The 122,230-nt window shown below is 50.0% G+C and overlaps 4 protein-coding genes across 13 annotated transcripts in view; 2 read left to right on the forward strand and 2 right to left on the reverse strand.

Annotated features, from left to right (window-relative positions):
• CABP7 (calcium binding protein 7) overlaps nt 1–1,822 on the forward strand; it is a 4,597-nt gene extending 2,775 nt beyond the window's left edge. The window contains exon 6 of the mRNA XM_030815178.1: nt 1–1,822. This exon is cut by the window's left edge and continues 577 nt beyond it. The gene's annotated coding sequence lies outside the window, so the exon portion shown is untranslated.
• ZMAT5 (zinc finger matrin-type 5) lies at nt 939–37,864 on the reverse strand. Its single transcript, XM_003258059.2, has 6 exons — nt 37,775–37,864; nt 18,909–19,062; nt 12,407–12,469; nt 10,657–10,737; nt 8,333–8,444; nt 939–1,337 (listed from the first exon to the last, which is right to left on the reverse strand). Exons 2-6 carry the CDS (start codon nt 19,033–19,035, stop codon nt 1,208–1,210), a joined length of 513 nt encoding a protein of 170 aa, XP_003258107.1. The 5' UTR covers nt 19,036–19,062; nt 37,775–37,864; the 3' UTR covers nt 939–1,207.
• Nucleotides 37,865–38,073: 209 nt separating this feature from the next.
• On the forward strand, nt 38,074–41,273 carry LOC100601682 (cytochrome b-c1 complex subunit 9). 2 transcript variants are annotated; one of them, XM_003258061.4, is made up of 2 exons: nt 38,074–38,374; nt 40,542–41,271. In XM_003258061.4, the coding sequence occupies exons 1-2, from the start codon at nt 38,225–38,227 to the stop codon at nt 40,581–40,583; spliced, it is 192 nt and encodes a 63-aa protein (XP_003258109.1). In that variant the 5' UTR covers nt 38,074–38,224; the 3' UTR covers nt 40,584–41,271. The 2 variants fall into 2 exon arrangements, with proteins under 2 accessions (XP_003258109.1, XP_030671928.1); XM_030816068.1 differs by having other exon boundaries at nt 38,195–38,433; nt 40,542–41,273.
• Nucleotides 41,274–60,789: 19,516 nt separating this feature from the next.
• On the reverse strand, nt 60,790–112,045 carry ASCC2 (activating signal cointegrator 1 complex subunit 2). Of its 9 annotated transcripts, XM_030816073.1 has the most exons (20): nt 111,922–112,035; nt 105,716–105,813; nt 99,000–99,158; nt 98,465–98,635; nt 95,528–95,657; nt 88,568–88,635; nt 86,921–87,031; nt 85,695–85,807; nt 80,370–80,444; nt 79,065–79,172; nt 78,753–78,821; nt 78,484–78,558; nt 76,909–77,101; nt 74,301–74,515; nt 73,268–73,387; nt 65,790–65,889; nt 65,573–65,703; nt 64,645–64,747; nt 62,639–62,718; nt 60,790–61,363 (listed from the first exon to the last, which is right to left on the reverse strand). In XM_030816073.1, exons 2-20 carry the CDS (start codon nt 105,794–105,796, stop codon nt 61,192–61,194), a joined length of 2,274 nt encoding a protein of 757 aa, XP_030671933.1. In that variant the 5' UTR covers nt 105,797–105,813; nt 111,922–112,035; the 3' UTR covers nt 60,790–61,191. The 9 variants fall into 9 exon arrangements, with proteins under 9 accessions (XP_030671933.1, XP_030671935.1, XP_030671929.1 ...); XM_030816075.1 differs by lacking the exon at nt 99,000–99,158 and having other exon boundaries at nt 111,922–112,045; XM_030816069.1 differs by lacking the exon at nt 111,922–112,035 and having other exon boundaries at nt 105,716–106,090.
• Nucleotides 112,046–122,230: the final 10,185 nt, after the last annotated feature.

The following is a 122,230-nucleotide window of genomic DNA, read 5'->3' on the forward strand; positions in this document are numbered from 1 at the left end:
AGGGACAGAAAGCCTCCTCCTGGGGCAGGGCTGGAAGCCAGGGTGTCCTGGGCCCTGCTGCCTGGCATGGCCTGAGGAGGCCCCTGGTCTTCTCCTGGGTCCCTTCCTCTGACCCTCGTTGGACCCCAACCCAGACCCCCTTTTCTCCATGTACCTGCTGGGCCAGCCCATTTCATAGGTGAGGAACCCGAGGCTCAGGGGCCCGAGACTTGGCCTCAGTTCTTCCTTCCACAGTGATTTTCAGGAAAGGCAGAAGCTCGTGGAGGATGAGCATCTGAGGTGGCCCTGCAGCCCCCCACCTTCTGGCCCTCCCACCAGAGGCCCAGCCACCAAGGCCACATTGTCCACCACCCCAGCCTAGAGCCTAGAACTGTAGTCCAGCTGAGGAAGGAGGCAGAGCTGGGGCCTGAAGGCTCTGAGCAGCCTCTGGCCAGGGGGCTCCTCCAGGGCTGAACCTTGGGAGGGCCCCTGTACTACCTCCTGGGCCAAGAAACTGGCACAGCCCTGCACTGTCAGTGCCAAGAGGCTGCACCAGGCCACTCTCTCAGCCCAGGGCCTGCCCTCCTGTGTCCTCCCACTTCTCTACGCCCTCAAGGTTGGAGACCCCGCCCCCATGTCCCAGCTGTGCCATCCCAAACACTTGGGCAGCAGCTCAGCATGGGCAGACATGGGGGCTGTGGATTCTTCCAGGGAGGGGATGGCAGATGGAGCCCTTGGGCTCCTTGGGCCTAGAGCCACTTCTTACTGGGCAACGGACACAGCCACCCTGGCACACCCTCTGTCTGGCCGTGCTGAACCTCTGCTGGTCCCAAGGGAGAAGGGAGTGAGCGTGGGTCACCTGGGGAAAATCTCCTCTGATTCCCGCCCTGCCCGACCTCTGCCAGGGACTGGAGAACAGAGCTCAGAGCACCCACCGTAGGGAAACACAGCCAGACCACTGTGGTGACAGACTTTCTTTATAAACATCTGGAAGTTTTCTCCCCCATCTTCTTAAGAAGCAGGGGGGCAGGTGGAGGAGAGTGAGGGGGGAGCTGCCCGGTGCAGACCCAGGACGAGGGCTGCACTTGGTGTGGCCGTGTCCTGAGCCTCAGTGAGGCCAGGCAGATGGTCTCGGAGCCTCCATGGGGCGTAGCAGGAATGGGGCTTGGCTTCCTATTGTGACTGATGAGAAAAGTGACCACATGGGGGTCAGTCGGGAGCAAGGGGCTCAGCCCCACTGGACTCTGGGCTGCAGAGGCCACCCCCCAGGTGGGGGTGCCCGCAGGGATGGGGGCAGCTCCTGAACTGGTGGCCAGCCCACGGGGTACTGGAAGATGGTGGTTCTGATGGGTTCAGCCCTAGAGAGAGAGAGAGAAGGGGGGAGAATAAGAGTGCAGTACAGCCCAGACTTATGCCACCCCCAGCCCACCTGCCTCAACACCCTGGCTGTGGGGAGGGTCAGCTGCCTGCATGACTTTTCTGGAAGGCAGAGCCTCGAAAATAGGCAGACCGTTTGAGCCAGCGACCTCACCTCTAGGAACTGAGCCCAAGGAAATAACGGGGTTGCGGGCAGACACTGAGCTGCGAGACAATGGGAATAACCTTTGTGTCCACCTGTCGGGGACTGATTCAATACATATGCACGTCCACAGCAGAGAATGCCATGCGGCCTGTATAAGAATTAAGGCAGACTTATATGCACTGATGAGGAAAGACATACTGTGTGATAGGGAGAAAAAGCAGCTTATAAAATAATGTATATAGCATGATACTATTTTTGTTTAAAAATATATAAAATATATAAATGCATAAAAAAATCCTGGAAGACACAGCAAAATGTTAACAGTGGTTCTATCTGAGTGGTGCCATTATGGGTGACTTTTTTACTCCTTTATATTTCTCAAAAGTTTTACAAGCACACAAGCCTTTGAAATCAGAAAAAAACATTGTCTAAATTTTTTTTTAAAACCTCATTTCTCATGCTACTCACTGTCCTCCTCCACAACGTCCACCCTGAGCCACCTCCCCTGGAACTCAGCGTCCACGTAAGTACTTGCCTTAGGAGAGGCATCCTCCGTGCCCAGCCTGGGGCACCCTGCCAAGGCCCAGCAATGGCCCCCCCAACCATTCTTCCACCTGTCCCATACTCAGATCCCTCTGGCCTTGGGCCCCACCCAGGCTGCTTCTCCAGGGCCACATGGCCCTTCTCAGGCTTCGAAGTACTTTGAACCTTTGAGCACTTTGAAATCCCATCACCCCAGCTGCCTATACATGACCTTTCTGGAAGGCAGAGCCTCAAAAACATGCAGACCCTTTGAACCAGCAACCTCACCTCTGGGAACTGAGCCCAAGGAAATAGCAGGGTTGTGGGCAGCCATTGAGTTACAACAATAGCCATGAGACAATGGAAGTAGCCTTCATGTCTAGCTGTGGGGGACTGATTAAGTACACATGCACATTGGCCAGGCGTGGTGACTCATGCCTGTAATCCCAGCGCTTTGGGAGGCCGAGGCGGGTGGATCACTAGGTCGGGAGATCGAGACCATCCTGGCTAACATGGTGAAACCCTGTCTCTACTAAAAATACAAAAAAAAATTAGCCGGGTGTGGTGGGGGGCACCTGTAGTCCCAGCTACTTGGGAGGCTGAGGCAGGAGAATGGCGTGGACCCAGGAGGTGGAGCTTGCAGTGAGCCGAGATCATGTCACTGCACCCCAGCCTGGGCAACAGAGCGAGACTCCGTCTCAAAAAAATAAAAAAATAAAAAAGTACACATGCACATCCACAGCAAAGAGTGCCATGCAGCCGCCGCCAAAATTCAGGCAGGAGCTCATCTGTCTTCCACATAGGACTGGAGTTCTCAGAGGATGTAGACCAGGGGATAGGGTAAGGTGTATTTGTACCCCAAGGCGCAGGGCCAGGCCTGGTGCCAGGAGGCCACCCAGTGATTGTGGAACAACAAACAGCAATGCTGAAAGATCTTACTGACCAGGCGCTATTCTGGGCCACACACCATGACCTAGAGAAACCTTAAGAATCCTCAGGCGAAACCCATTTTATAGATGAGGAAACTGAGGTGCAAGGAGTCAGTCACGTGCCCAAGTGACACCCTGGGGATGAGGCCTGAGGGCCTGGAATGCCAGCCCCACATCGGCTGCAGACACGGCCCTCCCACTTCAGCTCCCTCTGCTCTGGCACACTCCCACACCCCAACATCCAGCCTTCAGGCAAGGTGAGGCCTTGGCAGCTCCTGGCAGGCTCGGGGGCCCAGTGGCCAGCCCTCTGCAGACAGAGAAGGGCTTGGGCCTGCAGAGAGGGGTTTGGAGAGGCCTCTGAGCTCTGAGGGAGAGGTGGGGAGCCTGGGTCAGGAGCCCTGGGAGTTTCCCCTGCTGTACCCACCTAGCCGGCCCCTCTCTGGGCCAGACCTGCCATGCAGAGTCAAGGACTCCGGGGAGCTCTGGGTGTAGCCTCCAGGACCCCCGGGTGTGAGAGGACAGGGACATTCCCCTGCTTCATGGCTCACTGCCTGCTAGAAAGTGCAGAAGGCAGCTCTTGACATGATTTATGGCACTGGGGAGATTTCATAAACTCCACCAGCCGCAGAGAAGGCGGGGAGGCTCCGCAGTTGCTGGAAGGGAGTGCCCCAGCTGCCAGCCAAGCCTGGGCTCCCTGCAGGGCCACAGGGACAATGGGGATCCCCAGGGAGGGTGTGATCCTGGGGAGCCCCTTCTCCTGAGCCTCAGGCCCTTCCTCTAGAAAATGGGGCAGATTCCTGGGAAGCTGGAACCTCCTGGGTCCAAGTCTCAGCCCCGTGCCCCTGCCTGCCCTGAGGCCCCGCCAGGAGACAGGCATACCTAGTGCCTGCTCACACACACTGGCACACTGCCAGGACCCCAGACACGTGAGCCAAAGCCTTGGGGACATTGAGGTGTGTGTCTGGCACAACTCTGCTCGTAGCTTCTCTGGTGACCTGTTTGTCCTGTGCGTGAGGACAGGAGCCACTCTCTTGCATTTTCCCAGCCGAGGTCCTAATCAGAGGAAACAGAGTCGAGGAGGAGGATGGGCCAGGATGGCAGCGCCCACCCAGAGAGGGGTGCAAAGGAGAGATTAAGAGGGATAGAGTCGCAATCTGAAGAGCCAACAATGGGCAGCAGGGCCAGGCCTGGCCTTGCCGAGGGATTAGTCTGTGTGTCTGAGGCCGCCGCTGCTCTTGACAGATCCCTCAGGGTCAGTCTGCGGACGGGGATAAGCGCTATGCCACCAGGCTGGGGCTTCATGGACCCCCCACTTGCCCACGTTTACAAGGAGGGCTGGCCTGGCTCACCGGGGAGGCTCAGCTCAGCCAGCGGGGGTTGGAGTCTGCAGGTCTCGGTTCCCCGAGGTGGGGTGGGCAGCCCTCTGTGCCCTGTACTCTGGGGGAGGAAGCAGATACCCTGAGAGGAAGAGGGGGTCCCCCAGGCTTCCAGACCAGGCCCCACAAGAGGCTCGCAGCACTAACACCTGGGGAATGCCTGGACAGCAGCCTAAATGCTCATTCATGCAGTAAACCTGTCCTGGGCCCCCCACGTCTGCCCAGGCCATGCAGAAGCGGGGGCTGGGAGGGGTGATGTCTCAGCTAGAGCTTTCAGGACAAGTCTGACTCTGCCAGGCAGACAGGTGGGAGGCAGTTTCAGGCAAGATAATAGCGTGTTCAAGGTGCTCCGAAATCACAAATGATGCCTCATCTAAGCTGCTGCCGAGTGTCCAGTGGGACCAACAGTCAGGCCAGAGGCAAGAGGTGAGAAGGCAAGATCCGACCCGCTGCGGAGGCATCAGGGAGGGTCCCCCGCCCCAGCCCCAGCCCTGCAAATGGGGCTGTGCAGCCAGAGGTGGAGGATGTGGGGAAGTGCCAGGGCCAGGGTGCATCGGGGCTGCTGTGTGGAGGATCCCCTGTGGGAGCAGAGGAAAGGCGGGAGACCAGGGAAGGGCCGCTGGAGCCCCCAGGAGAGCCAGGGTGGAGGAAGAACATTGTTCCTGCAGCACTGCCTCCAGGCTGGAGAGGGAGCCAGGAAGAAACTGAGGTAGCCTTGTGGGGGCTGGGGCTGGAATCCACCCCCTCCCATTAAGCAGGGTAGGGGGCTAGGATACAGGGGAGGGGCTCAAAGCCCAGGACGGAGGGAAAGGCTGCTAGGCTTCAGGAGACCAGCCTGCCCCGAGACGGTTATGGACGCCCAAGGCAGCAATGGCAAAAGCAGGAATAAACGGTCACCTCTCTTCCCACAGCCCCTTTTTCTCAAGGCTGGACAGGCCTGCTCTGCCTGGAGAATAATTCATTTTGGCCGCAAGCCCTCAGGAGGCAGGAGGAAGGCAGGTGGCAGATCCCCTGGAAGGGGCCAGGCTGGGTGGCCAGAGGGACAATGGCCCAGAGCACAGGGCTCAGACCCCCTAGAGCCAAGGTGGGCTCCAGTTGCAGACCCCATTCCCAAAACAGTCACTGCCATCAGGGCAGCCTGCTGCTGCCACTGCCACTACCCACAGTTGTACAGAGCCTTGGGCCAGCCCTGAACTTGGGTGTCAGAGGCAGCCTGGGGTCTGGACACAGAGCAGGGACCTAGCTCTCTCTCAAGTGAGGGCTAAGGGCAGCAGGGCACGTGTGATCAGGATGGCCCCACTTCCTGGAGAGGTTAAGATTCCTCAGCTGCAAAATGGGGGTGCCAATCTCCCTGAATGCCCCCAAACACTGGGAACACTGTAAGCACCAAACTCAATTCTCATATGGTCACCACTTCAACCTGTGACTAGGAGCCAGTCATTCAGCCTCAGTTTCCCCATCTGGTCCCCTAGTCCCCCAAGTCTCAAATTCATAGCGCCTTGTGTCAGCACAGGGATGCATCTGTCTGGAACCCAGGCAAGGACTCTGGGGCACCCCATCTCTACCCCACCCTTTGGTGCTCACTCCAGTTCAGCCACAGGCACTCCATGAAACCTTGTCACAGCCCCAAGAGACAGCCGGGCCTCTGTGACTCGCTCCCAGCGGAGGACACCATGGAGCCAGAGCAGGGAGGCGAGTGGCTGGTGCAACTCGGTTAGCAGGTGGCAGAGTGAGGATGGGACTCATAGGAGGTCCTGTCCAAGTAGCGGTGCAGGGGCACCCTCCAACCAGCCTCCAACCAGCCCAAGCCTTTCTGGGCAGCCTCCAACCAGCCCAGGCCTTTCGCATACGGGCTGAAGGAGTCTGGGGTGTAGGATGTGTATCCCTGGACAGCAACCAGTCCCAAGGGAGGTGCTCACCTGCCCAAAGACAGGACAGAACCCCTTTAGACGGGACCCTTCAGACAAGACCAGGAGGAGAGAATGTCACACTCCAACGTTTGAGTCATGTCTGTACCATATATACTTTTAAGGTGGGGAGACAAAAACTGAACACAGATTTAAAATAAAGGTAAAAGACAAAGTTAGTTTTAAAACACCTTTACTGGCTGGGTGCGGTGGCTCATGCCTGTAATCCCAGCACTCTGGGGGGCTGAGGCAGGTGGATCACCTGAGGTCAGGAGTTCGAGACCAGCCTGGCCAGCACGGCGAAACTCTGTCTCTACTAAAAATACAAAAATTAGCCAGGCATGGTGGTGCATGCCTGTAATCCCAGCTACTTGGGAGGGTGCAGCGTGAGAAATGTTTGAACCCAGGAGGCGGAGGTTGCAGTGAGCTGAGATCATGCTACTGCACTTCAGCCTGGGTGGCAGAGTGAGACTCCATCTCAAAAAAAAAAAGGCTGGGTGCGGTGGCTCACACCTGTAATCCCAGCACTTTGGGAGGCCGAGGCAGGCGGATCATGAGGTCAGGAGATCGAGACCATCCTGGCTAACATGGTGAAACCCCATCTCTACTAAAAACACACAAAAAAATTAGCCAAGTGTGGTGGCTGGCGCCTGTAGTCCCAGCTACTCAGGAGGCTGAGGCAGGAGAATGGCATGAACCCCAAGAGGTGGAGTTTGCAGTGAGCCGAGATTGCGCCACTGTACTCCAGCCTGGGCGGTAGAGTGAGACTCCGTCTCAAAAAAAAAAAAAAAAGCCCAAGTGTGGTGGCTCACGCCTATAATCCCAACACTTTGCACTCTGGGAGGCCGAGGCGGGCGGATCACCTGAGGTCGGGAGCTCAAGACCAGGCTGGCCAACATGGTAAAACCCCATCTCTACAAAAATACAAAAATCAGCCAGGTATGATGGTGGGTGCCTGTAATCCCAGCTACTTGGGAGGCTGAGGCAGGAGAATCGCTTGAACCCAGAGGCAGAGGTTGCAGTGAGCCAAGATCACACCACTGCACTCCAGCCTGGGCAATACAGCAAGACTCCATCACAAAAAAAAAAAGAAAGAAAAAAAAATAATAACACCCTCATAGTCTCTTTCACTGGAGCACAGAGAAGGCAAGAAGTTTGGCCTTCACCTCCTGGCAGAGCTCCAAGGGAAGGCCTCACCCCGCAGACTATCTGGCCAGGTCCCCTTGGCCCAGGCCAGGCCACCATTTTGTGAAGCCACACCACAGAGGTAGTCAGGTCTGAAGCCCCGTTGCAAGATGGGGAAAGCAAGGTAGTCGGGATGGGAAAACGTGTTCAAAGTTGCATGCGGCTCCTGGGCGCAGCTTTATCCCTTTTTCCTCCCTTCCCTCCTTCAATCCCTGGATTGAAGAGCCCAGGAACTCAGGCTTAGGTTTTGGCCACAATGCCATGCAGCCTTTGTCTGCCCCCACCTGCCCTGTGCCCCGTTCTGCTGATGTGAATATCACCCGAGTCCCTTCCCTCAAAGAGGAGGACCAGGGACATCACGAAGCACACCCCCAAGGACCCCGATCCAGCAGCTCCCTTTCTACTTGTTAGCGTCTCAAGGGCTGGGGCCATCCGCAGACCCCCTTCCTTAGAAAGGCAGTGGGACCAGGACCTTGTCATCACACCCTGTGTAATCCCAGCTCTACATTTTCCCAGCTGTGTGCCCTCGGGCAAGTTGCACCCTCCCTGTTTTCCCTTCTGCAAGGCCCTAGAGGCAACAGTGGGTAGCAGTGCATGGTGACCACAGCCCAGGCCCCTCCCTCTGGCAATGGACTTGGTGACTTGCAGCCAAATCAGCTCAGCCGTCTGCCTCCCCTCCAGCCAGCACAGACTCCAACAGGGCCCAGCCTCGGGAGAGGCTCTTTCAGACACCCCTCAGCCTCTGGCCAGGGCCTGGGGCCCCAAAGGCTCCTCAGGGAGCTATGCGTAGGCAACTTTATTCGGCCCCTGGGCCTGGGCAGTTCATGGAGATTCCTGAGCCTCAGGAAGGGGAAGGTGGGCTGGGGTTTTGCCCCCGGGGGCACAGTGGGAGGGAACCCTGGGGACCTGTACCTGCTGCTTGGGGCTGAGCTCAGCCGCTTGGCTCTCTTCTCCAGCCAGTCCTCCAGATGGCCCTCGGGGAGCTCGGGAGCATCTAGGAGCCACTCCCTGGCTCGCCTCTCCTCTGTAGGGACAGGGAGACAAAGGCAAGTGAGGGGTGCACTCCTGCCTGCCAAAACCCTACCCTCTCACAAAGCAGAAGCAACTGGTAGGCCCTGAGCAAGCCCTGGGAAGTTGCAGCAACCTTCCTGGAGGATGCACCTGGACCGCTTCTCCAGGCCATCTGTGCACAAGGGCCCGGCACTTGGCCTCGCTCTGTTTTCCCATCAAATAGAGACAACCCCGGCTGCCTCCAAGCTCTTAGGGAGCTGGAAACAGGACAGTGCATGTAGAGAACCTGGCCCCGGCCAGGTGCGGTGGCTCACGTCTGTAATCCCAGCACTCTGGGATGCCAGGGTGGGCGGATCACCTGAGTCCAGGTGTTCGAGACCAGCCTGGCCAACATGGCGAAACTCCGCCTCTACTAAAAATGCCAAAAAAAAAGAAAAAATTAGCCATGTGTGGTGGTGGGTGCCTGTAATCCCAGCTACTTGGGAGACTGAGGCAGGAGAATTGCTTGAACCTAGGAGGTGGAGGCTGCAGTGAGCTAAGATCACATCACTGCACTCCAACCTGGGCGGCAAGAGTGAAACTCCATCTCAAAAAAAAAAAAAGAGACAGAGAGCCTGGCCCTAAGGAGGGGTCTGAATCTGGGATGCAGGGAGGCAGTGAGGGCAGTCGAATGGGGTCACATCTCAGCTCTGTCACCCGCCAGGTCTTTGTCCCTGGGCAGGGTAATGAGCCTCAGTTTCCCTGGTTTTTATTCTCATAAGCTGTCCAACAAAACCTGTTGCTCAACAAATTAAAACCAATCGACGAATGGAATTTATACAAGCTGGGTGTGAGCGTTTGATGGGGTCAGAGTCGCCAAGTCATCTGGGATGGAGTCTTGGGCCAGAGGAAAGAAATCATACATTTGACTAGCACTCACTCAGAGCCGGGCCCCGGTCTCTGGAGCTCACTCGGGGCCAGGCTTCGGTCTCTGGAGCTCGCTCAGGGCTGGGCCCTGGTCTCTGGAGCTCACTCGGGGCTGGGCCCTGGGCTGCACAGGTGTCATCTTGCTTCATCCTTAGAGACATCACATTTGATAGGACACAGCCTCCAAGAGGTTAAGCCACATACCAAGGTTACAGAGGATGTGGCAGAGCTGGGACTATCTGAGCTGCCAGCTAGGACTCTGTTCCCAGCCCCCCTGGGCCTCTCCCCATTCCTGTCCCCACTTGGCATCGTCTCCAGTTCCAGGTCCACCGCCCCGTGCTCGTCCCACCATGGGCCAGCCGTCCTCTGAGAGCCCACAGCCAGGGAAGAGCTGGAGCTGCCGCTGCTGCCAGGACTTGCTGGCCAGTCCCACAAGGCCTTGCTTCCACCCTGGGAAAAAATGCTCCTGGAAACCCTGTGTCAGTCCGGGGCTGTAGCGACGGCGCCACTGGCTCCCAGGGCAGGGCACGGAGCCTGCAGTGTCTAACTGGTCAGAGGGGAGTGAGGCCCATGGGAGGATCAGGGCAAAGGCCAAGCTGCCCCAGACCCTCACTGGCTACCCTGAGGCCTCCTGGACAGAGAAGCGTAGGGGGGCAGGCACTGAGAGACCCGGAGTCTGCCCCTAACCTGCTGGGGGGCTCATGTGAGGCCCTTCAGTCTGAATGTTGGCCTTAGTTTCCCCACCTGATCAATGAGAAGCTGTGGAAGAAGATTGATAAAGACCATCTCAGTCAGAACTTCCTTGTTCTCTAACTAGAGGAGTGAATTTCCCAAAGGCGAGATGTCAGTTTCCATGGAGGCTGAACTTGCTCCTCCCTGGAATCACCAGGCTGTGAGACTCCAGAGGGCAGGGAAGGTACGTTCCTAAACTCCTTGTCCCCAGACTGTCGTAAGGGGTCTGCTTGGTGCCAAGTGGGGACTGGGTATGCTGCCTGATTGAGGAAGGGATGGGGTGTACCCACCAATGACTGCTGGCTGGCCACAGGGTCCAGGTGGGGCTGAGGTGCACCTTCAGGGCTCCCAGGCAGGAAGCCACGCAGGCTCCACTATCAGGGGACACAGGCCTGCCTTCTCCACTCATGCTGAGGCTGTTCCTAACACCTGGCCCAAACCGGGGGCTCAGGGCTCCCCATCACCCTGAGTGGCCCTTGGCTGCCAATGATGGGGAGATGGGAAGGCATAGGCCAGCCTCCCCGGTCTCAGAGTCCACATGCCCCAGCACCCCACTCCCACTTAGCCCAGGGCATCCCGAGACGTACCCTCCACCTGGATGCTCAGCTCCTGCAGGTCTCGCTCTGACATGTGGGAAAATCTGCAGTTGGAGCCAAAGTCGCACTGGCCTGCAGCAGGAAGACAGAGTTACTCGCTGCTCGGGAGGGGCTCCCCACGGGGGCTGAGGGGTGCCCTGATGAGGGGTCCTAGAATCTTAGGGGCAGGACTTCAGGGCCTAAAGAGTAGCAACCCTGATCCGGGACAGAAAATGGAACCTCTCTGGCCCTGTCCATTCAGCAGCCAGAGCAACCTCTCACCCATCATGCCATATGCTTACGACCCTTCTCCGGCTGCCGCCCATGCTGGGGATCACTTCCAACTGAAGCCTGTCATGACTGGGCCTCGCAAGCCTCTGCAGGCTGTCTCTGTCACCAGCCCTCCCAGCCCTGCCTCAATGAACTACATATGGGTTCCTGAAAGGTCAATGCTTCCTTTCTCCACTCCAAGCCGCAGCACGTGCTATACCCAGCTTAGTATTCTGCCTGCCTACCTGGTTCACGGGAGCGGTTGGACTGCTCCTTAGAAAAGCTTCAGTGGCAGCGTTGCCAAAGAGGCACCAAAATCTGGGGTGGCTTCCCCTCTCTCAATCAAGGAGACCAAAATGTATGTGGAGATACTGGGAGGCTGGAGGTGTCTCAAGCCAGGATAACCTACCAGTGACATATTCACATCAACGCAAAGTCTGTAGGGAAGCCCCTGATCTGCAGGCTTGATGCCCATCCTAGGGGAGCTTGGACATTCACCCAGTTTCCCTAGTTCAGCTGCAGCACCTCTCCCCAGTGCTAAGCTCCCTTACAAACCATGTGAATCATCATAGTTTTCCTCTTTGCCGTGGCTGCCAGGAAGCTCAGAGCCAAACCCTTAGAGAATACATAGGACCTCAAGGGCAAGCATGGAGGAGACTATTCTCTTGGTTTTATCTTATTTTTCCTACTCTTATTTTTATCTGTCTTTGGTTCCTTCACTTACTGAGGCTTTTATCTCTTGCTCTCTCTTTTTTAAAAGAGACAGGGTCCTCACTCTGTTGCCCAGGCGGGAGTGCAGTGGTGCAATCATAGCTCACTGCAGCCTTGAACTCCTGGGCTCAAGTGATCCTCCCACCTCAACCTCCCTAGTAGCTGGGACTACCAATGTGTGCTACCATGCCCAGCTAATTAAAAAAAATTTTTTTGGTAGAGATGGGGTCTCGTTATGTTGCCCAGGCTGGTCTCAAACTCCTGGCCTCAAGCATTCCTCCCACCTCAGCCTCCCAAAGTACTGGGATTACAAGAGTTAGCCACCATGCTTGGCCCTTTATCTGTCTGACCTATATGCATCTCTAGGAGCTGAGTACTGAGCAGTCAAATCTACACCTAGCATCCTTGGTTCTGATCTTGAACTTCCTCAGATCATCAACCCTGTTACTCTCTGAAGTTCTGCCTGCTGGGAAGGAGGCCAGGCTCCCAGGCTAACTTAATCAACAAGTCTATTCCACCCATAAGTGTCTCTTGGATTTACTTGTAATCTCCCACGGCTTGCTTGTTCTAGGTGAGCTGATACAATCACATTCTAGATCTGAAGAGCTGAGGACCAGTCTCTAGGAGGTCCTGAGACACAACACCTGGGAAGGCCCTGACTGGCCAGTCAGCTGGAGCCACTGCTGCAAAGTGGGCTTGGGATGGTGGCCCGGGTCAGGGAAGACACTCTGCAGAGGTCCAAGTGGGCCCGCAGGGACCTGAGCTGTGCAGAGGACTTTACCTGTCAGTAGAAACTTCCTGCAGGGCCGCTTGTTCTGCTCATCCATCAAGATGGCAGCTGCATCTGTGAGAGAAGAGAGGGACGGGATTCAGACGGTTCAGGCTCCACCAAAAGAGGCAGGAAGTGGAAGCCACAGGGACCCTTTATCCCAACACAGCTGTGCAGAAAGAAGAGTTTCGCGTTCCACAGAGGAGTGGAAGCAGGAGATGACCACAGGTGGGAGTCCTGGGCAGATGGATCCGAACTGCAGGTGACCTCAATCCCTCCCACCCAACGCAGGACCGGCCAAAGGCAAGGACCAAGTTTCATGCCAGCGGTTCTCAACTTGGCATGAGAGAGTCACCTGGGGAGTCTGGGGACTTTGGGTTTTTTTGTTTTTTAGAGACACGGTCTCGCTCTGTTACCCAGGCTGGAGTGCAGCGGTGCAATCATGGCCCACTGCAGCCACTACCTCCTGGGTTCAAGTGATCCTTCTCCGGTCTCAGCCTCCCAAGTAGGTGGGACTACAGCTATGCACCACCATGCCTGGCTAATATTTTTGATCTTTTTGTAGAGCTGGTGTCTCATTATGTTGCCCAGGCTGGTCTCGAACTCCTGGGCTCACATGATCCTCCCATTTTGGCCTCGAAACGTGCTAGGAATACAGGTGTGAGCCACTGGGCCCAGCCTGGAGGTATAATACTTTTAAAAAATCCTGGCACTATGGAACTTCTCGTTATTATCTTTGCAACTTGCTGTGAATCTATAATTATTTCAAAATAAAATGCTAAAAAAATTTAAATAAATCCTAGTGCCCAGGAAGCCCACCAGCCAATCCCAGGATCCAGGCACTGCTCCACAGGCAAGACTGCAATCCCTGGCTTCTGTCTTCCCTCCTTCCACCAGCTGTAGGGCGCTCAGGGCCAGACCAGCCACCACCCTGGACAGGACTTCTGACAATCACTCTGTAGCATCGGCAATCACTCTGATCCTAATCTTAACCCTAGTTTCCTCTGATTTTTCCTATTTTTCTTTTCTTTCTTCTTTTTTTTTTTTTTTTTGAGACGGAGTCTCGCTCTGTCGCCCAGGTTGGAGTGCAGTGGCGCAATCTCGGCTCACTGCAAGCTCCGCCTCCCGGGTTCACGCCATTCTCCTGCCTCAGCCTCTCCGAGTAGCTGGGACTACAGGCGCCCGCCACCACGCCCGGCTAATTTTTTGTATTTTTAGTAGAGACAGGGTTTCACCGTGGTCTCGATCTCCTGACCTCGTGATCCGCCCGCCTCGGCCTCCCAAAGTGCTGGGATTACAAGCGTGAGCCACTGCGCCCGGCTCTTTTCTTTCTTTGAGACAAGGTCTCACTCTGTCACCCAGGCTGGAGTGCAGCGGCATGATCTCAGCTCCCTGCAGCCTCGACCTTTGTGGACTCAGGTGATCCCCCTCAGCCTCCCAAGTAGCTGGGACTATAGGCGTCCGCCACCACACCCGGCTAATTTTTTTATTTTTTTATAGAGATGGGGTTTCGCCATGTTACCCAAGCTGATCTCAAACTCCTGGGCTCAAATGATCCTCCCCACTTGGCCTCCCAAAGTGCTGGGATTACAGGCGTGAGCCACTGTGCCCAGCCTATCTTTACTTTCTTTTTTTTTTATTATTATACTTTAAGTTTTAGGGCACATGTGCACAATGTGCAGGTATGTTACATATGTATCCATGTGCCATGTTGGTGTGCTGCACCCATTAACTCGTCATTTAGCATTAGGTATATCTCCTAATGCTGTCCCTCCCCCTCCCCCCATCTTTACTTTCATCATATAGTTATGGTTTTAAATTTGCTTCTTGATAGGCAAGCTGTTAATCAGTCAAAATCTGTAAGGAAGTAGGGTACCTGAGGATGGTACCCTGACTCAGGAGCCCTTATATCCACCCCAGGGGAGGGGAGAGGCAAGGCCTGGGCTGGACATTCACCCACCACCTTTTCTAGAGGCCAAGGAAAGATCACAGGCTTCAGAGTCCAAGAAACCTGAGCTCAAATCCTAACAACATATGACCACGTGCAAGCTGCATAATCTCCAAGTCTCAGTTTCCCCATATGTCAAATGGGAGGATAGTTCCCACCTGGCAGGGCTGCTGTGAAAATGTCATCAGATAATGAATGGAGAGCACTTTGTAGAGGAGGCCCATGGTTCCCAACCCTGTGGCACATGAGAATCCCTAGGAAAGTGACCAGGTCTGCTTCTGGGGCCAGCAGTGGCCTTAGCACCACATTCTCCAGGTATGCGGCCAAGACTGGGTGGGTACACAGCAAATGGTAGCAATTCTTCATTTTTTCCTCACAAACCCTCTGAACAGCGTAAACATCCCCTCTTTGCAGAGGGGAAAACAGACGTTCAGACAAGCGAAGTGATTTGCCAAGGGCAACTGGTGGCTTGCGGGTGGTGGGGGAGCGGGCAGGGGGTGTGGTCTGCTGGGATAAGGAGTTGGTTGTCAGAGAGCTCATGCCAGGGGGACCAGCAGGGTGGGGAGGGTCTATCTGTCAGCGCCGGGCTTGTCAGACTCACTGCACCTAGCTGGTGCTACGGACACCACTGCCTGCCTTTCCCTGAGGTAGGGGGGTGCTAGGGGAGGGCATGTGGACATTGCCCTGGACCCCCCTGAAGCTGAGATGGCTGAGGCTGGCAGCGGGACTGAGCCTGAGTCCTAGACAAGGGGCTCTGCTGGGTGGCTTGGGGTGGGAGAAGAATTCCAGGCTGCCCACGTCTGCTCAGTGGTTCCCGATCCCAGCCACACATCAGAATCACCAGGCAGTTTTTAAAGTACATGGACACCCGGCCCCAGCCCTCTCAGGTTCTGCTTTAATTCACTGGAAGGGAGGGCATCAGAATTGTTTAAACCTCCTCGGTGACTCTGAAGTGTACTCAGGGTTGAGAACCCCTGGCCCAGGCCCGGCACGAGGAAGCCCGTGCTCTTGCAGTGGGTATTCAAGGCCCCTCATGATCTGACCCTATTGGTCCTACTTGCTTCATCTCCCAGAATGAACAGCTGCCCCTGGTGCCTCAGGTTTCTTTGCTCATTCACTTAGACATTCATCTGCCAAACATTCACTGAGCATGTCCTGTGTGCCAGGCACCACGCCAGCCTGAGGATTTAAGTGGAGAACAAGTCGGAGCTGGTCCTTCCTTCTGGTCCAACAGTCACACTAATCCCTAAACATCTAGCATGTAGCCAAACGACCTGACCCATTCTAGGGGTCGGGGAGGATGTCCCTGAGGATTTGCTGCCTGACTGGAGTTCTGAGGTGGGGGGGGGGGGGGCGGGGCCTGGCTTGGGGCAGGGAGGACAGCAGGAAGGGCACGTCTGCAGAAGGGACAGCTTATGCCCAGCAGAGGGGACAGCTTATGCCCAGCAGATGCAGTGGCCAGGGTGGCTGCAGCTGGGAGGGAGAGGCCGGCAGGTCATGGAGGCCTGGGCAGGACAGGGGCTTTGCCCAGAACACACCATTGTAACTGGGCGCAAGCTCGCTAGGGAGAGGGGCCCTATTTTATCCACCTTTGAATCTTTAGAGGCTGCCTGGGAGCCGAGGACACGCTGAATGAATGAGCCCATGAGGTGAAGGCCGGAGGGAATCCTTCTGAGGACCCACAGGCACTGTGCCTACTTAGTAAGCTCTTACGTGCCATGCAGTCATCATGAGGTTACTGAGCCCCTGTCATAGCCCTGGGAGGTGGGGACTGTTGTAGCTGTTTTATACATGACAAAATGAGGGCCACAGTGTTACTGAGTGACACCTGGGGACTGGTGCCCTGCACCTGACCATGGCGGATGGATCATCAGCCCCTCTGAGGGTTAAGGGACGTGCCCCAGGCCAAGAAGCTGGGAGCAGAGCTGAAGTCGAGTTCATTCACACGGCATATCCGCAAGTCCCTGCGGTTGCTCAGGGTGAGCAGAAGCCCTGGGGCAGCCTCTTGAGGAAGTGGAAAGAGGTCATGTGCCATCTTGGCCCTCGGTAGCTGGGGACCCAAGGCGAGGGAACCCACTGCTCTGGATTTTATTTCATTTTTTTTTTTTTTTTTTGAGACAGGGTCCCGCTCTGTTGCCGAGGCTGGAATGCAGTAGTGCAATCTCGGCTCACTGCAGCCTCCACCTCTTGGGGTCAAGTGATCCTCCTACCTCCGCCTCCTGAGTAGCTGGGACCACAGGAATGGGCCACCATGCCTGGCTAATTTTTTTATTTTTGTTTTTATTTTTTTTGAGACGGAGTCTTGCTCTCTTGCCCAGGCTGGAGTACAGTGGTGTGATCTCAGTTCACTGCAAGCTCCACCTCCCAGGTTCAAGCAATTCTCCTGCCTTACCCTCCAAAGTAGCTGGAATTACAGGAACCCACCACCACACCCGGCTAATGTTTATATTTTTAGTAGAGGCAGTGTTTCACCAGGTTGACCAGGCTGGTCTTGAACTCCTGACCTCAGGTGATCCACCCACCTCAACCTCCCAAAGTGCTGGGATTATAGGCGTGAGCCACGGAGTCTGGCCAAATTTTTTTATTTTTAGTAGAGACAGGGTTTCACCATGTTGCCCAGGCTGGTGTTGAACTCTTGGACTCAAGTGATCCTCCCACCTCAGCCTCCCAGAGTGCTGGGATTACAGGTGTGAGCTACCGTGCCTTGCCTGCTCTGGATTTTGAAGTCATCACCTGTAACTGGGGATGCCTGGCCTGGCCTGCTCAGCCTCTTACAGAGCTATTCTAAGGACTGAATGTGTTGGGGATGTGAGGATGCTGAGAACACAGGAGACCTGGGGGACTCCTGTGGCCTGCTGCTTCATCTTTTCTATAAGTGACACAGGGACCTCTGCCAATCAGCCCTGGATCCCAGGATCCAGCTGTTCACAGCTGAGAATCTGGGACTAGGTGATCTTGGCCCAGCTCCCTCCAGATCATAGCCCTCACTGGATTTGCACAACAGGGAGCCTTAGCGTAACACCAGGGTTAGAGGTCTCCTAGGGACCTAGGAGAGCCCACTGCCCATGAATTTTCCTGTGGCCTTGCAACCACAGCCACGCCTGGCCTGCTGAGCGGCCTGGCCACCCCCTCACTTGTACCTCTGAGCCTCAGCTCTCTCAAGCGAAATGCGGAGTATCTGCGAAGCCTTTAGAAACACCATGCCTAGTCCGCAAACCTGCCTCTGGGGAGGGGATGGGGTTGGGGAATCAGTGGTTTGAACCTAAAGGTCTCCACGCGATCCTAACCTGCAGCCAGAGTTGAGAATCGCTGCCCTAGAGAGTTACTGAGAAAAGCAAATGACGAACTATGAAAAGCACCCGGCATGTAGCAGGCACTGATCCATGCTCATTCCCTGTTTGTGAACTGTCAGTTTCAGGCCTCTTTTTTTTGAGACGGGGTCTCACAACGCTGCCCAGGCTGCTCTTGAACTCCTAGGCTCAAACAATCCTCCCACCTCAGTGTCCCAAAGTGCTAGGATTACAGGCGAAAGCCACCACACCTAGCCCCAACCAGGGAACTCTCTCTCCACTCCTCCTCCCTTCTTGGCTGCTGGATTTGGTTCCTTCTTCGGCCCCGTCCCAGAATCCTGCTCACCAACCTACAGGGCATCGGCCCCACTCTGGCTCATTCCAGGAGCTCCTGGCCCACCCTCGCCCCACCGCCAAGTGCCCACACCTCTCAACCTGGCTCCTGCCAGTCACCCTCTGGAACCTCCCTGGCTGTTCCTCAGTGTGAATGTCCAGTGACAGCTGTGCAACAGCAAAACTCCCCTCTCTGGGCACCTCCCAGGAAACAAGCCCCGTGCTAGGCACTTCCGACCTTAGCTCATTCATCCCAATTGTTCTTGCTCTGAGAGGCCTTTCCCAGAAGAGCCTGCCCTCCTTCTGCAACTGGGTTATTCACCCGTGCCTGCAGCCAGTCATTCAACTGCCACTGACCACACCCAACTGCTCCCCACGAAGCAGTCTGCGCTGTCAAGGCAGGTCTGGCCACGGGAGCTAAAGCCCTTCAAAGGCTGCTCTCTGCCCTTGGAACAGGGACCCCCCTCCACCCCCTGCTTACGATGGCCTCCACAGGCTTGGAAGATCCCTGCCCCAGAGCCAGCTTGAGCCCTACCATTCTCCCCCGGCCTGCTCTGCCCAGCCACACCTTCTCCCTCCTGCTCCAAGAGCCCTGGTGCTGGACTCAGGGCTGCCTGCCTTTCTACACACCCTCCACCCAGAGGTGCATGGCTAGCTTTCCCCTATTTCAGCTGTTGGCTCAAACATCACCTCCTTCTAGGGCCTTCCTCCAGTCCACGGAGCCTGGCAGGTGCCTGGAGCACAGAGCCCTCAGTCAGCGTTGCTGGGGAAAGAGCTCACCTACCAGCCTGCTCCTCTGAGGACCCAGTGGCCCAGGCCTCCCTCTCTTTTGATCCTCAAAGAGCCCAGACCCAGACTGTCACTGACCCATGGAGGTCTTTGATGATAAGAAAGATCACAGAGCAGGGCTCCAGGAACCTGGCCCCCAGCCAGCAGCACCCACCTCGGAACATGTCGTACCAGACCTTCTTGGCCTTGAGGTGCTGCAGACCGTTCAGGTGCTTCTTGCGGTTGTGGAGGTTGTCCTGGAAGGAGCGGTCGCAGTAGTCACAGAAGTATCGCTTCCCCATGGCCACTCAGAGCAGGTGCTTTGCTGCCTGGGAAGCCACAAAGAGCTCAGATCAGACCATTGGAGAAAACACACCCCTCACCAGCCCACTGAGTCCTTCCTGAGGGCCAGGCCTGAGCCCAGGCTTTACTCACATGTGCCCCGCCCTATTAGGAGTGTCAAGCTAATGAGTATGGCCTAAAAGGCCTCACTCCAGAGGGATCTGTTAACCATTCTGATGCCCAGCTTGCAACTTAGACCCATGAACCTCAGTGGGTGAGGCCTGGGCACTGTTTTTGTTTGTTTGTTTGTTTGTTTTTTGAGAGGGTCTTGCTCTGTCACCCAGGCTGGAGTGCAGTGGTGCAAACACAGCTCACTGCAGCCCCGACCTCCTGGGTTCAAGCAATCTTCCTGTCTCAGCCTCTCAAAGTGCTGGGATTACAGGCGTGAGCCACTGTGCCTGGCTGCTGTTTGGTATTGTTTAAAGTCTATCAGGTAATTCTAACATGTAAGTAGGCTGAAGAACTGCCATCTTATACCCTATGGCTGGCCTCCCTTGTCTCCTACCACATAGGGTTTTCTTTTTTTGAGACAGAGTCTCACTTTGTCCCCCAGGGTGGAGTGCAGTGGTGCAACCACGGCTTACTGTAGCTTTAATCTTCTGGGCTCAAGTGATCCTCCCGCCTCAGCCTCCCGAGTAGCTGGGACTACAGGTGCGTGTCATCATGCCTAACTTAAAAAAACAATTTGTTTGTAGAGGTGGGGTCTCGCTATGTTGCAGAGACTGGTCTCCTGGGCTCAAGTGTCCTCCCGCCTTGGCCTCCCAAAGTGCTGGGATTACATGTCTGAGCCACTGCCCCATCCCCTACCGTACCTCTGACCTCCACATTTGCACCATATAGGCCACACCAGCCTCCCCTTTGCTCCTCACACATGCCAGGCACATGGCCACCTCCCGGCCTTTGCACCCGAGGCTCCCTAGGGAGGGGTATGCCCTCCTGCAAACTCCCGCCTCACTTTCCCTCTTGACCCCTTCCATCTTTGCTCCAATGCTACTTTATTCAAGATGGCAGAATCTTCCACTTAGCTTCCTCCACTCCCTGCTTTATTTTCCCTCACAGCATGTATCACCCTTTGATATGGTTAGGCTTTGTATCCCCACCCAAATCTCATCTTGAATTGTAATCCCCATAATCCCCAGGTGTCAAGGGAGAGACCAGGTAGGGGGTAACTGACATGGGGGTGGTTTCCCCCATGCTGTTCTCATGATAGTGAAGAGTTCTCACAGGATCTGATGGTTTTATAAGGGGCTCTTCGCACTTTGCTCGGCACTTCTCTCTCCTGCTGCCTTGTGAAGAAGGTGCCTGCCTCCCCTTTCCCTTCTGTCATGATTATAAGTTTCCTGAGGCCTTCCCAGCCATGCGGAACTGTGAGTCACTTAAACCTCTTTCCTTTGTAAATTACCCAGTCTCGGGTATTTCCTTATAGCAATGTGAGAACGGACTAATACACCCTTCACGCAATAAGTTACTTGTTATGTTTACTGTCTTTCTCCCCCAGTAAGAATATAAACCCATGGGGGCAGGTTTGTGTTTTGTTTACTGCTGGAGCCCCAGCACCTAAAATAGTGCACAGTACAGAGTAGGCATTGAAGTACTTGTTAAATGAATCAATTCCCATTTTCCCTTTGGGACAACTGAGGTTCAGAGAGGGGATGTGATTTGCCCAAGGTCACATAGCTGATAAGCAGAAGGCAAACCCAGTCCCCTAACATTACACTGCCAGGTGTCCTCTCTTCCACAGCCAGTTCAAGGCTTAGAGAAGCCAGAGGGCTCAGGCAGTGAATGCTGACAGCTTCCCAAGGAGATCACTAAATTATCAGGTGGTAGGTCCGAATCCAGTCACAGAGGGAAATGAAAACATTCTGGGGTCTTAAGACCGCTCAGCCGTGGTGACCACAGCCACCACTCCTGACCCAGGAGATCTGCAGCCCAAGGTGGGTGGCAATTCAATGACTCTCGTGGCCAGCCCTTGGGTCCGCGAGTTTGGTGCCACAAAACAGGAGGACGGACGGGTCCACTGGGGCCACCAAGGGGGATCTGCCAAGGCTATGCCCAGACCAACTGCTCAACCTGTGCTCAGACCCCTCAGTTCACAGAACAGGCTCCTGAGGCCCAGATGAGGAAGAGAAATGATTTCCCCCAGGTCACAAGGTAGCTATCTGGGCTAGCAGCCAAAGCCCTGGACTCCCAGGACCTGATCACCACAGTGGACCGATGGGGGAACACAGCTGAGGAGGAGGAGACTGGGGAAAGACACAGAGACAGTCCCAACAGCCAAGCAGGTTGATGGAGAAAGCCACTCTTGCAGCAGACAGGGACAGTAGCCATTAAGTCAGGGGCTGTAATGGGATCAGGAACAGACAGTCATTCAAAATGAAAACATATAAAACCTCTCTTCTCCCATTACTGCAGAGGGACCGTGTCCCAGACACGCACACTTGATATATTAAATTTGGCAGCTCTAATACACCCCGTCTTGCCAATAAACTTACAGGAATTGGATTGAAATTGTAAGAGATGAACGTTTAACGGCCAAGTGCTAAACCAAGCCATTCAGAAAGCTTGAATCTCCGAGAAGCTGCTGGCGCTGGAGAGTAATGGGGAAGGGAGGGGACAGGGAGGGTGGTTCTCTGGGAGACTGGAACAGAACGGTGGCTCTGCGGCCTACTTAGATGGACAAAACCACACAGGCATTGGAAAGCTGCCTGTGTGACCTTGGGCAAGTCACTTCCCATCTCTAGGCCTCTACTTACACTGTGGGAATATGAGGCAATGGCTGCTTGCTCAGGAAGTGGTACAGAGAAGTTTGCCAATGCAGATGGTGAAAATGATGCTGATAATGTCTGGCATTAAGCAAGTGCTCAATAAATATTACCTATTATTAGGGCTAGTGGTTTATTGAATACCTACTAGGTGCTGGCACTAAGCTGAAAGCTCTAGATGCATCATCTCATTTAATCCCCAGGACAACCTGTGGGGGAGGGCCTGTTATGCCTTTTTAGATGGGGGCACTGAGGTTCCAGAAATGAAGTGACTTAGCCAAGGTCACACTGCTAGGAAGGAGCCCCGCTGGGCTTGGAATCCAGGTAGCAGGCCTCTAGGGTCCCCACTCCTAATCACATAATGAAAGTCTCCTCCTTAATCCCAGCATTTTGGGAGGCCGAGATAGGTGGATTGCTTGAGTCCAGGAGTTCAAGACCAGCCTGGGCGACAGAGTGAAACCCCATCTGTACAAAAAATGCAAAAATTAGCTGAGCGTGGTGGCGCATGCCTGTAGTCCCAGCTACTCAGGAAGTGAGGCAGGAGGATGGCTTGAGCCCAGGAGGCAGAGGCTGCAGTGAACCGAGACTGAGCCATTGTACTCCAGCCTGGACAACAGAGCAGAGCCCCATCCAAAAAAGAAAAGTCTCCTTCCAGCAAATCATGCTAATGACAATTTTCCTTTATTAATCACTAGCTACACCCTAGGACCATGCTAGCCCCTTCAAGCCCCAAGAGGTGTGGATTATAATCTCACTCAGGAATGAGGCAACTGAGGCCCACACAGGTGCCATGAGGGGCCCCAGATCACACACATAGGAAGGGCAGAGCAGGCCTCAGGGTACCTGGGGCTCAGGTCTGCCAGGAAAGCCTGTGTTCATGCTGCAGTGTTAGCTGTCCAAACACCAGCCCACCAGGAAACTGGACCACACGCTCCTCGGCCTGTCTCCCCAGCCACACTCTGACCCAAATGGTAAGCCCCTTTGGTGGGCTGTATGTGTGTGTATATGTGGGGGTGTTCACGATTTCCCCCCTCTCTCTCATCCCCTCCACTCCATGGGGACAAACCAGCTAACGGTTCCATTTACTTTATCACCTTGTCAGCCTCAGCTCAGGGCCATGGCTGCCCACCCATGCCCTCCTCTGCCCACCCATCATCTAGCACATGAGAAGTGCTTGGCCATCCTGGATGGTTCAACAGGACCCCACATTCTAGTCCCAGCTCTGCCACGTGGCTCAGTCTGTGACTCAGCCACTTACCTTCTCTGGGCCTCAGTTTCCCCATGTGGGAAGTGGCAGGACTGGGTGATCTCCAAAGGCCTCCCTCTCTGGTTCTAATATCCAGTGATCAGATGAGAAGATGCCCACAACCATGCTTTTTTAAAAAATTTAAATATTGGTCTCGCCATGTTGCCCAGGTTGGTCTCAAACTCCTGAGCTCAAGTCATCCTCCCATCTCTGCCTCCCGCAGTGCTGGGATTACAGTCAAGAGCCACCGCGCCCAGCCGGCAATGCTTTCTATCTACCTGTCACAGACACATGTGCAGTGTCAGGCCAGGGAGACCAGCAGGCAGCACAGTCCCTCTGGGACGGGAAAGCATGCTCATCGAGCACCAACCGGGCAGGCCCCTCCCTGACCCTCTCGCCCTGAGAAGCAGGTCACAGCACCCCCATCTCACCTCCGAGAGCGGGATACCCAGCCTGGGGACAGCACTGAGCGCCAGGACCGGCTATCTCCGCACTTCCGTGCCTGGGGAGGCTGTCCGGGAACAGGGTTAAGAGCTGGCTCTGGAGTCAGATGTCAGGGCTTACATCCAGTCGCCACTGCTTCCTAATTTTCTCACTCAGTGATACTGGCATTTCTGGCCTTGTTTTCCTGCTATGAAAACTGGGATAATAACAGTGTTCAGGTCGGTCGTGGTGGCTCACGCCCATAATCCCAACACTTTGGGAGGCTGAGGAGGGTGGATCACGAGGTCAGGAGTTACAGACCAGCCTGGCCAACATAGTGAAACCCTGTCTCTACTAAAAATACAAAAATTAGCTGGGCATGGTGGCGTGTGCCTGTAGTCCCAGCTACTCAGGAGCCTGAGGCAGGAGAATCGCTTGAACCCAGGAGGCAGAGGTTGCGGTGAGCAGAGATCGCACCACTGCACCCCAGCCTGGATGACAGAGGGAGACTCCATCTAAAAAAAAAAAAAAAAAAAAATTAGCTGGGTGTGGTGGCACACACCTGTAATCCCAGCTACTCGGGAGGCTGAGGCAGGAGAATCACTTGAATCTAGGAGGCAAAGGTTGCAGTGAGCTGAGATCGCACCACTGCACTCCAGCCTGTGTGACAGAGCGAGACTCCCTCTCAGAAAAAGCAGAAAAAAAACAACATAGAAGAACCAGCTGTGCAGAGCCCCCACTGCCCAGGGATGGCATCGGGGTGAGGGGGCACACATTCTACCTACTTCACAGTCCTGTCCCCACAGGCATGTGCCTGAGGCCATATTCCCAGACAGAGGCTGACCTTCAACAAGATGACCTCGCTCAGGTGTAAATTCTAGAGCTCCTGAACCAAATGCCTCCTGCTCTGATGCCTTTGCCCACATTAGGATAAGGTTCAACTTGCAGAATCCTCTGGACACATGCAGCGCCCTGCCAGACACACAAGTTGGCAAGCAGAATGCCGGCTGCAGTTCAGCTCCAGCTCCCCTCAGCCAGGTGTCCTTGCACAAGGTGCAACCTGCACCACCGTACTTGGTAGCCGAGGAGGGGGTCAGGGACAGGGGAGGAAGGCGACAGCTGGAGTGTCTCTAAATGGCGCCCAGACACCAGCATGGGGTGCTGACTAAGCTGGCCCCCTCTGCTGTGATTCATCCCCATCCTCTGAGGGTGGCACGCGCAGCAGAGTGTGAGCGAGGTCCCGTCCGGAACACAGAACCATCCGGCCCCACTCCCTGCCACAAACACAGGTGGTGCCACCCACCCACTCCCAGGGACCAGGTGCACGGCTGCAAAGGCATTTGCTGGATCCCCAGAGCATCAGCAGGTGAGAGTGCTGGCTTCTCGTGGCCAAGGGGCAGCGGGCAAGGCTAGTGGGACATCCTCTGGGTCACATGGGTCACATCTGAATTCCAGCTCTGCCGCATATAAGCTGGGTGACCCCTGGGAAGTCATTTCATCTCCCTTGATCTATTCTTAGCTATAAATATGGATCCCACAGCTGCTGAGATTTACCGAGGCAGCAGTACATGAAGGTGCCTAGTAGCCAGCTGCAATGCCTCAGGCCTGTAATCCCACCGTGATGGGAGGCCGAGGTGGGAGGATCACTGGAGCCCAGGAGCTCAAGACCAGCCTGGACAACATGGGCAGACCCCATTTCTACAGAAGGAAAAAAAAATTAGGCAGGCATGGTGGTGCACACCTGTAGTTCCAGCTATTTGAGAACCTGAGGTGGGAGGATAGCTTGAGCCCAAGGAGGTCAATCTCCAGTGAGCCGAGATTGTGCCACTACACTCCAGCCTGGGTGACAGAGACCCTGTCTCAAACAAAGAAAAAAAGGTGCCTAGCATATAGTTCCTGTTCACTAACGGAGGCTGTTACTGTTGTTACTATTATCATCCAGGCTGCCCGCCCCCTCACCCTCTAAGTGAACACACTCTGAATCCCACTTTAAAACTGCAGTCAAGGCCGGGCACGGTGGCTCATGTCTGTAATCCCAGCACTTTGGGAGGCCAAGGTGGGTGGATCACTTGAGGTCAGGAGTTTGAGACCAGCCTGACCAACATGGTGAAACTCTGTTTCTACTAAAAATACAAAATTAGCCGGGCATGGTGGCACACACCTATAATCCCAGCTGCTCAGGAGGCTGAGGCAGGAGAATTGCGCGAACCCAGGCAGTGGAGGTTGCAGTGAGCCGAGATTGTGCCACTGTGCTCCAGGCTGGGCAACAAAGTGAGACCTTGTCAAAAAAGAGAAGAAAGAAAGAAAAAGAAAGAAAGAAAGAAAGAAAGAGAGCGAGAAAGAAGGAAGGAAGGAAGGAAGGAAAGAAGGAAAGAGAAAGAAAGAAGAAAACTACTCAAGGCACTGTGGGGTGGCAGAGGGGAGAAAAGAGGCTGGGGATGGTGGGTGAGGGGTGACACCTTCAGATTTGATTCCCACTTGCTTGGCACTTCGCTTTCATTCCCTTATTTAATCCTCCTAGAGACGCTCTGAGTAGATATCAATATCAAGTGTCCATTTTACAGACAAGAAAACAGGTTTGGGAAAACTCAGACCTAATTTGTCCACAGCCATGGCCAGAAAGACTCTAACAATAACCATAACAATTACTGTTAGTGTCGGTAACAATAATGACATTTACATGAATAACCAATAACAATCATGTCTCATCATCCTGAGCTGCCAGTGGGCCAGGGTGCCAGGGACCCCCACATCCCCTCCTGTGGTGCCTTCACCATGACACTGTGAAGCCACGTGCCTACAGCCCCACAGCCAAGGCACACCAGAGCTGGCACGCACACTTGGGTCTGGCTGACCCCAGAGCCCAATCTCTCCCCATCCCACTGTCCTGCCGTGAGGCTGTTACAGGGCAAACATTTGTGCGTCATCAATATTCTCCATTCCTTTCGCTGTGTGTGTGTGAGGTACAGACAGAGCTGGCTTTGGCACAAGGCAAAAATAAGCCAACAGCTTGGCCTTTGGCCAGGGGCTGGGATGCACACTGTAATTATCCTGGACTTGTGCTCACCACAGGCGACCCTGAAGCTCACCTGTTATTTTTTCTAATTATGGCACCTCCAGACCCCAGGTAAACAGTAAACCACAGCCACAGGATGGCTTTATTGCATGCCCACTAGGAGCTCGGTAATGTCCCAGTGTCACATATGCATGCCATCTGGAGTCGATGGCATCAGAACCACCCTGTGGGGGTGGCCTGCAGACTGCTGGTGCAGGTCCCTGCTCCGAAGGAAGCACCAAGGAAATCCAGATGTCTTTCCTGACTGGACCCCCGTATGCTAGAGGCATCCTTGAGATCCTTGGGTGGCAGCCATACACCTTTTTCATCCTGACCTCATCCCTGTATTTGCGTCCTGCCCTCCCCTGGGGTAAGGCACATCATATTCCCACAGGTCTAAGGCAGCGACGGGCCCACCCACTGCAATTTCTAACTCGGCAGGTCTGGGACAGGGCCAGGATGTAAGAAAGTCCTGATTCAGACTCCACAGAGAAATGCAAGTCCAGGCCAGTCACAGTGGCTCACACTTGTAATCCCAGCACTTTCGGAGGCCAAGGTGGGAGGATCACTTGAGCCCAGGAGTTTGAGACCACCCTGGGCAACATAGTTAGACCCCATCTCTACAAAAAAATTTTTTTAAATTTGACCAGGCATGGTGGCACACACCTTTAATCCCAGCACTTTGGGAGGCTGATGCGGGTGGATCACCTAAGGCCAAGAGTTCGAGGCTAACATGGTGAAACCCCATCATGATGGTGCATGCCTGTAATCCCAGCTGGTAGGGAGGCTGAGGCAGGAGAATCACTTGAACCTGGGAGGCAGAGGTTTCAGTGAGCCAAGATTGCGCCACTACACTGCAGCCTGGGTGACAGAGCGAGACTATCTCAAAAAAAAATAATTTTTTAATTAAAAAATTAGCTAGGTATGGTAACACACACCTGTTGTCCCAGCTACTTGGGAGGCTGAGGTGGAAGGATCACTTGAGCCCAGGAGTTCATGGCTGCAGTGAGCCATGATCATGCCAGTACACTCCAGCCTGGACAACAGGGTGAGACGCCAATCTCAAAAAAAAAAAAAAGGACTTCACAGAAAAAAAAAAAAAAAAGAAAGAAATGCTAGCCTAAAGCAGCAGATGATGGACATAACAGAGAGGGTGAGAGCATGCTCAAGGTCACACGGAACAATCCTTTGAAGCTGTTTTCCCTTAAACACAACTACTCTAATCACCAACCCAGGTCTGAATCCAATCCCTGCCACTCTCAGGTTGTGTAACTCTCAGCAAACTGCTTACCTCTGAGCTTCATCTGGAAGACAAGGGTAATGACTCTATTTCATAAGATTACTATGAGAATTAAATCATGCATGCTAGGTGCTTAGCACAGTGCCTGGCACACCAATGGTGCTTCATACATGCTTGTGCATGTGGCAGCCAGCCTCCAAGCCCCCAGCAATCCCACCTCCTGATTTTCTCACCTTGTATAGTCCCCCCACAAGCTGGGTCAGGGTTGGTCTGTGTGACCAAGAGAACAGAGCAGAGGTGAGGGTATGCTATTTCCAAGAACAGGTTATAAAAGGCACTGCAGGGAGGACACAGTGGCTCACACCTGTAATCCTAGCACTTTGGGAGGCCACGGTGGGCGGATCACTTGAGGTCAGGAGTTTGAGACCAGCCTGACCAACATGTGGAAACCTCGTCTCTACTAAAATACAAAAAATTAGCCGGGTGTGGGGCATGCGCCTGTAATCCCAGCTACTTGCGAGGCTAAGGCAGGAGAATTGCTTGAACCCGGGAGACGGAGGTTGCAGTGAGCCAAGATCGCCACTGCACTCCAGCCTGGGCAACAGAATGAGACTCCATCTCCAAAAAAAAAAAAAAAAAAAAAAAAGACACTGCCGCTTCCATCTCAGTGTCTTCTTTCTCTGATCACTTGATCTGGGAAAAGCCAGCTGCCACACTGTGAGCAGCCTTGCAGGGTGGCCCACGTGGCGAAGAACTGAGACCCGCTGCTAACAGCCATGTGAATAAATTTGGAAGCAAACCCTCTGGCCGCAGTTAAGCCTTCAGATGACTGTACCCTGGCTAGTATCTTGACTGCCACCTCCTGAGAGACTCAGCCAGAACCACTCAGCTAAGCAGCGCCCAGATTCCTGACCCTCAGAAACAGTATGAGAGAATAAAAGTTTGTTGCTTTAGGTTGGACGCAGTGGTTCACTCCTGTAATCCCAGCATTTTGGGAGGCCAAGACAGGAGGATTGCTTAAGTCCAGGAGTTTGAGACCAGCCTGAGCAACATAGTAAGACCCTATCTCTACAAAAAGTTTTTTTTTTTTTTTTTTTTTAAATTAGCTGGGTGTGGCGATGCATGCCTATAGTTCCAGCTACTTGGGGGGCTGAGGTGGGAGGATCGCTTGAGCCCAGGAGATGAAGGTTGCAGTGAGCCGAGATCATGTCACTGCACTCCAGCCTGGGTGGCAGAGCAAGACCTCATCTCAAAAAAGAAAAGAAAACTTAATAGGATTATGTCCAGATTTTTTTCATTTGATATCTATTTTTTAAAGTTTCTATATTTGGCATGTATTGTTTTAAAATTTGAAAAAAAAAATCCCTTCAAAAAAAGTGGGGGGCTAGTCCAAGTGCAGCGCTGTTGGTGACTAACTGATCACAACCAGATACAGATTTCTTTGTTCCTTCTGCACTCCCACTGCCTCGCTTGACTAGCCTCTAAAAAGGAGAAAAAGAACAAGAGGGAAATTTGTAAGGCGGGGATAAATCCTATTCCTTCTCCCTCTGGAGGCTGCCATGGAGGGTTCCAGAGACCTGGTTCACTCGGATGAACCAGCCAGGGGTGGTGGGTGAAAGAAGTAGAGCAGACATTCCCCTCAGCCCCTGGGTGAAGACTGACAAGGCAAACCCTGATTCCAACCAGACTTGGCCTAGCACACCCCAAGGCCCGGTGAAGGTCGGCTGAGCCTGAATCTGGGCTCCAGGGACTGCGGGCTGAAGACACAGTTTCTCATCAGATAGTTACAGGTCCCAGGAGGCCAGAGTTTCCAAATAGGAAAGGTAAAAATAGTCTGAATGAGGCTCCTGAACCAGATACTTGGACTCAGAACTGTCTCTGCCTCCCCCTTCTTCTCTCCCCAGTCTGGACACCAAATATCATCTGATCCTCTATCTCCACTGTCACTACTGCCCAAGTCAGAACTCAGCTCCTCACCTCTGGACAGCCCCCTCCATTCACTGTATCATAAGCAGCATCAGATCAACTCTCCTTAAATCATCCCTGCTCAAAATTTTCCATGGCTTCCAAGTGAGAAACTTATTAAAAACGAATCTCAGCTAAATGCAGTGACTCACACCTGTAATCCCAGCACTTTGGGAGGCCAAGGCGGATCAGTTGAGGTCAGGAGTTCAAGACCAGCCTAGGCAACATAGTGAGACCGCTGTCTCTAAAAAAAAATTTTTTTTTAATTAGCCAGTTGGGATGTCATGTGCCTGTAGTCCTTGCTACTCAAGATGCTAAGATGGGAGGATCACTGGGGCCCAGGAGGTTGAAGTTATAGTGAGCTCTGATCATGCCACTGCACTCCAGCTTGGGCGACAGAGTGAGACCCTGTCTCGAAAAAATAAAAAGTCAAAGGGGGCCGGGCACGGTGGCTCATGTCTGTAATCCTAGCACTTTGGGAGGCTAAGGCAGGCAGATTACCTGAGGTCAGGAGTTGAAGACCAGCCTGGCCAACATGGTGAAACCTCGTCTCTACTAAAAATACAAAATTAGGCCAGGCATGATGGCTCACGCCTGTAATCCCAGCACTCTGAGAGGCCAATGCGGGCAGATTGCCTGAGCTCAGGAGTTCGAGACCAGCCTCAGCAACACGGTGAAACCCCATCTCTACTAAAATACAAAAAATTAGCCGGGCATGGCGGCATGTGCCTGTAGTCCCCACTACTCGAGAGGCTGAGGCAGGAGAATTTCTTGAACCCGGGAAGTGGAGGTTGCAGTGAGCCGAGATCACACCACTGCATTCCAACCTGGGCAACAGAGAGAGAATCCATCACAAAAAAAAAAAAAAATTAGCTGGACATGGTGGCAGGCGCCTGTAATCCCAGCTACTCAGGAGGCTGAGGCAGGAGAATCGCTTGAACCTGAGAGGCAGAGGTTGCAGTGAGCCAAGATTGTGCCACTGCACTCCAGCCTGAGTGACAGAGACAGACTCCTCCATCTCAAAAAAAAAAAAAAAAAAAAAAAAATTAGCTCGGCGTGGTGGTGCACACCTGTAATCCCAGTTACTTGGGAGGCTGAGGCTCGAGATTGAATCCAGGAGGTGAAGGTTGCAGTGAGCCCAGATCGTGCCACTGTATTCCAGCCTGGGTGACAGAGCAAGACTCTGTCACAAAAACAAAAAAAAATAGTCTCCTGAGTCAGGTCCCCAGAAATCCTGATTTAGCAGATCTGGAGGGGGACCTAGAAGTCTGCATTTTAACTAGCAAGTCTAATACCCCTTAAGAAGCAAAAGCCTGGAGGAATGAACTTTCCCTCAAGTTCCAAATGCAGCTTCTGCTGGGGACAGTTACTCTGGGCAGACACAGCCCCCTGGACTCATGTCCCAGCTAGAAATCAGTCCAATTATGAATAACCTCAGGTCACTGAAGTGGTAATCCAACCTGTGCTAAGCACAAGTAGTTAAAGTGGATAAAGCTGTTTTCTTACTAGATAAGTGTCTTGTCACACTCCTGGAAAGTTTAGAATTAAAAATAGAAGCATAAGAGCAAATCAAATTCACTGTATTAATGTTCCTATCCTAAATTTAGTAATAATCAGTATATTTTGGAATTAAAAAGTAGCTGTTGGCCAGGGACGGTGGCTCACGCCTGTAATCCCAGCACTTTGGGAGGCTGAGGCAGGTGGATCACGAGGTCAAGATATCAAGACCATCCTGGCCAACATGGTGAAACCCTGTCTCTACTAAAAATATAAAAATTAGCTGGGCGTGGTGGCACGCACCCATAGTCCCAGCTACTCAGGAGGCTGAGGCAGGAGGATTGCTTGAACCTGGGAGATGGAGGTTGCAGTGAGCCGAGGTCATGCCACTGCACTCCAGCCTGGTGACAGAGTGACTCTGTCTCAAAAAAAAAAAAAAAAAAAAAAAGTAGCTGTAGACCAGGCATGGTGGCTCACATCTGTAATCCCAGCATTTTGGGAGGCAGGAGGATCACTTGAGCCCAGGAGTTCAAAACCAGCCTGGGCAACATAGGGGGAACCTTGTCTCTACAAATAATTTTAAAAAATTAGCCGGACATGGTGGTGCAGGCTTGGGCCTGTGGTCCCAGCTACTGCTCAAGAGGTTGAGGTAGGAGGATCGCTTGAGCCCAGGGAGATGGAGGCTGCAGTGAGCCAAGATTGCACCACTGCACTCCAGCCTGGGTGAGAGAGTGAGATACTGTCTCAGAACAATCCTACTGTGAACTGTGCATGCGAGAGATCTAGGTTATGTGCTCCTTATGAGAATCTAATGCCTAAAACACACAAAAAAAGTATCTGTAATATTGAAAAAAATGAGATATGTTGAGTGTCTAACAGATAAGCATTGTGATTCCTATTTAAAATACCAAAGTTAAAATATAGAGTTAGTAAGTGATAAAATATATGTCAGTAATTGATATTAGAGTTGTGATTTTAAATTGAGAGCTTAGCAATGATTGGAAATATGGACTGTATAACAGAATTACCTGGGGTGCTATAAAGGTTACTAAGGGGCCCCCCATATATTCCTATTTCATGTCAGAAATACAGCCTGCTTTTTTGTTTTTGTTCTTTTTAGCTCCCTATACTAAGAGCCACTGACACAGAGAATTTTACTAAGTCTGTAAAAATAACTATTTACAAGAACTTGAAATTCATTATAAGTTTAATTGATTAGATTTTGTAGTAACTGTTTACTCTGGGGAAAATTGTGCTTGTTATGTTATTCATATAAAGTACTTAAAAAGAAAATCAAATATATTAAATTTACAAATAGATTTAAAATGTTGGCAGGAATGAAATTAAGCTGTAAATAGGGATGAGTGTCTTGAGAAATCTAGAATCTTCAACTTGAGTTCAAATATTAATAAAAAAATTAAGGTCATTTTTCTTATTTTCTGGTATTTATGTTTTGAATAATAATTTCTAAGTTGAAATACATGGCTTAAAGCAGGGCACCCCAACCCCCAGGCCCTGGACTGGTACTAGTTCATGGCCTGTCAGGAGCTGGGCCACACAGCAGAGGTGAGTGGCAGGTGAGTGAGCGAAGCGTCATCTGTATTTACAGCCACTCCCCATTGCTCGCATTACTGCCTGAGCTTCGTCTCCCGTCAGATCATTGGCAGCATTAGATTCTCATAGGAGCACGTATCCTATTGTGAACTGCGCATGCGAGGGATATAGGTTGCATGCTCCTTATGAGAATCTAATGCCTGATGATCTGTCACTGTCTCCCATCACCTCCAGATGGGACCGTCTAGTTGCAGGACAACAAGCTCAGGCCTCCCACTGATTCTACATTATGCTGAGCTTATAATTATTTCATTATATATTACAATGCAATAATAACAGAAATAAAGTGCACAATAAATATAATGCACTTGAATCATCCTGAAACCATCCCCCTCCTGTACCCCGTCCATAGAAAAATTGTCTTCCACAAAACTGGTCTCTGGTGCCAAAAAGGTTGGGGACTGCTAGTTTAAGGGAAATTAAGCTTTTTAAATGATTACCTCTGAATGAGAATTTAAAAGATAAAATATAAAACCAAAATCCAGTACTTTGAGAGGCCAAGGTGGGAGCATCCGTTGTGGCCAAGAGTTAGAGAACAGCCTGGGCAATGTGGCAAGACCCTCTCTCTACAAAAAATTTTTTTTTAAATTAGGCTGGGTGGGAGGCCAAGACGGACAGATCACCTGAGGTCAGGAGTTCCAGACCAGCCTGGCCAAGATGGTGAAAACCCATCTGTACTAAAAAATACAAAAATTAGCCAGGCATGGTGGCAGGTGCCTGTAATCCCAGCTACTCGGGAGGCTGAGGGAACAGAATCACTTGAACCCAGGAGGCAGAGGTTGCAGTGAGCTGAGATTACACCACTGCACTCCAGCCTGGGCAACACAGCGAGACTCTGCCTCAATAAATAAATAGGGCCAGGCGTGGTGGCTCACGCCTGTAATCCCAGCACTTTGGGAGGCCGAGGTGGGTGGATCACGAGGTCAGAGGTTCAAGACCAGCCTGACCAACATGGGGAAACCCCATCTCTACTAAAAATACAAAAATTAGCTGGGTGTGCTGGCGGGTGCCTGTAATCCCAGCTACTCAGGAGGCTGAGGCAGGAGAATTGCTTGACCCAGGAGGCGGAGGTTGCAGTGAGCCAAGATCGTGCCACTGCACTCCAGTCTGGGCAACAGAGCGAGACTCCGTCTCAAAAAAATAAAATAAAATAAATAAATAAATAAATAAATAAAAAGTAGGCTGGGGAGATGGCTCATGTCCCAGCACTTTGGAAGGCCAAGGTGGGTGGATCAGTTGAGCTCAGTAATTTGAGACCAGCCTGGCCAACATGGTGACACCCCTAAATTTTTTTAGTCTTTACAAAAAACCTGTAAGAAAACCAGAAAACGAGGCCGGGCGCGGTGGCTCACGCTTGTAATCCCAGCACTTTGGGAGGCCGAGGCGGGCGGATCGCGAGGTCAGGAGATCGAAACCACAGTGAAACCCCGTCTCTACTAAAAATACAAAAAAATTAGCCGGGCGTGGTGGCGGGCGCCTGTAGTCCCAGCTACTCGGAGAGGCTGAGGCAGGAGAATGGCATGAACCTGGGAGGCGGAGCTTGCAGTGAGCCGAGATTGCGCCACTGCACTCCAGCCTGGGCGACAGATCGAGACTCTGTCTCAAAAAAAAAAAAAAAAAAAAAAAAAAAAAAAAAAAAAGAAAACCAGAAAACGAAATTAGTGGGGCATAGTGGCATGCACCTGTAGTCCCAGCTACTTGGAAGGCTGAGGTGGGAGTACCACTTGAGCCCAGGAGTTCGAGGGTGCAGTGAACTATGATCATGCCACTACACTCCAGCCTGGGCAACAGAGTAAGACCCTTTCTCAAAATAATAATAATAATAATAATAACCCAGCATGGTGGTGCACACCTGTAATCCCAGCTATTTGGGAGGTTGAAGCAGGTGAATTGCTTGAGCCCAGGAGTTCCAGGCTGCAAGGAACTATGATTATTACAACCAGGAATTATGTGCCACTGTACTCCAGCCTGGGCAATGGAGGGAGACCCTGTCTGTACAAAAATAAAACATAATAAAACCAAATAAAACAAGCCACACCTTTAACTCCCTGTGGTCTTCCCTACTCATTTCTCCCTCCTGTGAACTTCCCATCAGCCAGATTGGTTGGAAATGATTAGCAAGACCTAAGTAGTCTTCCCCTGGAGCCTCACAACTTCCTGCTCTGATGGGCTCCCAGGATGCTTTGCAAATAGTATAAAACCACACTAAGGATAACTCATGGATGTAAAGTATTTCACATTTTACCTTCTGATCCCCTAACCTGGTATTACTTTTGCTCTTTACAGATGAATTAAAAGATGGTCCAGAGAGTTAAAGCCTGATCAATGTCAGAGTCAGAGGCAGAGCCAGGCCTGCAATCCAATCCCTAGTTTTTGTTTGTTTTGTTTTCGTTTGAGCTCTGTCACCCAGAGCGCAGTGGCGCGATCTCAGCTCGTGGCAGCCTCCGCCTCCCAGGTTCAAGTGATTCTCCTGCCTCAGCCTCCTGAGTTGCTGGGATTACAAGCGGGTGGCTAATTTTTTTGTATTTTTAGTAGAGACAGGGTTTCACCATGTTGGCCAGGCTGGTCTTGAACTCCTGACTTGGTGATCTGCCCACCTCAGCCTCCCAAAGTGCTGGGATTACAGGTGTGAGCCACCGCGCCCGGCCCCTAGATTGTTTTTTGTGGAGACGGTCTCACTGTGTGGCCCAGGCTGGTCTTCAACTCTCGGCCTCAAGTGTTCCTCCTGCCTTGGCCTCCCAAAACACTGGGATTATAGGTGTAAGCCACCATGCCCAGCCCAGTCCCTGGTTTTGAATGCCACCCCTATCCGGATGACTCTTCTCAGGCTCATACCTCTCCTCTAAACTCCAGATCCATGTCCTCATTTGCCTCTAGACACCTCCACTTGATGTCTGTGGGCTAGCTCAAACTGACGTGGCCAAAACAGAACTTAAGATCATTCTGTTGATTTTAAATTGTTGAGGTCAAAACTTAGATGTCAGCTGGACACGGTGGCTCACACCTGTAATCCCGGCACTTTGGGAGACCGTGGCAGGCGGATCACTTGAGGCCAGGAGTTCAAGATCAGCCTGGCCAACATGGTGAAACCCTGTCTCTACTAAAAACACAAAAATGAGCTGGGCGTGTTGGTGTCCGCTTGTAATCCCAGCTACTCAGTAGGCTGAGGCATGAGAATTGCTTGAACCTGGGTGGCAGAGGTTGCAGTGAGGCAAGATTGTGCCACTGCACTCCAGCCTGGGCAACAGAGCAAGACTCTGTCTCAAAACAAAAACAGAAACAAAAAACTTAAGATATCCTCCTCAATTCCTCTTTCCTGTGCACCCTACACAGATCTGCTAGCTTGCTCTGTCTGCCCTACCTCCGAAGTTACATCCCAAATCTGATCACTGCTCTGCTCCACACCCTAACCTAAATTGCCACCCATCAGGCTGGGCGTGGTGGCTCACGCCTGTAATCCCAGCACTTTGGGAGGCCAAGATGGGAGGATCACCTGAGGTCAGGAGTTTGAGACCAGCCTGGCCAACATGGTGAAACCCCATCTCTAGTAAAAAAAAAATTAGCCGGGCATGGTGGCAGGTGCCTGTAATCCCAAGCAATGCTCCCGCCTCAGCCTCCCAAGTAGCTGAGATTACAGGTGCACACCACCACGCCTGGCTAATTTTTGTATTTTTAGTAGAGACGGGGTTTCACCATGTTGGTTAGGCTGGTCTCTAACTCCTGACCTCGTGATCCACCCGCCTCGGCCTCCCAAAGTGCTGGGATTACAGGCATGAGCCACCATGCCCGGTCGACTCCATCTCAAATAAATAACCACCCATCTTCCCTCAACTGATATACTACAATAACTTCCCCCTCGCAGTCCACTCTCCATAGACTACCCAGGATGATGACATTAAAGTGCAAATTAAATCTTGTCGCATTTCTGCTGAAAACCCTTCAGTGGCCTCCCAGTGCAATTAGAAAAAAACAAGACTCCTTGGCCAGACGCGGTGGCTCACACCTGTAATTCCAGCACTTTGGGGGGCCGAGGCAGGAAGATTGCTTGAGCCCAGGAGTTGGAGACCAGCCTGGGCAACACAGTGAGACCCTGTCTCTAAAACAAAAACCAAAGAAAACAAGACTCCATAAGGTGGATTCCAAGGCCAGACATGAGCTGACCAGGGTCCACCTCTTCACAGTCCACTCTACTTCTTTCCCTCAAACATCCCAGGACTGTAGTTGTCTCAAGACCTTTGCACCAGCGTTTTCTTGTTGAACTCTACTATTCATTCAGATCTCTAGTCAAGTGTCACCCCCCAGAGCAGCCACCCAGGGTGCAATGTCACCACCACTGCCTCTCCAGTCAACCAAAGCATTATCTGTTTGCTGTACTGCATCTCCCCACCCGCCCACTCAGTAGATTGAGCGCTCTGTGAGAGCAGGGACTTTGTTCACTGCTGGGTCCCCAGAGCAGGGACCAGAACAGGCGCTGGGAAAATATCTGTTGAATGCCCCAGGTACTCCAAAGCCCTTGCTCTTTTCAATCCCAAGCAGGTCCCAAGTCTCCAGCCTTCCAGACCAGGGTTGGCGGGTGCGAAGCCCAGGGGTGAGAGGAACAGGAAGCAGGGCAGATCCGTCCCGGCCCTTAAGCCAGGGTGAAGGGTTTAACCTCCAGGACAAGACTTTTGCCACAGGCTCCAGCTCCTGGCCTAGAGTTGGGGCTGGTGCAGGGGACAAGGCGAAGAGATGAGCCAGGGTCTCGGGAACCCAGATCCCCTCGCCCCTCTATCCACACCCCATCCCAAGAAATGCTGCGTCCCGCCGCAGGGCGCACGGACAGAGAAGGAAGCGCTCAAGTCTTCCAATGCGGGGAAAAGAGACTAGGACTCGCCCCTCGACGTCTCGCGGAAGGTACCTGGCTCCCGGTGGCTGCAGCTCCGCCGGGCTCCTCCTCCTGCGTCCTCGCGTCGCGCACTGCTTGCTGGGATTCGTAGTCTCGCCTTGGCCATCAGTTCGCCCTTCCTAGAGAGCTTTGGGAATCTAAGCCGGGACCGGGCGGAGGGCGGGGAGAAGGTGAGGGAGCGCAAGGGCTTCTGGGAGTTGTAGTTTGACATATTGTGATAGCCAGGAATTATGGAGAAGAAAAATTGGGTAATAAATTTTATCAGATTATTTGGGCTGTCCTGATATGAATAAGACTTTTTTTCTCTTGCCCAGGACAGCAGTACCTCTGTCGTTCAAAAACAACAAAGGCTGAAATTCAGAGGAACTACAAATCCCATAAGGTGTTGCATGTCTAGGGCCTTTGGAGAACGAGGTCGGCCCCGGCGCAGGCGCGGTGGCGCGAGTTGGACTGTGAAGAAACATGGCGGCCGCGACGTTGACTTCGAAATTGTACTCCCTGCTGTTCCGCAGGACCTCCACCTTCGCCCTCACCATCGTCGTGGGCGTCGTGTTCTTCGAGCGCGCCTTCGATCAAGGAGCGGACGCTATCTACGACCACATCAACGAGGGGGTGAGGGCCTGTGCCATTCCTGACCTTGGACCCGCCTGAGGGGTGACAGTGGAGTAGAGGTGGGATGGGACTCAGTATACTTTTACCAGGAAGGGGGTAAGGGGTAAACCGTCGGCGTCTTCTGTCCCGAGTCCGCCATCTGTCCCCTTGGCTTGATGTGAATTCTAAAACGTTAAGCGAGGTTAATATATCTCACTTTACAGGGGTTGTAAGTATTGCTGTGTGCCACCCTACATACCCACTTGTCCATTATCAGAAGCAAAAACTAAAGGCTAGTGAGAGCAAAGGACTTACTAGGTGCACAGGAAGCCAGGGGCAAGTCAGGGCCAGAAACGTGACCCCTGTCTCTCAGGGTTTCAAGGGCAGATTTGAGCAGGCAACGGTCGTGAAAAGGACATTAGACACCTTAGACGCCGTGGCTGAAGTTTCAGACGGCGCTTCTGGTCCCCAAGTCTTCCCATGTAGGCAGTTGGTATTAATGTTTGAGAGTGGGGGCTATGAAATCAGAAAGCCTTGGATAGGAACACTGGTCCTTGTCACTTAACTGTGGCATTAAGCTGAGCGAGTTTCTTCTCTGAACTCCGTTTTAACTGTGAGATGGAGATATTAATAGTAACCTGAGCACGATTGTGAGGATTACATGAGATGCAGTCAGGGTGCCACATGCCTGGTAGGTGGTGCCACATGCCTGGTAGGTGGTGCCAATGCCTGGTAGGTGGTACTACTGAAAAATAATCATTGCTTACATTCCTCAGGAGAAAGTGGAAGCATGAGGTAGGAATCGCAACGCATTTTTTACTTTTATGTATCATGCACTGTGCTAGGTGCAGTGCATGCTTTATATCGCTAAATTATGGCTGTATTGGAGTAGACCTTATACATATAGCCCTGTTCCACCACTCACTTGTGTTTTTAATTTGAGACTGGCTAACTCTGCAGCCCGGGAAGGCACTGTCCACTAGTGCTATGCTGCCTGTGACCAGTGCAACTTCCTGCGCATATGAAAGCATTGCCACTGTCCCATCTCTTGCAAGTGGTTCTGTTAACCACTCCAACTGATCTGGAGAGACATCCAAGTATGTTGTTATAACTCACCCATTTTCCCTGTGCTTTTTTTTTTTTTTTTTCTTTTTGAGACAGGGTCTCACTCTGTCGCCCAGGTTGGAGTGCAGTGGCATGATCACAGTTCACTGCAGCCTTGACCTCCTGGGTTCAAGTGATGTTCCCACCTTAGCCTCCTGTGTAGCTGGGACCACAGGCATGCGCCACCACGTCCAGCTAATTTTTGTATTTTTTCTAGAGATGGGGTTTCACCATGTTGCCCAGGCTGGTCTCGAATTTCTGAGCTCAGGCAGTCCTCCTGCCTTAGCCTCCTAAAGTACTGGGATTACAGGCGTGAGCCACTGTGCTCAACCTCTTGTGCTCTTGGGAATGAGAATTTCAGCCAATTTAGGTCCCAAGAAATGTCTTAAATGGCTCATGGTGAAGTATTTTGGGACTACGCACTTATAATCTCTTCAGTAATACCTGGGAGTTGAAGAACTGAGACATCTTCCAGGCTGTTTTCCTTAATAATTGTGTGTTTTGGGGCACTTCCCTCAATCTCAAACTGAATTTCCTACAAAATTAAGATCACCCCTTTCCACTTACTTCACCTGGTGATTGAAAGCATCATAGTATTTTATAAATGCCAAGAATTATGCATGAAGGCTTGGCGCGGTGGCTCACACCTGTCATCCCAGCGCTTTGGGAGGCCAAGGCAGGCAGATCACTTGAGGTCAGGAGTTTGAGACCAGCTTGGCCAACTTGGCGAAACCCCATCTCTACTAAAAATATAAAAATTAGCCAGGTAGCGCACACCTGTATTCCCAGCTGCTCTTGAAGCTGAGGCAGGAGAATCGCTTGAACCCAGGAGGCTGAGGTTGCAGTGAGCCGAGATTGCGCCACTGCCCTCCAGCCTGGGCGACAGAGCGAGTCTCCGTTTCAAAAAAAAAAAAAATGTGCATCAAGCATAGGATTGCTTCGAGTTTGCCCACAAGTGTATCTTTTTAATCAGGACATGGCATGTGTTTCCCCCAAGCTTATTTTAGTGACCAGGGCAGTGGGAGTAGTTGTAAAATGTGAGAGGCAAAGGTCAAAGTTTGTGGCTCTTGTCTTTAAAATGCAGAAGCTGTGGAAACACATCAAGCACAAGTATGAGAACAAGTAGTTCATTGGAGGCCCCCAACCAGGCCAGAAGGACCAGGTTCACCCAGCAGCTGTTTCCCCAGAGCTGGAGCCTCAGCTTGAAGATGATGCTCAAGTTACTCTTCATGGACCACCGTTCGCTGTTGGCAAGAAACAGCTTTACTTATAAAACAGACTCTTTACCTTCTGCTGTTTGAAGTATGTTTAGTCAGCATGCTCAGGAAATAAATGTGAATTGCCCTTGAGACCTGCTTCTGCATTGGTTGCTTTGTTAACTCTACCTGATCTTCACTTGTCAGTAATTTGAGACCACTTCAAAGCCCTCTGCAAACACCCCAAGGGCAGAGTCTGCTATTTTGAGTTTTCCATTAACTTCCAAAGAATTCCGGTTTTCAAAACAGGAGCCAGAGTTGGGGATATTACAGTCAACTTTGGCTTCCAAGCCAGTAATTCCATTCTTAAATAACTCACTGTCTTGGCCATGGGGAAGCACTGTGGCCTCAGCTGGGGGAGAGACCCTGGCCTGGGAGTCTTAGCCACTCCCCACCCTAGGGTCTAGTTCAGGGGTATTCAATCTTTTGGCTTCCCTGGGCCACGTTAGAAGAATTGTCTTGGGTCACACAAAATACAGTAACGATAGCTGATGAGCTAAAACAAAAAACAATGGTTTGTGCAAAAATCTCATAATGTTTTAATAAAGTTGAAGAATTTGTGTTTGGGCCTCATTCAAAGCCATCCTGGGCTGCATGCAGCCTGCGGGTCACGGGTTGGACAAGCTTGGTGTATTCTGCCTCTTACTGAGTGTCTTTTGGTAAGCTGTCATACCTCTCTGGGTCACAGCCTCCTGCTACAGTTCCACTCTGATGAGTTCAGTTCATAAAGGTGCTTAGCTGGTGGGTTTGAAGCCTGACTCCACTGATTTTAGCTATGGGAACCAAGGTGATAGGGTTTGGCTGTGTCCCCACCCAAATCTCATTTTGAATTGTAGCTCCCATAGTTCCCATGTGTTGTGGGAGGGACTTGGTGGGAGATAATTGAATCATGGGAGCAGTTGCCCCACACTGTTCTCATGGTAGTGAAGAAGTCTGACGAGATCTGATGATTTTATAAGGGGTTTCCCCTTTTGCTTGGCTCTGATTCTCTCTTGCCTGCCGCCATGTAAGACGGGTCTTTCGCTTTCCACCATGATTGTGAGGCCTCCCCAGCCACGTGGAAATGTGAGTGCATTAAACCTCTTTTTATAAATTACCCAGTTTCGGGTATGTCTTTATCAGCAGCGTGAAAATGAACTAATACACAAGGGCAAGCACTTGAACTTGCTGAACTCCAGTTTCCTTATCTGTAAAATGGGGTAGTAGAACATACTGTGTGGGATTTTTGGGGAGTATTAAAGGAGTTGCAGGCCTGTAATCCCAGCACTTGAGGAGACTGAGGTGGGAGGATTGCTTTAGGCCAACAGTTTGAGGCCAGTCTAAGCAATATAGTGAGATACCCCGCCTCTACAAAAAAATTTAAAGTTAGCTGAGCATGGTGGCACCAGCCTGTAATCCCAGCTACTTGGGAGGCTGAGGTGGGAGGATTACTTGAGCCCAGAAATTAAGGTTACGGTGAGTTATGATTGTGCCACTGCACTCCTGCCTGGGGGAGAGTGAGACCCTGTCTTTAAAAAAAATTTTTGGCCGGGCACAGTGTCTGACACCCGTAATCCCAGCACTTTGGGAGGCCAAGGCAGGTGGATCACTTAAGGTCAGGAGCTCAAGACCAGCCTGGCCAGCATGGTGAAACCCCATCTCTACTAAAAATACAAAAATTAGCCAAGTTTGGTGGCATATGCTTGTAATCCCAGCTACTCGGGAGGCTGAGGCAGGAGAATTGCTTGAACTCGGGAGGTGGAGGTTACAGTGAGCCGAGATTGCGCCACTACACTCCAGCCTGGGAGACAGCAAGACTGTCTTGCTCTGTCACCTAGAATGGAATGCTATGGCCTGATCTCAGCTCACTGCAGCCTCAACCTGGGTGCAAACAATCCCCCCACCTCAGCCTCCCAGGTAGCTGGGACTACAGGTGTGCGCCACCACTCCCCACTAGTTTTTTTGCATTTTTTGTAGAGGTAGGGTTTTGCCATGTTGCCCAGGCTGGTCTCGAACTCCTGGACTCAAGACGTCCTCCTGCCTTGGCTTCCCAAAGTGTTGGGATTACAGGCGTGAGCCACCATGCCCAGCCAAAAATGTTTGCAAATTAAATTTTTAAAAATAGAGGAGCTGTAGGCTGGGCACGGTGGCTCACACCTGTAATCCCAGCACTTTGTGAGGCCGAGGTGGGCAGATCACGAGGTCAGGAGATCGAGACCATCCTGGCTAACACGGTGAAACCCCGTTTCTACTAAAAATACAAAAAAATTAGCTGGGCGTGGTGGCGGGCGCCTGTAGTCCCAGCTACTTGGGAGGCTGAGGCAGGAGAATGGCGTGAACCCGGGAGGCGGAGGTTGCAATGAGCAGAGATCGCATCACTGCACTCCAGCCTGGGCGATGGCGTGAGACTCCATCTCAAAAAAAAAAAAAAAAAATAGAGGAGCTGTAATGCAGTTCGCACAGTCTCAGATACTGGCACATGGAAGAAACTGTTGGCAGAGAGACATGGATGCTAAGGACTCAGAAAACCAGACGATTCTGCTGGAAGGCTAGAGCAGTAGGAATGTGAAGAGGAGGAGTTGGAGAAACATCTGGTCATTCATTCAGCAAGTGTTTGGCTGGCCACTGTGAGGTACTGTGCTAGCAGGACATATGATGGTAATATAGCACGTGGGGCTTAAACTCCTATGGGGAAGACACTAAAAGCCATCCTGTATTATTACAGACTGAGCCAAGGGCTCTGGGAAGCAGTGCAAGGAGAGGGAGGGATTAACCAGGAGTGACAGCTGGTCTAGGGAAGCCTCAGAAGAGCTGAGACCGATAGGTGATAAAGATGAGCCATTTATGTTGGGCGTTAGAGGCAAAGCAGGGGAAGTAGCAGGTTTTAGGGCCCCTATGGGGAAAGCACTTACTGTGTTGCAGGAGCTAAGATGCCAGGTAGATGAGGTTGAAGGTGGAGAATACATGAGACCAGATCATTCACGACCTGGTAAGTCACAGTGAAGAATCTGGGCTGGGCGCGGTGGTTCATGCCTGTAATCCCAGCATTTTGGGAGGCCGAAGCGGGTGGATCACTTGAGGTCAGGAGTTCAAGACCAGCCTGGCCCACATGGTGAAACTCCTGTCTCTACTAAAAATACAAAAATTAGCGGGGCGTGGTGGCGTGCACCTATAATCCCAGCTACTTGGCAGGGTGAGGCAGGAGAATTGTTTGAACCTGGGAGGCAGAGGTTGTAGTGAGCTGAGATCTCGCCACTGCACTCCAGCCTGGGCACTAGAGTGAGACTCCATCTCAAAAAAAAAAAAGAGAATCTGGATTTTACCAAAATTAGAATGAGTAGCTACTACTGAAAATGTTTTAAGCAAGGGAGCAACAAGCTCTGTCATATAAAAACCTCACTCTGGGAACTGTGGGGCAATTAGATTGGAAGTGGGTGGGAATAAAAGCAGAAAGCCTAGCCAAGGAGGCTGATGCCTGGCTCCTGGTTAGAGCTGATGGCTGTTAGAGACCTTGCAGCCTGGCTGGAAACGGTGCCTCCTGGCTGGGAGTGCCAGAGGAGAACATTGGGAAGCCCTGAGCAGGCATAGAGCAGCTCTGTTTTGTAGCTAGGGAAGCTGCCTGGCCTAGTAAGGTAAATGACTCACCTGTCTGCCATCTTTCACCTACAGCCTGATGTGATTCAGCCAGAGCTGGATTATCCAGAATCTTCTCTGACAGAGGAAGATTCAGGTCAGGAAACCCATGGAGAGGTAGGAGAGACCCTAGAAATTGTCCAGTTTTTCCTACCTGAGGCGTATCTTTGTGAAGATGAAGTTGAAGCCTAGGAAAATTATGACCTGCCGAAGATAGTACACCTCTGGGGGTCAAATCAAGACCTAAACCAGGCCAGGCGCAGTCAGACACGGTGGCTCATGCCTGTAATCCCAACACTTTGAGAGGCCAAGGCAGGTGGATCACTTGAGGTCAGGAGTTCGAGACCAGCCAGGGCAACATGGCGAAACCCTGTCTCTACTAAAAATACAAAAATTAGCTGGGCGTGGTGGCGTCTGCCTGTAATCCCAGCTACTCAGGAGGCTGAGACAGGAGAATCGCTTCAACCTGGGAGGCAGAGGTTGCAGTGAGCCAAGATCGTGCCACTGCACTCCAGCCTGAGTGACAGAGCAAGACACCATCTGAAAACAAACAAACAAACAAAAATGCATAAAGAATTAAAGTTAGTTTTATTAAGAAGTCTTTTTTTTTTGAGGCAGGGTCTTACTCTGTTGCCCAGGCCAAAGTACAATGGCACAATCATGGCTCATTGCAGCCTCCAGCTCCTGGGCTCAAAAGATCTCCCTGCCTCAGCCTCTCCAGTAGCTAGAACTACAGTTGCCTGCCACCACACCTAGCTAATTTAAAAATTTTTCTTTTATAGAGATGGAGTCTCGCTATGTTGACCAGGCTGGTTTTGAACTCCTGGCTTCAAGTGATCCTCCCGCCTCAGCCTCCCAAAGTGCTGAGATTACAGGCATGAGTCATTGTGCCCAGTCTTGCTCTGTTACTTAGGCTAAAGTGCAGTGGCGTGATCTCGGCTCACTGCAACCTCCGCCTCCCGGGTTCCAGCAGTTCTGCCTCAGCCTCCCGAGTAGCTGGGATTACAGGCACCTGCCACCATGCCTGGCTAATTTTATATTTTTAGTAGAGATGGGGTTTCGTCATGTTGTCCAGGCTGGTCTCAAACTCCTCACCTCAAGCAATCCACCCACCTGGCCTCCCAAAGTGCTGGGATTGCAGGGGTGAGCCACCGCGCCCAGCCTAGAGTCATTTACCTTTTAAGGAATCTAATAACTCAGGCAAGAGATGGGGGGGGGGGGGCGGTGCATACGCTATCCTGTTATGTCTGCAAGGATTCTTCCGGAGAGCTACATTTCATCACAGTCAGATGTTCAAACAGAAATGAGCAAACAGGGTTTCTTAAATTTGCTACTTTGTTTCACACCAGATTATTAACAGTGATTAACTGTTGAGTGAGTTATTCTTTACTTTTCTTTTCTTTTTTTTTTTTTTTTTTGGTGAGACGGAGATTTACTCTTGCTGCCCAGGCTGGAGTGCAATGGCGTGATCTCAGCTCAACGCATCCTCCACCTCCCAGGTTCAAGTGATTCTCCTGCCTCAGCCTCCCGAGTAGCTGGGATTACAGGCATGTGCCTCCACGCCTGGCTAATTTTGTATTTTTAGTAGAGACGGGGTTTCATCATGTTGCCCAGGCTGATCTCGAACTCCTGACCTCAGGTGATCTCCCTGCATCGGCCTCCCAAAGTGCTGAGATTACAGGCATGAGCCACCGCGCCCAGCTATTTTTCTTTTCTTAGACACAGGTTCTTACTGTTGCCCAGGCAGGAGTACAGTGGTGCAATCACAGCTCCCTGCAGCCTTAAACTCCAGGGCTCAAGTGATTCTCCCGCCTCAGCTTCCCAAGTAGCTGGAACTACAGGTGTGCCTACCATGCCTGGCTTTTTTTTTTTTTTTTTTTTTGAGACAGAGTATTGTTCTGTTGCCCAGGCTGGAGTGCAGTGGCACGATCTTGGCTCACTGCAATCTGTGCCTCCCAGGTTCAAGTGATTCTCCTGCCTCAGCCTCCTGAGTAGCTGGGATTACGGGCACCCACCACCACGCCTAATTTTTTTATTTTGTAGTAGAGATCGGGTTTCACCATGTTGGCCAGGCTGTTCTCAAACTCCTGACCTCAGGTGATCTGGCCACCTTGGCCTCCCAAAGTGTTGGGATTACAGGCATAAGCCACCGTGCCCATCCGGCCTATTTTTTGTTTGTTTTTAAGAGATGGGGGTCTTGCTATGTTGCCAAGGCTGGTCTTGAACTCCTGGCCTCAAGTGATGCTTCCACCTTGGCCTCCCAAAGTGCTAGGATTACAAGCATGAGTCACTGCATCCCACTGTTATTTTTCTTTGCCATTGTATTTTCTAGATTTCTAACTTTTCTACATCAATCGTGTATTATTTTTATAAGGTGGGGTATATAAATTAAAAGAGGGTTTCTCAGAGAGATAGTGAATACAGAGAGCTAAGAAACATGAACCACCAGCTCTGGCTCCAGGCCTGGAACCCCTCTGCTTTGTGGCCCAGGAATTCCTTCCTCAGATGCCAATGAGGACTGGTCCCTCGGTGGCACTGCCAAATGAGAGCTGCCTCCCCACCCCCCGCCCCAGAGCTCCCTGGACAGGCCTGCCATGCAGGTGGGGAGAGGTAGGATTAACGCCCTCCTCCGATTGGCACCAAGAAGCTCTTTATAACTAGAAAAAATTTATCCTCCCTCCCAAGTTTACCCTGAGGCATTTCTTGGAGGCAAGAGCTGGGACAGTCTTTACAGTCAGAAAGCCCCAAGGGCTTCCCACCTGCTCCCCAGCACAGGTGTTAGGAAAAGTTAAATACTTGGGTACCTTGGAAAGTGAGTTCCGGAAGGTCTCTGATCCCACATAACTCTGAGCAAGCAGGACCACTCTCTGGGCTAAGAGTATTGGAGTTAATGTCATTTCCCTAGCTTCTCTCTTGTGTTCAAAAATATCTCTTAGGCTGGGCGCAGTGGCTCACGCCTGTAATCCCAACACTTTGGGAGGCCAAGGCAGGAGGATTGCTTGAGCCCAGGAGTTTGAGACTAGCCTGGGCAACATGAGACCCTGTCTCTACAAAAAGTAAAAAAAAAAGAATTTCAGCTCATGTTAGGGCTATGAAGACAATCAAACTGGTAATTTATGGAGAGTGACTCTTGTTTGAAGAGTAATGTTACATGCTCTTTGTTTCTTTTATCTTTTCATCTTTTTTTTTTTTTTTGAGACAGGGTCTCCCTCTGTCTCCCAGGCTGGAGTGCAGTGGCACTATCTTGGCTCACTGCAACTTCCGCCTCCCGGGTTCAAATGATTCTCGTGCCTCAGCCTCCCAAGTAGCTGGGATTACAGGTCTGTGCCACCAACCCCCGCTAATTTTTTGTATTTTAGTAGAGACGGGGTTTCACCACGTTGCCCAGGCAATCCACCTACCTTAGCCTCCCAAAGTGCTGGGATTACCTGCATGAGCCACTGCGGACGGCCAAGAGCATTGATTTTAGAATGGACAGTCCTGGGTTAGACTTCAAGCCCCACCATTCACTGGCTGTGCCAACTCAGACAAGTTACTTACCCTCTCTGAGCCAGTTTCTTTATCTGTAAAATAAATAACCCTCATGATACTGCACAATGGCAGCTACGATTCTTGTTGTTTCTGAAGGTGTTGTTATCTAGGAGGGGTGTCAAGGGAAGTAAACTCTGTATAGTAAATCTCCACCCAGCTGACTGCTTAAATAACCCAGCCAGAGGGTAACCTAGAAGCTTCTGGCACCCCTGGGCTGCCTGCCAGGGCTTAAAACATTTTACCTCTGTGTTGTCATGGTGGCCCAAAGAAAGAAGGCAGGCTCAGCTCTCAGAACATTCTAGGTTTGTACATCCAGCACACCTTGAGCTTGTCCCAGGTAGACAGACACAAGGATGCTTCCTAACCATGGGCTGGGTTCCCTGGGGAGTGGACTCCGCTGGGGGCTAGTGTAGATCAAGGGAAAGAAACAGGACCAGCAGAAGAAGTCAGACTGGCTGGGCGTGGTGGCTCATGCCTATAATCCCAACACTTTGGGAGGCCGAGGCAGGTGGATCATCTGAGGTCAGGAGTTTGAGACCAGCCTGGCCAACACAGTGAAACCCCATCTCTACTAAAAATACGAAAAACTAGCTGGGTGTGGTGGGAGGGTACCTGTAATCCCAGCTACTTGGGAAACTGAGACAGGAGAATTGCTTGAACCTGGGAGGCAGAGGTTGCAGTGAGCTGACATCATGCCACTGCCCTCTTGCCTGGGCGACAGAGTGAGACTCTGTCTCAAAAAAAAAAAAAAAAAAGAAGTCAGACCAAGATGTAGATGTGTTTTTTGTTTTTGTTGTTGTTGTTGTTTTGTTTTGTTTTTTGAGACGGAGTCTTGCTCTGTCACGCAGGCTGGAGTGCAGTGGCATGATCTTGGCTCACTGTAACCTCCTCCTCCCGGGTTTAAGTGATTTTCCCGCCTCAGTCTCCCAAGTAGCTGGGATTACAGGTACTCCCCCACCACACCCGGCTAATTTTGGTATTTTTAGTAGAGACGGGGTTTCACTATGTTGGCCAGCTGGTCTCAAACTCCTGATCTTGTGATCCATCCGCCTCGGCCTCCCAAAGGGCTGGGATTACAGGTGTGAGCCACTGCATCCGGCCATAGATGCAGTTTCAAAAAAGGCTTCCGCTGACCCTGGTGGGTTCTGAAGCATGGCCGTTCAGAGCTGTCCTGATCTTGGTGACCAGGGCCATTTATAGCCTCTTTTTGTTTTGAGGTTTTTTTTTTTTTTGGTAGAGACGGGGTTTCACCATGTTGCCCAGGCTGGTCTTGAACTCCTGGACTCAAGTGATCTGCCTGCCTTGCCCTCCCAAAATGCTGGGATTACAGGCGTGAGCCACCGCACCCAGACTATAGTCTCTTTTGATCACTCGCTGGAGGCTGCTGCCTAGAAATGGGCAGACAGGGCAGGGCAGTTCTCTTCAGCCTGGCCAATCCCTGAAGAGGTCAACAGCATGTCCAGCATCTGAGGTGGTAAATCCTTCATACTGAAGGGAGTATGAGTACCCACCACACTCCCCTCCCTACCTCTGCATCTTTCTCAGGCCCATTTTATACCTGCATCTGCTTCTTGAAGCTCTGTAACAACAGATTGGCAAAATAAAAATCACTAGATGTCCTTTTACTTATTAAATTCACTAAGTTTTTTTTTTAAATCATTATAATATCCGGCATGAGGCAAGATATGGGAAATGATTGTTTCAAACACTGCTGGCGGGAAGACCCATTCAACAACATCAGTCAAAAAACTTGACCCAGCAATTCTATTTCTAAGAATTTATCCTGAGAAGATAATCATGATTGTGGGCAAATATTTAGCCAGGAGACTCTTCATTGTAGCTTAACAGTAAATAATTAGAAACAACCTCAATGTACAAAAACAGGGAATTGCCCGACTAAAGCATGGTATAATAGAAGACAAGTAAGCCATTCAATATGATGCAGATGAGAAATAGAAAGATGTTCACAATATCTCATTACCTGAATAAATGGTGCTAATAGCATGTGTAGTACGATCCCATATTTGTAGAAAACCATTGTGTGTATTCTTTTTTTCTAAAAAAAAAAAATGCTGGAAGGATAAGAACTAAAATCTTAACAGTGATTATTTCCGCATGGCAGGATTATCAGTAGGTTTCCTTTGCTTATTTGTGTGAGCCACACCGAGCATGTTACTGCTTTTGTACTAAGGGGGGAAAGCAATGTAAGTTATTAAAAAGAAATAGATTCCATCCCCGTGACTCAGTCAGCCCTTCCAAAAACAAGGAACAAGGACTGTCCTACAAATGAGTTTGAAGTCTTCCGGGGAAGGACAGAAATCAATGAATTTAAAATGCCTGAGCAATGTGCAAAGTTGGAGAGAATACAAATTCCTTGCGCAAGACAGAGGTTGTGGTGGCTGCTCGAGTGATAGCAAAGGACGAACACTCTGTACTGTGTGGAGCAGGCAACCAGCACACGCAGAAGATCACACACACAAAAATAGTGCCTTCTCTGGGCACTCACTCGGGGGCAGGCCTGGGCCAGGTGCCGCACATGCACCCTGTGTCACTGGATCCTCATTCCAAGGTGGAAAATAAGGCTCAGAGAGGTTAAGTGTCTTGCCCAGGGCAACACAGCTAGTGAGAGTAGAGCAGAGATCCAAATGCAGGACCATTGGCTATGCTCATATTTATTACTCTGTGCCATGTAAAAAAAATCATTTTTCTCTTTTCTTTGGGGCCTTGGCCTGATATGCTTGGATTTATATACAGACCGAATGCCAAGGGCAGACTCCAGCAGGCATCAAGGACAGGGTAATGATGGAGTGTAGCGAAAGTGTTGGCTGGCAGCTGCTTGGTGCTGACTGCCTTCTTGCTGCTCCTGGCTTATCCCTGTTTTGAAACTTCTGCCTAGACTGGGCACAGTGGTTCACACCTGTAATCCCAGCACTTTGGGAGGCTGAGGCAGGCAGATCACTTGAACTCAGTAGTTTGAGACCAGTCTGGGAAACATGGGGGAACCCCATCTCTACAAAAAATACAAAAATTAGCTGGGTGTGGTAGTGCACACCTGTAGTCCCAGCTACTCAGGAAGCTGAGGTGGGAGGATCGCTAGAGCTTGGGAGGTGGAGGTTGCAGTGAACCAAGTTCACAACACTGCCCTCCAGCCTGGGTGGCGGAGTGACATCCTGTCTCAAAAAGCAAAACAAAACAAAACAAAAAACTTTTATCCAGAACCTTCCCTGATTGCTCTGGAACCCTTCTTCTCCATTGCACTTTTTTTTTTTTTTTTTTTTTTTTTTTTTTTTTTTTTTGAGACGGAGTTTCACTCTTGTTGCCCAGGCTGGAGTGCAGTGGCGTGATCTCAGCTCACTGCAACCTCTGCCTCCTGGGTTCAAGCGATTCTCCTGTCTCAGCCTCCCAAGTACCTGGGATTACAGGCATGCACCACCACACCTAGCTAATTTTGTATTTTTGGTAGCAACGGGGTTTCACCATGTTGGTCAGGCTGGTCTCGAACTCCTGACCTCAGGTGATCCACCCACCTCGGCCTCCCAAAGTGCTGGGATTACAGGCGTGAGCCGCCGTGCCCAGCCTCCATTGCACTCTTGTAAGGCCAGCCTGCTGCCCCTGCTCAAACACCTTCAATGGCTCCCCACTGCCCACAACAAGATCAAGTTCATATTCCCTAGCCTGACATGTAAGACCCAGGCTACCTCAAATCTCACTTCACAAACCTACCAAATAGGGTCCTTGCTGGGCTTCCCTTTGCTCCATCACCTTGTGCCTGGGCATGGATTAGGGAGACAGGACATGCCTGAGTTTGAATCCTAGCCCTGCTGCTCTTTGGCTGGGGCTCCTTGGGCAGGTTGCTTCCCCTCTCTGATCCTCAGTTTCCTCATCTGAAAAATGGAATAATGATGCTGACATGTCACAGGATGGTTGGGAAAGTATATGAGAGTGCTTGTGATGTGCTTAGCACAGGTCTAGGAGGGGTAATTTTGTTATGTTGCTACAGAGAGTAAATGAATGGGTCTCCCCGCACAGTCTTCAGGGACCTGTGCCTAATTAGCATATTTGATCCACAAAAATGCAGCCTGAGAGCTTTAGGGCTGACTGTACAGCTGAATCAGCCAAGTGCCTCCCCCTCATTGTCCCAGCTGCTTTAAAATCGTGTTCTCGGCATCCCTTCCCTCCCTCTGAGGCCTGATCGCTTTCCTGTGTTCTCCTTTTTGTCCCTTGGCAATCTCATTTACCATGCCTCCAACACTATTTTAAGCCCCAGCAACCTTGTATCTTCCTCAGGCATCCCTTATCTCTCCCCAACACCTTTCACCGAGAACGGAGTCCTCTCAGTTCCCTCCATCCCTGCTGTCTCAGCAGGCTTCTGTCTCCCTCCTGTGCAGGCCCCAAACAGGGAGGGCCACCTCCTGCCCTGGGGCTGCAACTCCATGCGATGCCTGATCTCCTTAGCTCACCAAGCTTTCCTAATGAAAACATCACCTTCCGTTGGGCCCTCTGCAGGGAATCCTTTCCCTCCACTGGCAGTCAGGAGAGGCTACAGCAGAGCAGAGATTGGGGAAATATGTCCTGCCCAGCTTCCTACTCTCTTCCCTTTCCTCTACCCCTCTGCCAATAGAATGACTCGAATTACAGGCTATATCAGCAAAAGCATGGTATTTAGAACAAAGGAGGTGATAGGCCCTCTTTTTCGTGCTGAGCTAACCACATGTGGAGTATTGTAGCTTCCAGTTCAAGTGCCAAGCTGTAGGGGAGGAAAGCCTATAGGGGCTGAGAGAATGGACTTTGGAAGCTGCAAATCTGGGTTTGAATTCTGACTCAGCCACTTTGCAGCCAAGAGCAAGTGAATGAAGTTCCTTTTTATTTTTATTTTTATTTTTTGAGACGGAGTCTCACTCTGTCGCCCAGGATGGAGTGCAGTGGTGCGATCTCGGCTCACTGTAACCTCTACCTCCCGGGTTCAAGCAATTCTCTTGCCTCAACCTCCCTAGTAGCTGGGACTATAGGCACATGCCGCCACGCCTGGCTAATTTTTTATTTTTAGTAGAGACAGGGTTTCACTATGTTGGCCAGGCTGGTCTCGAACTCCTGACCTCAGGTGATCTGCCCACCTCGGCCTCCCAAAGTGCTGGGATTACAGGCGTGAGCCACTGTGCCTGGCCTGAACTTCTAATCAACCTATTTCCTGGCTTTGTTTCAAGGATTCACTGAGGGTAATTTCCAGTCCTACAAGGCTGTGTGGGGCACCTCCTCTGGGCTCCCAGGACACCCATTGCACACTTACCAGGCCTGTCTTCTGTGTCCAGCTCGTGTGTCCAGGCCATCCAGAGGCCAAAGGCTTCTGGGAGATGGCCCAGGAGGAATTAGGGCAGCTCTGCCAAGAGAGTGGGGGGGTGGGGTGCACAGAAAGCCAGCTGGAGCATTGGCGGGAGGTACCTGCCACTCCTCTCCCAGCCCGGTCCCTGTGGGCAAGTCCCTGTGAGCTCACTAGCCTGTCTCACGGCAGACCGGGACTGTATACACCTTATCCCAGCCACCCTGCCAACATCTCCAGTTTATTGATAGGACAACTGTGGCTTTGAAAGGTGAGGCCACCTTGCTCAAAGTCAGAGAGCCAGGGAGTGGCAGAGCCCAGCTCAGTTCTGACCCCAGAACCTAGCCCCTGCTCTGAATGGCAAAAACAAAATAGGCCACCAGCCATTTAGAGGACCCTGGTCCCCCAAGGAAAAGGTCTGACCTGGCCATCATGTCTTACTCTGAATTAACACTCTGGAGAGTGTTAAATGCCTGTGTAGGCCTCTCTCAGGCAGGGGAGTATGGTTTTCCAGGTGTGACAGGCCACCTCCTGTTTGACAGGTCATCAAGCTGGTCCTCATCTGTCACTGTCACTGTCCTGTGGCAAGACCTCTGACCCTGAAGGCGGGGCTGTGGACATTGGCTCTGTCATGGGGCACCTGGGGAGCCGATCAGAGTGAAGGGGCCAGTAGCTTCACTTTCTTCTAAACAAACTCCCATCCAAAGGGCTCAAATATGCAGTTTCCAGCCTTCCCTAGAGACAAGGGCCTGGGGAGAGGCTGTTTCATGACAGAAGTCACCCATGGAGGCAAAAGCCTTGGAGTTAAAGCCACCCCCGATTCTGTCCCACCAGCAAGAACTACCAGCCAAAACCCAGAGAGACAGGCAGCTCTATAAATGTTCACGGCCCTAGGACTCCAGAATTCTATGCTTCGAACTGTGCCCCCCGGAAATAGCAGGTGATGTGTGCAAAGGGATTTCTGGCAGGGTGGTTAAAAGAAGGGAGATGGCTGGGCGCAATGACTCACGCCTGTAATCCCAGCACTTTGGGAGACCGAGGGAGGTGGATCACCTGAGGTCAGGAGTTTGAGCCCAGCCTGGCCAACATGGCGAAATCCAGCCTCTATTAAAAACACAAAAATTAGCTGGGCCTAGTGGTGTGTGCCTGTAATCCCAGCTACTCAGGAGGCTGAGGCAGGAGAATTGCTTGAACCTGGGAGGTGGAGGTTGCAGTGAGCCAAGATCGCGCCACTGCACTCCAGCCTGTGTGACAGAGCAAGACTCCATCTCAAAAAAAAAAAAAAAAAAAAAAAAAAGGGAGAGGTGGAAATGGCTCCAAATACAGGGTAGACAGGGCTGCCTGCTCGTCATAGGAGTTTCTGTCTCTCCTATTTGAACAGGGTACACTGCTTTCCCAGTGCCCTCCCCATTCTGATCTCATCTGATCCTCGAGATTACCTGTGCTCATGAGGCAAGAGGGCAAGGGACAATGCTTATCCCCCATTTGTCTTCTTCTCCTTCTTCTTCTTCTTTTTTGTTTTCAGATGGAGTCTCACTCTGTTTCCCAGGCTGGAGTGCAATCATGCAATCTCGGCTCACTGCAACCTCCGCCTTCCAGGTTCAAGTGATTCTCCTGCCTCAGCCTCCCTGAGTAGCTGGGACTACAGGCATGCACCATTATGCCCGGCTAATTTTTGTATTTTTAGTAGATATGGGGTTTCACCATGTTGGCCAGGCTGGTCTCGAACTCCTGACCTCAAATGATCTGCCCACCTGGGCCTCCCAAAGTGCTGGGATTATAGGTGTGAGCCACTGCGCCTGGCCTCCCCCATTTCTCAAAAGAAACCAAAGCCCAGAGAGGCCAAGTGACTGACCCAAGGTCACACAGCTCCTTAAAATCTAGGGCCAGACCCTAGCCTCCTAAATTTTAATCCAGTGCTCTTTTCACTACTCCAGGCCACCTTTATCAACAAATGAACAGTAAAAAGGACAAATATGTTGAAGCCTGGAGTCTGGGTGTGAAAGAACACTCAGGATGCAGATGAGCCCCTGAGATGGGAGGTGAGGGGGAGTCTGCCTGTAAACTCTTCAAAGAAAATTCCCAACTTGGCTGGGCATGGTGGCTCACGCCTGTAATCCCAGCACTTTGGGAGGTCAAGGCAGGAGGAAAGCCCAGGAGTTCAAAACCAGCCTGGGCAACATGGTGAAACCCTATCTGTATTATTAAAAATAATAATAAAATAAAATAATATAAGAAAGAGAAATTCCTAACTTTATAGGAATCATTGGTGCCTGTCCCACTGGGGGCCCCTTTTCCCCTTGGCTCTTCTGGGTAAAATCACTTTAAGGAGGAGAAAACCATAATTACCTCCTTAGGATGGCAGAGCACTTAAGGGACATGTCAGAGTGCTGAGAGTGGACTCCTGTTGCTAGAAAAGGCAGCGTCACCGTCATCATTTCATATTCAGAAAACTAGAATTAAGTACCTGTCATTTTTGTAATCAGACCACAGTAAGTAAAGCTGGAGGAAACCTCCATGGCTGGGAGAGAGCCACAGAAGCTCAGCAAAGTCTTTTTTTTTTTTTTTTTTTTTGAGACAAGAGTCTTGCTCTGTTGCCCAGGCTGGAGTGCAGTGGCGTGATCTTGGCTCACTGCAACCTTCACCTCCCGGGTTCAAGTGATTCTTGTGCCTCCGCCTGCCGAGTAGCTGGAGACTACAGATGTGTGCCACCATGCCCAGCTAATTTTTGTATTTTTAGTAGAGACAGGATTTCACCATGTTGGCCAGGCTGGTCTCCAACTCCTGACCTCAGGTGATCCGCCCGCCTCGGCCTCCCAAAGTATTGGGATTACAGGCGTGAGCCACCACGCCTGGCCCCAGCAGTCTTAAGCAGGACAAAGCTCCCCACCCCCAGGGGAGGGGGAGATGTCTGGAATTCCAAAGCCTAAGATTGGGGCTGGTTGGGGGTTGAAATAGGTTGAGAAAATCTGGACTAAACACCCTTTAAGATGTACTGAATTCTGCCAGTCTGTATGAAATCCTCTTGCTGATTATCGATCGTTGGAAGGGAATTTTCAGTGTGATGTGAAGTGAGAATTTCATGCTCGTTTTGAGGATCCCCACCTCCACCCCATACACACATAGGGTCACCTCTAGAAAGAATGATTTTTTTTTTGTTTTTGAGACTGGGTCTTGCTCTGTTGCCCAGGTTGGAGTGCGGTGGCATGCTCAGGGCTCACTGCAGCCTCCACCCCACCAGGCTCAAGTGATCCTCCCACCTCAGGCTCCCGAGTAGCTAGGGCTACAGGTGCATGCCACCACACCTGGCTAATTTTTCTATTTTTTGTAGAGACGAGGTTTCGCCATGTTTCCCTAGCTCTTCTTGAACCCCCAGGCTCAAGCAATCCACCCACCTCCATCTTTCCAAGTGCTGGGATTACAGGCATAAGCCACTGCACCCAGCCCTCAGAATGAATTTTTAACCCTGGTTCTGACTATTGAATTGCAACAGCCTCTGGCCACAGTCAAAGCCCCTGCCTTGCTGCACCACACTCAGATTTAGAGAAGGCCAGATGCCAAGCTGCTCTGGGGAGCCTCTGTTCCACCCTTCCTCTCCCTCGGGACTGGCCTTCCCCCAGGTGGGTCCCCTGGAGCCTGGGTGCCTTCCCAGCTCCTTCTAGGCATCCCATAAACATGCTGTGGGTGCCAACACCCCTCCCCACCTCTAAGCCCCCTTTTCCTTGTCAATGCCAATTTCCTTCCAAGAAGGATCCTCCTGTTCCATTCTTCCTGCTGGCTGCCTCCCCGCCACTTCCTGGCAGAGCCCCAGTGAAACCCACTGCCTCTGCCTAGTTGATCTCCCTCTCTCTCTCTCTGCTTCTGGGAATTCTCTTTGCTCTCAGCCTCTTTCTGTTGATTTTGCCTGTTTATTTCTCTTCCCACTCATTTCTTCATTCATGTATTAGGATTTAGCACAATTATTAATCATTTTTCCAAAATGTCTTATTTAATATCCATATGCCTCTTGTACTGTGAATTCCAAGAAGGCAGAGTCTGGGTTCTTCTCACACATGCCTGACACATAGTCGATTTTTGGCGAATATGTGAGTGGATGCACTTGTCCTCCCCTTCCTTTTCCCTTCCAGCCGGGCTGACCGCCCAGTCCCTGATTTCTGAGAACAAGCTGCAAACACTGAGAGCTGTGCTTTGAACCACTGACTAGGCAGTGGGCTGGCCTGCCTTGTGACCTTAACTCCTTCCTTTCTGCCTTTTTTTTTTTCTTTTTTTTTAGAGACAGGGCCTTGCTCTGTCATCCAAGCCTAAGTGCAGTGGCTTGATCATAGCTCACTGAAGCCTCGAACTCCTGGGCTTAGCCTCAACCTCATGAATAGTCAGGACTGGGATTACAGCTGAGCACCACCATGCCTGGCTAATTTTTATTTTTTTAATTAATTTTTATTATTATTATTATTTTTTGAGACGGAGTCTTGCTCTGTCACCCAGGCTGGAGTGCAATGGTGCAGTCTCTGCTCACTGCAACCTCTGCCTCCTGGGTTCAAGCGATTCTCCTGCCTCAGCCTCCCGAGTGGCTGGGATTACAGGTTCGTGCCACCACCCCTGGCTACTTTTTGTATTTTTAGTAGAGACGGGGTTTCGCTATGTTGGCCAGGCTGGTCTCAAACTCCTGACTTCAGGTGATCCACTTGCCCCGGCCTCCCAAAGTGCTGAGATTACAGGCGTGAGCCACCATGCCTGGCCTCTATTATTTTCATTTATGCACATTCCCTTCCAGACTTGCTTGGTTTGTATGAAAAAAAAAAAAAATTAACATTTTCGCCATCATGGTGCATCAATCATGTATTCTACTTTTAAAAATTCTTGAATATTTAGTTTCCCATGTCACTACCAAGTCTCTGTTGATATCATTTTAAACGGCTACACAACACCCCCTTGCATTGTTCTTTTGTTTGCTTTTTTTCTTCTTCACAGAGGTGGTTGAGTTACCCTCCTACATTTCTTGGGTGTTGACTTTTTTTGTTTTGTTTCCCTCCCTGTATGATTTCACCCAAGCTCCTGGCGTGGCAGGGCCATGCAAGTTCTCACCAATCCTTTCTTCTTCCAGACCACACCTGGCTCTTTAAGCCTAACCCGTCCTCCCACCCTGTGGGGGCTCTTGGGTCCCTTTTAGTAAACAAGGACAGGCTCTCCCCCACCACCTCACAAAGGCACAGAAGCACTGTTCAAACACGACATTGCCACCCACAGACTAGGAACAAAGACGCTGGAGTCTTAAGTCCTCTTGGAGACGCAAGGTCTTCAAAGCTTGCTGGCAAATGCGATAGTCGTGTTCTTTGCCAGGGCCTAGAGAAGGCCCTTAGAAAATACCTGTGTAGAAGCAGCAGCAGGGATGGTGGGATGCAGTGACCCAGCAGGCATTTCTAACCCCACTTCGCTTCTAACACTTCTGCAGCTGCAAATTTTTTTCTTTTTTTCTTTTTAAGAGACAAGGTCTCTGGCTGGGTGCAGTGGCTCACGCTTATAATCCCAGCACTTTGGGAGGCTGAGGTGGGTGGATCATGAGGTCAGGAGTTCGAGACCAGCCTGGCCAACATGGTGAAACCCCCGTCTCTACTAAAAATACAAAAATTAGCCAGGCACAGTGGTGCACACCTGTAGTCCCAGCTACTCGGGAGGGTGAAGCAGGAGCATCACTGGAACACAGGAGGTGGAGGTTGCAGTGAGCCGAGATCGTGCCACTGCACTCCAGCCTGGGTGACAGAGCAAGACTCCGTCTCAAAAAAAAAAAAAAAAAAAAAAAAAAAAAAAAAAAAGAGAAACAAGGTCTCACTCGTTGCCCAGGCTAGCGTGCATGATTATAGCTCACTGCAGCCTCCAACTCCTGAGTGCACGCACCCTCCAACTCCTGGGCTCAAGTGATCCTCCAGCCTCAGCCTCCTGCGTAGCTGGGACTACAGGTGTGCACCACCATACCCACCTTATTTATTATTTTCTGGAGGGATCGGGTCTTGCTATGTTGCATAGCCTGGAGCAGCTGACAATGTTAATTAAACCTTGGGATCTCCTCAGAGGATTTAATTGGCACCAGGTGGAAAGATTTCATCCGGTCCAACAGGATCACTGTACAGATGGGAAAACTGAGGCCCCGAGAGGTAAGGCAGTAGGCGTAGGAACACCATTCTGGATGGCCCCTGAGCTGTTTTCAAAGCACCTCTGAAAGAGTGCTTTCAAGATCTGAAACGAGAAAGTAGTAGATCCTCAAGGGAGATGAAGTTTGACCTGGTACTACATTCTGAAAAATTTGAAAACCTGCCTCCTTCTCAAATCCTTTAAACCAGGATTTTCACATGAGGCCTGAACACCAGTCCAGGTGGGTGGGAACTATAGATGACTAAGAGAATGTGAGAGGGGCCATGTGAACAGGAATGGGTAAGACCAGTAAATCCTGGGAACTCCCAACTCACCTTGCCTTGCTCCAGGGACAAGCACTGGACCTGAGGAGTTTAGGGAGGTCCCCGGCAAATGCCTCCAGGAGGAAACAGAGTCTTCCTGCTGCCTGTCAGGACGGCTGACCCTGGGCCTGATCTCAGCTAATTCAGCATCTCAGGGGGAGGACACCACCCCCATATCTGCTCTGCATCTCAAATATACCAAGAGATATGGCAAGGCAGAGGGATTGCTATTGATTTTCACTTGTGCAGGCTGACCTAACAAAACCAATCCATCAAGCGCCTGTCTGCCTCTGCTTCAGACTCTCATCCTAAGCACGTGCAAAAAAATTGCACCAGCATCCAGGGTGATTTGTCAAGGTCCAGCCAGGCATGGGCCTGGCTTCCACTGATAGGATGGGGCTCCAGGCTAGGCTGGGCTAGGGTCAGCCCAGTCAATGCCCCGCTGTTGACTCGCCATTGACCGACAACACGCAGGGTGGACTGGCAGCTGCTGCCACACTAGGAACTGGTTGGCCATGGCTGGGAAGGGGCTTTGAGGAAACAGGCCCAAGTCCCACTCACTTTGACACGGCTTGGCAGTGACATTCTCACTTGTTTCTTAAGGTTTCGGTCTGAACTCTAGATTTGGGGGGATTTATTACAATGTAGATATAACCATGAGGTGCTGAGTTTGGGTACTGCCTCTGCCACTGGCTGAATGTCCTTGGGCCAGTTGTGAGATAGAGATGACACCACCTACAGGGGTCTAGAGCCCTGTAAAGGCCAGGGTCCAATCCCTGTTCTGCCACTTCCTAGCTGTGGCCGGGGCAGGTGCCTTCAGCCCTTGGTGCCTCATTTTCCTTATCTGTACTACCGGGCTGAAAATGGTACCTACCTCCTACAGTGGAGCTGTCACAACTGAATGAGAAAATGGAAAAGATCACAGGGGCTCACCCCACCCAGCCCTTCATTCCACTAGCAAGGACTGGAGGCTCAGAGAAGGTGGTGATGTTCTGGGGTCACACAGCAAGGCAGAGAAGCATTAGGGGGGTTACAGGAGCCACAAGCAGGAGAGGATGACAGAGAGAGCACAGTGACCATCCTGCCTTCCTGTCCTCCAGCTGGCGGCTGTCCCTGAAGAATGAGACACAGGGAATGTGGGTCATGGGCATACACAGATCTTCGTTTGAAAGGGTCAAAAATTTTATTAGCAGGCCTTTTTCTGTTTTTGAATATACAGGTTTCCTGCTGTCCAGGGTAAAGGGGAAGTGGTGTCTTGTGGCCCGAGGTTTGGGGCGCTTGCCTTGGGACTCCATCCCCATCTCTTTCCCGCCAGCACAGCTGGGGGAAGGTGCCTGCTTGCCGGCCCCATGGATTCTTCGGCTGTGGCATAAGGCACTGTGTGTTCTGCAGGAAGGCGCTCATGGCTGGCTGGTAGATGAGAGGCGGCCTTCTCAGGGGCTGCAAAGCTGAGGCTGTTGAGGGGTCGAGTTGAACTTGGGGCCCCTAGTGAGGAGGCCCCAGGCAATGGGAGCGCGGCCTGGTGAGTCTTGTGCCGCTGCCTCCCAGCTGGCCCTGCACCAGACCTCAGGATGGGATCATGCCTTTGCTCCTCTTGCGGTCGGCCATGGTTCTCCGGTTGTGGTTGGCTCTTGTCGCCTTGTTGGCTTCCTTCTTCCTGCGTTCCTGGGTTGTCTCGCGGCTCTGCCCATGGCCTCGGGGGCTGCCGGCCACTGCTGTTGAGCTGTCATGCCGGTACCTGAGGGAGGAACAACCCAACCCACAAGAACCTGTCAGCCGGAAGAGGCTCTGGCGGGAGAGCCCACAGCCTGCCTTGGTGTTCACTGGGAGAGGACACAGACTGGGCCTGGTCACTCATGTCCCAACTTCAGATGGAAGAAGAGATGGAGCCCGGCAGGGGTAGGGCCCTGGGGCTCTGACCAGCCCCGAGCCTGGTGTTTTCTCTTCTCTGGGCCTTGCTTCCAGGTCTGCCCATTGCTACGTGTAGCGGAGGAACAGCTAGAGAGCTGACACAGCCTACAGGAGACGGGGAGGGCTTCAGGTGGGTCTCTTCCTTTCTCTATCTGGGCCACATGCTGCAGCTGAGACATTACTCCTGTTCTCCACCCTAGGGCTTTGCCTGGCAGCCTCCAAAGACCAAGTGCACTCACAGATGCGACCTAGGGCCCTTTCAGACCATCTTGACCACTGGGATTTGCCAGAGCTCCGCACTCAGGGGGCTGGGATGGATGAGAAGTCAGGGTGGCTCTGCTCCCTGCTCAACAACCTTCTGTGGCTCCCTACTGCCTTCAGAATGAAATCCAAATGCCTTCCCTGTGGCCAGGCCTCCTGCATCCAGCAGACAGTGCTGCATGAAGCCTAGGGCCGGGATGCAGGAGTGGGCTTCTACTCCTGGCTTGGCCTTAGGTGGAGGCAGATCCTTGTCCCTTCTCAATGTTTCCTCACTGGGAAGATGCGGGGCCTGGATGAGGAGTCTCTGGGTACTGATCTCAGCTCCCCTCGAAGATCCCTCTCCTGACCACGCCTGCTTTCTTACTTTTCTGCCCTCATATGACAAACTCCTCTGAGCCCTTTTCACCCTTAGGGGCCCAACTCAAGTGCCTGTCACTTCCATACCTCTATCAGCCAGAAAGGATGTGTGTCTGTCTGTCTGAGCTCTCTCACATTTACACTCTGCCTGATATCAGCTAGCCCTGGACGCGTTGGGTGATAAATCCCCTCCTGTGTTCACCAAGTAATGGTTATGAGTGGGGACCCTGGAGCTGAGCCATCTGGGCTCCATCACCTACTAGCTATGTGACTTCTGGCTGGTTACTTAATGTCTCTGGGCCTGAGTTTTTTCATCTGTCAAATGAGGATAGTGATAATGGTAGCTACTTCACCGGGTTGTCGTGAGAACTAAATACACATGGAGCACTTAGGGTGTACGTGTGGGTTTCCTGGGTGGCTGGCTGGGCCCTCCCCAGATGGTGGGAGGGGGGGTCCCCCCAGAAGCAGTCCCTTGAATGCTCACCCTTTCTTGGCGAGAAAGGCCATGCGCCTGGCTTCTGCCTTCTCTCTCAGCACTGCAGGGTCCTGCACGAAATGGTCGGGCTGTGGAAGGGAGAGGAGACCAAATCTGGAGTCAGGAGCTGCCGCATTTTCCTAAGCGGTGGTGAGGCCCTGCTCAAGTGAAGCTTGTCGATGCCTCCATGCCAGGTGTGGGGGGAAGCTGCAGCCTGGCAGAGCAACGCCCAGGAATGGGGCACTATTACTGTGATCTGAGGTTTCCATTGGGAGCCCCCTGCCCCACCTCTTCCCTGAGTGGGTGGCAGCTGAAGGGACTGAGGCTTCCTGGACAGGCTGGTAGAGTGGATAGACCATAGTTATGGCATAACAATGACAAATGGGAGTGGCGGGGAGGCCAGGATGGCCACTGTGAGAGGCCGTGCAGGGCCCTGAAGGCTGCGGGAGCCACCAGTGGGAGCTGAGTGGTCCCGGGAGCTGCAGGCCTAGGCCTCACTGTGGCACCACCAGCGGCGTGTGTGGGAGTGCCCACTCTCAAGGACAGCCTTCTGTGCCAACAGTGCAAGGAAAAACCAGGACCTAGGGACCACAGACAGGCTTTGGTGGCCAGTAGATTTAAAAAAGAAAAAAAAAGGCCAGACACTGTAATTCACATCTGTTATCCCAGCACTTTGGGAGGTCAAGGTGGGAGGATCACTTGAGTCCAGGAGTCTGATACCAGCCTGGGCAACACTGTGAGATCCCATCTCTACAAAAACATATAAAAACTAGCCAGGCGTGGTGGTGTGAGCCCATAATCCCAGCTACTAGGGAAGCTGAGGTGGGAGGATTGCTCGGGCCCAGGAGTTTGAGGCTGTAGTAAGCCATGCCTGCACCACTGCACCTCAGCCTAGGCAACAAAGCGAGACTCTGTCTCTAAAAATAATAAGAAGAAGGCTAGGTGTGGTAGCTCATGCCTGTAATCCCAGCACTTTGGGAGGCCAAGGCAGGTGGATCACCTGAGGTCAGGAGTTGGAGACCAGCCTGGCCAACATGGTGAAACCCCGTCTTTACTGAAAATACAAAAAATTAGCCAGGCGTGGTGGCGAGCTCCTGTAATCCCAGCTACTTGGGAGGCTGAGGCAGGAGAATCACTTGAATCCGGGAGGCGGAGGTTGCAGTGAGCCAAGATTGCACCATTGCACTCCAGCCTGGATGACGAGAGTGGGACTCCATCTCCAAAACAACAACAACAACAACAACAACAACAACAAACACACACACACACACACACACACACACACACACACACACACACACACACAAAACTGGTAGATTTTACATAAAAATCTGGGCTGACTCCTTGCCTGAGAAGCAGAGAAATCTGTGGAAACTCTGAGTCTGTGCTTGCACCGAGGAGCCCCTGAGGCAGGGCACGTGCGTCCCACTGCTCAGCGCAGTCCCCACCAGGCCCCGCTACTCATTGCTGTTGGTGACCTGGCCTCAGAAACATCTGAATTTGTCACCCTGGTGTGGGGCATGATCCTAGGTTGCTGCCCCATCACCTGAGCAGTACCGCTTTTATCTGTTCTATATGTTGAGGTTCTAGTTAAGATTTCATTCAAATAAAAAGTTTAGCTGCTAAAAAGTAGAATTTTCTAACTTACCGATCCAGATGATCTCCCAGGGCCCTTGGGCTCTAACTCCTCTCTGATTTTAAGAATTGCCATCCTGGGCATGGTGCTGCTAACTGCCCTTCTCCTGACCCCCAGGCTCCTGGGCCTAATAATGAAGCTGGCGGCTCAGAGGCCCTGCCTTTAATCTGTCCCCTGGGTCCTCACTAGTGGGCAGCAGAAGTGAGTTCTAGGCCAGTAGCTCTCCAAGCAGACATCTGGGCTCAAAGGGACTCCTCCTGTCCCTGCCAGTGATGCTGGGGCTGCCTCAGGGCCAGACATAGGGAGGGGTGAGGGGCACTTCTGATTCACCCTTCAGAACTGCACTCTCCCCTTCATCTGCCACCTGCCAGGGAGGTACCTTGGGAGCCTCCTCGTCAGCCTCGTCTTCCTCATCGTCGTCATCCTCCTCCTGCCCTTCTCTAGGCACTTTGGTTCTCAGCACCTGAGGGATGGTGAATGGCCTGAGGGTGTGGAGAGAAATGAGATCAAAGACGAGGTTCAACTAGGAGCAAGAGCCACAAGGAGGAGGGAACCTGGTTGGGTGAGATGGGGCCGCCAGGAGGGCTCAGGAGGCTGGGAAAAACCAAACGGCTTTCAAGCCAGCTTTGCTCCAGCCCCTGGATTCTCTGAGGTTAACAGAATTTGAGGTGGGGTTGATGGGGCGACTGATATGGGGCCGGGAGGGTCTCCAGTCCTCTCTTCAGTCAGGACAGCTCTGCTTGGATCTGTATTGGGGAATCACTGTAACATTCCACCTGAAAACGTTTTCTTCAATTAAGAAGAAAAATGGACTGAGGGCGGTGGCTCACGCCTATAATACCCACACTTTGGGAGGTGGAGGTGGAAGGATTGCTTGAGCCCAGGAGGTGAGACTAGTCTGGGCAACATAGTGAAAACCCCACCTCTGCAAAAAATAAAAAAAGTTAGCAGGGTGTGGTGGTGCGCACCACACCTGTAGTCCCAGCTACTCAGGAGGCTGAGGTGGGGTGATCACTTGTAGTCCGGGAGGTCAAGGCTGCAGTAAGCCATGATTCCATCACCGCACTCCAGCCTGGGCGACAGAGTGAAACTCTGTCTCAAAAAAGAAAAATGCAAAGCTACTGCATGACACCGAATAAATGCTGCCCCATTCAGGGTGGGCTGGGGTGGAGGGGCACTGGATTAGGAGTCAGGAGGACTGGGTTTGGGCCCTGGATCTGCCACATCTGTGTAAACAAGTGGGTGAGGGAGCCCCACGGGCCTGAGAGCTGCTCTGCCCTGGAATGCCACCCCCACTACGGCCTCACCTGCGGCTGATGAGCTCATCGTCAGAGTCTGCATCATTGGCGCCCACCTGGTTGCCATCGTATGTGTCATCGTACTCATCCTCGTAGTAGCCACTGTGGTAGGGCAGGCTCTCGCCTGGCTGCAGTGGCACCTGCAATGGCATAAGCATGGGTTTGGGGGGCTCAGGGGCTGGCCCAGTCTCCCTGGCCCAGCAGAGACCTGGACTTCGTGGCCTACCTCCTCCACCACCACACTGTACTGCTCGTAGCGCTGCCGCTGTGCCGCCACTGCACGCTTGTCGTTGAGCAAACTCCGAGTGTTTTCCTCCTTCCTGGTACTGAGAAGGAACAGCAGAAAGAGAAGAAGGAAAACCATCAGGCTTGGAAGGCCGCAGGGTACAGAGGGTCCAGAGACCACAGGTTTAACTGCTCTAGCCCTCAGACTGTTACAGAGACAAATGAAATCAAGCATTGGTGAGGGCGTGGGAGGTGGGACTCTCACTGCTGCTGGTGCCCATAAGGATGGCTCCAGCCACTTTAGAGGGCATCCCAAGAGCCACTGTTTTTTTTTTTTTTTTTTGAGAGGAAGTCTTGCTCTGTCGCCCAGGCTGGAGTGCAGTGGAACGATCTTGGCTCATTGCAACCTCCGCCTCCCAGGTTCAAGTGATTCTTCTGTCTCAGCCTCCCGTGTAGCTGGGACTACAGGCCCGGTTAATTTTTGTATTTTTATTAGAGATGGGGTTTCACCATGTTGGCCAGGTTGGCCTCAAACTCCTGACTGCGAGTGATCCCCCGACCTCAGCCTCCCAAAGTGCTGGGATTACAGGCGTGAGCCACTGCGCCCGGCCAAGAGCCACTGTTAAAAGGTAAAATGGGGCCGGGCGCAGTGGCTCACTCCTGTAATCCCAATACTTTGGGAGGCCGAGGAGGGTGGATCACAAGGTCAGGAGTTCAAGACCAGCCTGGCCAAGATGGCGAAACCCTGTCTCTACCAAAAATACAAAAATTAGCCGGGCATAGTGGCAAGTGCCTGTAATCCCAGTTACACGGGAGGCTGAGGCAGGAGAATCGCTTGAACCTGGGAGGCGGAGGTTGCAGTGAGCCAAGATCATGCCACTGCCCTCCAGCCTGGGCGACAGAGCGAGACTCCGTCTCAAAATAAATAAATAAATAAAAAAGGTAAAATTTGCATACCTTTCAACCAGGATATTCCCTGTCAAGGCATCTACCCTAAAGAAACACCGGCTGTGTGTACAGAGGTCTGATTAGGGATTTTCTTTTCAGCATTGTTTGCAACAGTGAAAAATGGAAAGCAACTAATGTCCATCATGAATGAAAGAGGCAAATGAACTGTGCCACATCTGTATTAGATCGCTGTGTGGTAGTTGTCAAGAAAGACATTGATCTATTTGTGCTGACGCGGAAAGAATTCTCACTTATTCCCAAGGAAAAAAAGCAAGCTACAGAAAAATGCATACAGTATGATCCCAAAAGCAAACCACACTAACTCTGTTTCCATGGCCACACACCTATGCATGACAATGCAGAGAGAAGGCTAGGAAGCCCCACGCCAAATGACAGTGGTTACTGCTTGGAAGCACCTGGAGTTGTCTAAATCTCTCTTTTTTTTTTTGTTACAGGCTAGAGGGCAGTGATATGATCTCGGCTCATTGCAATCTCCGCCTCCTGGGCTCAAGCGATTCTCGTGCCTCAGGCTCCTGAGTAGCTGGGAGTACAGGTGTGTACCACCATTCCTGGCTAATTTTTATATTTTGTTATAGAGATGGGGCATCTGCCATGTTGGCCAGGCTGGTCTGGAACTCCTGGTCTCAAGTGATCTGCTTGCCTCAACCTCCCAAAGTGCTAGGATTACAGGAATGAGCCACTGTGCCCAGCCTAATTTTTAAATTTTTTGTAGAGACAGGGTCTCACTATATTGCCCAGGCTGGTCTTGATCTCCTGGGCTCAAGTGATCCTCTGCTTCAGCCTTCCAAAGTGCTGGGATTACAGATGTGAGCTACTGTGCCCAGCCTGGATCTCTTAAACAAAATTTTTTTCATTTTAAAATTTTTATTCATTTATTGTTTTTTCAAAAATGACATTTCCTTGCCAACAAACAAAAATTTAAGAAGCAGTAAAGCCACATGTGGCTGACTGAGCTCAAGGGAGCCACAGGGCCCTTTGGGGTGTAAGAAAAGGGGGTTCCCAGTCCTCTTCCTATCATCCCCACCTCACTACAGCAGCCTTCTGTCTCTTCCACAGCTCAAGTTTCCATGTAAAATTTCACTGGAAGAAAATGTTTGGAAGCCCAACTCCAGTCATGTTACAGGTGAGGAAACTCGGGTGCATTGGGTGGGGGAAGGGACATGTTTGGGTCACAAGTGAGCTGCAGCACAGCCTCGGCAGGGACTGAGGCTTCTCAACTCGTGGCTTTGCAAACCTGTGAAAAAACCTGGCTTGTCAGAAACATACCCAGGCCTGTGGAATGTAGCTTCTAGCCCTGCAGGGGAAAATCAATATGAGATGCCAGGCAAGAAAATCCAGCTTAGCTGTGAAATCGGGTCTCTGGAATGTATCAAGAGTAAGATAATAAAAAAAAAGAAAAGACACAAAGCCAAACACAGTTTCCATAAAAATCTTCTATTAACTGGCTTTTGGTGCAGGGAGAAGCAGGCATCTGAGTCCATCTCAGTCTGTCGGGCTGTCTGCCTGGCAGCCAGGGCAGGTCAGGACTGCAGCCTTCAGTGTGGCAGGCTAGGGTTTGCCTCCCTTCACATCTTTTTTTTTTTTGAGACGGACTCTTGCTCTGTTGCCCAGGCTGGAGTGCAGTGGCGCGATCTCAGCCCACTGCAACCTCCACCAGCCGGGTTCAAGTGATTCTCCTGCCTTAGCCTCCCGAGTAGCTGGGACTACAGGTGTGTGCCACCATGCCCGGCTAATCTTTTGTATTTTTTTTTTTAGTAGTCTTTATTAAGGACCTGCTCTGTGCCAGGCAGGGTATGAGGCTGAGTGGGGGAGAGATTCAGAAATGAAGAAAATAGAGATCTGCCCTCATGAACTCAGTGTAGTGGAGATGACAGACCAGTCAACATGAAATGTGCTGAACGGAGGCCCTGGAAACAAAGGGAATGAACTTGGTTCAGGAGGTCTGACTGGGTGTCTATAGGAAGGGGTAATGGAGGCTCCATGGTAGGGGGTTACTTGATTGGACCAGGAGCCCCAGGGTATGGCAGGAGGGATGGTGCACTTGATTTAGACCAGGGAGAAATCTCAGTTCAAAGAAATCTCTCACATCTACCAGGGAAGGGGCCTGTGACTGTGACCGTGACCTTGGCCCTGTACCTGGCTTTCTTTGCTAAGCTGAAAAAGAGGTAGAGAGGAAGAAAAAGGAGCCCAATCTTGTTCAGGTGGTAGGTGCCACTGGTAGGAGCACACCCATGCATTTGACACATATTTCCTAAGGGCCTAATAGGTTCCAGGACCTGCACTGGGCCAGGAGACTGAGGAAGAATGAGAGGCGTCATCATCCTTTCTGCTACACCTTCGGCTTCTGGTCCATCCCGTCCCTGGTTCTGTGCAGTGGGGCAGTTCTTTCATGCTGTGTGGCCTCTGGTTATGTGGCTCCCTGGCAGGGCCAGGCAGAGAAGCATGGCAAGCTCCACCCACCCTAGCTATGCCCTGGAAGAAGACACAGGTAGGGACAGTAAAGCCGGGGCACCCGGGCAGCTTGTCCAGGGAGGTGCAACCTTGGCCCCAGACCTCATTTGGAGCCAGGAAGGAAAAAGAAAAATCAGGACCAAAGCCAGCCGGGAGAAGATGCATCAGAGGCCAGAACTTCAGTCAAGCCTGGAAACACAGGCAACAGTGGCTGCAGAGACCCTCTGGAGCAGGTAGCTTCCTCAGCCTCCAAGATGGAAGCAAGCCCAGGGAATATGCAGGTGACCCTGAAACCTCGCCACCTTTCCCTTCCTCATCTCCTCAGGCCTGTCCTTCAAGACCCAATTCAAACTAGTCCTTAGCAGGGTGACTCCTGCCTTTGAACTTCTAAAGAGCCTGTGGAAGCAACAGACTCCTCCTTTTCCAGGTGAAGAATCGGGATCCAGAGAGGCAGAGCAACCCTCTTAGGGTCACACAGCTACTAAGAGCAAAGCCAGGGCCAGACACAGTTCTCCTGATTCAGCTCTTCTTTGCCACTTCCTGGGCTGTGTGACCACAGGCAAGTCCCTTATCCTCGCTAAGTCTCAGTTCCTTCTCTCGGCATCCACTTCCCAGGGCTGATGTGAGAAAGAAATGACATGTAGAAGCAGATCCAGCACTTTCTGGGCTCAACAAAGTGAATCCTGTTTCTTTTACTACAGGACTTTTCAGAGCCTTAATGTGCTCTGTGACTCCCCAAAAGGCAGACCAAGGGTACAGACATTCTAAAAAAAATTTTAATTATTATTATTTTTTGAGACAGGGTTTCACTCTTGTTGCCCAGGATGGAGTGCAATGGCATGATCCTGGCTCACCGCAACCTCCACCTCCCAGGTTCAAGCGATTCTCCTGCCTCAGCCTCCTGAGTAACTGGGATTACAGATGCCTGCCACCACGCCTAGCTATTTTTTTGTATTTTTAGTAGAGATGGGGTTTCACCATGTTGGCCAGGTTGGTTTTGAACTCCTGACCTCAGGTGATCCACCCACCTCGGCCTCCCAAAGTGCAGGGATTACAGGCGTGAGCCACCACGCCCAGCCGGCACAGACATTTTTACAACATATGTTATCTTCCAGGGCACCATGGAATGGTCCAAAGGCATTAGGGGACCCTGCCTCTTGCCCACTGACTCCTTCACTGGCTATGATATACCTGTAGCACATGTATTGATGTCTCCACAATAGCCATGCTGCACCTCACCCATTCTCCAAACAGACCCTACATTTTCTTAGGTCTTTCTACCTTTCCGTTTCACCTTGGAGCTCCAGGCCTGGACTCTGTGAGTTGGTTTTCCTGATGAGATATGAGGGGTATTGGAGACTTCTGGGAAAGGTATCCTAGTCTCTAGGAGAGACACAGGAAGACCTGGTCTGGACTATCTCCTGGCACTGTCATGTCTGGAAGCCATAGTAGAAACAGGTGCAGCCCCCCTGCAGCCTCAAAGGAAGTAGCCTGACCACGAAGTGAGGCCCCAAGAGACAGGAAAGATACATTCTGGATGATAGGTCAACCAAGCCTAGACTGCCCTACCTTACACCGCCTTGTCATGCAAGGGAACAGATTTCCTTACTGCTTAAGCACTGAGTACAACCTATCTGATTCAACAACAAACACATTTTAACTCCAGTACCATCTGCAGTGTCCTACCTAATTTCTCATGTGATTAGGACATGTGTCCCTGCTGAAGTTCCTGTGTACCCCACCCCAGCACCTCCCACTCTGTCCTTACTTGTTTAATGGTCTTTCTCATGATCATTTGAGGGCAAGGCCTGGGTATCCAGCTCACCCTGTTTCCCTGGTGTCTAGCATAGGATCTGGTGCTAGTAAATCGCTTAATAAATATTTGCTGAATGAATAAGTAAATAATGAACACATGAATGGAGGCTTTGCCTCTTCGCAATCTGCAGCCCCTGGGCTACCCAGCACAGTGAGTCTCTCCGCGTGGCAGCCCAGAGGGCCCCAGGAACAAGGGCACAGTGTTCCAGAAACCTGGCCACCTCAATGCCAGCCACTCTACTGACCCTGACAGCTGGGACCAGCCCCTTGGCAAATGCTCGTAGGTGACTTATGATCTAGGTGGGGTGAGATGAAACTTTATAATACCATGGGCCCTGGGCAAAACCACAGACCAAGGTGAAAGGCCATGTCCAGAGATGGCTAATCTCTGTGGGGAACTTACCAATCAGGCTCCCTGGATTGGAGCAGGGGGCCAGGCTTCTACCAGCCTGGAGGGCCCCTTGTCTGCCCCTTGCCCACCGCTGGAGCTACAGAGGGCCATACTGGCCTGGAATAGCGGCCACTGATCCAGGATAACATCTTTGGCCTGGGATCTGGGGATGTCGCAATGATGCAGGATAACATCTTTAGTCTGGGATCTGGGGGTGTTGCAATGTGTATGACCAAGCAGTTTGCAAGTGCTTCCTGTCCAGCCAGCCAGATGGCTTTGTAGTTGCCCTGCGCCGGTTGCCCAAGCCCTCAGCCAGCCAAGCTTTTAGCAGTGGACAGCCCTAGGGAGGGGTAACAGCACAGGGCCCTAACTGAAGAAGCAGCTGGCATTTCCGCCACTGGGGCTCCTACCACAAGAACGTGGCTGGCTGGTCTCCTCCCTCTCTGAACCTCACGGACCCCATCCACGTGATGGTGAAAGAGCAGCCTGTACTTGTAAAGAGGTCCCCTGATTTCTAGATTCCATGCAGAACTTTGGGGGACTAGAATACATCTTATTTTGCCGTTCTCTACTTGGATGTTGTACTCTTTACCATGACATCCGACTCTGTCCCTCTGATGGGTCATCATTCCAAAGCCGAGTGAACTTTTTTATTTTTTTTCTTGAGACAGGCTTTTACTGTGTCACCCAGGCTGGAGTACAGTGGCACGATCACAGCTCACCGCAGCCTTGACCTCCTGGGCTTAAGTGATCTTACCACCTCAGCCTCCAGAGTAGCTGCAATTATAGGTGTGTGCCAGCACAGCCAGCTAATTTTTGTTATTTTTTGTAGATATGGGGTTTCGCCATGTTGCCCAGGCTGGTCTCAAACTCCTGGACTCAAGTGATCCACCTGCCTTGGCCTCCCAAAGTGCTGAGACTAGGCATGAGCCGCTGCACCCGGCCCTGATCTTTCCAAAACATAAAATATGCTGGCTTTGTCGGTTCATGGGACCCTTTGCTGTGCTCACTATGGCCTCGGGACCACTGCCCCTGTTGCTCACTCTGCTTGGGAAGCTTCTCCTTCCCTCCTTTGCAGAACTGACCCCTCCTCACCCTGTAGCTCTCGGTCCCATGTCATGTTCTCAGAGGAGTCTTCCTGACTGGGGTGAAGCCCTACCAAAGGCTCAGAATTCTATGCACCTCCAGCTTGTTGTATTTGTTGTATCTGCAATTTGATGTTGCTTGTTTGATGAGTTGATTAATGCAAACTCCACGTGGGCAGGGGCCGTGTCTGTTTCACTCCCCACTATATCCCCAGAACCTAATTAATCCAGAGCCTAGAATGCTGTAAGTATTAGACAAATATTTGTTGAATAAATGAATAAATCATGAACGGACTTTTCAATGCCAAAAAAGTAGGAAGGACATAAACTAAACATAAATAGCAAGGCCTTAAAGTGGAGTATGTTCACCTTCTGAAAAGCTCACTCAAAGTCCTTAATTTTCTCACAGCCTAGGGAAAATCAGGTCAAAGAGTGGTTTCTGGGAAGCGCCGTCCACCAGTGATTTGATGGTTAACACATTAAAAGATGTAAGAAGAAGGGAAGAGGGGCATAGTTTTGGCCCTTCTGGCCTTTTGCTATCAACGAGGGGGATTCACTAACAGCCTCCCTGCACAGAGTCAGAACCTGAAGGCTGATCATTAGAGAACCTGCTCCTAACCACCGGGGGTGCACAGGTCTAGGGTTGTGAAGGGATCCCTGTGCTGATACTCCATGGCCAGTTCTGCAAAGATGGAGCCCTTGGTTTCCCTGTGTCCTCTCTGCACTTCAGAGTTGGGGTATCGGAACCCCATGGCCCACTGCACTCACCTCTTGCCCTTGTGCACCCGGCTCAGGTCTACTGAGTCCCTGCTGAACACATCAAACTCGTCATTCTGGAAGACGTTGTGGCGAGACGTCAGCAGGGGTGTAGGGTCTGGTTTCATTTCTCTGGGTGGGGGACACAGAGATCAATTTAAGGGGGCCCTGCCAGCTGATGCAATCTGCACCCCACTTCTCCCTGCTGTGTTAAATCCATCGGATTTTTTAGTTCCCTTCAACAGGCCCTCCTAGGACACAATCTCAAAACCTTGAAGAGGGAGATAAGCCGCTGCCTGATCTGGCCCCTGCCTGGGTATGCAGCCACACCTCAAAGAAAGCTCCCCCTCATTCCCTGCATGCCATTCACACAGGGCTTCCTTCTGTTTCTTAAAAGCGCTATCCCTCATTTAATGCTCGTTAATAGTCCCGTAAGATCAATAGTCACAGATCACTCAACCTCATTGTGCCTCAGTGCCCTCATCTGTAAAATGTGGCACAAGGAGTCTGAGGAACTTGTGCAAAGGCACAAAGCTAACTTCTCAAGTTAACAAGTGATTGGTAAACATCACTTGCTCATGGAAGAAACACCCTTTCAGGCACAGGTTCCTGCTGTCCCATGGAGCCTTCAGGGCAGCAGTGGGTCAAATAAATGGTAGGCGTGATGAAAGTGAGAAGCTGTGGCCATCCTCTCTCACAAATCTACTGGGAAGGTGGTAATGACAGGGGCAAGTCAGGAATGTAGGGGATCAGAAGGGCTCAACAACCCTGTGTCACATCCCTGAAGACACACCCATGGCACTCTAATCAGCCTTCCCACAAAGTGTGGCAGGGATGTGTACGCTCTCTGCCCTGCCTGGGGCAAGTGAAAAACTCTGGCAGGGCCTAAGGTTTTTATGTTTCCCCAAAGAGGGCTTTAGTTTAAATGGCTGGGAAGGGAGAAGAAGCTGAGTCCTGGGCCATAAATGAGGGAAGGAAGAGAGGAAGGGGCCCCACCCCGAGGCAGCCTGGGCAGCGGGAGCCTCCTCCCACCTGTCTCTCCCACCTGTCTAGGTCGCGGTCCAGCTGGCTGAGGGTGGGGGCCAGCCGCTCCTCCAGGATATTGTTGATCACCTGCTCTGGGTCGTAGTGGTAGTACTCCAGGCAGGCCAGGATGAAGCCCTCACCAAGGTCTGGCAGCAGGTCCTTCACTTGGGAGATGAGTGAGTCCAGCTCCACCCCACACACGGCAGGGCCCACAGCCGCAGCTGCTCCCATGCACTGTAGTGAGAGCCAGAGCCAAGAAGGGGAAGGCTAAGTGGGCCGGTGATACGGCGACAGGCCCCAAACAGCACTGGACCAGGCATCAGGGATCTGGTTCAAGTCCTGGGATTGCCCCTCCTGCCTGTGGGAACTTTGCCAAGTGACTCAAGTCTCTCTGAGCCTCCATTTCCTTCTCTGAAAAACAGGGCTCGTGATTGTTATGATTATTGAATGCCTGTATCAAAATAGCTCATGTAACCTATAAATATATACACCTACTACATATCCAGGAAAATAAACAATAAAAAATAAAAAAAATTTAAGGCCAGGTACAGTGGCTCATACCTATAATCCCAGCATTTTGGGAGGCTGAGGCAAGAGAATTACTTGAGCTCAGGAGTTAAGACCAGCCTGAGCAACACAGCAAGACCCCATCTGTACAAAAAATTTTTAAAAAGTAGCCAGGCGGCCGGGCGTGGTGGCTCATGCCTGTAATCCTAGCACTTTGGGAGGCCGAGACGGGTGGACTGCCTGAGCTCAGGAGTTCGAGACCAGCCTGGGCAACACAGTGAAATCCTGTCTCTACTAAAAAAATTTGCCAGGCGTGGCGGCGTGCGCCTGTGGTCCCAGCTACTTAGGAGGCTGAGGTGGGAGGATTACTTGATCCCAGAAGGTGGAGGCTGCAGTGAGCTTGATCAAACCACTGTACTCCAGCCTGGGTGACAGAGCAAGACCCTGTCTCAAGAAATAAAAAATAAAATAAAATAAATTAGGCCTGGCCTGGTGCTCATGCCTATAATCCCAGCACTTTGGGAGGCTGAGGCAGGCGGATCATCTGAGGTCAGGAGTTTGAGACCAGCCTGACCAACATGGTGAAACCCCATCTCTGCTAAAAAAATACAAAAAATTAGCTGGGTGTGGTGACAGGTGTCTGTAATCCCAGTTACTCAGGAGGCTGAGGCAGGAGAATCGCTTGATCCCAGGAGGCAGAGGTTGCAGTAAGCAGAGATCACACTATTGCTCTCCAGCCTGGGCAATAAAACTCCATCTCAATAAATAAATAAATTAAATAATTAATTAATTAAATTAAAATTTTGAAGGGACTGTATGACTTACCAGCTGGGCTACTGGCTGTGTGACTTTGGGCAGGGTGCTTCCCCTCTCTGAACCTCAGTTTCCTCCTTATAAAATGGGCCTATACCACCCACTTCATGGGGTTGTTTCAAATAGTTCAAAGATGGCACAAAACCCAGTGAGCACAGTACTTGGCACAGACCAGGCCCTCCATAAACAGCCCTGGTTTCTACCAATTCTTCCTACTAATCCAAGGTCCTTTTCCAACAAGTTGACTGATGGTGGAGGCGAACAGCAACCACCAGAGCTGGACTGTGTGGAGATGCTCCCCTTTAATTATGATCTCTTTTTTAAGTAAGGGGCATGCATTTTATATATTGCTTAATGTGACTTAATTGTGTTAACCTTTTAATTTAAGGAAATTTACAGATCACAACAATACAAATCTCCATGAGTCTGCTAAGATGCGAAATGGGGAAGAAGGTGGGAAAAGGTGAAGGAGGCCATTGTTCTCCAAGGCCCTGCAGGAATCACAGGGTCTGGGCTGGGAGGAAGGACGATGGCATTTGTTAATGGAGCATTGAAGGCCAGCCAGGCTCAGGGTATTCCATGTGATAGCTCTGGCAATCTCAGTACCTCATGGAGGTGGGCACTGCATCTGTCCCCACCTTATAGATGAGGAACCAAGGTTCAATGTGAGTGACATGCCTAAGGCCATACAGCTGCCAAGTGGCAGAACCAGGTCACACCCCTGAGCTGCCTGGCCCGAGTCTGTGTGGTCTTCATCTCGCTTATCGTGCTGCCTCCCAACATGCAAGGGAGAGTCCTGGCCTTGGTGGCCAATCAAGATAGCCACAGATTTGGCCAGTCCTGGAAAAGCCTGGAGAGAAGGCACCAGATCCAAGGTTTCTACATTTGTTCAATGGAATCCTGGAGCCCCACGGAGGGGCTTCCAAAAAGGCCAAACCGTGGGACTTGGCACTGTTCCCAGTTGCAACCAAAGGAGCTCCACTTTTATCTATTTAGAGGAGAGCTCCGGGAAGGGCTTGTGGAAACATTCATGGAAAGTTTCGCCTCTTCATTTTATAGAGGGGAAGCTAAGGCTTCGACAGTTGCAGCAACTTGCTCTCTCCTCACACCCAGTCCAGTATGTACCCGGCTTGGGACCCTCTAAAGGAAGCACAGAACTGACCAGTTGCTTGAGGCTGTCTATTCCCAAAAATACCTTTTTTCCCTGAGTATAAAAGCAAGGAAGGGAGGTTTCCTGCTGCCCCAGCCTCTCAGATAGGGCCAAGGAGTGACAAGCAAAGAGGGAAAAGCGCCACTCAGACACATACCTCCTCTTCCTCCAAGTTCTCCGGATGTGATGACGCTTGACTGCCTGCCTCTGCCGTCACCACGACCCTGTTAGGCTCCCCATTAGGCTCCTCAGTCACCGTTGGGTCTTTAGCATCTGCGGCTTTCCGTCTGTCCACCCCTTCCCATGCACTCTCGACTGCCTGGAGGATGTAGGCAGTCCGTGTCTCGTCCCTATGAGGACTTGTTAAGGGGTCTGTCTTAGGTTCCTAGCTCTGAAGCAGCATAATTTCTCAGTCCCTCCCCAGCATCTGACCACATGGTTCCTGCCAGGGACTTTCTGGGCTATACCTAAGTGGTATAGCCCACGGGCACCTGGGCTGCATGGGAAAATGGGCCAGACTACAGCCACTCTGGCCTCACAACCTAGTGTCTGTCACTCAGCAGAAAGCAGCTCTGAGTAAAAACAGGGCCAGGGCTGCCATCAGTGTCCTGGGGCACAGGTATGGACGAGCCAGCAGCTCCTCTTTTGTACTGACTGCCAGGAGGAGGGCGTGGTAGGGTCACTGCCACTGGGCTTCCTGTCCAACCAGCTCAGGGCATTCTGCAAAGGCTGTGGGCCATCAGGTGTCCCTGAAGCAGGACTGAGCAATCTACCGCAACCACCAAAATGACCCATAAGCTGGCTGCTCCTCTCTGTCCTTCCTCCTTGTCAACCACCCTGGGCACTTTCAAGCCAGAAATCTGAGAGTCCCCTTAGACTCCCTCACTCTGCTTCTTGTCCAAACCCTCATCATCCATGCTTGGATGCCAGCAACAGTCTCCTCACTGGCCCGAGCCTCACGGTGGTCCCAGGCCAGTCCATTCTCTTCCCTGGGTCAGACAGAGCTTTTCCAAAGTATAGAACTGCCCATGTCACCTCCTGCTTCACAACCTTCCGTGCTCCCCAGTGCTTGCAGGACAGAGCCCAAACTTCTTAGTGACGGTCACCCCAGGGCTGTGCACGTTGCTGGCCTTCGCCTCACCTGCAACACCCCAATTCCTCCTCCTGGGAGACCCCTCCTTAATGACTGCCCCCTGTACTCTATACACGACGTCTGTGGCTCTGAGGAGCCTGTTTTCTCTGTCCTCTGTCCACTAGGAACATTCTTGTCCTTGTCCTTGCTCCTGGCTTGGTGCTCTCCCATTCTTTCTGCTGTTCTTCTGCTTAGACATCACTTCCATCTGACACCCCAGAGCTCTGCTGGGTGAGGCGCCACCTCTGGTTTCCTGCCTTCTGAAATCTTCCCACGTGATGCTCTATCTAACTGCCTGTTTACTTGTCCACCTCCCCTCCTGCTGTGAGGAGGGGCTGAGTCCATCTTGGTCACATAGGCCCAGATGCTCAGGAAACACAGAGGGAAAATAGCACTGCATCTCCCCTGCCCCAAGCATCAGAGCAGCCATCTCCTCTAGAAAAGGCAAGGCTGGGACCTTGGCAGGCCACCTCGGACAGCTGGCTGACCCATGCGTTCTGGGGCTAAACCTCTTTCCAGTCCTCTGGGTTCCAGCAGCCTGTCTCACCTCTGACCTAGTCAAGCCAGGCCCTGTCATAGTGGGCTATGGTAGAAGGATACAAGACTGACGAGGCCTGCTGCAGCAAGCTGATGTCTTCAGCCACGGGGAAGAGTGCATCATAGTCCTGGAGGAACCTGCAGGCAGATGAGAGCAGATGGGATGGACAGGGCTGGGGCCACAGGAATGCTGTGCTGCTGCAGGCCACTCCCTGTGTTTGCTGCCCGACCTTATTAGAGCTGTGGTGGGCCTATGGTGGGGGTCTATCATGTAAGGCCTCTTGGGGACCTGTGGGAGGGTCACAGGCCCAGGCCAGCTCAGCCACACTCACCTCTTCTCCTGCAGCAAGGAGCTGAAGATCTGAAGGAACTCTTCGATGAAGCCCTGAATGTTGTCACAGCTAGAACAGGACGCCAGGGAAGATGAGCTCATGCAATGCAAGATGAGCTGCAGCTCCTTTACACACTCCCTTCCCCTCTTCAAGGCTGGGGCCCGGTGGAGGAATGAGGCATTTTTCTCGGTTTCTAATCTCTGTTTAGCCAACCCCAGTGCAGGGGAGGAAGCCAAGATGAAATAATGGAAACGCTCCTGAAGGGCTTGGGGAGGAGACTCTTCCACCAGGAGGCAATTCCTGAGGACTTACCTGCTTTCTAGGATGGGAAGGAGGCAGATCTGGTTCAGGATGATGTGGAAAATCTCCATTAGCTTCTTCCTGGAATGGGAGAGCCTCTGCCACAGGTCACCAAGAAGCCTAGGCCAGAGAGAAAAAAGACACAGGTTTAGGAGACAAAAAGGGCCTGAGGGGCCAGGTGCAGTGGTTTACACCTGAAATCCTAGCACCTTGGGAATCTGAGGTGGGAGGATCACTTGAGCCCCAGGAGTTTGAGACCAGCCTGAGCAACTAAATGAAATCCTGTCTCTACAAAAAATACAAAAAATTAGTCAAGTGTGGTGATGCAGGCCTGTAGTTCCAGCTCCTGGGGAGCCTAAGGCAGGGGGATCACATTTGCCTGGGAGGTCAAGGCTGCAATGAGCCATGATGGTGCCACTGCATTCCAGCCTGGGTGACAGAGCAAGACCCTGTCTCATAAAAAGAAAAAAAAAAAAAAAGGAAAAGAAAAAGAAAAAAAGGCACGAAGGGAGCTTCTCCCCAGCAGTTGCAGGTGCCTCCCTGGAGCACAGAAGGCCTCACGATTCACTGCTGAGAGCAGCTGGCAAAAGCCATAGGCCCAGAGAAGACAGCTGCTTCCAGGGCTGCCTCTCAGTTCAAACAGTGGGTCAGGAGCCAGCAGGCTGAGTACCAAGAGCGTGGAGTAACAGCTGAGGGAAGGGCTTAAATGCAGGGGCCAACCATCATGGTATTTTGGGGGATTGGGTTAATAGACATAATTGCCTTGGTACAAGCAGGACTTTGGGTCAAATCTCCTTCATGCTGTTTAGTAACACTTAACTCTAGTTGTTGCAATCTTTCTTGTTAGGTCTTCATACAAGTCTTTACAGAGAACATATATATTTTTTTAATATGCTAACAGTTTAAAAAAAAATGCAGTTCGAGACCAGCCTGGCCAACACGTCAAAACCCCATCTCTACAAAAAATACAAAAATTAGCCGGGTGTGGTGGCACACGCCTATAATCCCAGCTACTCGGGAGACTGAAGTGGGAGGATTGACTGAGGTCAGGAGGTCAAGGCTGCAGTGAGCTGTGACTGCACCACTGCACTCTAGCCTGGGTGACAGAGCAAGACCCTGTCTCAAACAACAACAACAACAAAAAATAAATGCAGAGGTCAGAAAGTAGCTAGATAGGGATGCAGAAGCCCAAAGCTGCATAGTCCCTGGTCCCACCCACTTGTCTTAGAGATGGGGATGCTAATGCCTAGGGAAGGCAGGGCCCTGCTCGGGCCTCTCTCTCCCACAACAACATTCTTAATTTTGTCCCCGCCTCACTTGCTATCTTCGAGCCTCCTCTTCTTAATTGCAGACTCCATTTCGGGAATTGCTGCTTCGTAGAAGGAAGCTAGTCTGTGCGGGCACACACAGGGAAAATGTTGGATTAGTTCATAAATACCACACTTCGTAAGAACATCAAAGGAAACCCCAGGTTGTGGGAAGGCCCATTTCTTTTTCCACACAATTTTCTCCAGGGACCCCTTGGATCTTCCCTGAGCTCACCCCAGACTGACCCACTGGGGCTGGTCCCAGGAACAGCTCATAAGAAGTGACCTATAGCCATGTCCCTCATTCAGATGGGCAAATAAGGCCCAGGTAGACTCATACTAACAGAGGAATCAGAAGGCCACTCGGGACCCACTGAAGTTTGAGAAGCAGGTCCAAGATTACTTGCTTGTAATTTTCTTGCTCAAAAACTGTCAGTTAGCCAGGCACAGTGGCTCATGCCTGTAATCCCAGCACTTTGTGGGGCTGAGTCAGGAGGATTGCTTGAGCGAGGAGCTCAAGATCAGCCTGGGAAACAGGCTGGTGAAACTCCATCTCTACAAAAAATACAAAAATTAGCCAGGCATGGTGGTGCACACCTGTAGCCCCAGCTACTTGGGAGGCTGAGGCAGTAGGCCAGGAGGTCAAGGCTACAGTGAGCCATGATCACACCACTGCATTCCAGCCTGAGTGACAGAGTGAGACCTTGTCTCCAAAAAAAAAAAAAAAAAAAAAAAATTGTTCTGGCTGGGTGTGGTGGCTCACGCCTGTAATCCCAGCACTTTGGGAGACCAAGGTGGGTGGATTACTTAGAGGTCAGGAGTTTGAGACCAGCCTGGCCAACATGGTGAAACCCCGTCTCTACTAAAAATACAAAAATTAGCCAGGAGTGGTGGTGCATGCCTATAATCCCAGCTACTCAGGAGGCTGAGGCAGGAGAATTGCTTGAACCTGGGAGGTGGAGGTTGCAGTCAGCCAAGATCGCACCACTGAACTCCAGCCTGGGCAACAGAGTGAGACTCTGTCTCAAAAAAAAAAAAAAATTGTTTTAACATGAAAAACTCAACACAATATTTGTATTTGGTCAAAATAGGCTAAATGTTCTCATTTTTTCCAATCCCACTGGAAATGATAAAAAGTATATTAAAATAAAAAATAATTAAAAGATTTAAGAAAAAAGTAAATGTATCATAGTTTCTACATTGGCTTATGAGTTAAGCCAGTTAGCACTGTTTCTATAACTTTTTAATTAACTAATTAAATTTTTTTTTTGAGACAAAGTCTAGTTATATTGCCCAGGCTGGTTTTGACCTCCTGGGCTCAAGCGATCTTCCTGCCTCAGCCTCCCAAGACGCTGAGATTACAGGTACCTGGCTTAAAACTTTTATGAAATTAAGGCTGTGCATGGTGGCTTATGCCTGTAATCCCAGCACTGTGGGAGGCTGAGGTGGGCAGATCACTTGAGGTCAGGAGTTTGAGACCAGCCTGGCCAACATGGGAAACCCTGTCTCCACTAAAAATACGAAAATTAGCTAGGCATGGGGGTGGGCATCTGTAATCCCAGCTACTCGGGAGGCTGAGGAGGGAGAATCGCTTGAATCTGGGAGGTGGAGGTTGCAGTGAGCCAAAATCGTGCCACTGCACCCTAGCCTGGGTGACAGAGTGAGACTGTCTCAAAAAAAAAAAAAAGTAAAATTAAAAATAATTTATGTGAAATTATTTTCAAATAAATATAATTATACTAATTAAAAAAAAGAAAAGAAAAACAACTGCTAGCAGCTCCCTACCTCTTATGATAGCAAACCATAATTATTCTCTCTGGTACATCCATATCTGTCACAGTATAGCCAATCTTGCTTCTCACCTTGGTGATTTCATACCACCCTTTCCCAACTCAAATTCAAACTCTCCATCCCAGCTGCACAACCCCTCAACATTCTTCCAGAGATCAGCACTCCCACAGCCCTCTGGCTTCCTCTCAGGCTAATGCTGGCCACTGCTCTTCTCTTCTTTCTCCTCACTCTCCTCCTCCTCCATGCAGCATTCCAGGCTCACCTCCTCCCGTGCACTTCCTGATCATGCTCACTCATGGGAATTCTTCCTTTCCAGAACTAGATGCACTGCATGTGGAATATATTGCCCTGTTGCCCTGGCAAGTGAAACTGCAGCTGCCTCTTTTCTGTGGTATAATTCTTCCCCCAAACATCTTAAGCTTCCCAAAGCCGGAACTGCAGCTTAAGTGTCTAGGTTGGTGCTGAATTTGGAGCAAGTCCTCTGTAAACACGTGCCTGTCAATTGGCTGGTTTCTGGCAATGTCTATCCTACTACAATGCTGTACGTAACAAAGGGTAACTAGGCCAAAAGACGCGGGCCTTACTAGGCCCATAGCATAGCCCAGAAAATGACAGAGAGGGCAGTTTGGCCTAAACAGGTTCAGCTGTTGCCAGGATATGTTGTTGGTGGGAGAGTAAATTGGAACAACCCCTATGGAGGGAGATTTGGCAAGATCTATGGAAATTAAAAATGTACATACCATCTGTCCTTGCTAGTCTACTTCTAGGAATTATTCCTCAGATATACTCACAGAGGTACCAAATAATGTGTGTGCAAAGTTATTCTTTGTAATTTTTTTTTTTTTTTTGAGACAAAGTCTCGCTCTGTTGCCCAGGCTGGAGGGCAGTGGTGTAATCCCTGCTCACTGCGACCTCCGCCTCCCAGTTTCAAGCAATTCTCTCACCTCAGCCTCCCGGATAGCTGGAATTACAGGCGCGTGCCACCACATCCAGGTAATTTTTGTATTTTTAGTAGAGGTAGGGTTTCACCATGTTGGCCAGGCTGGTCTCGAACTCCTGACCCCAAGTGGTCCGCCTGCCTTGGCTTCCCAAAGTGCTGGAAATTACAGCCATGAGCCACTGCGCCTGGCCTCTGTAGTATTTTTTTTGTATAGCAAACAACTGAAAAAAACCTAAAGGACCATCTATGGGATCTGGTATTCCATACAGTGGAATTCTACCTGGCCATACAAAAGACATTAGAGAAAGGGTGCTTAATGCACTGATATGGCACCACTGTTAAGTAAAAAAGTAAAATGCAAACAGTAAATACTCATAATATGCCAGCCTTAAATTTTTTAAAAGGAGGGAGACATATATTGTGCATAGTTGCTCATATGTGCATATATATTTGCATATCTCTGGAAAATTCTACCAAAAAAACCTAATGACGATGGCTGTATGTGAATAATAGAACTGGGAAAGCAGAAAGGGAGACTTTCCAGTGTGTATTTTATACTTTTTGAGTTTTGAACCATGTGAATGTATTATTTATTCATAAAAGGGCAGAAAGAGATACACTCAGCTACACTTGAGTAGATGGGAGAGGAAGGAGGAAAAAGGTTATTTTGAGAGGGATTATCAACAAAGCTGATTGGGCAACTGTAACCACTTTCAGAGAGGCCTGGAGAACTGAGGTGGCTGTATTTGCTCAGCAGGGCGTTCCTGGCCTCCAGCACAGTTGGAGCAGGCTGGGTCAGCCCCAGGGTGTTCGTGGGTCAAAGGCAGTGTTGCCTTTAGTCAAAAGTGCTTCCCTTTCTTCCTCCTCACCCTGAGATGGGTATAGCTTCTCCCCTGCCTCTGCTGTCCCTTGCAGTAAAGTCAGCTCTTCCAAAACTTATCCCTTTCCCGTCTCCAAAGAGCCTTTCAAAAGCAATCTGTGCCACATTTGGGGAAACACTTTAACAAAATGGGAAAATGCCTATGATAAGCGAAAATATGCAAAGTACAAAATTCTAAGAATAGTATGATTTCTTATGGTGATTTAAATTTCCTACTTTTCTGGATTTTCCAAATGTCCTACAAGCACATGCTGCTTTTATCATGAGAAAAGATACCTTTTTAAAAAAGTGGACAGCTACATACCCCTCTCTTCTGGGGAAAATGCCGGGCAGCAGGTTATCCTAACATTCTCTGGGAGGCTCAATAACACTAATGTCTGATTTTTATAAGCTGAGGCGACCAGGGAGGGGTCACAGCACCAGCTGCCATCTCTGGCACATGTAAGGACTAGATAAATGTTTTGTTAAATGGGTGAGTAAATGACAGAATGGACAGGCAGCTGAATGGACGGAGTTGGGCAGCTCCCAGAAGCTGCTACAAATGGTGGGGAGTCTTGCCTTGCTAGAGTGACAATCAGAGGCCACTGGGAAGAGGCCTGTGCCCACAACTGCCAGGCAATATACAGGTTGCCAACCCTTTTACCCTGGCCTGGAATGCCCATACCCACCCCTTTCTTACTGCACAAGCAACAGATACTCTTGGTGCTAAGAGGGCAAAGTGGGTCTGCCTCCCTCGCTCATATTCTCTTTCACATCTGTCTCCATCCCACCAGGATCTTTCTAACAGCTCCTTTGGATAAAAGCCTCCAGGGGCTCCCCACTGCCTACAGCATAAAGGCCCTGCCAGCACATCCCAGGCTCCTCACAATCTGACTTCTACTGACTTACTCAAAGTGGGCTCTTGTTACTGGATTGTTTTCCTGCTGTTTTGTGTGTCCCCACCCTCTGCCTCATGTTACACTTCACTCCCCGGCTCTCTCTCTGGGCCTCTGCATGCTTCACTTCACCTGCCTAGGATGCCCTTCCTGCTATGGGAACTTTTCTTTGTCTGGAAGATAACTGTTCCTTCAAGACATCCCTCAAGGGTGATCTCCCAGCTCCCAGTGTTGCTTCCTAGTGTGTGTTCCCCCCAGGCTACTCTACTGAACTGAAACTATTCTTCTTGGATTTTTTTTTTTTTTTTTTTTGAGATGGAGTCTTGCTCTGTCGCCCAGGGTGGAGTGCAGTGGCGCGATCTCAGCTCACTGCAACCTCCACCGCCCAGGTTCAAGTGATTCTCCTGTTTCAGCCTCCTCAGTAGCTGGGACTACAGGTGCATGCTGCCATGCCCAGCTAATTTTTGTATTTTTAGTAGAGACGGGGTGTCACCATGTTGGTCAGGCTGGTCTTGAACTCCTGACCTCAGGTGATCCACCCGCCTCGGCCTCCCAAAGTGCTGGGATTACAGGCATGAGCCAACGCACCCGGCCCATTGTATGTGTGTGTGTGTGTACTTTTTTTTCCCCTACCCTATCCTGGTCTTGGCCAAAAATGAGAGTGCTTCTAAAATGCAGGCTCCACACAAGCAGGAGGCTTATCTGTCATTTTCACTGCTGCATCCCCAGGCTGGAAGAGGGACTGGCACATTCTAAGAACCCAGTAAATATTTGTTAAATGAGTAAATATTTGTTAAATTACTGCATAAGCCAGTACCCCTATTTCAACAGCCAGAACTACCGCCATACCTGTAACAAAAGTCGTGCTTCTGGAAGGTCTGGCAAGCCAAAGGGAAGATATCCAGAAAGGCCCAAAGTGTGGTGCAGGTATCACAAAGGTAGAGAACAATGTCCTTTAATTCCTGTTGCCAGAAGAATACACTGCATTATTCTCCTCTGCCCACACATACAGATCTGCAGAGCGTCTGAGACAACATTAAAACAGTCAGGGTCCCAAACAGGCAGGATGTTACATGGGAGGAAAAGAACACTGGAGGTCCCAGGCAAAGCCTGGCTGGTCCATCTTCAGAAGCACCATCTGGGTGAGTCACCTAACCTCTCTAAGCCTCAGGTCATTGCTTCAATGGCCTTACACCCAATCACCGCTAGGGTTACTTCCAGTTCTAAGATAATACAGTTCCCTCTTCTAAGCTAAAGGAAAACCAACTCTTGAATCTGAAGACATCATGCAAAGAAGGAACATCCGAGGCAGGACAAGAATATTAAGTCCATAGGTTTTTCACATCTTGAAGAGGGCATACAAAACACTTTCTTCTAAGTTTCTTACACACTTTCCTGGTTCTCATGACAACTCTGAAAAGTAGGCTGGGAAGCTACTGAGGATCTTTATTTTACAGATAAGGAAACCGAGGTTCCGAGAGGTAAAATGATTTGCTCCCACAGCACCTGCCATGTGCCCTTCTGAAATAAGATCACCATCTCCAGGAGGACAGCTCATAGCTGCCTTGTTCTTGTTCTATCTCCAGGGCTTAGGGCAGCAACTGACACATGTCGAGGCTTCCTGAATGTTTGCCTTCTATCTGTCACCCTTGTCAACTCTAAATTCCATGAGCGCAGGGGCCAGTTTGCTTTTGTTTACTGCTTTATCTCCAGGCATAGCACAGGGTCTGGCACATGCTCGGGACTCCTCAATATAAGTCCACTGAATGAATGGCTCAATGGATAACGCACAAATGAACGTGTCAAACTGAAATAAATGAGGACTGAATTCTTATTCCCTGGTTCTTTCCACTACTCTATAAATGAAGCTCCCAGAGAGAAATACAAGCCAGCTGAAAATGCTCTAAACCTGTGTGATGGGACATAATAGTTGTTCACTGTGCTGGAGGAAGGGGCCCTGGGCAGGGAAGAGGCCACTGGGTTGTCTACTGGGGCAATCTTCCCAGCCTCTGGGTAGCTAGGCCCTGGTTGGAGGGACCCAGCAGGAAAGAGACTGGGCTGAAGGGCAACCTTACCAGGAGAGGCATGTCGCTGGGGGTCAATCGGCCCTTCTCCTCGAGCTTCTGGGGTGTGGTACTGGCCCCGTCCCCTTGCAAACCACAGTGCTGGAGGATATTGCTGAAGACCTGTGAAAGACAAGAATGGGCTCTCTCACATCATACTGAACCAGGGCTAGGACCCCTGGCCACAGCCAGGGTCAGGTGATCTGAAAATTGCCTTGGAGTTTCTACAATATTTACCCATGTTTCTAGGATATAAGCTGAGACAATTACCTTCTCCAAGAGTGAGGTAAGAGTAAAAACTATGTAAGACGGGGATGATGGGAGCATCCTTCTTAAAGGAGGGCGAAGAGGATTAAAAAGACAACCTGGGGCCAGGTGTGGTGGCTCACTCCTATAATCCCCAAACTTCGGGAGGCCAAGGATAGAGGATCATTTGAGGCCAGAAGTTCAAGACCAGCCTGGGCAACATAGTGAGACCCCCATCTCTACAAATTTTTTTTAAAATTAGCTGGGTAAGATGGTGTGTACCTGTAATCCCAGCAACTGAGCCCACGAGCTCAAGGCTGCAGTGAGCTATGATTATGCCACTGCACTCTAGCCTCAGGGACAGAGCAAGACCTTGCCTTAAAAAAAAAAAAAAAAAAAAAAAAAAAAAATCTCCCAGAATCCTGTAGATATTATCTGACAGTATAGGCCAGGCAAGTATGATAATGAACATTTAAGATACACCTTTAGCAATGTATAACAAATCTTTAGAACCCCTGTAGATGGCTATTTATGGAAACTACATTGAAAATAAGACAAATCGGCTGGGCGCGGTGGTGCACGCTTGTAATCCCAGCACTTTGGGAGGCCGAGGCGGGCGGATCACGAGGTCAGGAGATCGAGACCACGGTGAAACCCCGTCTCTACTAAAAATACAAAAAAAAAAATTAGCCGGGCGTGGTGGCGGGTGCCTGTAGTCCCAGCTACTCGGAGAGGCTGAGGCAGGAGAATGGCGTGAACCCAGGAGGCGGAGCTTGCAGTGAGCCGAGATTGCGCCACTGCACTCCAGCCTGGGTGACAGCGAGACTCCGTCTCAAAAAAAAAAAAAAAAAAAAAAGAAAAGAAAATAAGACAAATCAACAGAGGAAAACAGTCCATCGTAGGCACTAAACTGACTGTGCCATTTTTAAGGAGGCTAGCATGTAAGGATTCCAAAACTTACTATGAACAGTGGATATCTCTTGCTGGTGGGATTATGAAGGAATGATAATGTTCCTCTTTCATTTTTTATTTTCCGAATTTTCTACAATGAACATTATTTCATGAAATAATTTTGTAAAACTTTAAAGCTACTTTTTGAGAAACACTGGTCTCTTACAGGGATATCCTTAGAGGCATATGGCTGTTGGCAAGCAACAAAAAATGCAAGCCAAACTCTGCCTGTATGAGTGCCAGCCAGCCAGCCCTTAGGCTTAAGTCTTGTTCAAAAGGGAAAAGGGCAAATTTAAAGAGGTGTAGTCAGGGGTAAGACAAAGAGACTGTCTGGGGAGATGCGGGAGTCAGGGAATAAACATTTCCTCAGCTCCTCCAGGAAAGTCAGGAAGCACCATTAAGTTGGGGAGGTGGCCTATCCCCCAAGCTCAACCTCCCCTGCGCAGGGCCAAAAGCCGGTACCTGAAGGATGGTAGGCAGGGTTTCATCCAGGTCACTGTAGTAACTTGGCTGCTGTGTAAAGATGTTTCCTAAAAAGAGAAGAGAAAGGTTGGAATTGAGAAAAGGTGGGGGCTCAGGGGAGTGAAAAGGACACATTACAAATGGTTGCCAGCAGGTCTGTGACCTTTCTCCCTTTTCCTAATCCTATCTGCAGTTAGGACCTAGGACGAGTCCTGGCCCCAGGCCCTGCTGGCACTGAGCTTTGGCCCAGCCTAGAAGCTTCCCCAGGGTGAGGGAGGGACCTTGCTCAGTATGACTTAACCTTTTAAGTACCTCTGCCTAGTGAATTACATAAAAGACCTGCCCCTGGTCAAACCAGCTCACCCTGATGTCCCCAAGGAATCATCACACTTGGGTACCCTGCCTCCTATGACAGCTTTGGCTCTGCAAGTTGGAGTTAGTCATCCAGGAAAATTAGCACATAGGATTTCTTTGCTCAAGAAACATGGACGCAATAATCCAGGACTATCCAATAATATGAGGAGATTCCAGGGAGATACTTCTCTGGAAATTTCATACCTTTCACTTTTAGATATGCTACCCATATTAATCCATCCTACTCCAAGGTGAGAGGCCTGAGAAGGACTTGGAGATAGATTTACCATACACTTGCAGTTGTTCCTATATGATGAAGCTTGTCTCCGAGTGTTTACTATTCTCCAAGTGCTGCCGCTGTGAGTGAGTAGGTTCGAGCATATGGTAACTGGAACAGAAACCAAGTGTTCCGGCTGCCCAAATGGCAAGAGAGGGAGAGAGGGAGAGAGGGAGGGAGGGAGGGAAGATCACAGCTAGCTTGGGGACATGACAATGTGAAATGCCAATGCTCTTAAGAGGCCAGGGTTCTCGGCCCCCTATAATCCCAGCATCTAAGGCTGGCTGATGCTCAGGATGTTCTGAATTCTAGGTGTTCTCTGCCTTTGGGCAGGTCTGTCCTTGGTTTCCTTATTGATGACCCTGCAGCCCTTGCTGGACCCTAGAGGATTTAAAAAATGAATGAGTTCAAAAACCAGATGGGGCTGGGTGAGTAAGCAAGTCACTAGGTGGCGGGACTTTCTGTAAGCACTTTCCTGGATGCCACTGCATTTCTTGATTCCAGAAAGCTGAGTTTTACCAGCCCGGACTTGCTCAGCACCTCCCACCTCCAGATGGGTGCTGATCCCATAACCTGTGAAGGTGTGCCCAGACCATCTGCACCCACCTCCTACTCCTGACAGTCAAGGAATGACAGAGGTATCTCCCCACCAAACTCTGTTCTTCCTAAAAAACCCTCAAGGTTAAGTCCAAACTCCTGACCATGGCACAAAAGGCCCTGTGAGATCTGGCCTCTGCTGGTATCCCAGGCCACCCTTTCCCCCTTCCCTACACTACACTCCTCCCTCACACCATCCTCAATGTCAGAAAACCATCCCTGTCCCCGCCTTCTGTTTGGAGTGCCTTCCTAGAGCTAACTCCACCATAAGGCAGGTGTCACCTCCTCCACGCAGTGCTCCTGACCCAGGCATTAGGAGAGGTCTCCTCTCACAACCCCCAGGGCCATACCATATTCTCTAAAGCATCCCAACCACCTCGCACTGGGGAGGCACCCTCTCATGATCCTTCCAGTGCTGCAGCCTGAGTAAAGCGAGGTTTTACATGCATCAGTATAGATCAAATTTCATACTCTATTCTTGGGGTCTTCTAAGTCCCTTTCCTCACCTTCATCTGATTCTTTTTTTGTTTGTTTGTTTGTTTTTTTTTTTTTTTTTTTTTTTTTGAGACGGAGTCTTGCTCTGTCGCCCAGGCTGGAGTGCAGTGGCGCAATCTCGGCTCACTGCAAGCTCCGCCTCCGGGGTTCACGCCATTCTCCAGCCTCAGCCTCTCCAAGTAGCTGGGACTACAGGCGCCCGCCACCACGCCCGGCTAATTTTTTGTATTTTTTAGTAGAGACAGGGTTTCACCGTGGTCTCGATCTCCTGACCTCGTGATCCGCCCGCCTCGGCCTCCCAAAGTGCTAGGATTACAAGCGTGAGCCACCGCGCCCGGCCACCTTCATCTGATTCTAATGACAATGACGATCTAACTTTTGATCTCCTAAAGAAATAATAAAAATATATGGAATAGCAATGGCATCCTTTGAAATGTCCCTTCTCAGATGAAAGCAGTTCAGAAACCCAGGGTGAATGGAGATACTGCCAAGTAGATCACTGCAGTCCACAACTGGGCCAAGGCCCAAGTCATTCCTGGTTTGCAAAGCAGTGCCGAGAGTCTAACTGAAAGGGCTTGCTTTCAAAATTATACTTGTTGATGCACAATACCAGCCTTGAAAGTTAAAAAAAAAAAGTTAGGCAGGGGATAGCGATAGGTACTCTGGAGGCCAAGGTGGGAGGATCGCTTGGAAAAAAAAAAAAAGGCAAGGTAAGGAACTGGGCTTCTACTCACAGAACACTCAGCCAGTCCCCTTTCTCCCACGTTCTTTCACTTGTCAATCCTCTTACAAGTGATCACTTTGCCTGAGTTTCCGCGGTATAGAAATTGGAGGCTGCCCCTTCTTGTGCCTTCTGCTCAAAGGTTAAAAAGAGAGCTGCTGTGTATGTGTGTATGAGAGAGACAGAAACTGCAGGCCCCTTTCTGCATCACTCCCTGCCTCCAAACACACACACACACACACACACACACACACACACACACACACACACACACACACACACACACACACAGAGTGAAGGGGCTCCTGAGGCCTGGTCCTGACTTCTTTTGTGCTGACTCCCCTCTAGGAGCCAAAGATGGGGCTCTTCTTAATAAGCCAGTTTAGGGTTCTCAACCTCAAGGTCTGAGAACTCTTAAAAACACCTCAGAATCTATGAGGGAGGACATTTTTCTGGACAGAAGTTTTCATCTGATTCTCAAAGGAGTCAATGATCTGGATGATTAGGAGCCCAGGCAGTAAGTGAGTAGGCTTTCTCACTCTCCCATCACCACGCAGTCCCCTCTGGATACCTGCAGCCATCTTACACCCAATAGGTCCCATGCCGAACCTCGCCTCTACCCAAAGCTCCCTCTCCCACCTCCCAAAGGGCCTTTTTCCTGCAACCAACACCTGTTCCAGCTGACCTCACCAAGCCCTGCTTAAATCTGCTTCCTGGATTTCCTTTTCTTCCCCAGCAGCCCAGCCAGGCTCTCACCTTCAAACCCACACAGATGCGCCCACCTCCTACAAGGCCTCCTGTCTCCACCCTCCCCACCTGCATGTGGCCAGATGAATCTTGTTACCAGATGGCTCCTTGCCCTGCTCCAAGCTCCTGGAGGCTCCACGGTCTCATCACAGTAAGAGCTCATGCTTACCAATGGCTGTGACATGCCAGGCACGGTGCTGAGCACTCTACTCATGCTATCTCAACAACCCAATTTGGTTTTTTTTTTTTTTTTTTGAGGCGGAGTTTCGCTCGTTGCCCAGGCTGGAGTGCAATGGCACAATCTCGGCTCGCTGCAACCTCCGCCTCCCAGGTTCAAGTGATTCTCCTGCCTCAGCCTCCCGAGAAGTTGGGATTACAGGTGCCTGCCACCATGCCCGGCTAATTTTTTGTATTTTTAGTAGAGATGGGGGTTCGCCATATTGGCCAGGCTGGTCTCAAACTCCTGACCTCAGGTGATCCACCCACCTCGGCCTCCCAAAATGCTAAGATTACAGGCGTGAGCCACCACACCTGGCCTCAACAACCCAATGTAATCCCTGCACCCATCCTATGGGTAGGTATATTATTAGTCTTCCCATTCTGCAGATGAAAAAACTGGGGCTTAGAGTAGTTAATTGACTTGGTTAAGGGGACACAGTCAGGAATAGAGCTGTGATGTGAATTAGGCAATTCAATTTCAGAGCCTGTCTTCTTAGCCACCAAGCAACACCGCTCCCCAAGTGCTAAAGCCTGGCATGAAGCCCTTCCCAATCCGGCTCCAAGGCTCCAAATCCCCCTCCCCCGTCTCCTGCCGCTGCCCTCTTGGAATGCTCTACTCTCTAAGCAAACTGGCCTACGAATTGTTTCTATAACTGTGCCTTCTGGTGCTCACTCGCTCCACCCTCTCAATATGTGGTAAAATTACTAGGAGTCTTTCTTAGTCAGGGTCTAAGAGACAGGATCTCACTTTGTCACCCAGGCTGGAGTGCAGTGGTGTGAACATAGTTCACTACAGCTTCAACATCCTAGGCTCAAGGCATCCTCCCAAATCAGCCTCCAGAGTAGCTGAGACTACAGGGGCATGCCACCACGCCTGACTAATTTTTAGTTTTTTGTAGAGACAGGGTGTGGCTCTGTTTCCCAGGCTGGAAAAAAAAAAGATTAACTGATGATCAGGAAATAATTAGATATGAATGAGAAACCAGAGATTATTCCAATGAAAATGTTGGATGCGCCGGGCGCAGTGGCTCACGCCTGTAATCCTAGCACTTTGGGAGGCCGAGGTGGGCGGATCACAAGGTCAGAAGTTCGAGACCAGCCTGACCAACATGGTGAAACCCCGTCTCTACTAAAAATGTAAAAATTAGCTGGACGTGGAGGCGCACGCTTGTAATCCCAGCTACTTGGGAGGCTGGGGCAGGAGAATTGCTTGAACCCGGGAGGAGGAGGTTGCAGTGAGCCAAGATTGTGCCACTGCACTCTAGCCTGGGCAACAGGGCGAGACTCCCTCTCAAAAAAAAAAAAAAAAAAAAAAAGAAAGAAAATGTTGGATGCAAAATTTCTTTTTTCTTTTTTTTTTTTGAGACAGAGTCTCGCACTGTCGCCCAGGCTGGAGTGCAATGGCATCATCTTGGCTCACTGCAACCTCTGCCTCCTGGGTTAACACGATTCTCCTACCTCGGCCTCCCGAGTAGCTGGGATTACAGGTGCACACCGCCACACCCGGCTAATTTTTTGTATTTTTAGTAGAGATAGGGTTTCACTATGTTGGCCAGATTGGTCACGAACTCCTGACCTCGTGATTTGCCTGCCTCAGCCTCCCAAAGTGCTGGGGTTACAGGCGCGAGCCTCCTCGCCTGGCTGCAAAATTTTATATACATTATGACCGAGTATGGTTTAAGAAAAATACAGAGAAAAGACTAGAAGGAAAAAACAACCAAATGGTTGTTTCTTGTAGAAATCTGGTAACTGCTTTCCTGCTTCACTATACTTTATATCCTTTCAAAATTTCTTAAATTAACACGTATTATCTTTACCATTAAGAAAAAAAAAGGCTGGGCACAGTGGCTCACGCCTGTAATCCCAACACTTTGGGAGGCTGAGGCGGGCAGATCACCTGAGGTCGGGAGTTCAAGACCAGCCTGACCAACATGGAGAAACCCCATCTCTACTAAAAATACCTGTAATCCCAGCTACTTCGGAGGCTGAAGCAGGAGAATCACTTGAACCCGGGAGGTGGAGGTTGCGGTGAGCTGAGATTGCACCATTGCACTCTAGCCTGGGCAACAAGAGCGAAACTCTGTCTCAATAAACAAACAAAAAAAGAAGGAAGGAAAGAATAAAGGAAAGTGACCATTATAAGGGATAACTCAGTTTTGTAACTAGGTATTTAGAAGACTGTGTCCTACAGTCTCCAGGTGAGGAGAGCTGGCAAGGGCATCCAGGGTGAACACCTCTCTGTGCTGGGCCCAACTCCATGAGCTACAATTCAAAGAGGAATTCACTGGGGCGCTCCCTCTGTAACATCCCACAGTGCTTCTGTTTCTTTTTTTCTTATTTGTGTGTGTGTGTGTGTACGTGTGCGTGTGTGTGTGTGTGTGTGTGTGTGTGTGTATAAAGAGGAACCTCTAAAAAAACTGCTTGTTTTTGATCAAACCTTCTGGCCCTCTGCCTGCTAATGGGATCCAACTGCTAATGTCTGTTCCTTTTGCAACCCAGAAGAGCCCTCTCTGAACTCTGTCCCTACCTGCTCTCAGCGACAATGCAAATCATGACATTTTTGACACAGTGCCATCATCCCTGAAGCACGGAGTTGCAGAGCAAGAGCTTGAAAGTTTACACACGTCCCAGCTGGGCCACTTATTAGTCATATCCTCTCAGGCAAGTCCCCTACATTTTAACCTCAGTTTCCTTATCTGTAAGTGGGGATGATGACACCACTTATCTCACAGGGCTGCTGTGAGGATCCAATTGACATAACATATGTGGAGTGCTTGGCAGAATGCCGGGTCCCCGGAACATGCTCCAATAAAGGTTAGCTTAGTTATCACTGCTGTTCTTACATTCATCGCCAAAGGAAACTTCCCCATTCCTATGTTTGACGCATGGCCAATTGCATAATACTAATAAACTCCCAAGGCAGAATGGTGGCTTACACTGTAATCTCAGCTGTTCAGGAAGCTAAAGCAGGAGGATCACTTGAGGCCAGGAGTTCGAGACCAGCTGGAACAACATAGTGAGACCCCATCTACTAAAAAAAATTTTTTTTAATTCGCCAGGCATGGTGGTGTGCACCTGTAGTCCCAGGTATCTGGGAGGCTGAGTTGGGGGGATAGCTTGAGTCCAGGAATGTGAAGCTGCAGTGAGATATAATTGCGCCACTGCACTCTTGCCTGAGTGACAGAGCAAGGCTTTGTCTTTTTTTTTTTTTTTTTTTTTTTGAGATGGAGTCTTGCTCCATCTCAAACACTGCAACTTCTGCCTCCTAGGTTCAAGTGATTCTCCTGAAAAAAAAAAAAAAAAAAAAAAACCAAACTTCCAGATCCTTGAGGAACTCTCTGGTACACAGTTTTGTTTCCACCTCCCTAGGTAGTGTCACTACCTAGTCATTTTGAGGTGACACTCATATATCTGTTAAGCAATTTCCCAAGACTCCCTGCCCCTATCGCCCTGAGTCCCTGGGCACTGTCAAAGTGCTGGCCTTTGCAACCTTTAGTTTGGCATGTGGGGGCCATCTCGGTGCATCCTCCCAGTCCCGCATCCTACACACCTATCATCTTCTGGAGCAGTGGTGAGTTGCCTTTTCCAAAGAGCACGCAGAGGTCCAGGATCTTTGGAATGTCAAAGAGGAAGTTATTGTAGAGGATTTCTCCAAACGCAGAGGGGGAAATGAAGTGATCCTAAGGAAAAATGCAGAGAGAAAGGATAGAGATTTTCTGAACACTCCTACATTATAAATAGCAAACTTATGAGAAACCATCTTTGGGTCCATCAAATGGGGACTGGCTAATGATGCCTTATGCATAGACCTGGAGCAATGGCCATTCTCCCCTCTGCCTTTTTTTTTTTTTTTTAAATGTTAATCTATCCATATTTTTGTGTCTCTAGACTAAACATCCCCGTGACTTTTAGAACTGGCTGTATTATCATGTCTTTTTTTTTTTTTTTTTTTTGAGACAGGGTCTGGCTCTGTTGCCCAGGCTGATGTGCAGTGGTGTAATCTCTGCTCACTGTGCTCACTGCAACCTCCACCTTGCCGGCTCAAGCCATTCTCCCACTTCAGTCTCTTGAGTAGCCGGGACTACAGGCACGTGCCACAATGCCTGGCTAATTTTTGTATTTTTTGTAGAGATAGGGTTTCCCTATATTGCCCAAGCTGGTCTTGAACTCCTGATCTCAAGCAATGAGCTTGCCTCGGCCTCCTAAAGTGCTGGGATTACAGGTGTGAGCCACAGTGCCCACCTCCCCTTTATTTTAAATTTTATTTTTTGAGACAGAGTCTTGCTCTGTTGCCCAGGCTGGAGTGCAGTGGCGCTATCTTGGCTCACTGCAATCTCTGCCTCCCAGGTTCAAGCAATTCTCCTGCCTCAGCCTCCCAAGTAGCTGGGATTACAGGAGCTCGCCACCATACCCAGCTAATTTTTGTATTTTTAGTAGAGACAGGGTTTTGCCATGTTGGCCATGCTGGTCTCAAACTCCTGACCTCAAATGATCCACCCCTCGGCCCCCTGCGATCACTGCCACCACCAGCCATTCTCTTTATGTAAAAAAAACATACTTATTTTTTTTTTTTTTTTTTTGAACGTCTGTCCCCAGCTGATCAGTGCCATCGCTCCTGCAAGCTGCCTCCGGTTCAGCCATTCTCCTCAACTCCGAGCTGGATACAGCCCCCCCCCCCCTTTTTTTTTTTTTCTTCCCTTCTCTCCTTTTCCCCGCCTCGCCTCCAAAGTGCTGGGATTACAAGCGTGAGCCACCGTGCCCGGCCAAAAGCATGTTATAAAACAGTCAGTTGGGAATTCATCCTGAAATATTTGCAGATAAATTAGTATGATATCGGGGATTGCTTTAAAATACTTCAGGAAAAAAGAGAACTAAGGGGAAGAGATAAAATGAGATTGGCAGAACGTTGATAATTGTTGAACGGTACATGGGATTCACTGTACTTTGTAAATGAAAATTTTGTATTTGTGGCCAGATGCGATGGCTCATGCCGGTAATCCCAGCACTTTGGGAGGCCGAGGCGGGCGGATCACGTGAGGTCAGGAGTTCGGGATCAGCCTGGCCAACATGGTGAAATCCCATTTCTACTAAAAATACAAAAATTAGCTGGGAGTGGTGGCACATGCCTGTAATCCCAGCTACTTGGGAGGCTGAGGTAGGAGAATGCTTGAATCCAAGAGGCGGAGGTTGCAGTGAGCAGAGATCATGCCACTGCACTCCAGCCTGGGCAACAAGAGTGAAACTCCGTCTCAAAAAAGAAAAGAAAATTTTGTATTTATGTATATTTGGAAATTCCCATTCTAGGCCAGGTGTGGTGGCTAGTGCCTATAATCCCAGCTACTTGGGAGGCTGAGAAGGGAGGACTGCTTGAGGCTAGGAATTCAAAACCAACCAGGGCAACATAGCAAGATCCTCTCTCTCCAAAAACATTTTTTAAATTAGCCAGTGTGATGGTGTCTGTAGTCCCAGCTACTTTGGAGGCTGGGGCTGGAGGATTCCTTGAGCTCAGGAGTTTGAGGCTGTGGGAAGCTATGATTGCACCACTGCACTCCAGCTTGGGTGACAGAGATTCTGTCTCTAAAAACAAAGAAAAAGGAAAAGAAAACATCCATATTATAACACTTTTTAAAAAGATCTCATTTTTTAAATAACACACACACACACACACACACACACACACACACACACACATTCAAAGGGAACAAATTCCCTGAAGAAATATGCATGTAACAGGGTTGGGTGTAGTGACTCATGGCTGTAATTCCAGCACTTTGGGAGCCTGAGGTGGGAATATAACTTGAGTTCAGGAGTTCAAGACTAGCCTGAAAAACATAGCGAGACCTCATCTCTACTAAAAATCAAATAAATTAGCCAGGCATGATGGTGCATGCCTGTATCTCAGCTATTTGGGGGGCTGAGGTGGGAGGATCACTTGAGCCTGGGAGATTGAAGCTGCAATGAGCTATAATCATGCCACTGCACTCCAGCCTGGGCAACAGAGTGACACCCTGTCTCAAAAAAAAGCAAAGAAAGAAAGATGCACCTAACAGTGGTTATTTTGCAGGGCAGAGATTTTGTCGGTGACATTCATATTTCTGCAATGTTTGGGTTGTTTAGAGACAGCAGTATTATTTTTAAAGTCAGGAAAAAAAAACAGTAAAGATTTTTAAAAAGAGTACACAAGTTCCTTTAAGAAGTCAGAATTAATGTTTTTTCTCTCTGACGCACAAGTCAAGGCAGTCACGCGTCAGCTGGCAAAGGGCCCTCGGCTCTCTTTGATGGAAACACTGGGTGTAACACAGACCAACCCAGTGAATTAGAGGATAACGGAGGTGGCACAGATTTCTTCCCCAACAGTGGGAATAAAGATGGAGGAGAGACAAAGAGGAAACTCAATGCTTCCAAAGCCTTCCTTCCCAGGGGTGGAGAGCCCGGCACAGAGGTGTCGAGTGTCGGGTGATGACCTGTCATGGGATCAGTGGCTTACTTTGGATTCCTTGTGAGTGGACATGCGGAGGAAGGTGAGAAAAACACTTCGATGGAGGCGCTTCTGCATGTCAACAACCTCAGGGGCTGAGGCCACCCCCTCGTCGAATTTGCGGGGGACATAGCGCAGGTAGGAGTCCAGGCACTTCTGTAGAGTCTCGTCAAAGATCACCTAAATCAGGAGACAGAGGAGAGCAAGGATTTATCCCTTAGGCCCCAGGGGCTTGTGGGTGGACTGTGCAGGGGCTCAATGCCTATCAGCCCTGCCCTATTCCAAACACTCCGACCCCAAGGGACCAAGGAGGTATGAATGAGCCGAGGGCTAAACACAAGATTCTAAAATTGACACTTTGAAAGGTGTGTAAACATTAAGATTGTGATACAAGACAGAGCAATCCGAACCACAATTTGCTGTTAAGGATCCAGTGAGAGAAGTAGACAAAAAAGCACCTCCTAGGGGAAGAAAAACAACAACAGCAACCAACCAATGGCATGTCATGTGCTTTGTCTTAGCGTTAATTTTGATAGAATGTTACCTGGCACCAGAATTTATCGTGAGGCAAGGCCAGGAGCCAGTCGAGGTCATTGGCTACGAAGGTGGCGCGTTCCAGGTACTCCTCCACTAGGGCGGGAATGTTGTCTTTAGGGGGCGGTTTGTATAACACAAAATACCGGTCTGCCTTCTGCTCGGGGTGCTACGGATCCAAAAACCACGTGTTAACGTGGCAGAGGTTAGTCAGCGAGGGCCCATTTGCCAACCCACAGCAATGACAACACTTGGCTGTTCCAACCGGTGACCCTCCAAGGAGCTTTTAAGCATAAAGAACCAAGTGTATCTAACAAAGAGGGCATGGTTGCATTCAGCGAACACTAGGCGGTAATTAAAATCCATGTTTTCGGAGTGGATTTAATGACACGGGGAAAGGTTAAGGGACGAGAAAGCAGGATACAAAACTCTCTGTTTAATATAATCAGTTTTCATTTTCCTTTTTTAGTAAAAGGGAAAAGATTTATTTGTTATGAAGAAAAACCAGAGCATAGTTTTCGGTTTTTAAAAAGTATAAGTATATTCACACACTGGTATCGATTTTTAAAAAAGAAGTTGGGGAGATGACGCCCCAAAGCTGATAGTGGTTATCTTTGATGGGGGTGGGGGGTGGGGAATTGTGGTTTGAATAGACTTTCCCATTAAAAAAAAAAAAAAGAACATATATTCATATATTACTTTTGTTTTGTTTTGTTTTTGAGACAGGTCTCACTCCCGTTGCCCAGGCTGAAGTGTAGTGGCATAATCTTGGCTCAGGTGATCCCCCACCTCAACCTCCCGAGTAGCTGGGACTACAGGTGTGCACCACCATGCCTGGCTAATTTTTTTTTAGTAGAGATGGGGTTTCACCATGTTGCCCAGGATGGTCTCAAACTCCCGGGCTCAAGCCATCCGCCTGCCTTGGCCTCCCAAAGTGCTAGGATTACAGGTGTGAGCCACCTCTCCCAGACACATATATTACTTTTTAAATTAATTTTTAATTATATAATTTGACACAAGCATCTTTTCTTTCAAAAACTTACAAGGTACAGAGAAGGTGAGCTGCCTGGGACTACACTCCCAGGCCCCATGTTCCCTGCAGAGGTAACCACTCACCATCTGGTGGGTGTCCTTGCAGACCTCTTCCAGGCATTTACATTAAATTATACCCATAAAGGCCGAGCGCGGTGGCTCATGCCTATAATCCCAGCACTTTGGGAGGCCGAGATGGGCAGATCACGAGGTCAGGAGATCGAGACCATCCTGGCTAGCACGGTGAAACCCCGTCTCTACTAAAAATACAAAAAAATTAGCCGGGCGTGGTGGTGGGCGCCTGTAGTCCCAGCTACTTGGGAGGCTGAGGCAGGAGAACGGCGTGAACCTGGGAGGCAGAGCTTGCAGTGAACCGAGATCGCGCCACTGCACCCCAGGCTGGCTGACAGAGCGAGACTCCGTCTCAAAAAAAAAAAAAAAAAAAAAAAAAAAATTATACCCATAAAAACTATTTGTTTGGGTCTGTTCTTTTGTTTTTTTTTTTTTCGTAAGTCAGTCTCAGCGTAGAATCACAAGTTCTCCCTTCCAGCCCCTACTTGCCATGAACAAACCTTACTTTGTTCACCATAAAGAGGAGATGGGCTCAGTTTTCTCCTCTGACTACATGAGGGGTGCTTTCCCTGGGGAAGTGGTAACAGGAGGATGGCCAGGCAATATGTCAACTCTTATCAACCACAGTCCATCCACTTCCAGGTCTGTTGATCCAGGGGATATAGAAAAATTGAGACTGATAAGAGGTCAGCCTCCTCAAGAACCATCTATGCCTTCCTACTGCCTTAGGCGAGTTTCCAAACTGTAGAGCCTGTGGGTACCACAAGGATTTTTCAAGACCACCTATCATGTGGGTCTGCAGGACCCCCTCCCATTTAAATCAAATTTGTATCATGGAGTTACAGGTACAAATCTGCTGAAAAAGAAATTCTACTGGCTGAAACAAGTTCAAAACAACTGTCAGGAGCCGAAATACATCTCCTTGGTTTCCAAGCTTCCTCCCTCTATCTGTTGGCACTTTACCTCTTCCCTCACTTCTCACTCAGGCCAGGCTACTTATTCTCCCGGCACACACACACACACACACACACACACACACACAACCAGGCTACTCATTCTCTTGACACACACACACACACACACACACCCAGACTACTCATTCTCCCGACACACACACACACACACACAACCAGGCGACTCATTCTCCCGACACACATACACACACACACACCCAGGCTACTCAATCTCCTGACACACACACACACACACACACACACCCAGACTACTCATTATCCCGACACACACACACACACACACAACCAGGCTACTCATTCTCCTGACACACACACACACACCAGGCTACTCATTCTTCCGACACACACATACACACACATACACACACACACACACACACACACCTGAGATTCTACTTTCCTTGCAATCCCACAGGGGGAAGATCGCCATCTAAATCACCAAGTGAGCACAAAACAGAGGAAGTGACAGCTCAAACCTGGCAGAGGGACTGTGGAAATGCAGAAGGGAATTAACAGCACCTGGAGGATAAGGGACGGCTTCCCAGAGCACGCAGCCTTCCTCCAAGACTCCAACCATTCGAGGATAAGGACTTCAAATGAAAGAAACATTTTTATGGAGGCATAAACATGGGCCGTAACAAAAGGGCACAGATTGCACTGGGCGGTGGGAGAAGATTTGGCAAATGCTGGAATGGTGCAAATGAAAGCTGCCACTTATTGTGGACCTGCCCTCTGCCAGCCACTAAGCAGGCACAACCCACAGCCCCTATTTTTTTAATCTACAAAAACTATTTAAAAGAGACATCGTATTCATCCCATTTTAGAGGAGGAATCAAACAGTAAGTTTCAGGAACTTTCCCAAGGTCATGGGATTAAAGAGGCAACTGAGGCAGGATTTGAGCCAAAGTTTACACTCTGCAGACCTATTAAATGACCTATGGTATCTGTGTGCCATCCTGGTCTCACTGACTGTCCTTCTGACCCCAGTTCCAATCTCACCTCCTCCAGGAAGCCTCCCTGACTCCCACCCCAGCTGGATTAGGAGCTCATCTAAGCTCTCCCTCAGCACCTGCATTCCGTGCTCACCTCTCTATACCACTTGAACAGCATTAAAAGTGCTTTCAGACCAGTGGTTTGCATGGGGAAAGGGTGGGAGGAAGGCATGGATTGCAGAGAGGCACAAGAAAACTTTTAGGGGTGGTAGAAATGCTCATTGATGATGATGATAGTTTCATGCATGCATACAGATGGAAAAACCAATCAAATTGCATATTTTACGTTTTAATTTTCAAAATGTTGGCTGGGTAAGTGGCTCATGCCTGTAATCCCAGCACTTTCGGAGGCCAAGGCAGGCCCACCACTTGAGGCCAGGAGTTTGAGACCAGCCTGGCCAACACTGTGAAACCCCATCTCTTATCAAAAATACAAAATTTAGCCAGGTGTAGTGGCATGCGCTTATAGTCCCAGCTACTCGGGAGGCTGAGGCAGGAGAATCGCTTGCACCTGGGAGGCGGAGGTTGCAGTGAGCAGAGATCATGCCACTGCACCCCAGCCTGGGCAACAGGTGAGACTCCATCTCAAAAAAAAAAAAAAATTCCCTTTTCATAGGTGTTGACAAATTGTATATTTTAAATATGTGCAGTTTATTGTCCTTCAACGATGCCTGAATAAAGCTGTATAAAAGGGGAGGACTGGTCTTCCCAACTGTCTCCTCCACTAGCCTGTAGGTCTGGAGGCAGTCTGAGCTTTGCTCACCCAGCATTCTGAGTCTATAGAACAGCACCTGGCATTGAGCAGACTTTCTGTACAGATCTGCTGGCTGGACAAAGAAATGAATGGAGGCTGACTGGACGTGGTGGCTCATGCCTGTAATCCCAGTGCTTTGGGAGGCCAAGGTGGGCGGATCACAAGGTCAGGAGTTCAAGACTAGCCTGGCCAACATGGTGAAACCCCGTCTCTACTAAAAACACAAAAATTAGCTGGTCCCAGCTACTCAGGAGGCTGATGCAGAAGAATCACTTGAACCCGGGAGGCAGAGGTTGCAGTGAGCCGAGATCACGCCACTGCACTCCAGCCTAGGCAACACAGCGAGACTCTGAGAAGAAAAAAAAAATATATATATGGTTTTGTCATGTTGCCCGAGCTGGTCTCAAACTCCTGGGCTCAAGTGATCCACCCGCCTCAGCCTCCCAAAGTGCTGGGATTACAGGCGTGAGCTACTGGGCCTGGCCACAAGACTATTTCTTTTGGGTCTTCAAGTACGTGCTATTCAAATAGATCCTCAACCAACATTAGCTCTACCAATCACCCTGAAAAGGTGGTGTGGTAACTACTCTTTGGCTAGAGATCATACCCCAAGCCGAGACTAAAGGGACAAATACAGGGTAGACACATATCTTAGTACAATCTTTCAGGAGCTTCCCGTGGCCTTCAGAGTAACACTTTTCAGTCTGCCAAGAAGACCCCTCCTCGATCAGGCAGCTGTCTCCCTCAGCTCATCTGCCTTCCCACCCTACCCCCAATTTAGTGCTGCTGTTGTTGTCCCTGCTGTCATCACCATTGTAATAACAATTTATTGAGTGCTTACTATGTTCCAGGCACAGTGCTCATTCACAGGCATCTCATTTAATCCCCACAACCACCCTGCAAAGCTGGTCCTATTATTATCGTTTTTGGATTTGAGGCTTAGAGAGGTTCAATAACTTGCCCAAAGACACAAAGACAAATATCCAAATATGTGTGAAATGAACACAAAGCCTGCACTTGCTAACTCTGCTATACTGTTGCCACCTCAAGTGACTTGTGGTTAGTGTAAGTCAGGGTCTCTCAAGACTCCAGGACTGCATACTAAGGTCGTCCTACCAGGTCCAGCCTTCTCCTGTTGCTCTGCCCAGCTAGTGTTAAGTCGCCCTTCAATACCCAGTTCAGAAGCCCTTTCCTTCAGGAAGCCCTCCTGGGCTGCACATGCCCTCCCACCAGGCCAAAGGCCTCCCTGCCCCTACACACCCTACTGGTCTGGATCAGCGGCCCCGGCTCTGCACTCACGGAGCAGCCTAGACTTCCTTCTGTCACAACCCTGATCACACTAGAGAAGCTACTAGTCTGTCTTTCTCTTAGGTCGTGGGCTCTTCAAGGGCAGAGACCATGTCTTTTCTCCTTATAGCTCCAGCACCTGGCACATGGCCTGGCTGCAGTCCCTGACTCATGCACCAAATGTTTTCTGAGAGCCTCCTGTGCGCCTGGCACTGGAAATCAGGAGTAAAGGGCAAGGACCAGGCCACCGCTCTCACAGTGCCTGCAGTCTAACAACCCACATGTTCATTCAGTATGGGGGGAGGACTGAGGTGGAAAATCATACTTGACCACCCAAGGAGCCAATCTCCATCAGTGTTTCCAACAGAACTTTTTGCAATAATAGAACTGCTCTATATCTGTGCTGGCACTCACCACATGGGGCTATTTTAATTTAAAAGCGTTACAATTAAATTAAAAATCTAGTTCCTCAGTCCACACTATTCACATTACAAGTGCTTAATAGCTACATGTGGTGAATGACTACCTATTGGGTGGCTATCGTACTGAAAAGAACACTTCCGGATTTTCTGATAAATATCTCCCCCACATAAAAAGGTTATAAAAAGAAAATGAGAGGCTTTATAGCAGAAAGATTTTAAGGATATGTGTCCTAGGGTCTGCCTGGCTAGGTTCCCATCCTGGCTCCCCTAATTTCCTAATTCTGTGACTCTGAACTCTCAGTTTCCTCATCTGTAAAATGGAGACAATCAAAATGTCTATTTGTAGGGCTGTGATGTGGACTAAATGAGATAATCCGGGTGAAGTGTTTAGAATGGTCTGGCACAGGGCAAGTACTGTATAAATGTCAGGTACTATTATTAGAGAGTATTTAAGAAGTAATAAGAAGCCATCTAGAGGGCAGGAAATAAAACACCAAGTTCCTGTTTCCCATGATTTTACTCAAACCCCTAGAAAACACTTCCTCTCACCTTGTTCAAGTGAGCTCAAATTCTTGGGAAAACAACAAATGGGTATAGGAACTCCAGGGCTGCATCTATCTCCTTCTTCGGCAGCCTGGCACCTCTCCATGGCTTTAATCTCTCTCTGCAGCTGGTAATTCACATGTCCATAGCCTCCTTACTTTTCAGTCTCACTAGCCCTGCCGGGGTGTTTGTATGTGGTGCTTCCTATCTCAGTTGAGATAAAAGATGGCCCAACCTCTGAAATCAGCGTTCCCACCAAAATACAGATAGCAGCTCAGATAGCTCTGAAAATGCTACCCGAAACCTGAACACTCTCCACAGGGTCAAATCCCCAAACCCAGCTTTGGGCTGGATCCATTTCTAGCCTGATCCAGGCTGAATCAGAACTGCCATCGGCCTGAATTGAAATTAAATGCTTTGGGAGGAAGGTGCAGGGTGGTGACATGGAAAATCCTATGCAAATTCAAGCTGCTGCTTGGAAGGAAATTCCTACTCTGGGCCTGGAAGAGACTAGCAGTGTCTCAGCTACTGAATCACCGACCATGGCCCTCGGGTCATTCTTGGAACAGATAAAGAAGGAATTTACTTTTTGCTTCTGAAATTGCAAGACTGACAATATCAGGCTGAATGGCCTTAAGGGACCGGCTCACCAGCGCTGGTGAAGTCCTCAGCTTTCTTGTCTTCGGGTCCTTGTGGGTGATCTGGAGTTGGTCCAGGGGCAGAGCTGGCATTGTGCTGCGTGACCCTCCTGAAAGGAATATGGATGGGAAGAAGAGAGCAGACACACAGACTCCTGGGGGCAGGGCCTGCTCTGGGGCTGATCCCAGAGTCAGAAGAGAAGCTTCAACCTCTCGCCTTAGGAGGCTCCTGCTGTGGTTCAGGACCTGGTTCATGCGCCTACTAACCCAGACAAAGTTTTTTTTGCATAAAGCAGTTCTCAATTATAGAAAAAAATACTTCCCCAGATGACTTCTGATATATTTCCACCCACTTTTTTTTTTTGAGATGGAGTCTCGATCTGTCGCCAGGCTGAAGTCCAGTGGCGCTATCTCAGCTCACTGCAACCTCCGCCTCCCTGGTTCAAGTGATTCTCCTGCCTCAGCCTCCCCAGTAGCTAGGACTGCAGGCGCACACCACCATGCCCAGCTTTTTTTTTTTTTTTTTTTTTAAAGAGACAGAGTCTTACTCTGTTGCCCAGTGAAGTAATGCAATCATAGCTCACTGTGGCCTCTAACTCTTGAGCTAAAGCAATCCTCCCACCTCAGCCTCCTGAGTAGCTGGGACTACAGGCATGCACCACTACGGCCAGCTAATTTTTTAAATTTTTTGTAGAGACAGGTTTTATTTTTTGATAGATGAATTCTTACTACATCTCTCGGGCTGGTCTCAAACTCCTGGGCTCAAATGATCCTCCTGTCTTGGCTTCCCAAAGTGCTGCCTCAGCCTCCCAAAGCGCTCACAGGTGTGAACCTCTGTGCCCAGCCTGTTTCCACCCACTTTGAGAAGTACTGGCTAAAAATATGTAGATTCCCTTTATTATGGCTCCAGCTCTGTGAGCTCAGTAGCCTGTGAGCTCTATGAAGACAGTGCCCAGGGCTCTCCTCTTACTATCTTTTCTGTGAGCACAGGATTGGTACAGAGAGAGGTGGCCTCACCAAATGTTTGAAGAACGACTACATACGATGACAATCCTTTTAAAACTCCAGCCAGATTTTAAGTCTTTTGAGGGTTGAAGCCATGGGCCTTTCCTCACTTGTGGAGGATGTTAAGATTTTACAACCTCTCTAGGCTTCAGGGAAGAAGTACATGGAAGAATAGAAGGACATGAGAAGAAGGGAAGAAGGACATGGAAAAAGAGAAGGACCAGGGAAAAAGATACTTCATAGATAACTGACAGTGCAAGCTCCTTTCTACAAAGGCCCAAACTGACCTCACAGTCAGTGAGTGGCAGATCCAAGGTCTCCTGTCTTGCTGTCCAGTGTTCTTTTCACAATATCACTTGGCCTGACCCACAGAAGGGACATACGTGTTAAATGAATCATGGAATAGAAGTGAATTAGGCCCCTCAAAAAACATGTCATAAAAGGCTAGAACAGACTCAATGACAACATGAAGAGACAGAGGCTGGGGTGATTAAACTGTCACCTCTTGAGCCTTCACAGACAAGCAGAGGAACATGGGGACATGAGCTACCAGGTGTGTCATATCTCAGATATTGGGCCAGGCTTAATGATATGAAGAGCTCCTCTAAGTGCTTTGCTTTATTCTTTTTCTTTTTTTTTTTTTTAAATAGAGACGGGTTTCATCATGTTGCCCAGGCTGGTTTCAAACTCCCAAGCTCAGGCAATACGCCCATCTTGGCTTCCCAAAGTGCTGGGATTATAGGTGTGAGCACCTGGCCTCTAAGTGCTCTTCTCAGCATTAACTTACTTGCCCTGTTAACTGGCTTTACACGTATTAATGCTCACAAAAAGTCTAAGGTTAGTTCTGTTATTATCCTCATTTTAACAGTGACAAAACAGAGGCTCACAGAAAATAAGAAACTTGCCCAAGGTCTCACAGTTAGTAGGTGGTGAAGCAGGCTGGTTCTTAACCATTCACTATACTGTATCTAGTTTAGTTAAACTTAGGGGTAGGATGGGGTGAAGGGGTGGAGTGAGAGTCAAAGCACTTCTAGAGGAGAGTCTGAGTAGTCTTGATAATAGAGACTGGCCATGGAAGAAGGGTGCCCCAGGCAGAGGAAACAGCAGAGCAAAGGCAAGGAGGTGGAAACAGCCTGGTACCCAAGGAACCTTGGTTCTGGCCTGTTATAAAGACTGTGAAGATCCCCACCCTAGCAGGAGTAATAAGAGAGGATCAATCTGCCTAGTACTTGAAACCTGTTCCAGCTCTAGGATCCCAGCAGATCAGACACACATGGTCTCTGTATACACGAGGTGGCCTGAAAAAAAAAATCACAAGGCAAAGAAAGTAATAAAGGGCTTGGGGTAAGTTTTCATCTTTCAGCTTTGCAAAGCATAGATAATATCCTCTGCTGCACGTATTTCTAATCAAGTTACTGTCCTACTAGCCTCTCACAACAACCCAATTAAGGACAACAAGGATTACCATGTTCAGATGTCCAAAGAGGGGCCCTGATTTGCTCAAGGTAAATACATTATTGGCCAAGCTGAAACCGAAGCCCAGGTCTTTTGCTAGGGCACCTGGGGCTCTTGTGCCAGATATGTTAAAAAATAATAATAGGGCCGGGCGCGGTGGCTCACGCTTGTAATCCCAGCACTTTGGGAGGCCGAGGCGGGCGGATCACGAGGTCAGGAGATCGAGACCACGGTGAAACCCCGTCTCTACTAAAAATACAAAAAAATTAGCCGGGCGTGGTGGCGGGCGCCTGTAGTCCCAGCTACTCGGAGAGGCTGAGGCAGGAGAATAGCGTGAACCCAGGAGGCGGAGCTTGCAGTGAGCCGAGATTGCGCCACTGCACTCCAGCCTGGGCGACAGAGCGAGACTCTGTCTCGAAAAAAAAAAAAAAAAATAATAATAATAATAATAATTTTTTTTTCCTAATCCTCTAGCCATGCTGGAAGGCGAGCCGGAAACACCACTGCTCTGCACACCAGTGCAGAAGTCTAAATGACTGACAGGCCCAATTCTTTCCAGGCTTGCCCGCTGAAGATGGCTGTGGGAGTGTTGGGTGTGAGACGCAGGGTGGAGAAAAAGTCATGAGGAGGAGGCAAGTCTCCACCCTTTAACCTCTAGGCCCCACAGTCCAGGCCTAGACAGGTAGAGACAGCATTTGCTTTCAGAAGAAATTCACAGCCAGGTGCAGTGGCTCATGCCTGTAATCCCAGCACTTGGGAGGCCAAGGCGGGAGGATTGCTTGAAGCCAGGAGTTTGAGACCAGCCTAAGCAACATAGTGAGACCCCATCTCTACAAAAAATTCAAAAATTAGTCAGGTGTGGTGGTGGTGCACCCCTGTAGTCCCAGCTACTTAGGAGGCTGAGGTGGAAGGATCACTTGAGCCCAGGGGATCAAGGCTGCAGTGAGCCATGATGGCACCACTGCACTCCATCCTAGGTGACAGCAAGACCCTGTCCCAAAATTTAAAAAATATATATATATTTTTTTTAAAGAAATTCACTCCTACAAACCATTGCCTGCCAGGGCAATTCAGGGTGCTACAGTCCTACAGCCTGGGTTCAAATCCTGGCTCCACCTTTTCTTATCCATGTTGAGACCTTGAGACAGTTCCCTAACCTCTCTAACTTTTGATTGCCTCTTCTGTAATACCAAATTGTAATAGTACATAAACTCGTAGGGTTGCTATGAGAAGTAATCAATGTGATGTGTTCAATCCAATACCTGGCACATAATAAGCACTCAATAAAGTTTAGTTGTTGTTATTATTCAAGTCCCAACCAGAGGCAAGACACTTTGGGCTTCCTGGTTTATTCAGCAAACAATTCCTGAATACAATCTGGGTCCTAGGCGTATAACTGACTATCACTTGGCGTTAAAGCTATAACAGCAAATGTCCAAAACTAGAGTATAGTAGAGAAAGGAAGGATGTTACAAAGAAGGTGATCTATAACCTGATGTTGAAGGACAGGGGGAAAAGGTGACATTCCAAGCAGAGAGCAAGCATGAACAAAGGCTCAGAGTCTTAAAATGTGTGGCTTTGGGTTGGGTGAGTTGGCTCCCGCCTGCAATCTCAGCACTTTGGGAAGCCACGGCAGGAGAATTGCTTGAGCCCAGGAGATCGAGGTTGCAATAAGCCATGATACGTCACTGAACTCCAGCCTAGGGGACACAGTGAGACCCTGTCTAAAAAGTGTGGCTTTGAAGGAAGAGGGAGACATTTGGTGTTGCTGAAAACACAAGGTCAGATAGGGGATGACAGAAGTGAAGAGACAAGAGAAGCTGGATAGGGAAGACAGGACCAGTTTAAAAAGAGCCTCCAAACAGCTTGAACCCGGGAGGTAAAGGTTGCAGTGAGCCAAGATCACGCCACTGCACTCCAGCCTGGGCGACAGAGCAAGACTCTATCTCAAAAAACAAACAAACAAAAAGCCTCAATGCTACACTAAAGATTTTAGTATTTCACCTGAAGGCAGTGAGGAGTCATTTAAGTATGAGACAGACATGACCAGAAAGAGATGATGATAACCTGGTGGCAGAAAAGACCTTTTATAAACCATGAGAGAGCAAACAGTATGTTAATCATTTCATTCATTCCTTTTATTTTTGAGATGGAGTCTCACTCTGTCACCCAGGCTAGAGTGCAGAGGAACGATCTCGGCTCACTGCCATCTCTGCCTCCCGGGTTCAAGAGATTCTCCTGCCTCAGCCTCCTGAGTAGCTGGGATTACAGGCACATGCCTGGCTAATTTTTGTATTTTTAGTAGAGAGAGGGTTTTGCCACGCTGGCCAGGCTGATCTGGAACTCCTGACCTCAGATGATCCGCCCGCCTTGGCTTCCCAAAGTGCTGGGATTACAGGCATGAGTCACTGCCCGGCCATTCAAATATTTTTGAGCACCTATTATGTGGCAGGCACTGATGCCCAGAGAATACTAAGGTGGGCAAATAACAAACCTGGTCCTGCCCTTCACAGAGCTTACAGTCATAATGGAGAAAGACAGATACTTTTCCAATTAGCCATACAAACAAATAAAAACCAATACCATGATGTAGCTATGTAGATAAGGCTCATGAAGCTGTGGCAGCATTTAAAAGAGAGACCTGGCTTGAGGGAGAAAGGATGTCAAGGAAGACCTGAATTTTTGTCTAAAGCATGGGTACAAATCAACTAGGCAGGGCTGGGCGCGATGGCTCACGCCTGTAATCCCAGCGCTTTGGGAGGCCGAGGCGGGCAGATCACGAGGCCAGGAGATCGAGACCATCCTGGCTAACAAGGTGAAACCCCGTCTCTACTAAAAAAAAAAAAAAAAAAAAAAAAAAAAATAGCAGGGCGTGGTGGTGCATGCCTGTAATCCTAGCTACTCAGGAGGCTGAGGCAGGAGAATCGCTTGAACCCGGGAGGCGGAGGTTGCAGTGGGACAAGATCACGCCACTGCACTCCAGCCTGGGCGACAGAGCAAGACCCCGTCTTGGGGGAAAAAAAAAGAAATGAACTAGGCAATCTGAACTTTAAGTTCCAACAGGACAAACAATAATCACGACTATGTCTGTGCCCACCACTGTATTCCCCTGCCAGGCAGGACAGCAAAAGCCAAAAGCTAAGAAAGGGAGGGGGAGCTCCCTACAAGCACCCAATTACAATATGGCCTGGGAGCATCCCCGGGGCTACTGCTCCCTCAGCCTCTTTGTCATCATTCCTCTAGTCTCTCAATTAAATATTAGTCTCCTCAGAGACCTTCTGATGGCTCTGCCTATAGTATCCACTCTCCCAGTTACTGTCATAGCTTTAATGACCTCGTGCATTTGCTTGTCGTTGACCATATCCTCCCACTAGACTGTAAGCTCCATGAGAGCAGAAGCCTTGTCTGTCTTGCTTTCTTTGTATCCCCAATGCCTAGATCTGTGTCTGGCACATAGGAAGCACCCCACAAATATTTGCTGAACGAATGACTGAACCCTGAGGAAACTGAAGCCCCGGGTGTGAGGACGTGGGGGGATCGTGGCTAGTTCAAGGCCACTCTGGGGCCGAACTTCGAACCCGTGGCTCCTGACCCTGGCGGCCAAGTCTCGGCGGGCGGCTCACAACCCGTCAGGTAGCGTAAGCTTGGGCCCCGCAATGGAGGCCAGAGGGTGGGAGAGCCAAGGCTGCCCAAGGCACAGCCGCGGCTCCTCCGGGGTCCCTTGCCCTGCATCCGGCAGGAACCAGCCACGCACTCACCTCGGCGGCTCCACCACCGGCTCTGTGCCGCTGCCGCCTCGGCCGCCGCCGCCGACCACGGTGACAGCTCCCTGAGCGCCCGGACTTCCGGGGTCAAACCGCCATTCCGCAGGAGCAGACAGGAAGTCTCGGCCTGGCCCCGCCCCCAGAGCCTAGGAAACTACCGCCGGGAAGCCGGACCCGGGCTGCGCCTCTTTCTTAAGACTCCGCCCCCCACTCGGCGTCTGTAGCCACGCCCCTACCCCGCCTATCTCCCTTCCTGCTTAAGCAGAGGATAGGTCAGCTGAGGGCGGTGTGATTACACCTCTCGGGAAATCCAAGTATGGCACCTGAGAGGACGTCTCGGAATCCCAGGCTTCCACCTTCTGCCCGACCTCTTTAGTCACAGTTTTACATATTTAATCCAGAAGAGAAATTTTAACAAGTCAAAAGCACGAACATAATGTGGTAAGCAGATGTACGAGTACAGACTGCGATTTCATTTACGGGAAATTCTAGAACAGACAGTACTCTGTTCATGAGTAGTGATGGTGTTAAAATTGGTGGTTTCTTCTGGGGCTGTGGGCTGGGAGGGGCCACAAGTGAGGCTGGGGTCACCCCGTGTCTTCATCTTGGTGGTAGCCATGTAGATGTGTTCACTTTGGAAAATTCATCAAATTATACACTTAAGATTTGTGCGTTTTTCTGTATGTATGCAGTATAGTTTTGTTTTGTTTAAGGAAGTTACAAGTATAGCTATCCTTAGAGAAGGATGCAATTTTTCTTTTTTTTTTTTTTTTTTTTTTTTTTTTTTTGAGACAGAGTCTCACTCTGTCGCCCAGGCTGGAGTGCAGTGGCGCAATCTCGGCTCATTGCAAGCTCCGCCTCCCGGGTTCACGCTATTCTCCTGCCTCAGCCTCTCCGAGTAGCTGGGACTACAGGCGCCCGCCACCACGCCCGGCTAATTTTTTTGTATTTTTAGTAGAGACGGGGTTTCACCGTGGTCTCGATCTCCTGACCTCATGATCCGCCCGCCTCGGCCTCCCAAAGTGCTGGGATTACAAGCGTGAGCCACTGCGCCCGGCCAGAAGGATGCAATTTTTCTACACAATGTCTCAGGTAATGTAGGTTTAGTGGTTCCTAAGCCTGGCTATGGATCAGAATCATCACAGAAAACTTGTTAAGAACACACATTCCTGGCTTCATCTCAGTGCCTGGTACACAGTAAGAATTCAAAACCAACCACCATCATTATTGGGGTGTTATAGAAGCCCCCGAATGGAGAACACAACCCCAACCTGGGATTGTGAAATGTTTCCCAGGACACTTCTGCCAACCCCTGCTATCTGCACTAGGGCTACAAGGAATGCTTAGTTCAGTGCCTGTCTTCAAGGGGCTTACAAGATAGGAAGTGCAAGAAAACCAATAGCAATGAGTCAATGTGATGAATGCAGTGTGCTGAGGAAATAGGAGAGATGGGCTGTAAACCAGAAATGAGATGAGAGGGGCTGGATATTATATTAGTTTTGTATTGCTGCATAACATATTACCACAAACTTATAACAACACACTGCTTGCCACTTATAACAAACACATTTATTTATTTATTTATTTTGAGACAGAGTCTCACTCTGTCGCCAGGCTGGAGTGCAGTGGTGTAATGTCAGCTCACTGTAACCTCTGCCTCCCGCGTTCAAGCGATTCTCCTGCCTCAGCCTCCCAAGTAGCCGGGACTACAGGCACGCGCCACCACGCCCAGCTAATTTTTGTATTTTTAGTAGAGACAGGGTTTCACCATGTTGGCCAGGATGGTCTCGATCTCTTGACGTCGTGATCCGCCTGCCTTGGCCTTCCAAAGTGCTGGGGTTACAGGCGTGAGCCACCACACCTGGCCAACAAACATACTTATTATCTCACATTTTCTGTGGGCCAGGAATCTGAGGATGGCATAGCTGGCTCCTCTGCATCATGGTCACCCACAAGACTGCAGTCAAGATATCAGCCAGGGCTGGAGTCTCATTTAAAGGCTCAATTCAAAAAGGATCTGCTTCTGAGTTCCCATGTCTACTGGCTAAATTCAGTTCCTTAATGGTTGTTGGACTAAGGGTCTCAGTTCCTAGCTGGATTTTGGCCAAAGGCTTGTCACATAGGCTTCTCCAATGTAGCAGCCTGCTTCATCAAAGCATGCAAGCCTAAAAGTTAATAGGGAAGGCAAGAGTGGTGGCATATGCTTATAGTTCCAGCAGGTTGGGAGGCTGAAGCAGGAGGATTGTTTGCGCCTAGGAGTTCAAATTGAGCCTGAGCAACATAGCAAGACCCAGGCTCTAAAAAATTTTAAAAAAATAAATAAATAAAAGAAGGCAATAGGGGCTGGGCACAGTGGCTCATGCTTATAATCCCAACACTTTGGGCGCTAAGGTGGGAAGATTGCTTGAGCCCAGAAGTTTGAGGCCATCCTAGGCAACATAGCGAGACTTCGTCTCTAAAAAAAACTTTTTAAAATTAGCCAGGCATGGTGGTGCATGCCTGTAGTCCCAGCTACTTAGGAAGTCGAGGCAGGAGGATTGCTTGAGCCAGGAGATCGAGGCTGCAGTTAGCTGTGATCACACCACTGCACTCCAGCCTGCACAACACAGCAAGACCCTGTCTCAAACAAACAAAAGGAGGCAATAGGAGATTCTACTAACGAGAGAAATTACAATCTCATGTAACCTAATCATGAAAGTGACATCAGTTTTGCCATGTTCTATTTGTTAGTAGCAAGTCACAGGATTTGCCCACAGGGGATTACACAAGGCATGAATACCAAAAGATGTGAATCAATGGAGGCCACTCTAGAGTCTGCCTGCCACAGATACTTAGAGGGTGTATATCAACCCCACGTCTGCAGCAGAGGAAGTAGAGGTGCAGAGAGATAAAGACAGTTGTGATAATAATGACCACATTTGTCAAACCCTTGCTTCATCCCAGGCACTGGAATAAGCATTTTACATATATTATCTCTTTGACTTTTTTTTTTTTTAAATGAGATGGAATCTCACTCTGTTACCCAGGCTGGAGTGCAGTGGCACAATGTTGATTCACTGCAACCTCTGCCTCCCAGGTTCAAGCCATCTTCCCGCCTCTGCCTCCCTAGTAGCTGGGGCTACAGGCTCGCGCTGGGCTAATTTTTGTATTTTTAGTAGAGATGGGGTTTTGTCATGTTGGCCAGGCTGGTCTCAAACTCCTGACCTCAGGTGATCTGCCCGTCTTGGTCTCTCAAAGTGCTGGGATTACAGGTGTGAGCCACTGAGCCAGGTGCTCCTTGACTCTTTGTAACAATGATAAGAGGTTGACGCTATTATTACCCCGTTTTAAAGAGAGGTTTAAAGACTAGACCAGAGTCACAGAGCTGGTAAGTGCGTGGAGTGGGGATTTGAATTCAGCCCTGTTTAGCCCCAAGCTCCAAGAGGTCTCAAGTGCCACAAGCTGCATCAGAACAGTGAATGTTTCCCTTTGTTGCTGTTACTATTATTATTATTATTATTATTATTTTTGAGATAGGGTCTCCCTCTTTCACCCAGGCTGGAGTGCAGTGGTGTGATCATGGCTCATTTCAGCCTCTGCCTCCTGGGCTCAAACAATTCTCTTGTCTCAGTCTCTTGAGTAGGTGTGACTATAGGCATGCACCACCATGCCTGGCTAATTTTTAATTTTTTTGTGGAGATGGTATCTCACTATGTTGCCCAGGCTGGTCTTGAACTCTTGGGCTCAAACGATCCTCCTACCTCAGCCTCCCAAAGTGCTGGGATTACAGGTATGAGCCACCATGCCAGCCTGTTGCTGTCATTTTTAGGAAAACTGATCTTCTACTGACATGGAAGGGACAGAAAAAGGTGCCAGAAACTGTGTGTTTTTGTTTTATTTTGTTTTTTCTTCTCTATCATCCACACACACTGGGCACAAGGAAAATGCAATCTGTATCTTGGTGATTGGTTGGGAGAAAATCATGTACAGCAGCCTTTGGTCCAGGAAAAACTTAAAATAGTAGTTCTGGAAAAAATATATGCACTGGTTCCATCTTTCCCTATGGGTACAAAGATGTTCATATCACTAAGGTTTTGGAACTAAATTACATGACTGTAAGAAGACAAAACATCCAATAAGTCACCTAACTTCTCCAAACAGATCTGTTTTCTCATCTGCTAAACAAAGTAGTTAATATCCACTTCATCATCATTAGAAGGCTTAAGCCTGGGTGTGGTGGCTCATGCCTGTAATCCCAGCACTTTGAGAGGCTGAGGTGGGAGGATTGCTGGAGGCCAAGAGTTCAAGACCAACCCAGGCAACATAATGAGACTTAGTCTCTCAAAAAATAAAAATAAAAAAACTAGCTGGGTGTGGTGGCACACACCTGTAGTCCCAGCTACCCTGGAGGCTGAGGTGGGAGGATAGTTTGAGCCTGGGAGGTGGAGGCTGCAGTAAGCTGTGGTTGTGCCACTGCACTTCAGTCTCGAAACAAAACAAAACAAAACAGAAGGCTTAAATTAGATAATGTAGACAATGCCAAGAACACAGTAGGTGCTCAAAAAATGTTAGTGAAAAGGAAGGAAGAAAGGACACTCCCTATCAGCTGGAGCGTTAACTTTTACATTTCTTTCATCTTTCTCCCTTGCCTAAAGAGCTTAATGAGGAATGTTGGTTTACAAAGGACACATTCTTGTCTGAGCTAGTATGTGTCCAACTGAAATTAAATTTAAAAGCCGGTTTAACAGGAGAGGACTCAAATCATGCATAAGTCATTTGCAAACATGCAAATACAGAGTAATTTCTTGGCCTGGCTTCTCCTCTAGATTAAAAGAAAAACAACTAATTTAAGAACAACAGTTTGGGTTGGCAAAAGAGAGGAGTGTCCATGGTTCTTATAACCAATAAAGTCTAGGGGTAACTAGGGAGAAAACTGTCAATATTCAGTGCCACATAATAGACATTGAAATATCTGGGTCTGAGTCTTGCCTGGCCCAGCCACTCTGAGTCACCTCAGATGAATCAGTGTTCCCTTCTTTTGCACATCAGTCCTCCAGCAAGCATGTGTTTGCAGAGCACTCACTGTTGAGATTAGCTGTTGTTTGGCATCCAGTGTTTATTTCCTCTGTTTTCCTACCAATAGCAACTTAATCACTCCTTAGGGAACCGTCACTCCCATTTCAGTATGTGTGGAGTGGGGTTGACCCCTTACCCAGAGTTTAAGTGTCCAAAATTGTATTAGTCATCTAGGGCTATGCAACAAATCATCCCACAATACAGTAGTTTAAAACAGTAACAGGCCAGGCACCGTGGCTCACGCCTGTAATCCCAGCACTTTGGGAGGCTGAGGCAGGCAGATCACGAGGTCAGGAGATCGAGACCATCCTGGCTAACATGGTGAAACCCCGTCTCTACTAAAAATACAAAAAATTAGCCGGGCGTGGTGGCGTGTGCCTATAGTCCCAGCTACTTGGGAGGCTGAGGCAGGAGAATTGCTTGAACCCAGGAGGCAGAGGTTGCAGTGAGCCAAGACCACACCACTGCACTCCAGCCTGGGCAACAGAGCAAGACTCCATCTAAACAAAACAAAACAGTCATCATAGTTTTTTAGGCCAGGTGCAGTGGCTCACACTTGTAATCTTAGCACTTTGAGAGCCAAGGTGGGAGGATCACTTGGGCCCAGGAGTTCAAGACTAGCCTGGGCAACAGTGAAACTCCATCTCAATTTTTAAAAATAGTTTATTATCCCATATGGTGTCTGTAGGTTGGGAGTTCCAAAGTGGCTTGGCTGGGTGGTTCTGGCTTAGGGTCTCTCAGGAAGATGCAATCAGATGTCAGCTAGGACTGAAGGCTTGATTAGAGCTGAAGGATCCACTTCTGTGGTGGATCATTTACTCACATGACTGCCGGGTTGGTACTGGCTATTGGCAAGGGGCCTCAGTTCCTCTCTACAGGGCTAGTTGAGTGTCCCCACCACATATCCCTTGGCATCTCTCAAAGGGAACAATCTAAGAGATCAAAGCAGAAGCACCAATGTCTTTATGACCTAGCTTTGGAAGTCACAAACTATCACTTCAGCCACATTTCTACTGGTCGCATAGGCCAGTCTTGATTCAGTGTGGGAGGGGTCTTACTATACAAGGGCATGGATATCAGAAGGCAGGATCACTGGGGGCCATCTTGGAAGCTGCCACATCAATCTAATATGAGCCTGGCATATTCTAAACCTTCAGCCACAGTGATTGGCTCAAGAGTGGATACATAATGTTTAAATCTTTTTTGTTTGTTTGTTTGTTTTTAAGAGACAGGATCTATATTGCCCAGGCCTGTCTCAAACTTCTGGTCTCAAGTGACCCTCCCGCCTCAGCCTCCCAAAGTGCTAGGATTACAGACATAAGCCATTCTGTCCAGTCTGCCAAATCTATCCAGTGATACCCAATTCTGGTATCTTTATTAGAAATCAAAAGGAAAGAGAAGCTCTCTTTCTGATGAGATTGTTAGCAGTAAGAATGAACTAAGCTTATACTGGCTGGAGGCCACCACCTAGAACCTGAGAATGAAGCTAGCTCAAAGAACAGCAGAGCCAAGAAAAGGAATGACAAGCAGAGAGAGAATGAAAGAGAGAGATGACATCATTCGAACACTGGATCTAGGCAAATCTGAATTCAGGTACCCTGAGGCTTTTCTCATACCTGTTTTGCTTAAGCCATTTGAGTTGGGCTTCTGTCCTAATACAACTTTTAGATGCTCAGTCCTCCTCACTTTTAGTTGACCAGCCTTTTCTAAAGATTATGACTGGTACCCACTGGGGCAAGAGGGGTGAGATCGTTAACTGTTCAAGCTTATGACCAGAAACAGTGGCTGGCATTTCAAGTTGCTAGATTAGGGATAAGGAGATACTAGCTTATGAATAGACCAGGTGTACCTTGGGTACCCACCAATTGGTATTCTTTAACTAGACCAGTGGTGTTCTGGAGAGGTACATGGTAAAGAGGTAGCTGATGGATTGGTTGTAGAGTCCAATGATCTAGGTGTTAAGCCCATTTATATCCCTTAATTACTAGGCAAACTGGGACAAATTTCTTAGCTTACCTAAGCCTCTGTTTCCTTAGCTGTATAATAATACTTGTTCAATCTACTATAATCACTCAGCAACAAACATTCATTGAGCACCTACTATGTGCCAGTTATCATCAATAAAGCAATGATTCAGTTCCAGCCTTCACAGTTTTCACAGTCTTGTTAGAAATATGAATGATAGGCCGGGCGCGGTGGCTCAAGCCTGTAATCCCAGCACTTTGGGAGGCCGAGGCGGGCGTATCACGAGGTCAGGAGATCGAGACCATCCTGGCTAACAGGGTGAAACCCCGTCTCTACTAAAAATACAAAAAATTAGCCGGGCGTGTTGGCGGGCGCCTGTAGTCCCAGCTACTCGGGAGGCTGAGGCAGGAGAATGGCATGAACCCCGGGAGGCGGAGCTTGCAGTGAGCCGAGATCGCGCCACTGCACTCCAGCCTGGGGGACAGAGCAAGACTCCGTCTCAAAAAAAAAAAAAAAAAAAAAAAAAAAAGAAATATGAATGATATATAAATTATAGCATGGTTTAAGAAGTATTGTGATAGGCATATATACGATGTTTTGAGGTCATAAGTGAAAAAGCTTTTTTTTTTGAGACAGAGTTTTGCTCTTGTCGCCCAGGCTGGAGTGTAATGGTACAATTTCGGCTCACTGCAACCTCTGCATCCTGGGTTCAAGCGATTCTCCTACCTCAGCCTCCTGAGTAGCTGGGATTACAGGTGCCCGCCACCATGCCCTGCAACTTTTTTTTTGTATTTTTAGTTGAGATGGGTTTTCACCATGTGGGCCAGGCTGGTCTTGAACTCCTGACCTCAGGTGATCCACCTGCCTCAGTCTCCCAAAGTGCTGGTATTACAGGCATGAGCCACCGTGCCTGGCCAAAAGCTTTTTTTTTTTTTTTGAGACAAGGTCTCAGTGGCACCATCATTGCTCACTGCAGCCTGGGACTCCTAGGCTCAAGTGATCCTTCCACCTCGGCCTCCCAACTGGTATTGCAGGTGTGAGCCACCACCCCCAGCCAGGAAAAGCATCTTATGTAGTAGGATATGCATGGACTTTCTGGAGAGGATGCTGTTTAATCTGAGTTTTCAGAAAATCTAGGAGCTGACAGGTTAGTAGAACATAACAAGGAAAGGAGCAAAGACCCAGAGGTGTAAAAGAAGATGGACCATTTAGGTAATTGCAAGTAAATGTGTATAGCTTGAATCTCAGAGTTTAAGGGCATTTTATGGAGAGGCCAGATTATGGAGGGCTTTGTGGACCATGCTAAGGAGCTGATGGTGGGGAAGATCCTGGAGTGCTTGAAGGGACCTGAGGAATTTTTAGAAAGATAACTCTAGTATTCAATGGTAGGCAGTCTTGTGAAAAGAATAAGATAACTCTAATAGCCATGGCAGTGGACAGGATAGATGATAGCAAAAATGGAGCTAGCACTGGTGCAGTGGCTCACATCTGTAATCTCAACAGTTTGGGAGGCCGAGATGGGAGAATCACTTGAGCCCAAGAGTTTGAGACCAGCCTAGGCAACATAGAGAGGCCCTGTCTCTTCAAAAAAATATAAAAAGCCGGGTGGTGGCTCATTCCTCTAGTACCAGCTACTTGGGAAGCTGAGGCAGGAGGATCACTTGAGCCCAGGAGGTTGAGGCCGCAGTGAGCCATGATGATGCCACCATACTCCAGCCTCAGTGACTGGCTGACAGAGCAGGACCCTGCCTTAAAAAAAAAGAAAAAAGAATGGAGCTAGGCCTGTGTTGCAGTTATCTGTAGCTGCATGATAAACTATCCCCACATTTAGTGGCTTATAAAGATGTATTATGCCTCATGATTCTGTGAATTGGCTGGGCTAAGCTGAATGGTTCTTCTGCTCCACGTAGTGTCAGCTGATGTTATCATTTGGTTACATTGAGTTAGGTGCTCATTTGAGGCTGGAATGTCCCAGACAGCATCATTCATATGTCTGGCATCTGAGCTGGGGTAGCTGGAATAGCTGGCAGCTGGGTGGGGCTCTCTTGCCACATGGTCTCTCTCATCATTCAGTAGTCTAGTCCAGTAGTTCTCAAGCAGGGGTGATTTTCTCCCACAGGGGACATATGGCAATGTCTGGAGACATTTCTGGTTGTCACTATTGGAGGAACTAGGAATTAGAGGCCAGGGATGCTGCTAAACATCCTACAATGCACAGAACAGCCTCACCACAAAGAACTATCTGACCCAAAGTATTAACAATGATGAGCTTGAGAAATATTGGTATAGCCAGAGCTTCTATGTGGTGGTTTAGACCCCAAGAGGGTAAAAATGGAAAACATATTTCTTTTTTTTTTTTTTTTTTTTTTTTGAGACTGAGTCTCATTCTGTTACCCAGGCTGGAGTGCAGTGGCATGATCTCAACTCACTGCAGGCTTCACCTCCTGGGTTCAAGCGATTCTCCTGCCTTAGCCTCCAGAATTATAGGCACTTGTCACCACGCCTAGATAATTTTTGTATTTTAGTAGAGTCGGGGTTGTACCATGTTGGCCAGGCCTCAGCCTCCCAAAGTGTTGAGATTACAGGTGTGAGCCACTGCGCCTGGCCTGTTTTTTGTTTTTTTGAGACAGGGTCTCACGTTGTCACCCAGGCTGGAGTACAGTGGTGTGAACATGACTCACTGCAGCCTCGACCTCTTGGGCTCAAGCAATTCTCCTGCCTCAGCCCCACCAAGTAGCTGGGACCACAGACGCATGTCACCATGCCCAACTAATTTTTGTATTTTTTGTAAATTTGGGGTTCTGCCATGTTGCCCATGCTGGTCTTGAACTCTGGGGCTCAAGCGATCTACCTGCCCAGGCTAGCCAGATTGCTGAGATTACAGGCAGTAGCCACTGTGCCTAGCCAAGAAGCTGCCATATGTCTTTTCTTTTCTTTCTTTCTTTCTTTCTTTCTTTTTTTTTTTTTTCTGAGATGGAGTTTCTCTCTTGTTGCCCAGGCTGGAGTGCAATGGCACGATCTTGGCTCACCACAACCTCCACCTCCCATGTTCAAGTGATTCGCCTGCCTCAGCCTCCTGAGTAGCTGGGATTACAGGTATGCACCCCCATGCCTGGCTAATTTTGTATTTTTAGTAGAGATGGGGTTTCTCCATGTTGGTCAGGCTGGTCTCAAACTCCCAACCTCAGATGATCCACCTGCCTTGGCCTCCCAAAGTGGTGGGATTTTAGGCATGAGCCACGGCGCCTGGCTGAAGCTGCCGTATTTCTTTTTATGTATGTAT

This window comes from Nomascus leucogenys, chromosome 7b (genome assembly GCF_006542625.1).
Source record: "Nomascus leucogenys isolate Asia chromosome 7b, Asia_NLE_v1, whole genome shotgun sequence".
Lineage (NCBI taxonomy): Eukaryota > Metazoa > Chordata > Mammalia > Primates > Hylobatidae > Nomascus > Nomascus leucogenys.

What these genes read in the sequence shown, in the direction of transcription:
- ZMAT5 (XM_003258059.2), bottom strand. Translation starts at nt 19,035, where the DNA reads ATGGGGAAGCGATACTTCTGTGACTACTGCGACCGCTCCTTCCAGGAC. An exon ending in GCTGAGCATCCAGGTGGAGG is followed by an intron (nt 8,445 to 10,656) that starts GTACGTCTCGGG and finishes CTGTCCCTACAG; the next exon opens with AGGAGAGGCGAGCCAGGGAG. An exon ending in AGCTCAGCCCCAAGCAGCAG is followed by an intron (nt 1,338 to 8,332) that starts GTACAGGTCCCC and finishes CTCTCTCTCTAG; the next exon opens with GGCTGAACCCATCAGAACCA.
- LOC100601682 (XM_003258061.4), top strand. Translation starts at nt 38,225, where the DNA reads ATGGCGGCCGCGACGTTGACTTCGAAATTGTACTCCCTGCTGTTCCGC. An exon ending in ACGACCACATCAACGAGGGG is followed by an intron (nt 38,375 to 40,541) that starts GTGAGGGCCTGT and finishes TTTAAAATGCAG; the next exon opens with AAGCTGTGGAAACACATCAA.
- ASCC2 (XM_030816069.1), bottom strand. Translation starts at nt 105,958, where the DNA reads ATGAACCAGGTCCTGAACCACAGCAGGAGCCTCCTAAGGCGAGAGGTT. An exon ending in CCAGCGACATGCCTCTCCTG is followed by an intron (nt 85,808 to 86,920) that starts GTAAGGTTGCCC and finishes TTCTGGCAACAG; the next exon opens with GAATTAAAGGACATTGTTCT. An exon ending in AGGAGGCTCGAAGATAGCAA is followed by an intron (nt 79,173 to 80,369) that starts GTGAGGCGGGGA and finishes TCTCTGGCCTAG; the next exon opens with GCTTCTTGGTGACCTGTGGC.